At 42.4% G+C, this 144,179-nt stretch overlaps 1 protein-coding gene across 6 annotated transcripts; it reads right to left on the minus strand.

Annotated features, from left to right (window-relative positions):
* Positions 1–19,592: 19,592 nt before the first annotated feature.
* DNAJB6 (DnaJ heat shock protein family (Hsp40) member B6) lies at positions 19,593–107,222 on the minus strand. Of its 6 annotated transcripts, none has more exons than XM_049863478.1 (10): positions 106,888–107,220; positions 104,674–106,670; positions 101,752–101,861; positions 90,060–90,119; positions 89,096–89,206; positions 77,654–77,788; positions 75,240–75,381; positions 74,507–74,577; positions 50,616–50,822; positions 19,593–19,858 (listed from the first exon to the last, which is right to left on the minus strand). In XM_049863478.1, exons 2-10 carry the CDS (start codon positions 104,736–104,738, stop codon positions 19,851–19,853), a joined length of 909 nt encoding a protein of 302 aa, XP_049719435.1. In that variant the 5' UTR covers positions 104,739–106,670; positions 106,888–107,220; the 3' UTR covers positions 19,593–19,850. The 6 variants fall into 6 exon arrangements, with proteins under 6 accessions (XP_049719435.1, XP_049719434.1, XP_049719430.1 ...); XM_049863477.1 differs by lacking the exon at positions 19,593–19,858 and adding an exon at positions 38,021–40,828; XM_049863473.1 differs by lacking the exon at positions 19,593–19,858 and having other exon boundaries at positions 40,837–50,822; positions 104,674–106,384; positions 106,451–106,670; positions 106,888–107,222.
* Positions 107,223–144,179: the final 36,957 nt, after the last annotated feature.

Genomic DNA, 144,179 nt, shown 5'->3' on the forward strand with positions numbered 1-144,179 from the left:
GGGCCCCGGGGAAGAGGAAGAGAAAGACCTGGGGTCCCCTGGCTCCTCACTGTGGCTGCAGCTGTACCACTGGCAACCTGCACACGCAGACACCAGGCTGTGGATTACTCAGGAAGCCATGTAACCGGGGATGTTTTTGCACACCAATCTTTGTGCTGAGCAGGAGAGAGGCACCAGGACTTATAAGAGCATCCTTGAGTTCAGGTGATGGCGGGCTGCGTGCGACAGGGAACCTCCCGTTGCTCATCCCAGGCCCCTTCATGGCAGGGTGGCTTCTGAGAGGACTTGGCACTCCTGTTCTCCGCACACTCTCCGTCCAGCCCCTCACATCAACCACCCTCAATGCTAGTCAGGGTTCACGGGTGCTAACCATAGAAACCAACTCTGCCTCTCAGCCGTGAAAGAGGGGCTTGCTGGGGGATGCTGGCAGCACATCAGCTGAAGGAAGGTTGAGCAGTCAGCCTCAGGAGGGAAGAAACCAGGACATATCCAAGCACCTGAGTACTGGAAGCTAGGACCAGCTCTCCAGAGCCCTGAGAGTGATGATTCAGCTCCAGGTCTTTACAAGGTTCAAGATCATACTCCTCGAACAAAATCTGATTGACCTTTATCGGGTCAACCCCTGCCTTGTCCAGGAAGTTCAGGGAATAGGGGAGGGGTCATTATCCCCATATCTGTTCTTCCCTTCTTCCATAGGAATAGCACTTAAAAAAATTTTTTTTGTTTTATGTTGTTGTTGAGAATAACACAGCAAAACATACACCAAGTTTCTACACGTACAATTCAGTGGCATTGATTACTGAATATCTTTCCAGTGTGTAACCACTCTCACCCTCCTTTTCTGAGTTGTCCCTCTCCAATTAACGTGAACTCACTGTCCCCTAAGGTTCCTGTCTAACATTTTGACTTGCTCTTGTCAATTTAATCCCATGTAAAAACACAAACCAAATCAGTTGCTGTTAGGTCGATTCCTACTCATAGAGACCCTATAAGGCAGAGTAGAAGTGTCCCATAGGGTTTCCAAGGAGCAGCTGGTGGTTTCGAACCCCCAACCTCTTGGTTACCAGCCGAGCTCTTTACCACTGTACCACCAAAAAAAGACCAGGGCTCTTTAATCCCATATAGCTACATCGTAAAAAAGCATAATGCTCAAGGCAGACATTCTTTATTAGTTAAGCTAAACTATTGCTTGGTTTTGAGAAGACTTCAGGAGATATTTTGGTTTAAGTTTTAAAGATTATCTCAGGGCAATAGTTTTGGGACTTCATCTAGCCTCCAGAAAATCTGGAGTCCATAAGAATTTGAGATGCTGTTCTACGTTTTCCCAATTCTGATCAAGATTCTTCCATAGAACCTTTGATCAAAATGTTCAGTAATGGTACCACTGCACCATCCAGTTCTTCTGGGCTCGTGGCAAAGAAGGAAGTTGTTTTTGGAGGCAATTAATCACACATGTCATTTCCTCCTCCTATCCTTGACGCTCCTTCCTCTGTTGCTCCAGGCAAATAGGGACTAATTGTTGTGCCTTCAATGGCCACTTGCAAGCTTTTAAGACCCCAAGCACTACACAACAAACTAGGAGGTAGAACAGAAGCACTAAACACAATATTAGGCCAATGAACTGGGATGTCCCATGAAACTATGACCATAAACCCCCAAACCAAGGAACCAAATCCCATGTGGCATTTCACTGTACGTAAGAAGCCTCAGCAGTCACTTTCTGTTGTTGTTGTTTGTTGTTATAAATATATCTATCATACAACTTTTGCCAGTTCAACTTTTTGCAGGTTTACAACTTAATGACAGCAATTACGGTAATCGGCTGTGTAGCCCTACCCTTAATCAATTAGATTTTTCATCACTGTAAACAGAAAGTCAATACTCCATAAGCAATAATATTCCCTTTCCCCCTCCCTCCTGCCCCTGGTAACCACTAAGAAACTTTGGTCTCTATACATTTGTCTGTTCTTGTCTTTTTACTTAAGTGAAGCCATACAATATTTGCCCTATTGTGATTGACTTACTTCACTCAGCATAATGTCTTTAGGCTTCATCCACATTGTAGCATGTGTCAAGACTCCACTCCTACTGGCTGTGTAGTATTCCATTGTATGCAGGTACCACATTTTGTTTCTCCATTCATCTGTTCTTTGGCATTTAGTTTGTTTCCACCTCTCGGCTATTGTGAATAGTGCTGCAATTAACAGTGGTGTACAAGTCTCTGAGTCTCTGCTTTCAAGTCTTTTTGGTACAAACATAGGCGTGGAATTGCTGGATCATCTGGTAGTTTTTTGAGGAACCGCCACGCTGTTCACAATGACTGTACCATTTTGCATTCCCACCTGCAATGGATAAGTGTTACAATTTCCCCACATCCTCACCAACATTTGCTATTTTCTGTTTTTTTTAATGAAAAGATTATTAAGATAATTAGACATCCTAAAAAGAACAAACAACAACAACAACAAAAAACACTGCTTTCGAGTTGATTCCGACTCTTGACAACCCTGTAGGACAGAGCAGAACTGCCTGTATTTAATCTTTATGGAAGCAGGCTGCCATAGCTTTCTCCCCAGAGATGAGTCTGAACCACTGGCCTTTCAGTTAGCAACTGAGCGCTTAACCAATACATCACCGGGGCTCCTTCTAGTGAGAATGAAATGGTATCTCATTGTGGCTTTCACTTGCATCTCTCTGATGATTATTGACGCTGAGCATCTTTTCATGTGTTTGGTGGCCATTTGAATGTTGTCTTTGGTGATACATCTATTCAAGTCCTTTGCCCACTTTATGATTGGGTTATTTGTCTTTTTGTTGTGAAGTTGTCAAAGTTTTATACTTATTCTGGTTATTAGATTCTTATTGAATATGTGGCTTCCTAAGATATTCTCCCAGTAGGTAACTTCTTTTTTCACATTTTTGGTAAAGTCTTTTGATATACAACAGTTTTCTTATTTTTTATGAGGTCCCATTTTTTTATTTTGTCTTTTGCCATTTGTGCTTTTGTTATTAAATAATCCACTGTTAAAATCTAGGCCCCACAGCATTGCCCCTGCATTTTCTTCTAAGAATTTCATGGTTCGAGTTTCACATTAGGTCTTTAATCCATTTTGAATTTGTTTTTGTGTAGTGCATGAGGCTTGGATCCTGTTTCATTTTTCTCATGTGGAAATCCAATTTTCCCAACACCGTTTGTAGATGAGACTCCTTTCCCCATCAAATGGACTTAGCACCTTTGTCAAAAACTAGTTGACCGTAGATGTGTGGATTTATTTCTGGACTCTCAATTCCATTCCATTGGTTTATGTGTCTATTATTATACCAATACCAGGCTGTTTTGATTACTGTAGATATCTATATGTTTTAAAATCAGGAAGTGTGAGTATTCATACTTCATTGTTCTCGTTCAACATTGCTTTAGCTCTGCCATTCAGTATAAAGTTGAGGGTTGGTTTTTCTATTTCTGTAAAGAATGCTCTTGGAATTTTGACTGGGATTGCATTGAATATATGGATCACTTTGTGTAGTATTGACATCTTAGCAATATGAAGTCTTCCAATCCATAAACATAGAATTTCTTTCCATTTATTTAAGTCTTCTGTAATCTCTTTCAGCAGGGTTTTATAATGTTCATTGTATAACTACTTCACAACCCTGCTTGGATTTATTCCTAGGTATTCTATTCTCTTAGATGTTATTGCAAATGGAATCATTTCCCTAATTTTCTTTTCAGATTTCTCATTGCTGGTGTATAGAAACCCAACTGATTTTTGTTTGTTAACCTTGTACCCTGCATGTTTGCTAAATTCCTTTATTAGCTCTAGGAGTTTTCTTGCCAACTCTTTAGGATTTTCTATATATAGGATCATGTTATCTGTGAATAGAGATAATCTTACTTCTTCCTTTCCAATATGGATGCCTTTTATTTCTTTTTCTTATCTTATTGCTCTGGCTAGGACTCCTAATACAATATTTAATAGAAGTGGTGAGAGCAGGCACACTTGTCTTGTTCCCAATAGTAATAACACTTTTAATTGGGCATATGGTGACTCAAAATGAAGGCTGTCTTTCCTATGGCCCTGTCGGCAGTCAGGTGAGCCCATTCTGGTCAGTGGATTACAGGAGGATAGGTCCTGTGGTGGCTCCCAGGAACCTTCCCTAAGAAATAAGTCACTCATCCCATTTGCCTTCTTCCTCCCAGGATCCTACTCCATCCCCCTGTATTGTTAACTACCTTGGTGAAGGGACAAAGGTAAGTTCCCTAAGGTCAAAGGACCTATAATGTCAAGGCCACACTTGGCAAAACAGCATGAATGATAGAAGGAGCCTGGGCCCCGGACACACAGAGTGCTACAAGGTGTTGGCCCTGGACTGTCGATCTAATTATGTTTATACCATGAGGCACTGTCTACACTGATTTGTCTTCTGTTATTTATTTGTGAGACATTGTATTGCCTGGCCGACGCATCTCATGTGCAGCCGTCACCCATCTGTCAGTGGTGGCCTGAGTGTTGCTATGATGCTGAACAGCTTTCAGTGGCACCTCCAGACTAAGATGGACTAGGAGGAAAGGCCTGGCAATCTACTTCTGAAAATAAGCCAATGAAAACCCTATAGCATCACAATGATCCTATCCACAACAAATCTTGGTGGTGGTGCATGACCAAATGCGATTCCTTCCATTGTGCATTGGGTTGTATGAGTCAAGGGCCAATTCAGCAATGTCTAACTATAACAACAAAAACATGTCACTGTCAGCTGAGCCTAATCTTAACTAATACATTCCCCAAATAAAAAATAAAGTGCTTTTACCAAAAAGGAGAAAAGCCAGCTGGGCAGGCAAAACCATCAGGCATCTTCTGCACTCACTGACCCCTAACTGCCCTTATCACTAGGCTCCTACCACGATGCCTCCACCCACCCTGCCCCTCTGCCTGCACACAGAGGTGGGCATATTCTGAAAGCTGATGAGCCTTGGCCCTTCAGTGTCCACAGCAGCTCACCCTGTTGTGGGGTAGGCCCTGGCACAGCAGACTGGTTTTAGGCCAGGGCCACATCTGACCAGGCCAGGCCAGCTAGAGGCTCTTCCCTGGGAGGCTGGAACTGGACCGGATCCTGGAGAATCTGTTACAATCCTGAACTAGATCTTTGTGAGCACAGGGTGGCGGTCCTGGTCCACGTGCTGAAGAAGCCAAGGGCGCAGGCTTTTGCAGAGAGGAGCGGCCGGTGAACACAGAAGGGGAGAAGAGCCAGACCACAATTCCCGATGGGTTTCCAGTTGCTGGGCTTGGTCCCCCTGAGCCCTGACAGTACCTCCTCCCATGAGTTTGGCAAATAAATTTCACCCCCAAACAGTCACACGTGAATGAGCCTTTTCACTGGGACTTTGGAGACAGCGTAAAGGCGACACTGACTTTAAAACCAGGCCTGCTGGTGCTCCCCACCTCCAGCGGCCACACAGCAGACCTGCCGGTGCTCCCCGCCTCCCGCGGGCCATATGGCACAGCACACAGACCTCGGGCTTTGGAGTCAGGCTTACCCTGAACTCCCAGCTGGGGAACCTGTAAGCAGATGGCTCAAGAAGGTAAGCAGGTTTTACTTCAAGAGACTGTTGTTACATATGATGGCCACATTTGATGTCACTAAACTGTAAGTGTGAAGAGTGTGAAATGGTAAATTTTTTGTTACCTATATATTTACCACAATTACAAAAAATGGATCATGACTTTTAAAAAAAGACTTGTTGCATTTAAATGAAATAACACGTGTCAGTGCCCCAGGGATAGTTCCCGGCACGGGGTGTGTGGATGACAAGTGTTGGGTCCCACATATTTCTTCCTTTTCCTTTCCAGGTGAACCTGTGCCTCCATGGAAGTCACAGTCTGTTCCCTGGGCAGGGGAGCAGGGCTGCAGCACCCCACATGTACTGATAACCCCTCCTTTGGAAGCATTCTGGAGGATGGCGGTCGGGTCTGTGGTGTAATCGCCAGCACGCCATGGGTCAAATCATCTTTTCCAGGCCAGTTCATGGCTCCAACTATGATACATTGCTTTGTTCCTGTGGGAAAGTGCTTAGTCCCAAACAACTTAAAAATGAACTTCTGAAGTGCCTGAGCACGCTTGTCTCCACGCTCCCCCCGCCCCCCGGGTTTGGGAAGCTCTTAGCTGAATAACCGTACACATTCTCACAGCTCTGCTTGGCCCTTCCCTCTCCCTGTCTATTCTCAGCCGTGACTGGTGAATGTGCTGTTTGTGCCAGGCTGCATCATGGTGGCCTTTTGAGCATGTGCACCTCCCCTTGGCCCAGCTCAGGCCACCGGTCCGGATTCCCAGGCCCCGCTCTCTGTCTCAGCCACCTTCTCATCTGCCACGCCATGCGGACACCTTATGTGTCAATACTTTGCATCTCAGATGTCCTTGGCTACCTGCTTCTTAAAGAAACAGGCTTTTTGAGGAGCGATTAAGAGAAAGAGTGCTCTGGGCTTCTGTCAGCATTTGTTCAGCCTCACACCAGTTAAGAGTTTATAAAATTTGCATTGTACAAGCAGCAAAAGAAGAAATAGATAAATTGGACTTTATCAAAATTTTAAATTTTTTGAGCTGCAAATAATGTCATCAAAAAGTGAAATGCTAATCCAGAAAATTAGAGAAAATATTTGCAAATCATATATCTGGTAAGAGACTTGTATCCAGAATATATAAAGAACTCCTAAACTCAATTATAAAAAGATAAATAACCCAATTTAAAAATGGGCAAAAGATCTGAATAGACATTTCTCCAAAGAAGACATACAAATGAATAACAAGCCTTGATGCTTAGCATCATTAGCCAGGGAAATGCAAATCAAAACCACAATGAGATATCACTGCACACCCACCAGGACAGCTATAATAATAAAGATGAATAAGAACTGCTGGCAGGATGTGGAGAAGTTGGGACGCTCCTACACTGCTGGTAAGAATGTAAAGTGATGCAACTACTTTGGAAAACAGTTTGGCAGATCCTCGAATTGTTAAACATAGAGTTTTTATATGACCCTGCACTTCTATTCCTAGATATCTACCTAAGAGAAATAAAAATATATGTCCATACAAGAACTTGTACACAAATGTTCAGAACATTATTCATAATAGCCTAAAAGCTGAAACAGCCTTAATGTCCATCTATTGGGTATGGCTATTTCATCTCACACCCCATTAATTCGGATGAATGGATAAACAAAATGTGTTATACTGGAATATTATTTGGCAATAAAAAGGAACGAAGTAATGATACATGCTACAACATGAATGAACCTTGAAAACATCATGTTAAGTGAAAGAAGCCAGTCACAAAAGACCTCATGTTATATGATTTTATTATATTATATGAAATGTCCAGCATAGGGAAATCTATAGAAACAGAAAGTAGATTAGTGGTTTCCTAGGGTTGGGGGGGAAGAAGAGGGTTGAGGAAAATGAGAGGTGACTGCTAATGGGGTGATGAAAATGTTCTGATATTGATTGTGGTGATGGTTGCACAACTCTGTGAATATACGGAAAACCATTGAATTGTGCACTTCAAATGGGTGAGTTGCTTGGTGTGTGAACTATATCTCAAGGGAGCTGCATCGTGGTTTCTTCACAACACACTTCGTATGCAATCCTCTGATCCCGTGGCTTTATCAGTTGAAGGGCATTTTGTATTTGTTCCTGTTCAAACTCTTCAGTTCCTGGAAACCCTCCAACAGGGTCAGTACTCCTCGATTTCCTTACAAGTTCTACGCACGGTCCTCCCAGCCAGCTATGGGCTTTCTCTGGGCATGTGAAATACGGTTAGAAGGAAGGGGTCTGTCTTAGTTTCCTAGGCTGTCATAACAAAACACCACAAAGTGGGTGGCTTTAAAGAACAGAAATGTCATTGTTTCACAGTTTGGGAACTAGAAGTCCAAATCCGGTATCAGCCCTACTGATTCCTCCTGAGGGAGACTCTGTTTCATGTCCCTGTCCTAGTTTTTAGTTTCTGCTGGTGATCCTTTGTGTTTCTCAGCTGCTTGGAGATATATCTTCTACCTGTGTTTGTCTCCATGTCTGTTTTCCCCTTTCATAAGACACCTTCAGAGGGATTAGGACCCACCCAACACCCTATGGCCTCATTAACTTAACTAATAATATTTTCAAAGAAAAACTCTATTTCCAAACGAGGCCACATTCACAGGTACAGGGATTAGGACTTTAGCATGTTGTTGTTGTTAGTTGCCATGGGGCCAGCTCTAACTCATGGCAACGCCATGTACAACAAAACAAAATGTCACCATGTCCTGTGCCACCTTCACGCTCTTTGGCGTGCTGGAGTCCACTGTTGCACCCACTGTGTATTTTGAGTGTCTTCCAACACCTTCACGCTCTTTGGCGTGCTGGAGTCCACTGTTGCAGCCACTGTGTACTTTGAGTGCCTGCCAACCTAGGGGGCTTGTCTTCCAGCACTGTATCAGACAATGTTCTGTTGGGATCCATAAGGTTTTCACTGGCTAATTTTTGGAAATAGATTAAGGCCTTTCTTTCCAATCTGCCTTAGTCTGAGCTCTGCTAAAACTTGTCCACCACAAGTAGCCCTGCTGGTAGTTGAAATGTTGGTGGCATAGCTTCCGGCATCACAGCAACACGCAAGCTGCTATCGTACCACAAACTAACAGATGGGTGCTGGAGGACTTTGACATATCTCACATCTTTTTGGAGAACACAGTTAATCTAGAACAGAACTTAACCCCCTCCCCTACCAGCTGAGATGCTGCGTGTTTTTAGTGAGGGCGAGGGGCTTGGTGGGGGCTGGGTGGGGACTGCTCACCATCTCTCTTTCCTGGCAGACCTACCTGCTCCGTCACTCAGCCCAGTCACCTGGGTTTTGTGGCTATTTCAGCTCACCCCCCATTAACCTGGAGACTATTTCTGCCTTTGCTGGGGAATTTGGGGGAGGAGCTACCAAATACTCCCTCCCCATAAGCAACCCTGTCCCCTGCGTTGGGAATGTTGTTCTCCCTCTGATCTCTCACAGAGCCCTGAGCAGCCCTCAGCACACTGAAGGGACCACAAGGACGTGATGAGAACCCAGGGGACTCTCCTGCTGATGTACTGATCCAGAACAAAGTCATCATGGAGGACATTTGGCTAATGAGGCTTTAGGGTCTTGTCAGTTCTCAGGAGTATCGAGGGGTTCACCAGCCTCGAAAGTATGAGCACCCAGGCACAGGGCCCAGCACAGAGGCACATAGTGCCTGGCACTGAAAATCAGCCCTGGTCCACACTGCCACTCCAGTAAGGGACTGTGCAGAGCAGGGGTTAGGAGCTGAGGCTGTGATCACATACCTGGCTGTGCCACTGCCTGCGGGACCTCAGCAAGTGGTTTCACTTTCCATACCAGGGTCTTCTCACCTATTGCTGTTCTTAACTACCATTGAGTCTGCCCCTGACTCATACATACATACATACATACATAGAGAGATTTATCTCAAGGAAATATCTCATGTGGTTGTGGAGGCTGGCAAGACCCAAATCCATGGATTAGGCATCAGGTTGGAGGCTTCTCCTGAATCACATGGTGGTAGGGGCTGCCAAGCCCAATTTGGCAGATTGGATGACAGGCCTCTGGCCCATGGGACTAGGGAAGCTGGCGAATCAGGTCAGACAGAAAGCTGATGGCTCACAGGGCTGCAGAAGCTGGTGAATCCCAGAATCAGCAAGTCAGACAGCAGGCTGCTGGCTGGAGTCCCAGTAACCAAAAGTCAGATGATGTTGAGACGGATGCAGGATCCAGAACAAGTAAGCTTTGCAAGAACATCTATATATATTGGATGCAGGCCACAGCCCCAAGGAAACTCCTTTTTCAAATAATTGGCTACTCATATCATACCACAAAATGGAAGATGATTACATCAGATAACAAAATGGAGAATGATTTCATCACTATATAACTGCCAAACCACTGAGAATCATGGCCCAGCCAAGTTGACACATAACATTAACCATCACAGTCGACCCCTTGTCAACTTGGTATACATCTTAAATCATATATAACCTCTAAATAAAGACAATTATTAAGATCATACTTTCACCTAACATAATACAACAGCATGTGTATGATAGAAAATGCACTAGCCCATTTACATCTTATATTACAAGTGAAGAAAACAAAACAAAATTTGCTATTTACATATACACATATGCATACCCACAAGTATAATAAAACAAGGAAGAAATACTCATAACAATTACAGTCCTTGTTTCTGCAAGTGGTCACGTGGCCGCGACTGGTATTTAAAACTATCTTCTTCCACCACCCATTCCATATTCCCTTTACCCTCAGCAAGAACCTCAGCTGGTCATGGTTCTTTGCCTGGTGAGGTTATCCAAACCTTCATTCCTGAATGGTCTGGGCCATTAGTCAAAAAAAAAAACCAAACCCACTGCTCATGTCAAAATTGAGTTGCTGTAGTTTTCCACTGAGTTTAATCGCAGGGCATGGTAGTACTAAGAGACGTCATAAGGGGTCTCCTGTATTCCAGACCTACTCTCCTTTACCTCCATTGTGCAATACCAATCCAATTTCTCCTTAGTAATCATGATTGATCACACAAGCCAATATGGTAACTCCCTTCTTTGCCTATTGATCCAGAGGCATGAAGAACCCAAAGTGGCCAGGTGACATTCTTAACTTCCAGTTCAATGGAATCAATATTGCATGTCCAGGTGTGATTATTAGTCCCTTTGGAATTAAGATCTCTAGATCCACAGAGCATAGGGTCGTGGGGACAGGAAGCAAAAATTTTGCAAGTGAGACACTAGGGATGATAGTGAGTGGTGCCACTCGCGTTTCCACCCCTTGGTATCTGGACCCGTGAATCCTGGCTAGAGGAGAAACAGCACGTTATATTGGATGTTGGTTGAGAAAACATACGCCTCCTGGAAAACATTGCCCCAATCCTGAAAAGTATGGCCACCTAGCTGGTGACGTAATTGTGTCTTTTTATGCCGTGGCAAAGAACTTGCCTGAATTATGTTGAAATGTTTGGTAGAAGGTAGAACTCATAAGTGATGAACTTGGATATCTGGCTGAGATTTCTAAGCAAAATCTTCAAGGGGCCACGTGGGTTCTCCTTTCTGCTTATAGTAAAGTGTGACAGGAAAGAGATGGACTTAAAAAGGAACTGTGCAAAATGAAAACAGAACTTAAAGATTTGGAAAATTCTGTTGTACAAACTAAGGACACGAGTTCACCAGGGATGTGGCTACATAATCTTTTGTTAACGAGATTCGGCCTGTGACTGATGGATCTAACCAACTACCACAGCAGAAAACCCACCAGCTTAGACCAAAGAGGACAGAGAAAGGGCTAAAGGAAAGAATACTGTCTGCTTCTTGGGATTCTATAGTCAGGAAACAGGTTGAAGAAGCTACAAGTGTTGTCCTCCAAGAAAAAAAAGGACCATCCCTGGAGCAAGCTGGAGATCAGTTGAACAGCAGAACCCGGAGCAGGGCCTTTTCAGCTTCAAAGGGTGGGGCCATAGCCTCCTAGGTTTCAAAGAGTGAGATTTTCACCAACTTGGTTCCAGAGCGTGGGGCTGTTAAGGTTTGCCAGGGGGATGGAGTCACCCAAAGCCAAGGGAGCACAGTTGCCATTCCTGTGGGTCTGGAAGGTGGAGCTGAAGCCCAGGGCCAAGGGGCCTCCACTCTGAATCTGGAAAGTGTGGCCAGTACCTAGACTCTGGAGGGCAGGGCCCTTGTATGAATGGTCTCAGAGAACAGAGATTATTTTCAAGACTTTAGAGTTAATGAAATGTGTTCTGCTAACTTGCTTGGTGCCTGTTATGCCTTCTTTCCCTCCAATTTCTCCCATTTGTAATGAAAACGTCTAGCTTGTACCTGCCTGTTGCACCATTGTGCCTTTGGAAGCAGATAACCTGTATTCTAGATTGGCCATGTGATCAATGTGGCTGCACAGGGTGCTGTGTTTAGAAGGACCCACGCTTGGTTCTATGTGCAGCATTTTCATTTTGCCCTGTGCCCTGAGAATCGTGTCCCTGGCCCAGACCTGGGGGCAGGATGATGGAAGCTCCATCCCTACGTGTGGAGGCCAAGCTTGCCTCGCCTCATCAGCTTTGCCCCGGTCATCGATGCCCCCAGGCCTCGGATGCCACCTCCAACCTCCAGCCAACTCTTTGCACCCCTTCGCCTGGGCTCCTTGTTCCCATGGGTTAGACACACAGGCATCTCCTGCATTGGTCTCCTGTTGTTGTTAGTTGCCATGGAGTCAATGCCAATCATGGGAACTCTGTGTGTGCAGAGTAGACCTGCTCCATAAGGTTTTCAAGGCTGTGACCTTTCAGAAGCAGTTTGCCAGGCCTTTCTTCCAAGGAACCTCTGGGTGGGGTTTGAGCTGCCAATCTTTTGGTTAGTAGTTGAGCACTTAACCATTCGTGCCACCAAGGTACTCCATATTGGCCTCCTAGGGCTGCCATAACAAAGTACCACAAGCTGGGTGGCCTAAAACAACAGAAACTCATGGTCTCTCAGTTCCGGAGTCCAGAATCAAGGTGTCAGCAGGGTTGGTTCTCCCTGGAGGTTCTGAGGGAGACTCTGTCCCATGCCTCTCTAGCTTCTGGTGGCTGCCAGCAATCCTGGGCATTCCAGGGCTTGGGAATTCATCACTCCAGTCTCTGCCTCTGTCTTCACATGGCTGCCTTCTCTCTGCGTCTCAAACTTCCTTCTCCTTTCTAAGGACACCAGTCACTGGAGTTGAGTCCATAGGTGGTGCAAATGGTTTGACTGCTGTATTACTCATCTAGCGCTGCTGTAACAGAAATACCACAAGCGGCTGGCTTTAATGAAGAGAAATTTACTCTCTCACAGTCTAATAGGCTACGAATCCAAATTCAGGGCGCCAGCTCCAGGGGGAGGCTTTCTCTCTCTGTTGGCTCTGAAGGAAGATCCTTGTCATCAATCTTCCCCCAGGTCCAAAGGACTCACTACTCTCTTGGCTCTTGCTTCTTGGTGGTATGAGGTCCCCCTTTCTCTCTACTCTCTTCTCTTTTATATCTCAAAAGAGATTGACTTAAAACACAATCTAATCTTGTAGATTGAGTCCTGCCTCATTAACATAATCGCCCCTAATCCCAATTTATTAACATCATAGGATTCACAACACAAAGGAAAATCACACAGATGGCAAAATGGTGGACAATCACACAATACTGGAAATCATATCATAGACTAGCCAAGCTGACACACATTTTTGACACATTTCAATGCATGACAACTGCTAACCAAAAGGCTGGATGTTCAAGTCCACCCAGAGGCACCTCAGAAGAAAGGCCTATTTATCTACTTCCAGAAAATCAGCCACTGAAAATCAACACAGCTCTACTTTGACACACACGGGGTCACCATTAGTGGATATTGACTAGATGGCAACTGGTTGGTTTTTGTCATTGGAGTTAGGGCGTACCCTGAATCCAGATGATCTCATCTCAAGATCCTTACCTTAATTACATCTACAAAGATGCTATTTCCAAGTAAGGTCACATGAACAGATGCAGGAGTTAGGACTTAGACATATCTTTTGGGGGGACACTGTTTGTATTCGTTTTCTAGTGCCACCATAACAAAGTACCACAAAGTGGGTGGCTTTAAACAACAGAAATTTATTATCTCACAATTCTGGAGACTAAACGTCCAAAATAAGGTGTCATCAGGGCCTTGGTCTCTCTAAAGGCTCTAGGGAAGATCCTTCTTTATCTCTCCTGGCTTCTGGTAGGGTCAGGCGTTCATTGGCTTGCAGCTACACCATAACGCCAATCTCTGCTTCCATTGTCACAGGGCCTTTTCCCTCCATGCGTCTCTGTGTCTGTTCACTCTTATAAAAACACTGGTCATATTGGATTAGGACCCTGCTCCAGTATGACCTCATGTTAATTTAACTGATAACATCTTCAAAGACCCTTTTTCTAAACAAGGTCTCATTCATAGGTAAGGGGTTAGATGTTCAATACACCTTTTGAGGGGACACAGTTCCATACATAACACCCCCTTTTCTTTCTCCCCCACATCTGTATCAACTCAAAGGCACTTGGTTCTGGAGAATGGAATTAGAGAGTTGGAGAAATGACCCCTAGGTGAGCTTCTGCTTTCCCTGATACTACACCAGGCACTCTCACACATTATCTCAGAATCCTTGAAACCAGTGGCCCATTACACAGATGAGCCAGCTAAGGCACAGAAAGGCCAAGGAACCTCCAAATTACTGAGAGTGGAGCCGAGGCCAGGGTGAGTGGCAAGGGAGTGATGAGATAGAACAATAATCTGCCCTGTGCCTACCTGCTGTGTATGCATGTGAATGTTTGGGGGCAGTGGTGGGCCAGAAGAGAGGGGAAATGTCACTGAGACAGGAAATGCTCTGCTGCAGTAATGGCCAGGACTCCTCACCTCAGAGCTCTAGGCAAGAAGCCAGGGCTGCAAGTTTGAGCTCCAGAAGAGAAATGCCTCACCTGGCTCTCTACCATCCCTGCAGACAACACTACAGGGCTTTGTGGAGTGCTCGGGAGTCTGGGTGACTCAGTGCCACCCATCCTTGCTGGAAAACAGGCAAACACACACCTTTCTGTGGGCAAGGACAGCATTAAAAGGATCTGGGAAGCCAGGGATTTGCCTAAACAATCACCTCAGGTGCCTGGAGGAAAGGAGTTCCCCCGGGAGTGGCTGGACTGGGAGAGGAGGTGGAGACGGGAAAGGAGGCAGTTCTCACAGGGAGAGAAAAAGAAGCCAAGAAACCTGGCAAAGAAAGGGCTGGATTTTGGTTTGGTTTGATTTTTTCTCTACCCATTTGTCATGGAATGAATTGTGTCCCCCCAAAAATGTCACCTTGGTTGGGCCATGTGTGGTTGTCCTCCATTTTGTGATTTTCCTATGTGTTACAAACCATAATCTCTACCTGTGGTTAAAAGGATTAGGGTGGGATGTGACACTCTTGCTCAGGTCACATCCCTGATCCAACGTAAAGGGAGTTTCCCTGAGGTGTGGCCTGTACCACATTTTATCTTGCAAGAGATACATAACAGTGGGAAAATCATACCACCAAGAAAGCAATGCCTGGAGCAGAGCCTGTCCTTTGGACCTGAGATTCTGGCACTGAGATGCTCCCAGACCAAGGGAAGGCTGATGACAAGGACCTTCTCCAGAGCCAAAAGAGAGAGAAAGCCTTCCCCTGGAGCTGGCACCGTGAAGTCCTACTGGACTGTGAGAGAATAGACTTCTCTTTGTTAAAGCCATCCACTTGTGGTATTTCTGTTATAGCAGCACTAGATGACTAAGACACCATTCTTACATATGTAGATACCAGAGCACAGGTACAGGGAAATAAGCCACCTTGAAAAAAGAGGTAGGGACAGTGGGAATGGGAACAGGTAATGGAGGTCTTACAAGGGGAGACATGTGTGAAGTCAACACTCCAGGTAGAAGGCCAGCATTCTGAAGTGTGGGCTTTTTTTTCCTTCAAAGTTTTGGAAATTCCTTCGTCTCCTTGCATCGCCTCACCTTGACGTCTACCTTCTTCCAGGTGGATTCCGGCTCAGGTGGATATAGGAGTGTGTCCTTGATAAATAAGTCAAAGGTACCAATCTTTGCCCTTACTTCCTTGCCAGCCTCCTCCTCCTGCTGCACCATCTACCAGCTAACACCCCTCCTGTTTCCCAAGCGGGCCCTTGTCTGCTTTCTGGAGGGCAGCTCTGTGGGGTGGTTAAATGCACGGGATCTGGAATCAGACCTGGCTCTAACCCCAGCTCTTGTGGTCACTAGAGGTGCCCTCTGGCCCCTTTGTTGGCTTCTACTAAATGCTTAAGTTCCTTTGTCAGAGAAAGGCAGAGAATGTGTCTATCTCATAAGGTTATCGTAAGGCTCAAAGGAAACACACAGAGTGCTTGGCCCAGGGCCCTGGCACATAGCAAATGCCCCCCAGGGTGCTGGCCTGGTACCTGAAGTCTTGACTGCACCTGTGCCTCCGCTGGTCAGACCACCCTCACTCTACGGCCAGTGTGGTTATTGTAGTTGCCATGGAGTCAGACGGACACGTGGTGACCCCATGCCCAACAGGATGGGACTGTTGTGATCCATGGGGCTTTCACTGGCTGACCTTTGGGAATAGGTTGCCAGGCCATTCTTCTGTCTTAGGTGGAAGCTCCAATGAAACCTGTTTAGCATCATAGCAACATGCATGAGGCTCACCTGCGGGGAATAAACCTGAGTCTCCCGCACGAAAGGTGAGAGTTCTACCACTGAACCACCACTGCCCACTCGCGACCAGTAACCAGTAAAGAAAACCCACTGCCACCGGGGTGATTCCAACTCACAGCAACCCTACAGGACAAAGTAGAACTGCCCCCACAGGGTTTCCAAGGAGCAGCTGGTAGGATTCCAACTGCCACCAGGGCTTGGTTAGCAACCAAATGCTTAACCACTGTGCCACCAGGGCTCCAGTGACCAGTAAACCAAAAAACAAATCCATTGCTTTTGAGTCAATTCCCACTCATGGCAACCCTTTGCACAGAGTAGAACTGGCCGCATAAGGTTTCCAAGGAGCGGCTACTGAATTCAAACTGCCGACCTTTCGCTTAGCAGCCAAACTCAGCCACTGCACCACCAGGGCTCCCAAAGACCAATAAAACCTGTTGCCGTCAAGTCGATTCCGACTCACAGCAACCCTTTAGGACAGAGTAGAACTGCCCCATAGAGTTTCCAAGGAGTGCCTGGTACACTTGAACTGCCAACCTTTTGGTTAGCAGCCGTAGCTCTTAACCACTACACTACCAGGGTTTCCCAATGACCAGTACCCAAAAAACCAAATCCACCGCCATCGAGTCAATTCAGACTCATAGTGACCCTATGACAGAGTAGAACTACCCCATAGGGTTTTCAAGGAGCACCTGGTAGATTCAAACTGCTGACTTTTTGGTTAGCGTCCAAGCTCTTAACCACTGCGCCATCAGGGCTCCCACTAGTAGGAAGGTTTAAATGTGTGTGGATGTTGCAGTCCGACTTGTCACCAAATTGAGATCTGGTAAGAATCACTCTTCCAGTCCTAAGAAGAAGAGTGGTGGTCAGGGTAGGGAGAGATCAGGAGGAGGAAATCTGGGCAAAATCCAAGGTATTGCTCTAGTGCAGAGAGGGCTGAGGGAACCCTGGGGCCATTCTGGCCCCACAGGAATGTTAAGGTTAGAAGCAGCGGATGCCCAGTGGGAGGTGGTGTGGGAGGGGACATGCAGGAGCCCCGCTGAACCCTGTGGCAGAGCAGAAGCTACCACCTGGCTTGGGGAGCCCTGGAGTCCCTGCTATAGAGAAATAGACACCAAGGGGCTGCCTCAGGAAGCCGCCAAGTGCTCAGTTGACCTGACTCAGCCCCCCAGTTGGTAAGGCCTGGGACATTTGGGTTTATGTAGTGGCTCTGCGTTCCTACGTCTACTTCACACCTGACAGGCATGGCCCAGTCCATCTCTTCCCTCTGCAAAGCCAGGCTGAAATTCACTGGCCTTGTCATTCCTGTAGAAGGCACACCAGCCATGACCACTGGGCATCTCAGGTGTTGTCTGGTGCAAGAGGACCTGGGCACAGGTGAAAGAGCTGGGAGCCAGGTGTCTGGCTCTGGGCATATGCTCTCCACCCCCAACCTTTCCTGCTCAGGGAGATTGTCCTCCACTCACAGCCCTCCAGTGGCAGCCCTGCCTGGCGCTCAGGCAGAAAGCCGTCCAGCAGGCTATATGTGCCAGGTGAGGTCATGCTGGCATGCCCCCGGGGCCACCCACATCTCTGGGAAGGTCTGCTCTTGGTCGTGCACACCCTTGTCCTCAGCGTCTCTCCATTCCCCTCCCCAGCTCCTTCTGTCACACTCCAGGAAGAAAGGCCCTCGGATTGCCGGAGGTCAGTCATTAGAGCTTTGGGGTGACAGGAGAGCCCTCAATTCCCCTCAGACCTCCTCTCCCAGGTTACCTCACCCTACTCACCTTACTCATCCATATGTAAGGTAAGGAAATGACAGGTACTCAGTGTGGAACTTCCAGCATAATGTAAAGCCTTGATTCCATTTAGGTTTGGGTTTGTCAGCCAGACAGTACTTTCCCAATTTCTAATTGAATCCCCATAGTAATCTGGGGGTTGACACTGACTCCTACTCCAACTTCCTGGTCTCTGGGTGATTGACAGGGTTGAGGCGCACCCAACCCTGACTTGTGGGGACTGCCCGTATGGTTCTAGACCCACACAAATGCAGTCATGAAATTTAAAAGCCAATACCCCCCAAAAGCAAAAACATTGACCATGTTGTGCAGTGACCTATGTCTTATAAAATGGTATTTCCTGTTCCTGTTCTCTGTAGTGAGAAAAGATGAACAAGTCAGAGTAGGGGAAACCCATGAAGAGCCTAGTGATGGAGAAAGTGCCACTCCGCATAGGATTGATCTTCCTTTCCACAGGTAACCCTTGCCTGGGGTTGTCACCAGCCTGGGGTACAAAATAACATCTCATTTATTTGAATATTCAACCCATAATGATTTGGGCCTCCAAGCTGCCTAAAGTGGCAGGAATTGCAGTCTTCCTTTAGGGGCTTCCATCCCATATAATTTCTTGGAACCCTATGGAATACTTAAAAAAAAAAAAAGTTGATACCTGTGTGTCAGACTAGAACTATGCTCCAAGGGTTTTCAGTAGCTGATTTTTCTGACGTAGTTCACCAGGCCTTTATTTCAAGGCATCTCTGGGTAGACTTGAACTTCCAACCTTTCGGCTAGTAGTCAAACATGTTTACTGTTTGCACCACCCATGGACTCTCTGAGATACTTACCCATACCTGAATCTATCCTGATTTCTGCTTGTCACTTCCACCCTCCATCCATCCATCCACACTGGACTGCTGCTGCACCCGAACTCCCAGACCCCTTGCCTGCTCACTGTCGACTTCTCCAGGCCACTTGTACCTCTGTGAGGTTCCCGTGAGTAAGGTCATAGTCCTCTGCCCTGTTCCAAAGTAAGGGTAGAAAGAGTCAGGGCGTGTGATGTTAAAGAACACAATAATGGAGACACCAACGGCCCAGGCTAACTCCAGATTCGAGAAAAACATGCCTCAACTTCTTCAATGGCACATGTTAGCTGCTTATGCCCCCATTTGACATCACTGAGAATACAGAACACTGAAAATCTCAGTCTGCACTATCAGGTGATATCATCATTTTTTCCCATGAATAATAGATGGTGTTCACTTTTCTTCTGTCGAACTGAAGGACTTGTCCTGGAGTCTGTTTCAGATGTAATTGAATGCTTCTTCCCAAATAACAAAAACTGCCAGTAATCTCTATCTAAAATAAAAATATGTCAAGATTATCTTTCTTGGGGACCCTGAATATGCACATCTAATGTGGACTGCTATCACAAGCCAGCCACTTATCAATCCTTTACAGAGTGAGGAAATCAGCAGGACAGAGGTTAGGATCCAATCAATATATGCACAAAGAAATAAGAAGTTGTTTGGGGATGAACACCAGCTTTGGAAAAACGATATGTGCGGGAGACTTTGCCTTCTGCACATGCAGTTCCTCCCCTTGACTTGAGGTGACCAGTATGTTTCTGAGTTAGTCAGGATAAGTTTGGTTATGCTGTAGTAACAAACAACCCAAAAATGTCAGTGACTTTAACACAAGTTTATTCCGTGCTCGATCTACGTCACTCAAGGATCAAGCTGTAGAAGACCACATCTTTCTGCAGCTGTCCATCTGGAACGCACATTCTTCTCAGTCACTTCCACTCAGATTCCATCAGCCAGGGCTTGTCTTGTGGCATCAGCTGACTGCAAAGGGAGCCAAGAAAGGTAGGGGAGCACACAGTACGTTTAGTGGTGGTCGCTGTTTCTGTCCCACCTTTCCACATGAGAAGCTGCTTTCAGAAATGGATCTGGTATTGCTCATTCACATCTTTCTCTGAATTGAACCTAACAGTTATTCCTAACAAGGAGCATTAGCCTATTTAACCTTCTCTCCCTTATGTGGAATGAAAGACATTATCCCCTGATAAAAGGGTTCCAAGCCTCAATACTGAATGAGGAAGGAACTGACGAGAGCAGGCAGCACAACTACCTATCGGTCTATCTATTTATTCATTTATATGTCATCTTATCCCTCCCAAAGCAATCTAAAGAGGCTCACAAAGCTGTATACAACGCAAGATAAAAATTAACATGAGATTTAAAATAAGACTGAGGGAATACGAACAAATGGAAATAACAATTTTGAAAATCATAAATTTGGAAATACACAAACAGCATGGTTGATATAGAAGAAGCCAATGGGAAGAAGAAAGCATCATCCGCCAGGTCTGACACATGGTTCAGAAGACAGAAAAGAACCAGAGGCTCAGGAGAGGCATAGTTATTCCTAATCTGAGGCCAAGAGAAATTCTCCAATCAGCCTTCAGAAAACCCTCAATGATCAGGGAAACCAAACGTCTTCTGAGAAATACAACAGGGCTGCTACAGAGCTGCAGTTGTCAAGTCCCCTGGTGTGAGGATGCATAAAACTCTACAATAAAACGCCACACAAAAATTGCAATAATGGAAATTCATATAGAATGTGAATTTGGATATCAACAATTGGCGGCCAGTGCCCCCCAGCTCCTGCCTGTTTTCAATCAGAGGCAGCCTGAAGTTCTTATTTCTGGGTGAGGCTGAGAGGACGGAGAGTTGGTGGGTCAGGTAAGGCCAGGCACAGAGATGGCAGGCAAAACCAACTCTGGAAGTGGGTAGACAAGGAACAAGTTCCCAGTTTTGCCAGATCTAGCTAATATTCCTCAACCTGCCCTAGACGACCAGCCCCAGGACCCAGAATCAGCACCATTAATATGTAAACCTGGGCAGACAATGGCCATCTGGTGGCTCCAAACTGCATCAGGAAGATGTAGATCCCACTGCCCATGGCTCAGGAGCACCCAGCCTGCCTTCAGCCAGGCTCACCCTGGTTGCTTTACCCATCTGGAAACAGGATTGAAGACTTGGGACTCCATTTATCTCATTTTGGCAGGCTTTTACTCTGATTCTTGAAATGGCTACTGGACCCACAGGGAAGCCCCAGAAGCTTCTGAAGGGACTGGTGAGAGAAGGCCCCTCGCTTGCTTTGTGATGTGTGGGCTCCATGGGTTACACGTGCTCACCCTGGTGCCATTACACATAGGAACCATGAAGCAAGTAATAATAAAAGAGGGGAAAGAAAAAAATTAGATGAGATAATAAAGAGGGATGGAAATTTATGAAGAGATTAAAATTTAAGGATAAACATGTTTTAAAAAACTGAAACCAAAAACTCGTTGCCGTCGAATCTATTCTGACTCATGGTGACCCTATCGGACAAAGTAGAACTGCCCCATAGAGTTTTCAAGGAGCACCTAATGGATTCAAACTGCCAACCTTTTGGTTAGCAGCCATAGCACTTAACCACTACGCCACCAGGGTTTCCAAATTTTAAAAAAAGAAATTTAAAACAACAATGAATAAAAACTTTCTAAATCAGATTTTTAACCCCTCCGAAGAGAAAATTTAGAAATTATGATATAAAAAATATGATTTAGGATAATACTAATAAAAAGAATAAGACAAGAAATTAAGTACATGACATGAAAGTGAGAAGCATACGTTTAAAAAATATAAAAACAGAAAATTAAATGTTAAAACTAAAAGAACACTAAACATTAAAAATAATTTTTAAATAATGGCAACTAGAGAAAATTGTAGGGGTGCATGTAGGGGGAACCTTTCCATGTAAATGAGCATAAATGCTTCTGGAGGGTGATTAGGAAATAGGTTCCAAAGTCTATGACCTTTGACATATGATCTTTGAAATATGAAGTCTGACATATGACTTTTGACCTAGCAATCCCATCCCTGGGAATTTATACTAACACAGTAGATAAGTATACAAAGAAATAGTACATGTACAAAAATGTCCCTGAAGCACAGCAAAAAAAATACAGTTACTGTATGTGAACAAAAATGGGACCTGGTTATAATGAATTGCTATCAATACAAAGGAATATACTTTCTCACCATTAAAATAGTTATTCGAATCTATATTTACTGACATGAAGTCTTTTACAATATATTATTGAGTAAAAATACATACAGACTCTTATGTATTTGGCAAGATGGGGTCTCTAGTTGGTAGGAATAATTTCTTCTTTTCTCATACCTACATTTCCAAATTTTCTAAACTGATCATGTATTGTATAACGATTTTACTTTTAAAATTTAAAAACAAGACATTAAAAAATTTATTTAAATGAGTGATTGTTCTTCAAGCTGAACATTGACTGTTCCTTTAACTTCTTCCCATTGACATGGTTTCCTCTCTTAGACACTTAGCTCCTGATACATTCCAGTTAATTAGTGTGGCTTTTTTTTTTAGGCACCAAAAATTGATTTAATACTTTTGATGTGCACACAGTCCATGAAACTACATTTCAGTATAACTGAATACCCAGTCGATGAGAGAAAACCCTTGTCTCCAGAGAAACCAAGCAAAAAAATGCAAGATGAATAACAGAATTAGGTAATAGGCATTTTGCAGGCACTCATAAACATGCTGAGCAAATAATCCAAGAAGCTAGACTATACTGAAGAACGGGGCATCAGGATTGGAAGGGGACTCATTAACAACCTGCGTTATGCAGATGACACATCCTTGCTTGCTGAAAACATAGAGGACTTGAAGCAATTACTGATAAAGATCAAGACTACAATACAGCCTTCAGTATGGATTACACCTCAACAAAAGAAAATAAAAACCTTCACAACTGGACCAATAAGCAACATCATAATAAATGGAGAAAAGATTGAAATTGTCAAGGATTTCATTTTACTTGGATCCACAATCAACACCCATGGAAAGATGGTGCTCAGCTACAACCGATGACTGCCCTGACAGGGAACACAACAGAGAACCCCTGAGGGAGCAGGAGAGCAGTGGGATGGAGACCCCAAATTCTCATAAAAAGACCAGACTGGTCTGACTGAGACTAGAGGAATCCCGGTAGTCATGGCCCCCAGACCTTCTGTTGGCCCAGGACAGGAACCATTCCCAAAGCCAATTCTTCAGACAGGGATTGGACTGGACAATGGGTTGCAGAAGGACACTGGTGAGGAGTGAGCTTCTTGGATCAGGTGGACACTTGAGACTATGTTGGCATCTCCTGCCTGGAGTGGAGATGAGAGGGTAGAGGGGGTTAGAAGCTGGCAAAATGGGCACATAAAAAGAGGGTGGAGGGAGGGAGCAGGCTGTCTCATTAGGGGGAGAGCAACTGGGAGTATGTTGCAAGGTGTATATGAGTTTTTGTGTGAGAGACTGACTTGATTTGTAAACTTTCACTTAAAGCACAATAAAAATTAAAAAAAAAAAAAACACCCATGGAAGCAGCAGTCAAGAAATCAAGATGCATTGCATTGGGCAAATCTGCTGCAAAAGACCTCTTTAAAGTGTTAAAAACCAAAGATGTCACTTTAAGGACTAAGGTGTGCCTGACTCAAGCAATGATACTTTCAATTGTCTCATATGCATGCAAAAGCTGAACAATGAATAAGACTGAATATGAATTGATGGCTTTCAGTTATGGCACTCACAAAGAATACTGAATATACCATGGACTGCCAAAAGAATGAACAAATCTGTCTTGGAAGAAGTACAGCCAGACCCATAAAACAAAATGAGACTAAAGGGGCACACCAGCCCAGGGACAAGGACTAGAAGGCAGGAGTGGACAGGAAAGCTGGTAATAGGGAACCCAAGGTTGAGAAGGGAGAGTGCCATGGGGTTGTAAACTACAATTAAAAAAGAATATATATATACATATATACGGCACTGGGTACTGGGTTATATATACATATATATATAAATTTGAGAGTCAAAGAGGTACAGCCAGAACACTCATTAGAAGCAAGGATGGTGAGACTTCGGTTTACATACCTTGGACAGGTTATCTGGAGGAACTGGTCCCTAGGAAAGGACATTATGCTTAGAAGAGGGTCATGGAAAAAGAGGAAGACCCTCAGCAAGATGGACTGACACAGAGGCTGCAACAATGGGCTCAAGCATGACAACGACTGTGAGGATGCCCAGCACCGGGCAGTGTTTCGTTCTGTACATATAGGGTTGCTATGAATTGGAACCAACTCAGCACCACCTAAAAACATAGAGGGTCAGTGAAAAAGAAGAAGACCCTCAGTGGGATGATTGACACTGTGGCTGCAATAATGAGCTCAAACATAACAGTGATAGTAAGGATGGTGTGGGACTGGGCAGTGTTTCATTCTGTTGTACGCTGGGTCACTATGAGTCGGAACTGACTCGATGGCACCTAACAGCAACAATGTAAATAATACACTAAAGGTATCATTGGATAATAAATTGGTAAGAGATAAGTGAGCTACTGGATAGTCACAGTGGCAGTTCGAATCCACCAGGTGCTCCTTGGAAACCCTAGGGGGCAGTTCTACTCTGTCCTATAGAGTTGCTATGAGTTGGAATCAACTCGATGGCAATGGGTTTGGGTTTGGAGAGTCACAGACAGCCAGAGTACCACCTCACAGATTACTTGCTAACTATAAAGAGAAAAACTTAACTTTCCAGTGGAGAGAGCTGGCTGCCAACAGCATAACCTAGTGACCACACTTAGCATCTCTAATGGAACAGCACACATCGCTGTTATAATGCAACAGAGGCGCATGCGTCTCCTAGTGAGATGCAATGTGAGGCAAACTTGCCAAAAATGTCCCATCTGAATATAACCAAGCCATTAGGTCTAGTTCCATTTGATGAGAAATGCAGAAAATAGGTCAAGTTAAATAACACTACAAGGAAACAACAGACCAGTGCAGAATGTGGGGCATATTCTACAAGGCAACTGCCTTGGTCTTTTCAAGTCAATGTACAACAAAAGCAAGAATGGGGGTTGTGGGGTGTGTGTGTGTGCACATATATACGTAATCACACACGTACATATATAAACACACAATATTATAATATATATTATATAATTTATATATAAAATATTACATTATGACAATATAATTATATTTTATATATTTAATATACATATTAAAATGAAAAGACAAACCAAAAACTAATAAAAATGAATTCCTATGGGGTACAGAGAAGACAGGAATGAAAGTTATACTTCTCTGAATACACTGTTTTTTTGTAGATTTTACTTTGGAATTGCGTACATACGTAAATCAAAATTTCTTTCAAAAGCAATCCCTGAATTTTGAAAAATTTGAAAGCAAAAGGAACTAAATGAACCTCACTGTATATCAAGTTTTTGGCCTAACCACACCAAGAGGAATTATTTAAAACGACTTTAAACAATTAGATACTACATTCCCAGAGTGATAGCCTAAGAAAAAAAGGATGAATTTAAAAAATTTTAAAGTAATCATATTATTTTTTATATAGCAAACAAAGGAGTCCCTGCTGGTGCAAACATTTAAATGAAAAGTTGGCAGTTCAATATGTTATTGTATTAAAAACTAAAATTTTCAGAGAGAAAAAAATCATATATAAAATTCAAAATACTGGCTGTAATCCTAAATTTGAATTGGAAATGTTAGCTTGAATTCTTGATGTGTTTTCTTTTTAAAAAATATTTTCTACCTTTGTCCACTGAAAAGGTCTCTTAAGACCAACCAGTAACAATAAATACCCTACCCTAGCACCCAGACTTGTGATCTCTAAAGACAGATTCCATTAACCAGGGCTCCTTAGAAAGTGATTAATTCCATGTCCAGAGCAGGAAAGATACAAGAAGGATCTGCAGCGTCAAAGTCTGTGTGGTCATCAAAAGAACTCAAGAGTTGGCATGGAGAGACGGGACAATTTGAGCATCAAAAAATAGTGATTTCAGTGAATTGAATATAACGAATATATTAAAATCTATGAGTTCATCATGAGACTGAAAACGAGAGAAATTAATTGGTCACTTTGGATATCTTTGGAGGATGCCAGGGAATCAACTAATTATCCAGGAAACAGATAAATAAGGAAAAGAAGCAAGCATTTATCATGCCCTTCTGTACAAACTTAATTTAAGGGAACAAAATAGTTAATGAGGGAAAATTCTTCTTTATAGAGAAGGAATAACATACTGAATATTTACAGATGATATGTCTGGGATGTGCTTGAAAACGTCGGGGGAAGCGGAGGTATAGATTTTTAAAGTCTGACATCTCATGGGAATAGACTTCTTGGCTCACACGTTTAGTTAGAAGCATGGTTTCGTGGGGCTCTCCAGTCAATTCGCCTAAAGTGGTTCTTAGAGTTTCTGCTCTACCTCCTACTTCAGTGAGCAACGCCAGCAATGTCTGAGGTCTTAAAAGCTTGAGAACAGCCACCCAAGATACAACAATTGGTCTCTACTCACCTGGAGCAACAGAGGGAGGAGGAGGCCCGGGTATCAGAGGATGAGACTGCAAGTGTAATTGCCCCCATGAACTACTACCTCCTTTGCTACATCAGAAGAAATGGATGGTGCCCAGCTACCATTACTGAATGTTTTGATCAAGGACCCAATAGTTGGATCTTGATCAAAAGGAAGAAAAAATGTGGAACAGAATTTCAAATTCTTATTGAAAACCACACTTTCTAGAAAACCCCCAATCTATTGTCTGGAAACTTGTAAGCCTTGAACCAAAACTATCCCATACAGTCATCTTTAAACTAAAAAACAATTTAGTTCATTTAATAATGTTCTCCTTGAGCACTGTGTTCGTTGAAGGAATTGTCTATATGAGATGAAATGAACAACAGGAACTCTAAAGCACAGAGAAGAACTTGAAGGGACAGGGGGTCCAAGTTAAGGGCGGTGAAACAACATGGGTGCAGATAGGGGAACGGTGACACAATGTGAAGCATGTAACCATTGTCAATGAACCATACGTGTAAAAATGGTTCAATAGGTGGATGTCTGGTTGTATTTTTACCAAAAATTTGTTTTTAAAAGTTTGAACGTATGTTGATAATTGTTAAAACTGGTGAATGGGTAAGGGGGTTTGTTATCCTATTCTCTTATGCCATTATACATTTCAAATATACTAATTTTATTCGGTGCCATAATGGTATTGAGATTATGTGGAAGAATGTTCTGATATTTTTAGAGATGGAGATACTGGTGTTTTCAGGGACAAAGCATTTAATTTACTTTAGAATGGTTCTAAAGATTATGTGTATATGTATACACACATGCATCTATACATGAACACACACACAAAATTGTGAACAATTGTTGAATCTAGGTGGTAGATACTTTCTACATTTCTTATGTTTGAAAATTTCTTTAATACAAAGTTTTTAAAAAAGTCTAACAGCTCAGAATTTTTCAGTCCACTGATAATCCAGTGTGTATTCACCTGAAATAGGGTGACTTTTCATCCTTCTAGCTACCTGTTGTCCTTTAGCCCAGAAATTGCTGTGTGTCTTGCTGTCTTCCAGGACTGCATCAGGTTGAAAGGTAAACATAAGAGATGATGGATGATTCTTCCAACATGTGCAGACTCGGAAACCCTAAACATCTTAAGAACCACCCTCCAAGCTGCCCAGCCAGAGTCCAGCTCTGAACGCTGCCAATTTATTTATGAACTCTCCCCACCAGGCCCACGGAGTAGTCGTTAAACTTAATGGAGCAGCTCAGCCTCTCTCTCGGGGCCCATAAACTTAAGAGGGTATTTAGTTCTCACAGTCTGGAGAGAGTCAGCTAATCAGAGCAATAAAGTCTACTTCCCGAGTAATCTGGTGGGCTTGTCTTACTAACTACAGTGCTGTTCAGGGTAACTAAGCAGGCATTCCATCCAGGTGGGCCACGAAGGGGTGGTACTTTATTCTTTTCACATCCTCAGCACCTAGCAGTACACCTAACATTTAAAAACCAGGTGCCATTGGGTTGGCTCTGACTCAATGGCAACCCCATGTGTGTCAGAGTAGAACTATGCCCCACAGGGTTTTCGATGGCAGATTTTTTGGAAGTAGATCACTAGGACTCTCTTTAGAGGAGCCTCTGGGTTGACTCAAACTGTCAAGTTTAGCAGCCAAGCATGTCAGTCATTCGCATCACCCAGGGACTTCAGTAGGTGCTTAATGAATGTGACTAGAAGGGCTGCAGACACAGCTGGGACACTGGAGCAGAGGGTAGTGAGGGGCCTACAGGAAGCCTGTCAAAGCCACCAGCATGAATTGAGTCAGTTCCATCTCCCATCTTACCCCACTCACATTTCAAGCAAGGTAACTTCACCCAGTTTTTGGCAAAATGACCAGTATTCCATAGCTGAGGGTGGCAGTATCACAGGTGGTGGCCTGAACGCAATCCTCATTTCAGCCCTTCAGCCGTTCGATTCCACCAGGCATTCTTGGAAACTCTATGGGGCAGTTCTACTCTGTCCTATAGGGACGCTATGAGTTGGAACCTGCAACAGGTTTGGTTTTTGGTTTGGGTCTGTGCACTTTGGGAAGCGTCTTGCTGTCCTGGAGTGTAAAGGACAAAAGATAAAGCTGTCTCACAGGGCTGTTGTTGAGAGGGTGTGTGAACGCCCGACAGCACCTCCCACAGTGTCCCACACTGTGAGCCTCCCCAGAAACGGGGGGTGGGGGGGGTGGGGGGGCGTGGGCATGGCCATCCGCAGCAGGACCCTCAGGGGAGCCCAGCTGTGGGTGTCCCTGGCTCCCATGGGCTCCCCCTCCAGGGGGCAGGTCCCGGCACCACCGTTGTTCCTCGGCCTCTTCCTGCCCTCTCCATGTGTCTACTGCAGTCTCCGCTTTGATGTGGTCCCGTCTCACGGGCCTGGGCCTGGGCTGGTGTGGCTGGGCTGGATAGCACTGCATTTTATCAGAGGGAAGAGTAAGGAGAGGCAGCTGTGCTTCAGTGGCAGAATTCTCACTTCACATGTGGGCAACCTGGGTGATTCCCAGCCAGTGCCCCTCACACACAGCCATCACCCATCTGCCAGTGGAGGCTACTGTGTTGCTACGATGCTGAACAGCTTTCAGCAGAGCTTCCAGACTAAGACAGAATAGGAAGGAAGGCCTGGTGATCTCTTTCTGAAAATCAGCCAGTGCAAACCCTGTGGGTCACAACCTCCATAAGGTTGTGCATGGGGTTGCCACGAGTCGGGGGCCACTCAAGGGCAGCGAACAGCAACAAAAGAACAAGGGAACAGCTGGTGTAGCATTGTGGACAGGCCCCAGCAGATGCTGGCCTCCCTAGGGGGAAAGCTTAGAATCTTGGGGGGCTGCCCAGTGGAACGTGGGTCTTCTACCCCTTCTCTAGGGTCACTGCTCTCTCCATTCTGAGCTTCTACCATGCAGGGTTTCTGCAAGCTCAGTCTCATCCATCCAGCCTCAGGCCATCCCATAAATCAAATGACTTTCTCAGTAATGGGAAGATTCATTGTCCCCCTGCCATCCGGTGTCACTGGGTAACGGCTAGTCAGTCAGAGGAACAGTAATTTTTATACCATAAAAACTGAATTCTGTTTGTTCAGTATGAATGAATGCTGTTGATCAAGCGAAAACCTATAAAACCCTAGAGACAAAAGGCGAGGAATTAAGCTTGATAGATCAGCTGCTGACAGACATTTTATGAGCCATGTCTTTTAGCAGTGGGAGGATTTACAGCCTGCTCAGTCCTGCACTGGGCGCACCCCCCACTGGCCTGACATCAAGGCAAGGCAGAAGTCACCTGCCAGGCTTCCGATCGGCACTGCCACTTCCTGAGATCAGGCAGGGAAGGCGCCTAAAACAGCTCCTGAGGAACACCATGCAATGAACACGGATTGCTATTACCTGCCAGTGGGGCAGGAAGAAGTCTCCCTTGGCGGGAGGTGGGGGCGCACACAGCTCTCTAGAAAAGCCCTCCCACTGCAGCCCAGGCGAGTGTAGCTGTATCTGCCTCATCCTCAAGACTGAGTCCCCAGCAGGTAGGAACTGAGCTTGAGTCTCATCTTCCTTGTGTCACCTGCGCTTGGAGTAGCGAGGAAGTCATCTGACTTTTTATGCCTTGGTCTGCTCAACTGTGAAAAGAAATAAGGTTATCTACCCCCCAAACAGCTGTTGAGACTAGACTGATGACATGAAGTGTTTGAAATGCCAAAGGTGTACTGTGTACATCCACGCACACACAGAAAACACTGGGTATTTGTACTCTTAGCTTTGCCCATCTGTTCCCAGGTCCCTTCTTAGCACTTTTAGAATTAGACCTTTGCAGGTCTAAAAGACTATGCTCGCTCAAAAGGGCCCATCTAGCTGTATCCTGTCCTCCTCACCCCTGGCCACCTTTCCATATTTCACATTTCATTAGGGATTTCAAGACTCTAAAAAAAAAGCTAAGCCTTCTCTCTGTGGTGCGACTTTTCCATTTCTGAGAGTACTGTTGTTGTTAGGTGCCCAATGTACAACAGAATGAAACACTGCCCAGTCCTGCACCATGTCACAATCATCGTTATGTTTGAGCCCATTGTTGCAGCCGCTGTGACAATCCATTTTCTTGAGGGTCTTCCTCTTTTCCACTGACCCTGCACTTTACCAAGCATGACGTCCTTCTCCAGGGACTGATCTCTCCTGACAACATGTCCAAAGTATGTAAGACACAGTCTCACCATCCTTGCTTCTAAGGAGGAGTCTGGTTGTACTTCTTCCAAGACAGATTTGTTAGTTCTTTTGGTAGTCCATGTATATTCAACACTCTTCGCCAACACAATTCAAAGGCGTCAATTCTTCTTCGGAGTATTGGACACTCAGAAATGACGCAGAATAGGACATTCTCTTTCTGTATGACCAGATCTTTCTGCTCTAGCCCCACCTCCTGAGAGTTACTCTGGCGTTCCGAGGTAACGGGAACCTGGGTCAGTGCCCTCTGTGTATTCAGTGGACAAGGCTCCAACCGCAAGCCCAAACCAGAAGACCTAAAACTAAAAGAACCCAGTGCGGAGGTATTTGGTAAAACAATCATCACCTGTGTGTCCACTTTTCACGTTACCTTAGACAAGTAACATAACTTTACCAATAAACCCTACTGCTGCCCATGTGCTCCTGTAAAATACAGATTGCTCCAAATCTGGTCTGGGCAGAACATTTTTGCATGGCTGATTCATAACTTCCCTCTGGAAGGAAATTATCAGTTGTGATAAAATATTTAAGCAATTTTCTGACAAACATTAACAGGATTAAGATTTATCTGAGAAACTGGTTACTCATCTACCCCCCACCTGTCAGGTAAGAGAACAGAGTTACCTTAACCAGACCCTTCTCTCTCCACTGAGTCCAATCATGATTGTCTATGCCATCCTCTTGGCCTGCAGACGCCTCTACAAGAGAGACACTTTGACCTCATCGGCAGGGCCTTGGCCCCCTGGAGTCCCACCATCACTCCCAGGGTCATCCCAGAGCCAGAACATCTTCCCCACAGTCTCAGAGCCTGAGACCTTTGTAATGTGCAACCACCACTCCCCGGAATGAGGCTCGAGGTCACACACTTCAATCAGCTTTCCACCACTCCCCCTATTGACACTCATCTGAGAGCAGCCGTATTGACTGGAAGGCTCTAATGGGCCAAGTGGGGATGGCAGAAAGACACACAGAACCCCCCAGGGGTGGGCTTTTCCGGGCAACCAGCAGACAGTAGGGCCTATGAGAGGTGGAGGGGGCAGAGAGTCCTGGCAAGGGGCCCAGTGTGCCCCCCCCCCATGTTGCACATCAACACAAAGCCACTCTTGCCAAGGGGCACAATGGAACATTCCCCTTAGCCCTACTCAGATCTTGCCAGCCCTGGGTGCTCTGAGGATACTCCGGAGATGGGAAAGGGAAGAAGAGTCAGCAATGGGTGGAGACAAGGCATCAGAGCTCAGCTCTGGCTTTGCCCTTCCATCCAGAGCCGAGCCTGAAGGCAAGTCACTCACTCCGCAGACTTGTTCCTGGCCCTGCCACCGGGGCAAGAAGGGCTTACCTCTGCAGCCAGCTGGCCAGCAGGGCTGGGCTCGGGGGTGGGGCAGCCCCAGGCAGGAGTGAGAAGGCTCTCAGAACATCTGCAGTGCTTGGTAGGTGGAGCAAGTCCCAGCCAGCCTGCATCAGCACCATGAGCATAACTCAGCACTCACTTGGCACCTGAGACACTCCTGGGGCCTGCAATGACACACCCAACCATTCACTGCCAGCCTGCACTCACTGGAGGCCCTGACAGCCAACAGAGGGGGCACAGGAACGAAGGAGGCAACACATCTTCTACAGAAGAGAAATAAGGTGCTTCCAGAAAAAGAACAGGTGCTGCTGCTGCTTATCCATTGTGACCCTGGTCAAAGCAGCCCAGGGTGTGCCGTGAAATAGATGGCAATCGGCCACATCCATCTCCCATGAGTTCTCTCCACCAAAGGCTTGTTGGAGTCTTGAGATGCCCAGGAACGTCGCACCTCAGCCTCCCAGGCAAGACTCTCACTCATTCCTTGTCATTCATGTCTTCAATACACCTGTATTACAAGGAAAAAATGAGCCCAAGAGACAAAGGGCCACATAAACCAGAGACTCCATCACCCTTAGATCAGAAGAGCTAGATGGTGCCTGGCTACCTCCAATGACTGCCCTGACAAGGGACACAACAGAAAATCCCTGATGGAGCAGGAGAAAAGTGGGACGCAGACCTCAAATTCTAGTAGAGACCAGACTTAATGATCTGAGACCGGAGGGATCCCAGAGGTCATCACCCCAGGACTCTCTGTTAGCCCAAAACTAACACTATTCCCAAAGCCAACTTTTCAAACATTAGACTGGACAATAAGACATAAAATAATACTGGTGAGGAGTGTGCTTCTTAGCTCAAGTTAGACTCATGAGACTATGTGGGCATCTCCTGTCTGAAGGTGAGATGAGAAGGCAGAGGGGGGACAGGAGCTGGGTGAATGGACACAGGAAATACAGGTGGAGAGAAGGAGTGTGATGCCACATTGTAGAGAGAACAACATGGGTCACATATACTATGTGTGTGCAAGTTTTTGTATGAGAAACTGACTTGAATTGTAAATGTTCACTTAAATCACAAAAGAAAAAATCTCCGTGGGTGGTATGGAAGCCCTGGTGGTGGTAGTGGTTAAGAGCTACAGCTGCTAACCAAAATGTTGGCAGTTTGAATCCACCAGCACTCTTTGGAAACCCTATGGGGCAGTTCTACTCTGTCCTATAGGGTCCCTATGAATCAGAATTGACTCCACTGCAGTGAGTTTTTTTTTTTTTTTTTTTTTTTCCCATGGGTGGTGCAAACGGTTCACATGCTCGGCTGCTAACCAAAAGGTTAGAGGTTCAAGTCTACCCAGAGGAGCCTCGGAAGAAAGGCCCAGGGAACTACTTCCAAAAAATCTGCCACTGAAAACCCTACAGAGCACAGTTCTCCTCTTACGGGGGGGTCATGAGTCAGAATCAACTCGATGGCAACTGCTAGTGGTATACAAAGCATTGAGCTAGATATTTGTCATTCTATCAAAACTCACCAGAGCCCTTTCCCCTGCTATAAAGGCAGAGCCAACTGTAGCATGAAGTCCCTGTGGGAGAGAGGTGGGACCATGCGGGCTCTGGTCCTGTGGCCACATACCTGCACCTCTCCAACCTAACTGTGAGGGGAGGTGGGATGTTAGTAGATGTTAGCAGTTGAGAAGGATTTCCCACCACCTGAATCATGCGCATTTCAACAGTTCAATGCTTTAATCCAATGGGGAGTGAGACTGCTGGGAGGACTGAAATCAGAGCTTTGTCTTTCCTGTCCTTCTAAAGGCGGTATTTGCTTCTGTCCACTTCCTGAGCAAGTCCACTGGGCTCTGCCTGGTACAGGGAACTCGGCTAACAGGCGTAACCAGGTCTATAGCATCGTGAGCAGCATCAGCATCCTCCAGAGTGCTAGGGCACTGAAATGTAAAGTGTGGGGTGGTTTTAGGGTTAGATGCTCTCACCTCCTACCTCAGCTCACTGGGGTGACTGACTTAGTGACATTTCAGCCTAATCACGAGACTAGTTCCCTAACCTGGTCGTGACTTTCCTTCCTTAACTGTTTCCTGTCCCGCAGCTTCCTGAGAGCAGCAGTCGGTATCAGCAAGATGGCTCAAGCCAGACGGACCCACCAGAAATCCCAAAGTCCTTGCCCCTGCAGAGAAGCAGGCTGCTCCTCCCTCCGCAGTTAAGTCCCCGCCACCAACTTGCCTGCACTGGCACCAGCCCTCCGGAAAGGGGCTGGGCCATGCAGAACACGCTGCCCTGAAGGAAGCCTGCTCTTTACCACAGGTGTGCCCCAATTCCTGAAAGGTCCTCTCCACAAACCCTGTGGGGAGGGGCTGCCCCAGGAGCTGGAGTAGTGCAGACATCCACTGTGGGACACCTACACCATTTGTTCTTAGCTTTGGCCTCAGAAGCTTTCCATATTTCATTTTTCTCCAAGCCTCAGCAACCTAACCTGGGTAAACTTGGGTGAGAACAGGGACACCTGCACAGAGCTGAGAAAATGCCACGCCACCTGGGGAGGGCCAAGTCCCTGGGCAGGCAGAGGCCAGCCGCCCCACCCTGCAATTGGAATGCCGCCTGCCGGGTACCTTGACCAGACAGGCACCTGAACTCATTCGGTAGAGGCCCTGTCAGCAGGGCTCTGGAAAATAAGGCCAGGCCCAAACCGTCCTTTTTTTGAGGGGTGGAAGTTCAGTAGGTAGGGCCCAGAAAGTTGAGGCGGACGGCATTTCGTTCTGCGGGAAACCGAGCACGGAAACTGAAGAGCCTCTTAACGTGAGCAGGGGGGGACCCTCTCTTCTCAAGAAAGGCAACCACAGTACCAGTCCTGCCTTCACCCCAGCCCCCGGCCTCTCCTCAATCAGGTCCCAGAGATGCCTGAAGGACTTGGCCAGGGACTGTACGGAGGGGCAGAAAGCCGGGAGTGCACCCAGGTGGGTGGCTTGAGGCAGTATTTTAGGGTGGAGCAGAAGATAGGACCTCAATCACTTGATAACCTGTCCCAGAAAACTAAGGGGTGGGCAGGCCCCCTCCAGAAGGGAGTCAGATTCACCACTATAGGCCGTCCAACTGTCAGGGGTTTTCTCAGCTTTAAAAAAAAAAATGAGTTTTTGCTTGGGGACAGTGAGTTTATTTTAACGCTGGTGGAATAATTCAGAAAAGGGTAACAGGAATGGCTGCACAACTTGAAGAATGTGTCACTCAATTATACACGCAGAAGATGTTGGGGTGAAAAAAAAGACAAACAGTAGTGGAAAGAAAACACCAGACATCCCAATCTTGTCTCAACTCACGCTAAGTTTGAAACTAAGGAAGATGGGGACGTGGGAGGTGACCCACTGCGGCCCAGCCCAGGTAACCCTTCCTTTTACAGCTGAGACACGGCAGAGCCTACGGTGACCAGTTTCCAGTCTTGCCACCAGAGACCCTTTTAGCTTTTCTCTGGCCCCAACAGGCCTCTGCCTCCTCTCCCTTGAGGTTCTTACCCTCACCCAGCCCCATGCATCAAAGTGCAGGTCTTTAATTTCTAGTCGGACTTTATTTTTTGGGCCCTGACGTTCTTTACACACCTGATGTCAGTTTTCTTTCCACCAACTTCTCACGGCCAGTTACCCTTCCATTCCAACCATCTGCTTAGACACAATTCTGGCACAGTGCTGCCTCCTTCTCCTCAGATCGCCGGCTGCCCTGTATCCTGAGCACACCCACACTCCGCTTAGAAGCTGCCATACTTGTTGTCTCGGAGCTGGGCCTGGGCCTCCGTACTGCTCCCCCCAAGAAAAAGAACATTGCCGTCCAGTCAATTCCCTACCCGTAGCAACTCAACAGGACAGAGTAGAACTGTCCCATAGGGCTTCCTAAGCTGCATCTATGGAAGCAGACTGCAACATTTTTCTCCTGAGGAACAGCCGGTGAGTTCCAAACGCTGACCTGTTAGCAGCCAAGCACTTGACCACTGCACCACCAGGCCTCTTTGAGCTCAGCTTTCTTCTCTACTCTTCCATCCATGAAGAAAAATGGGACAGGTGGAAAGGGAAACACTGCTTTTATTTCCTTTTTAATGGTCAACAGGGGAATGGGGACAAGAGGGGGTTCTGCTCTGTCCAGGGAGCCAGCTGTACCAAACCAGCCCTGGTCAGTACAGCTGGCTTGGCTGTGCCACTCAACTCTGCTTATTAACTCACTGTGGAGAGCTCAACAGCTGGGATGCTGGTCACTGCTGTGCGTTTGGAATGTCAAGGCAAGGAGCTCCTGAGTGATCAGCACGTTGGTGGTCCAGAACAGTGACTGTCCTTAATTGGCGGGGTGGAGGATGCCCTGGGGCTGCAGACGCCACTGCCACCTCGGGTCTGCCCAGGACCACCTTAACTGGTCAAGGAGCATTGTGTTTGACTCACAGGCCACAGGGACCTTGTCTGTGTCCACCGACCTCCGGAGGAAAGGGGGCTTCCAAGCTTTGTGCATACTGAGCAAAGAGCTTCCAGTGACAAGCCCCTCAAATGGTCCTATCTCTATTGTGGGTTCTCATGATGCACCACTTGACACACCGTGACCCTCACTCAGGCACACAGCTGACACACTGAGATCAAAGACCCCAAATGTGGAAGGCTAGCGTGCACCAGCTTCCCACTGAATGACAGGACAGGATGGCACTCAGTGGCATTGTATATGACAGATTAAATCATGAGGAAGAAAACGAACACCACTTTCCGGTAATTTATGGAACTGCTGTCAACATTAAAACCACAGAACCCCCCTCTCAAGACTAAAGTCCAGAGGAGAAGCTGCCAATCTGACCGAAGGGACTTTCAGAAGAGGCCCAATGGTGAGCACTCATGATGCAGAGCGGGGAGCTTCCGGCCGGGCTGGATCCCTGATGGCACTCGCACATGTAGAGTCTGCCTGCAGGGGGGCAGACAAATACTGGCAATCTCTCCTCTTCCTCTGCTTGAGTGCTAGCTCCCTCACCTACCAAAAACCACCATACATTACTTTGTTGAAAAAAAAAAAAAAAACCCAACTCACTGTTTTCTGGAAATAAAGATCTACACTACAAAAAGAAAAAGCAAAAAAGAGCTCACGGGAAAAGATCTCTGTGCAAAGATACAGAAATTAGCAAAGAAAGCAACCTTTTAGTGACCACAATCACTGGCAAGGGGTAAAGAGAACATGAATTTGGAATCCACACCTGATTAATCTCAAATCTCCTGACCTACAAATGATTTTCAAAATGAAACTTTATCTTGGCAAAGGCAAAACAGAAAGTCAGGGGCACTGACGAAGACCATCCCGTGGCTACACTTTAAGGCTCTGAGCACTAGTCTACAGTGAGCTGTCCTTTGGGCCGTGCAGTTGTTGCTTGGTTTGGACTCTTCTACAGTTCTATGAGGTCAGTACTGGGCAGGATGCCAGGGGGGCGCACTAGACTCTACTGTTTTTTGCAATTTCCTGTAAATGTGTAGCATTTCAAAATAAAAGTTAATTTTTTTTTAAAGTGAGTTTTAGTTCTTTATTCTTACAACAAAGGTGGAAGAGGGCATGACGGGCTAGCCCGGGGTGGTAAGCAGAGCTCAGGCCCAGGAGGGATTCCTTTGAGTTCTGCAGTGCACTTAGGATCCCCTCTGCAGCCAGCCCCCCATCCCACCATTCTGCAAGCCCAAACTAGCTCCTGGGGATGAAGGAGGTGCGACTGGAAGCTGGCAGCCTAACTCCCTCCCTTCCGCTCCCCTCCCTTCTCCTTGCCCCTCCTTCCATTTTATCTTCCATGACCCTTGGATTTCTTGTCCAGCCTTCAAGACACATCACCTGTAAGTTCACAAAGTAATGCACCAATGCAAGCCCCTGGCAATCATTTCAATAGCTTTTATCATTTGGCCAAAAGAATTCTGAAAATCTACTATATGCTTTCGTTACCAGTCTTCCCCACACCCCCCACCCCCCCCACCACTGCTGCCCTTTCCAGACCAGTCTCTTCTGAGTGGGACAGGGGGATATTGCTTACCATATGGACAAGCATCGTCTTTCAAGCCATCTCAACTTATAACCAGTGGTATGAACAGAGGCACGTGTAATCTGCACACACAGCCAACTCCCCGATCAAATGCTCAAATTAGGAATGCCTCAATCCCCTAAACCCGGTGGCATTGTGGTACAGGAGTTCTGGTGGCAAGCTGCTCTGGGTTTCAATTCTGCTCCTCTGTTTGGTAGGGATAAGCCTGCATTTCCTCACCTGTAAAGTTCAGACACCTACCTTGTTGACCGGTACATGGTAGTCACTCCTCCTCCTCCTGAAGGGTCTGTCAGTGGAGCCTCTGCCACTTCACTGAACTCACTTGGACACTGAGGAAGGCCCTTTAGCAGAAGATGCCTCGGGAGGTAACGGGACCCCTCACAGGAGGGTCTGAGTTTAGTGCGTGAAGACGTATGGGGCACCCATTTGTGCTGATCAACGTTTGTTAAGTGCATGGCTTGGCATGGCCTGAAGCTACTCAAGGGCTCCGATGATACTCCGTGAACAACATGCACCTACTACGTGGGCAGATCAGTGCACCCTTTTGTGTGACAGACCTTGAGGTAAGTGTAACGAGGGTAAAGTGCTACAGTTTCAATGAGCTAGGAAATGTTTTCAACCTCAAACTACCTACCTCCCTGAGTTGCTATTTGAACAGCACTCAAATTCTGATATTTGAGCAGCTGAGATTAAACAATCTCTTTTTAAAAATGCAAAACTCCAACAGGCATGTGAGTATCACCTGTAGTGAATCCATTACTAAGGAGATGATTTTAACTCCCAGGAACGGTTTTATCACAACTGTTCCTCTTCATTACCACGAAAGCCATGTCTTTATATCATGAACATGAGACATGGGTCTAGTCTTATCATGATCATGCTCTAAGGCCAGAAGAGAGCCCAGAAAGAACGTTCCAGTTGTTTCTAATGCTTGCCATTAACGGCAGCACAGGCTGCTGATTTTACACAACACATTCAGGAGGGATGTTGTCATTAAAAGAACATCTTCATCTTATTACGTTTAACTCGGAGTCTAGCCTTGTGTCCCCCAAAATATCACTTTATCTTCCATAACTGAAACGATTCTAAAGTATGCATAATTGAAAATGATGGAGAAGAACTGCTTTTATTTCTAATTATTAACAACAATGCAACTTACTGATACTTACAAACGATGTCAAGTGAGCTGAACTAAGTAAAGCTTACATTTTATTTTGGAAGCACTTAAAATACTTTATGCTTTTATGGTTACATTTTCCACAATAAGCATTAAATACCAACTACATGTCTCCCCGATAGTCAGCTCCACCTCCCCACCAAAATCAAAAAAAAAAAAAAAAAAAAACACACTTTTTGGTAACAGTCACTTTAAAATTATGAAGACTGCACTCGCTTCTGGCTTTCAAGCCCACAGCACTGCTGCACAGTGCCAAAAATGCCTGGGATTCAACACTGCTAGGTTAAAATTGTAGGCTTTTTAAAATCAAATCCAAGCTTTTTACGATGTCCTCATTTCTAAGAGAACAAAACAAAAAGCAGTATGAACAGATTCTTACGCTAAAAAGGAGGGAAATTTCACTGAACAGGAACATGCAGGAGTGTTAAGGCAATACAGAATTCTATTCAGTGTTCAATAAAAATGAAAGGTTAAGAAGCAACATATCATGCAAACAAAATAATTACAGGGAGCCAGGGATAATCTTGCTAGAATAAAATGATTTTTCTTTTTTAAAAGGAGCCAATGTTTGCCAACTGAAATATTTAGTCCAACCTAACTGCTCAGTATCTGAATCGGTGCATGTGTGTTTATATGTATACATGTTTATAAACAACTCATCTACTTTTCCCCAACATGACCCTAAATTCTAAGAGCCTGAGATGGTACTGCAGAGCAAAACTTTGCAGAATCCTGTGTACGTGCTAAAAAGAACAATTACAGATCTAAGAAAAAAAGACGGAATTTAGCAAAAATTAAACAGTATGTGAGATAGAATTGGACTACTTGGAGAGAATAAAAACTAAAACAATATAAGGAATGGTTCTACATCAGAAGTGACTCACTGCTAGCATACCATGTACACAGCCAGATGGCTCTGAAGGATCCATGCTCAGGTGTGACTACCTCAAACTTAGGAAAAAGTACCCGATATTCATGATTCAATGTGTGATTTACATTACCTTTGATTTATGCTACACTTTATTATATTCTAACTTTAAACACTCTACTGCCATGGTGGGAGGGGGGTCATTTCCTGGATATATACTTTATATCTGGCTGTACCATCTTACACACAAAAAGCTATCAGTATTTCAGTAGTTTGTATAGTGGTTGACTAGCTGAAAGAATGAGATAGACCCTTGGGAAAAGTGAATGAGATCCTTAATAACTCTAGAAAAAAGCCCTAAGAGATTTAGTGCTGGGGAAAAGCAAAGTAAGAACGTCTACGGTGTGTTCCAAATGTCATTCACTGCTAACCATTACCATCACCTCACCTCTGACCTCCCTAATCTGACTAAGCAGTGATCAAATGTCCACAGTCCTGTTACAAATAGGTGTGGTCTTCTACCTAACAAGTGTGTAAAACCAAGACACACACAGAACACAGGATTGTGCTCAAAGTTGCCCGAGCATGTGGTGCAAAAGTGTGCATGTGTCTGGGAAGTCCAGGCTAGTGATTCCCTTTGGTCGACTTCTTCTTCTTCTGCTCCTCTCTCTGCTTCTGCTTCTTCCTCTTGGCACCTTCTTTGAATCCTAAGAAAACATGGCTTGTAAAACACTGTTCACAATAATAGCTGTTTCCCCATTAAGAGGCAAACGTGTTTTCTAAATATTCCCCAATGTTAAAAAAGCAAAAAAACAAAGTCTCATATCTTCATCTTTATCCTTTTACATCTAAACCTAAATTAAAACATGAATTGACTTTTCAAATTACACATCAAAAACCTTTATATTATTCAAAGAACTTCAAAACCAGTCTTACTTTCTGTAATGTGCCAAACACAGCTAAGCATTTTAAGAACAGCTTCCTTTATCACCTAAGCAGCAAGGTTTAAGAAGCCAACTCTGCTGAATTAACTACTAACAAGAAGTCCTCAGACTCTGCATCCTTGGTCCTACCTTCAAAATGCAAAGAAAACCTCCTTAGCAGCCTAGTTGATGGCAGAGCTGTCTCTCTATCTGCTGGCGGGGTTTGAGAGCACCGGCTAGGCCACAGATCCCTCTCTGCAGGTGTGAGCCTCGCTGTGGTTCAGGCTCACATTCATGGGTTCTGTGCGGTGCCACAGGAGAAAGTTTTGCATGTCTTATTTGGGGACTACAACCTTTCATTCTCCCTGTCTTATGTGCCTGAAGTCAACAAGTGCATGGCTGACTTACCTAGCCGAAGTCACAAAGTGCACATTCACTCTCTGAAAATTTTGTCCAAAAAGCCAGAAATAAAGAACTCTGACTTTTAATCTGCAGCAAATGACTTAGAATGTTTTTCCCCTCAATCAGTACAGACTGATTTGGGCGGTGAAGCTGCACAAGCAAGGACAGGAAATCGGACTGATGTTTCATGTGGATAACATAAGAACAGGAGCCCAATTTAAATGTCTTGATTGAAATACACATTACGAACCCAAGAGAGGGTTACTGCAGGCCTATGGTTTAACACATGGTCCCCAAGCCTGCTGAAAAGATCATGTTCAAGCATTCTCAAATTTCAAAATTACAGTTACTGTCTTGTAAGGAGCTACCTGGAGCATAATCACCTGTGTCTACTGTCCGGGCAGAACTCAGATGTGTTACTGAGCTCTCTGTAACCGGGCATGACTACTCAGTCATCCCACCTAGGAACTCACCTCATCGTAGAATCTCAGTCCCTACGTAGACCAGGTTTCTTGTTTTAATGCGATGGGTTGTTTTGTAGGCCCCAATGCATACAGCCAACTTGTAACTTCATCAGGACACATGCCTGTGCTTGGCTAATGACCATCACGTTACTAAACAAGGGCGCCTGCCTTTGTTACAATAGAAAAGTCTACTGAGTACGGTTTACTCACGTTAAGGGACTGAAATGAAATACACACTCAGGCCCTTTCAAGCAGGGAGCCCTATTCAGAGCCCTTTGCTCAGAAACAACTGCAACCCTGTCCAACTGTGATGGTTACTCCATGTACCTCAAACAAACACAAGGCTTCTGATGGCCTCCCTCAAGGTCTCATCTAATTAGATGCAGATCTATTCCACACTCACTAGTCCCCATCAACCACTCACCGCACTTATTTACAAGGTGTGCACGTAGGAGCTTGTACTTTTCTCAGGTTTCCATGCAATCTTTGTGTCTTAACCGCCCTATTAGAATAGCATAATAGGATATATATCCTGTAAAATACTGTTCTAAGCCATACATTTAGGAAAGTTGGCTCAGAGTTCTAAAAAGACAAATGGCTAAGGTAAGCCGATACCAATGCACCACGAATTGGGTTAGCTTGTGGGCAAAAGCCCACTGAGGGCCGCTGTTCCAAAGCCCCAGCCCCAGGAGGCAACTTGACCTCATACAGTTAAGTAAGGATTAGACAGTAACACAGTGCTGGCTTAGGACGGCAGAGACAGCAACAAGGGCCCCTACTTTTATAGCCAAGATAAAAGTTGAAAATCAATATTCTAAGCTACTTTCTGATCTTAATGTCCCTGGGAAAGGAGAATATCTGGGCTTGAAGCAAGTGTCCGTGAGAGACTGGGGGAAAGTAGCTCTTTTTTTCTTATCCTGTCTTCCTAGTAACTCTTCCAAACCCTGGAATACAAAAGCTGACCCATAAAAACTTTGGATATTCAAAGGACCCAACTTCTGGTTGTTCATCCCACTCTCTGGAAGCTTCCTGCAACTGATTCTAGTATAGAATCTGGGGTCAAAAAGGCTGTGCACTTCAGAAAAGGTGGTGATGCTAAGAACAACAGAAGGGAAGAAGAAAGGTCAAGAAATAACACCCTTCAAGGCAGCAAACGCAGAACTATTTTAACCTTGAAACTGTGACAGGACAGAGCCTGGTTTGTGTACTTGTCCATGTTTTTTGGACCCTCCATATCCTAGGCCTGGATGGGACCCTAAGAAACTATCTTGCTGAGTTTTACATGCTTGTCTCATATGTGACTAAACCACAAAAAAACTAACAATGAAGGCTTCAGGTGCTCAAGCCAAAACTGCTTCCGCGGATTAAAATCTAGTCATTGAAAGACCCACCCACTCATAGCGGCCCCGTAGGGTTTCCAAGGCTGTAAATCTCTATGCGAGCAGACTGCCACATCTTTCACCTGACAAGCCGCTGGTGGCTTTGAACCGCTGACCTTTTGGTTAGCATTTGAGCACCATAACCACTACTCCACCAGAGCTCCTTCATTAAAAGACAATAGATACAAATGGAGGGTGACATCAAGGAAAATCTATATTTGGTCCCAGATGTGTCTTTAGTGGAGAAAACCTCCAAAATGAATTGTTTCTGTAATTAGTTCCCAAGTTCAGCTTTGAGTCACCAAGTGAAGGTTAAGTGATTTTCAAAGAAGGAAGAAATTTACAAATAATGGCAAGCTAAGGACGTCGATGACTCCATTAACATTAATAGTGAATTACATTAAAAAGCCCTCATGTATAATTATCTGGAAACCCAATTGATTATGGGGCTGAAGTCAAGAACTAGGAGGTAAGACAGAGATATCAAACCACAGTGGCTTCCTGGCTGGCTCATCTTAGTGGAATTTTTGTTAAGATTTCCCACACAGAGACATGAGGGGGGCCACTCTTACTCCCAGCAGACTCAATTACACTTACCAAAAAAAAAAAGAGGAAAAAACCGACTAACCTACCACTAGCTGATTGATCTTTCACTCCATTTACTTTCCCGAGGCTCCGAAAGTCAATCCAGGAGGAAGTAAGAAAATTAAAGTGCTTTCTACCTACACTCCCTGCATGGTCCTGTGACCAAGATGTGTGACGGGCCAGTCATTTAACTCAGCTGTCATGCTCAAACTCAGTGATGACCACCAAAGGGTGGAAAAGCTTGAGGACAGTGGCAGCAAAAGGACCAGGAAATGCTTCCCAAAAACCTCTCCTGGAACTGAGGAAAGAGAGGGGGTAGACCGGCAGGTGGAAGGCCTCCTGGTGGAGGGGGGCCTTGGCAGGAGCAGGGAGGCTCCTCCCCTACCTCTCTCCATGACTGAACCACAGAGCAAGTCTGTAGGGTCTCTGACCTCCACTTGAGCACCTACACCCCTGTCTCCTGTCATAAAGTCCTAACATTTGATCGAAGGGACCTCAAAGCCCCTTCATTGAATAAACCTGGAATATGAGGGCCAGAGACCAAAGTAATTTACCAGACAGCGCCTATCAAGAAAATTGGATTTTCGCACAATTCACCCAGGAGACCGTCTGACGGCCACAGCATAGAGAAGCTGAGGAGTTAATTCCTCAGTACAATTTATTATTACGCTACTTATCCTAGGAGGCATTTTGAATTGTAAGACCACCGAATAATACCTTCAGACAAACTAAAGGATTTTCAGCACAAATGACAGAATTCCAGGGCATGTGAGTTGGTGCACACTTGCCCGTCCCCCAGGTGCCTCGCCTGTGGGGATGGCAGCTGTGCACAGGCACACAGGCCAGAAGGCCGGAAGGACGATATGAAATGTTTTGGGTGTCCTCCTGAGCATGCTGGATGTTCACTGTTTGGCTAAGTGGATCCTTAAACTTACCAGGAACAACTCAAAATAGACTCAGGTAAGAAAGATACAGACTTTAAATTATCCCTTTCCATCAAGTTTTTTTTTCTTTCAAATAATTAACCATTTTACACAGTTTTAGTACAAGTAGTAACACCTTGATCAAGTACCTCTTAAAAAAAAAAAAAAAAAAAAAAAAACGAAAAACCAAACCCATTGCCACTGAGTCAATTCCAACTCAGAGCAAACCTACAGGACAGAGCAGAACTGCTCCATAGGGTTTCCAAGGAGCGGCTGGTGGATTCAAACTGCCGACCTCTGGAACAGCAGCCAAGCTCTTAACCACTGTGCCACCACGGCACCCAAGTACCTCTAGGTGATCAGAACTCTCTCCTCACTATGGAAATAAGTACCTGGAGTTGAACTGAGAAAAAGAAGTTTTAATTTATCCCTAGGGCCCACTCTCTACTTAGCAAAGGTCCTTCGAAATCTTATTAAAAATAAAAGCAAACAAGAAAAAAAAAAAAAAGAAGTTTAACAGAAATACTTCTGTCGTTGAACTCAAAAAGGCCCAAGATATAAATTGTATTTTTAGTAACAGTCTCAAATTGAAAGAAATGAAATAAAAATAAACTTAATTATCTGGGTAAATGGAAGGGACCAAGAATACAAGTACTTTAAAAGAGAAAAACTTGAGCTGTCTTTTGGTTTTAAAACTATGTGATTTTCCAGTTCCAATACCTGACCTCTGTATCCACTGAATGTATACCAATTCATGTATTAAGAACTTGGCTCATTCTAAATTCTTCACACTCCAAAGGAAGGGGCTGCGGTACAAAAGGATTTGCCTAACCAGGCAGGTCTGGAGCATCCTGGGTGACAGGAAGGAAGCTAGGTTGTGAAATGCAAAGTACGTGAGGGACAGTGTAGGAATTAACTGGAAGGAGGGGTGGCCCACAGGCGAGACTGCCAGAAACAGCCAGCACACCACGCAAGCTTTCCTTTCTTCAAACCAGGTCTTTCTGGAAGCTCTTTGCCTTAAGACGTGGCTCATGCCACAGTACGCCCTCATAAACCTTGAGGTAAATTAAGTTCAAAACCAAAGCATATTTGATTTCCTACCCAAAGATGTGGTTGTTTCAGATGCCTAACATTCAGCAAAACAAGTCTTAGCCATGGTCCCTAGCCTGAAACAAAGGAATATGTGCGTATTAAAAAAACTAATAATAATCATCCTTTCTGGTGTTATTTTTAATTTTAAAATAGTTACGATATATTGGTGAAGGTTGCACAACATGACGAACATAACCAGCCTCACTGAACTGTATGTGTAAAAAATGCTAAATTGGCAGTTTTGTTTTAACACAATTTAAAAGATAATAGTAGTGTTACAGTTATGATCCAAAATGCATCCTCATCTTTAGAAGCAAATACCCCGGTATTATAGATAAAATGCTGTGTTGTCTGGAATTTCCTTCAAAATAATATGAAGTTGGGGGCTGTGAGTTAAGAGTGCAAATGAAACAAGACTGGCCAGGAGCTGGTAAGTGCTGCGGTGGTGGTGGGCACACAGGTCCATTACTCTGGTGTATTATTATGCAGTAGAATTACTGTGGTATATTATTAAAATTTTTTTAAATTTAAGTTTAAAAAAGGAAAAAAAAAAAACCATCCTTTCACCTGAACTTGTTGTTAGTTGCCATCGAGTAGATTCCGACTCACGGCAACCCCGTATGTGTAGAGTAGAACTATGCACCATAGGGTTTTCAAGGTTGTGAGGTTTTAGAAGCAGATCGCTGGCCTGTCTTCTAAGGCACCTCTGGGTGGATTTAACTGCCAGCCTTTTGGCTAGTAGTCAAGCGCTTAAATGTTTGCACCACGCAGGGAAGTAACACACAGAGCCGCCTCTGTCCACTGCCTCCTTCTCGCTTGTCCAGGATTTATTAAACAGTGATAGACCTTCGCTAGAACTGTTAACCTTCAGGCTTATTTTAACAAAGTTCTCACACCAATGACTTTCTTTTTAAAGGCCTTCATTGAAAAATACTTTTAAAAAACTGTTGGAAACTCTCAACAAAGAAACACGTGTAAAGACATAAATCAGTTTCATTAAAAAGACAAACTTCAAGCAGCCAAAAGCCAACCACAGGGTTAAGCACCAATCATTATTTCCCTAAGTTCCATGCTTTGTTTAGAAAAAGAGAAACATTCTACAGCATACCTGGGTAAGTTGTGCTTTCTTCAAATAAAAAAAGAGTTAAAGGATCAATTTTATTCTGTCATTCATGAATTTTTTTTCATGTTGAATAATTTTATTCTCCTTTTTAATGGTTACATGTTTTTGATGGACCTACAATATGTGTGGAATTCATACATGAAAAATACTGTAATCCTTTTTTGAAATTTTACTTTATGATTTTCTGGTTCCAAGTGACACCCAATATGCCATACAATTGCCTCCACCCTCTAAAATAAAACAAAGCAAGTTTTAAAGAAGGTTAGCAATTTCACGTAATAGCACATCCAATAAAACGTCAAATACCAGCAAGTCAAATCTGCATTACATTTTCATTCCACCACCAAGTTACCTGAACAATAAACTCGCTCTAGCTGAAAATAAAATTACCACTCACTGTTATCTTGAACAGCAGATCCAGGACATTCTCCCGTAAGCAATATAGCTGATATTGTGAGTAGTGCACCTCAAGTGAGAGCTAACTTTTAGCCTAGAAGAATCACTTCTGGAAGCTACCAGGACAGTGTGTGTCCATATCTCATGGTAACTCAACAAGCAGAAAGGAGCTTCACGGGTGCTGATGTCAGGCAGAGCCCTTTTACAGCCTGGTGATTGGTCTGATAGGTGAAGCACGGCTACCCGACACTTCCAGGGTAACTAAGTTCCCTACTATGTGTTTCTGTTTAAGAAAAATTATGCAAAACTTGGAAATAAGGCAAAAAGATTACTGTATGACTTTTCAAGGCCACATTAGAGCAGAGAGAAGGCTGCCTAGGGGTTATCTGAGTCTAGGGTGACCAAACCATCCGTTTTCCGTGACTGGGGAATTTCAAGAAAGTCTCAATATGAGTCTCCAGGTGGGAAGAGAACTTTGTTCAACTCATCTTTAGTATCAGGTAGTACCCAGACATGAAGTTGGGTTAATAAGGTATGAAGAATGACTTCTGTGTGGTAGAGCTGGTAGAAAAAGATAACCTCCCGGTTCCGTATGGTATTATTGCTCTGTCAGGATTAATCAGTTTAAAGCACATAACTTTGCAATTTTATCCCAACATTCTTTTTTCTACTCTATATCAGTTTGCTGAATCTTCCTTTGAAGCAGCTTTGTCATTCTCAGTGAGTTAAACAGAAATCTTCAACTCGTACTCACTGTGCATCTGTACGAAAATTATGTTTCTAACCTGATGCTTTTACCTTATCACTCTCTTAAAGGCCTCACAACACGATTGAGAAAAGGAAACAAACAACAAAAAAAGAGAGACTGCCTCCAGACACACGTAGAAGGACTAAAGATCCAGGAATACAAGGTGAACGTCAGCCTTATCTACAGCCAAGTGAAGAGTCTGAGAAATTAGTGCCTTGCTCAGCTTAAGTGTATACGGATTTGAGTTTGGATTCCCAAGTTAACCAGTTTTCCCCACTTGAAAAAAATATGTAGTAGTAAGCCAGATGAAAAAGACTGACACAAAAACTCGATTTGAGGGGGAAGAATTACTTTTTCTGTTTTCATTCCTAACACCTACTTTCCCCAAATCCCCCAGCTGGGGCAGCAAGTCCCTCGTTCAACAGGCACAGGGTCTGGGACTCTATACAAAGATTGTCCACAGCTGAGAAGCCCACATCTGCTTCTGACATAATCACGTGCCCTTGGCAGTGTTTACTCTTCCTATTCCAGTAGGTTTCCTAGACGTTTAAAACAAGGCTCCTCCAGGCAGGCCAGTACCCACATACCCTCTTCTCGGGGGCTGGAGAAATTATGACGTAGCATGCCAGGTTACGGTGTCCTTCCAAACTAAACAGACTTGGCCCTTTAATGACGACTCATACAGCATTTGTTTGAGGACATTAAATCCACTACCCTGCACTATCCTGTCCCTTGCTAAGACCCCTTAATATAACACTGCCTTTTTCTTCTCAAAACCCACCCTCAAATCCTCAGTACCAGGAGCCGACAGTAACTCCTGGGAAAACTTTCTCAAGCCCATTCTGTGCAGAATTAAATTCACTCTGCATTTCACACATGCCTCTACTGTCCATTTGTCACACACGAAAAGGCTACTATCTCCAAATCGTCCGTCTATTTTCATTGCCATGTCTCCACACAGAGCCTAGTGGTGTCTGCGGCACACAGCAGTTGGCTACCTGTCTACCGTCACAAAGCCCCACACCTACAGGTGGGGAAGACGTGCACCAGAGCAGACCACTGCTGTTACTGCCCACCTCAAAACCTAACATACGACCAGGGCAAGGGATGAATACAGAAACTCTGCCTTGTCTAAGAAGGACCGACATTAAGGGACTTTCAGGCACTGATTTTCCCATAAAAAGTTCTGGGAGAAGAAACAAATAAACCCTCATTCTTTTAATTTTCTGTTTAGACAATATCGTTTTGCCCTAAATCCACAGAATTAACTGCATTACCTATACCTAAAAGCAAGCACGAGTATCAATACATTTCTCCAAAACACAATCCGATACGGCCAACTCCGCTACTTCGAGTGATGGGAACGGGTACTTCAAACCAATGAATTAATTCAAGCAAAATTTACATTTGGCTTTAGAGCTCAGTCATGTTCAAACGTATATGCGTAACGACACCCTCAAAGATAATCCAGCGATGACTATGGTGAACTCAGTGCGTGTGCTCTCTAAGAAATCTACAGTCCGGCACCTGGACAGGGCACAGCTCAGGCTGTAGATAAACGGGGTCATTAGCACCTGCAGCACCTGCCAGAGCTGGAAGGAGGCTCAAGGTTTCAAACTTCATTTATGTTTTGACTGTATAGTCCATCAGCACAAACCAAACTTTTTCAATAGGATCTGACTCTGATGGGGGGGGTTTCTGTTTTGTTTTGAACCAAACACAAATGAAGGCTGAAGAAGGTAAAATTGAACACCTAAGGGTGGGAAGGGTAGAAAACAAATACAAATCGTTTTGGCACTGAGATTCCACAAATTGTCCACTAGTCATATATAAGCTTTCTACTGAGAGCCTGGTCCCAGGCTACATCTTATGAAGAATCCTTGTCCACTTGCATGCCCTTTCCTGGATAGGCTAGCAAGAGGTGGTGATTGGCAGGGACGGATAACTCAATAAGCAAGGTACACACCAGCTTACCTGTGCTTACTTACTATCTGTAGTGCACAATTTCACCTGTTTTTCACCTTCTGCCCCTGGTGATTGCCCTCTGGGGCATGTGTCAGGGGTAAGTTAGAGAGATTGTAAGCACTAAATTAAAAGTTATAAAAGGCAGAATCTGGGAGCATTTAAGGTAAAATTAGCACCTTTGCCCAAGACAACAATACACTTCATACACATAGAAGACTGTGACCCCATTTTAATTGTGGGGGAAGCTTTGAGCCACTGCAGTTAAAAGATTACTTGAAGGACGTCCTGGGAGGTGAATGAGCAAGGGAGCATACGAACCTCCTACCCATTCTCCTCACCAGCCTTTGATCTGCTCTTTCCCCACAACTTCCCCCGATCTCACCCTGTTCAGGTCAGGACACAGCAGCACAGGGATGCTCTCTGTCCTCTTTTTCCTTGTGAATTAAGGGAAGCGTCGCCTTTGGTATGCTCCACATTAGTTTCCCTTTGCACACCTGCAGAAAACACGGAGGGATCCCAGCTGCTGGTGACCCGAGGTCTCTCTTGCTCATCATCGTCCTCACAAATATAGTGAGATCCATGTTTGGGTAAGGCAGCGGGTCTGTGAGACTTCTGTGAGCGGACACTGGCCGACTGGGAGGGCAGGGCATTTTGTCCTCTTCGCCTGCATTCTTCTGCAAAGGCGTCTTCGTCAGCCACACCTGAAAGCATATAATTCAAGAGGGGAACATGAGCTTGGCAAAACGGCGAACAGCTGTCACTCCACTCAAAGGCAATGGAAATTATACTTCTCTGGTTTTGAAGCTAAAGGGTAATCACATATTCCCAGACGATCACCATCAACTACCACAGCAACCACATTTCTGCAGCAGGAGAAGAAAAAAATGATCTCATTGCATCAATTGCACTATCGGGACCTGTGCTTTGCCTTCCAGAAGGAAAAGAGAAAAAAGTCCTCTGAAAGTCAAATGTATCTCTGCTACAGCAATAAACAGCTCACCAACCACACCCCTTATGGCACAGAAATGACTTACAAAGGCACAACTGACTTGGATCTTTTCCTAGAGTGATTATATACTATCAAAATCATTGTCAAGGATGGCAATTCTTGACAAATTTGTTGTGAAAAGTCAATCTAATGGTCTCTTCCTGGAAAAGAACGCACTGAACCCAGAGATTTCACTTCCATACAGCTTTAATTCTAGGATCTGTGCGCACTGACTGGCAGAGACGATATTACATCCCCATCAGACATAAAAACATGCATGTTTTAGTAGAGGTGATGGCCTCTGAGAAACAAAACTTCTGCAAGATTTGTATATATCAAGCTATCCTATCAAATTACATGCTTGTTTCCCAGTCCATTCCTAGCAGATGTACTAGAAGTTCTCAGCTAAGCAGGCTTATGTGCTTGTCATCTATATAGCATCACATACGCAGTCAAAACATATTTGGTATTAAATTTTATTTCTATTAATCCTTTGAAAATAGAAAAAAATTTTGGACATTGGGTGGATACTAGGAATAAAATAAGGAAACGAATCATAATATTTACTGATTTCACCTTTGATTCTCTGGAAGTCTCTGGCTGGCAGTCACATCATGGATATAGAAGAAAAAAGCAGTTAGAACTCCAATACTAGAATTGTGAACTATCCACCTGACGTGAACAGTAAAACAAAAAGGGGCAGAATTCTTCGTACCTCTTAAAAATTCCATTCCTTAGGAGCAGAGAAGGAAATTCCTGTCTATCTTCTAATGAGCAGCTGTTGTCAAACGCCTTTTAAATACCAGATCATTACGCCTAGTGCTTAATATTCTGGGCCCTAAGAAAGTGATCTGTCTTAGAAGAAGTGCAGCCAGGACGCTCCTTAGAAGCGAGGATGGTGAGACTTGGTCTCACTTACTTTGGACACGTTATCAGGAGGACCAGTCCCTGGAGGAGAACATCACGCTCGGTATAGTAAAGGGTCAGCAAAAAAGGGGAAGACCCTCAATAAGATGGACTGACACAGTGGCTACAACAACGGGCTCAAACAGAGCAACGATGGTGGGGATGGTGCAGGACTGCGGCAGTTAATTCTGAGGTCCATGAGGTTGTTATGAGTCAGAACCGATTCGACAGCACTTAACAAGAAAGTGATCTGGAAAGTCACTGAGGCAGAGCACCAGCCCACAGCAGTCTTATTCTTCACAATACAAAGTTTCTCCCCATTTACTGGCTCTCCCCCAGCCATTATACAAAGGAGTATTTGCTGATTTAAATACTCCTGAAATGAAATGTAAAAAGAAATAAATGTAATTTTTTATATTATAATTATTTGTATACCACTGATTAGGACCTGAGTGTCAGGTACCATGCTGGGGAAAAAAGGGCCTGCCCTCAGGAGGCCTAGCTTAAACTAAGCCTTCAGCATTATTAAGCTACACCTCATCAATACAATAATTTCTGAACTGAAACGACTGGCCCTCAAATGAAATCTGGCTCTCAGCTCCTCCAAGAAGCACTGGCCATTGGAGAGCATGATAGTGACCACAGGTGAAAAGGACAGCTTTCCTACAGAGTATCTCCTACAACCACACAAAGTACAGAAATCAATTTCTGAGAAATACTAAGACTCCATGTAACACATATTCCGGGGCTCAGAGGTCTTCTAAATTAGAGGTTTCAATGGTTAGAGGTTTTCCAAATTAAGTGTCAAGTTGGTCAGAGGAGGGTGTTAAGTTTATTAAAACCTTTGAATCCCCTACAGCACTGAGCACAGCAGGTGCTCAACAGATGTGTCCCACTGTTGTCTAGAATTCAGACACTGCACCACTGAAGACAAAGACTCGACTTATTAACAGGTCTCAATTTTTCATCTTTTATACCAATCATACCTCCCCACCATTTGAACATAAAAAGCAACAGTTGTTATTTTGGGAGCCATTTAACAAAATAACTACAAATTATTTTCAGCAGTGCCAGCAGGTCATACAAGCTGAGAGGAAGTGATTGGTGACCCTATACACGACATTCACAGATGTCACTATTGTCCAAACCACATTTTTAATATCCCATGCCACAAGTCCTCCCGCACCCTGCTTGAGAAGCCCTGACAAGGTGTACTGCACCAAGAGAATAGGAACTCACTGCATTTGTCTCAAAATCAAATCTCATTACTGAGCTGAGAGGAAACAGAAGCACTAGACCTGACTGACTGTCTTTTTGATCTTGGGTAAGTACTTCACTCACAGACCGTTTCCTCACCTGTAAAAAAATAAGCAATTTGGTCTGGGTGATTTCAAAGACCCTCACAAATCTACAATTCTCTGGCTTTGCTGAGTAAAGGAAAACTAACAAGCAAAATGAAGGGTATCACAGGTTTGAACTTAGGCATCAAAAAACCATATACAGAGCACTACTGAATATCCTTGTCAGCGGGAGGGAAATGCTTAAGGGAAGATCAAAAAGGTTTCCTGGGGAAGGTTGAATTCCATGTCAAAAGCTGCCATAGCAATTAGGGGGCAGTTTCACCCCCCGCCCCCCCGGGGCTTCTGTGAAATGCAATACCCAGCATTAAGCATCACAGTCAATAAAACACAGGTATGTTCCCAACTACCTGGAGCCCTGTGAGGGAGTGGGATCCACGGTGTAATGAAAATTACTGTTACATGGCTCTTAAAACTGACCGTTCGGGATTTTACTTCAAAAGTATACCAGGAAACTGAAGGGGGGAGAGGAGCGGGAGAGAGGTTTTGGCTGTGAGGTTTCCGTGCGCTCACCTGGCTGCATCCTGTGATTCATGTGTCCCCCTGGTGATGAGTCACAGCCCCGTCACTAGGCACCCTATGGTTGGCAAACAGTCACCCCAGAAACCAAGGAGAAATGCTTTTAGCATTAAACATTACCCAAGGCATATGATCAGCTTCTTTCCACCTTGGAAGGAAAAAGAAATTGGATCCCATGTAAATAAAAGCAGGAAGCGTAGAACACGGACTAAAAATGTTCAGATTCCTTGGGTTCAAAGCTTTGAAGGTCTCCTAGCCCATCCCCTGCCTTCTCGGCAGAAGAAAAAGCACCTAAAAATTCTGATGCAATTTTTAAAAATTATACTTTGCCAAGTAAAGTGTAGTACTTAAGAAAAAGATTTTTTAAGCTTTAGGTATATGACAGACTGAATACTAAATTCAGTATTTTTAAAATCCACTTTGGTTTTGTCAATAATGATGCCCTTCGATTTAAGTGGAGTGTGAGCATTACAACCTTCCAACTGTGATTTACTGCAGAGCTGGGGGCAGCCCTCTTTACCTCATCGCACTTACCTCACTAGCAGCCATGAAGTCTCAGATATTTCAAGTCAACTCAGGACCAAGCCTTCCCTACCATTCATTCAGTCGTATTCCACGAGAAAGAGGTGGAATGCTCCCGGCTCAGTCTCCAACAACTATTTGTCATTCATAATTCTGCACACACAGCTGCAACTACAAGTTGAGACTTACCTCCCCTGCTTTAAGAATCAAACCTGAATCTGCATAGGTAACTGCTGGTTTTTGTTTTCCTCATTTCCAGTGTATGGCAAGCCTGTCATCTGGTTCTTCTCTATTACTTGGTCTTTGGTGGAGCTAGTTTACAAGTTAAAACAATACTGATGGACAAACGTTTTCAGTTTCTTGCATCTCGAGAGTTTGGCTGGGTCCATCTGGGGCTAGGCAAGCCATAATCTACTTAAGAAAAATCAGCCTTTGGATGTGGCTTCTACCATCACAGGTTGTACTAAGTAAGCTATCTATCTTTCCCATGCCTACGATGCACGGAAACAGGCTGGCTTTCGGAATTGTTTTGTAAGTGTTGTGTTTACTTACTGTATAGAAAATAAAATGCTATGACGTTAAGCTTGATATTTTGAAACCAAATAGACAAATGGATCAAATATACACATTGAACGTTTATGGGTTAACTTTTTGTTATTTCCCCAAACTAGACAGATACCTGTTTTGGGTGAAGACTTTGTATTTCTTATGATACACTTGGCATTAAGAAGGTATTCAAATGGCTGGAGAGATTACTTAATTTTAGAATTCAGGGTAACCATGGAGCAATATATAAAGTTTGTCTCTAAAGGGGAAAAAGCCAAAGGCCTTAGATCATCCCAGTAATTTAAGGATACACCATCATTAAGTAGCACTGCAATTTTTACCTGTAAGTCCCATCATTACGGCCCCAACTCACCTATTCCTTACTTATTACTGCCCAATGGAAAGCTTTAAGACTAACTTAATAGGTCTCTGAATGCTTACCTGAGCTGCTTCTCTTACTAGGGAAATTCTCCGTCCCCAATCCTCTCATCCTATGCAAATCCTCTTCAACATTCAGGCTGCTGGTCTCACCTCTGGGAAGCCAGAACTCCTTTGTCTCAACTCCTACTGGACTACAGTGGGAATTCTCAAGGATTACAGCATGCAGCTGGGGTTGAAAGCTACTGTTCTCTAGTCTCCATAGTAACCCTTTTTGAAACAAGTGGTAGGAACACACATAATTTAGCACCTAACTCTTCCATACGACAGTATCTTACTTACCCAAGTAGACTGCTCCTTAGGGAGGGCAAATATAATCTCTACGTATCACCCCAACTGTAACCCACCATCACCACCACGTCATTTTATAAATTCCTTTGGACTTGCCATTCCTTGCCCCAAGTCAGTAATTCTCATGTTTTGAAGATGGGCATGTATTATTCAAGGACAATCAAGTCAGTTTAAGTGATTTCCTTATCCAAAATCCTCACTGGACATTTTCTGGAAAGAATCACTCAGCAGCCATCCATTCATTCAAGCACTCTTTTTGGACATACTAAATGCATAGCACAGTACTACTGACAGGTGTTTTTAGAAAACAGGAGGCCACAATTCCCAAAACTGATAATCGAGCTGCTGGTGACATAAACGTACTACTTAACTTTTTTTTTTTTTTCTTAAGCATGTCTAAAGAAAGGAATACCATTGTTTTAAGAAGGATAACAGCAAGATCAACTGCAATCATTTTAACCATTCGGGACCAAAAACACTCTGGCAGGCTCTGGTTCTCCAAAATTTCAAGACTGCTCAAGACCCGCTGCTCCTAAGTTTTCACTTGCTAAATGCCTGAATTTATCAGACAGCCTCCTACAACTCTGAGCAAGAGAAATGAGAAGAAAAGGGTAAGTGGGTAAGGAGAGTAGTGATATTGCACTTAGAGGCACATGGACAAAATCAGAAGAGTTGTGAAAACGTCTTGGAACAAGTATTATCTAATAACCTTTCTTGTTCTAACAATGCTTCCCTGCCACCAGATTTCTGCCCCCAGATCCAAGTGGCATCTTAAAATAACAACAAGCTGCTGTCAGTTCTCAATCTTGTCTACACACCATAATCACCTAGGTAGGAAGCTTTAGAAATACTGATGGCCTAGGTTCTGCTGCAAGTTCTGATTTAATTGGTTTAAGATGCAAACTGGCATGGAGAGTCTACAAAGGTGACTAGTTAACTGTAACTGTAATGTGCACCCCAATAATGAACCACTGCACCAAGCACACCTGTTAGGGCTTCACTAAGGCAGTTCTAAATGTCTCAAACCTAAAAGTTCAGCCAGGAAAGTGATGCAAAGTCAAAGTAGGGCTGGCTCTATGCCTTTGAGGCAGACAGCACCACAGAGACGGCACACATACAGGCCAAGGAATGACATGAAATTAATTCTGAAGCCCCCACAGAGAGTAACCTGGGATACTACTAGACTACCTTTATCCTGGTCTACTGTCCTCTAACTCACCATGGTGAAGGAGGGAGCTGAGGCTGCTTATACGAGAAAATAAATCTCAAAGAGTTTGTGAGAATTCACTAGACAGGATCTTCCTGTCTGCTGGCCTAGGATTTGAAAAAAAGCAGCCCTTACACAAACCCTGGAATAGGACTTGCATGCAAAAGTGGCTTTAAGGAACTCACTGAGTTTATCAAGTTATCCCACAGAAATAAAACAACTGCAAAATGGTCTGAGGGCTCCAAGGAGCTCACAAAAACAAAGCTGCTCTCAAAAAGCTTGCTTTAATTTATGCAAATTTCACACACTACTCCACAATACATCCCTCTCTGCTTCCCAGTTCTCCCCAACATGCTACACTCCGTATTTCTACCCTCATTGCTTCCAGTGTGCCTGAAGTCTGAGACACTCGGCATTTTGTAGGATCTACGGGCCATGCCACCCAAATAAATCTACTTCACGAGCTAGACAAATTTATGCTTAAGTTTCTAGGATTTAGTTTGTCCTCTTGTGTTGAGGAAGGTTTCAAACCATATAAAGGTATAGGTAAACTACCGTTTGATATTTAAACAAATAACCATTAAACTACACCTTTTAAAAATAATATGTAATAGAGCAAAAATCACTAATTCCTAACCCTACGAATGCAAATGGTCTCATAAGCTTAGAAAATGTAGCCGCTGGGTTACATTTCTTTGCTATATTCTTCTGCTCCCTTATCCCCTTCCTACCCCAGCATCCAGCGATGCACCCTGAAGTTTAGAACGGAAAACCGAAAACAAAAACCAAACCCAGTGCCGTCGAGTCAATTCCGACTCATAGCGACCCTACAGGACAGAGTAGAACTGCCCTATAGTTTCCAGGGAGCGCCTGGCGGATTCGAACTGCCGACCCTTTGGTTACCAGCTGTAGCACTTAACCACTATGCCACCAGGGTTTCCTCAGAAAGGAAAACCTACTATTAAATTGCAGATGCTGAAGCAGCAGAATCCAATTAATTGCTGTCACCACGTAGACCTCTTAGCTTGGCCAGGACCCCCACAAAACAACACAAGCCTTTCCCTGGATTCTCTGGCAGCGAGAACCGGCTAGTAAGAATTCAGACAGCATCAAATACCATCTTTCCATAAGGAGTCCCATTACCAAAGAAAAAAAAAAATTCTGGTTCCTAATTTGGTTAGCACAGTAACACAAAGTAGACCAAAAGCCTGATGACAAAAGGGGGATGGGAAGTTCTTTTAAGTTTCTAAACTGTTGATCTCCAGCAGAGGAGAACAGTGCATATGATGTAAACCAAAAATGGTTTTCCTTGGCAAGAAAATCTTGCAGTAAGGAAAATGAGCTGCTCTGAACTAAGACAATATACCTGTTTATTCTAACCAAGCAAAAATTATTGGGCCAAAAAGAAGCTTACTTCAAATAAGCAACAACATACTGAGCGTTACATATTTTTAAAATCAGAATCAACAATGTCCACTTTAGGTCACCTGTTACTGAAGAAATGGACTGAAAATTCTACTTCCTTCAAGATAAAAACAATTGTTTTAAAGTGAGATCTTGTCCCTAACGACACAAATCCTACAAGCTGGTTCACTGAAGACGAGCTTCTTGCCTCATTGCATTTAGCACTCACAGAATTCCATGGATGCTTTCCATGCCTGTTTTCGTCACACTTCTTGAATGATGGTGCCATCCAACTACCATGGCAAAGGTGGAGCTTCTGAAGTTCCTGGTATTCTCTAAGTTAAAATGGATGGTATGTATTACCTATCAATAACACCTGGCTTCACTGCCAAGTATCTTTGGTTTCTTCAGAAATTAAAAGTACACATAACACTTTCACCAAATGGAAACTGGCCTACATTACAAGCAATTTTAAACAAGCTAACAGTAAGGGAGGAGGTATATAAGTCATACAGAACTGAACAAGAAATATCAAAAGTAGGCAGTACCAAGAGTGTAGACAAACGCAACCACACGGCACCACTAGTGGCAACGCTGACGCTGGAGCCGTGACTTCAGCAGGTCCCCAGCACTGCTTGCCACGGGCTGGTAGTAAGGATCAGGGGCAGCTGCATTGCGCAGCCACACTGCCCAGCCACACAGGCAGCGGTGAGAATCAGAGGAAGTCTCGTATTTCTTTGAGGTTTCACTTTCCTTACCTTTAAAATAAGAACAATACGCAGCTAACAGGGTTGAACGTGACAATGTATGTTGAAGCAGTTTAGAAGAACGGAAAAGACCCATTAAAGAGAAATGTCGCTGTGGGTTATCACAGAAACCTGAGAACGCCGCAAGGAAATCAGCATTTCTCCCTTTAGAGGCTAAGGAACCCGTGATTACATGGCCCACAGTAACTGTGGGAATAATTTAGAGTATATCACACCCGCAATTGCTTCTAAGTAATGCTGATGCAACGGTGAGCTTCTAAGAAAGGAACTGTTCTCATACAATCAGAATTGGTTTACCTTGCCTCAATTTTAAAACAAGGAAGAGGTTATCAAACTTTTTTAACTTCCTAAAAATTAAATATCTTGGCAGTCACAGCACCACACAATAAAGAAACAAGTGCCGGGACCAGGAGCTGGAGGGCCTGGGCTCTAGCTGTGGACGTACCACCTGTGTGGCCTGAAGTAAGTGGCTCAGCCACTCTGTAGGGGGCTCAAAATGATCATATGATCGTTTAAGTATTATTTACTAAATTGAAATAATTTTATTATGCCCCAACTGACATTTCACCTAATCAAAGTTATATGTCTATTTGAAGAGTCAGATCTTAGGCCTTCAAAAACGATGGTTTAAAGTAATGAAAATACACCATTTTCAATAGGGCTTTCACCCAAAAAAATGCTCACGAGGACTGCATGTGGTAAGTTCAACGCCTCTGGAGCAGAGATCATCCTACTTTTCACTTTGAAAATGATGATGTACACCACTAGATCAGCTACAAAAATTATTACAGTTCTTTAAAACAAAAGGGGCAAAGGATGGCAAGAGGAAAAGCTTTTAAATTGTTCCAGAAAAAATTACCACATCTTGACTACCCAACTCAGTATCACAACCACATCTTTTTTCATAAGGGGCTCACTTACTGCCAACTTTAGGACCCATCCATCTTTAAATTTCAATTTAACCTTCCAAATGAAGCTGTTAACAACTGTAACCTATATTATGCAGAAAAGCCATTCAGTGGGTCTACCTGCAAAGCAGTGGTGCTGAGGGATTCAAAACGGTTACTGAAGTCATGGCTGATCCTGGGCCTCTGAGAACTAAAAAGCCATTTGGAAAAATTAACTGCCTGCTACACGGAAACCGTCGTGGTGTAAGGGTTAAGTGCTATGGCTACCAACCAAAAGGTCGGCAGTTTGAATCCACCCGGCGCTCCTTGCAAACTCTTTGGGCCAGTTCTATTCTGTCCTATAGAGTCGCTACAAGTCAGAATCAACTTGACAGCAATGGGTGATGGGTTTGGGCCTGCAAGAAAATGATAAAGATTAACAGCGTGTCCCTCAACAACTCAATGGTTATTATTACCAGGTCCATTTCAGAGTTCACAACCATATTAAGCCACAAACAACTATTAAATATGGTCTATTAAAATATGGTCCAGGGCATGTTAATCCCACAGTGAGTAATGTTCGGGCCTTTCCCAGCACTTCTTCCACTTTAATTCACCTCACAGTAAAACCGAAAAAAGAACAAGCTATCTTATTAAAATCTTATCAACAATGAACATATGTAACATTTCAGAGCCCTGATGGCACAGTGATTAAGAGCTTGGCTGCTAACCAAAAGGTCAGCAGTTCGAATCCATCTGTTGCTCTTCGGAAACCCTGTTTTAACTTTTACGAAGACTTTTCTGGGAGGTACAAAAGTACTACACAGTTTCCGAACAACAACTTTGAAAATCCATATTAAAAATTAAATCCATGCCCACATTCCCTTGGCAAAACTACCTTAAAACCATCTTAGAGTCAAAACCTAGGTAGTACCATTCGTCTAATACCTAGTAATTACAAGGGGGGAGCCTCCCTTAAAATGATATGGCTGCTTCAGAGAAGGAGAAGCTGCCTCGTAGCTGCAATACCTACACTGTTTCACAGACTGCGGACAGTTCAGCCAAGGCTTTCCATCACTCCCTGATAACAGAAGGCAGGTCATGTCGGTGAAGAAACAGGCATCCCTAGGCATACATTGCTGCAAATTCAGGAAATGTTCTAGTCATAACGTTTTATTTTTCTTGTGCAAGATTTCTCTTGAAGAATTCTACTGCCTAACTTGTCAACGGAATACCAGCAAATGTCCATTTAAAAAAATCAAGTAAATGTCTCACAAAGCCACAAGATTCCTCTTGGCGTAATCTAAAATTTCCCTAATAAAAAAACAAAAATTGCCCGTTGTCACTGGTGCCTCACCCTTCCACACCCAACATCACTCACAATCCACTTTCTGAGAGCCAGCCACCCAGTCTGCTTCCTTCTGTAGACTTTTTCTAACTGGCCACAGTATTCCATGAACTTACTTAACCATTCTTCTTTTTTGGAAATTTACCACTCATTGTTTAAACAATTTTTGTACTACAAAAGCAATACACATTAATTATAGAAGAAACAGTGACTTCTAATTCTACAACCTACAGATTTATCTATGGTATAATTTACACTAGCTTCTTCCTACACAAAATGAACTTATAAAACTTGTAAATTACTCAAGTTTAGGCTGGTCACAACAGTTCAAGCATCTTTTTCATTTGGGAAACTAAATATACTAGGAAACCTCCTGCCTGTAACAGTAAATCTTAAAAATAAAAACAAGATCTGCCAGTATCGCCCTGAGCCAAAACATACTGAAATCATCTAGAAGCTATTAAAGGCACGCACCAGCAGCTGTTGCATGTGCTCAACCCTCCTATCAAATGCTTCAGTTCTTTCCCCAAATGGAGTCCTAATATAGCAGAGGAGTCTGGCTGATAATATGCAAATGAAAACAAACTTCCATAGATAAAAACAGAATCACTTTATCCAAATATGCACAATTCAAGAGGAGCTGGCCACTGCCGCTGCTTTCTTTTTTTGGTGGGGGCGTTAATTCCATACTTATTCAAATCACGAATACCTCTAACACAATTTGAGATTACTCAAATCCCAAAATATATCACTGGCCCATGAGAAGATTCATTGGAGTGAATGGTGGATGAATGCAAGCAAAAAATGGTAATATACTGGGATAAGTGCAACTTACCTCAAGCTATGCAGACACATAGGGCTGAAGACCAACTTCTAGTGATATAAAGACCAAAATATGAGCTGAGGTATAGAAATGCAAGTATGTATTTGCCAGCACGGGGAAGAAAAACAATACATAAAAGAATGTGGGAAAACCATGTGAAAATGTACAGACTAGGACCAGTTAGGGAAATGCAAGTAATCTGACTAAATGCAAGTAATATAGAGTAGGTATGCAGAAGGAATGGGACAGAAGGTACAAAAGGTGGGCAGAAACTAGATTATAGTGTCTCATAAGCCAAGATGACACAAGACCAGGCAACATTTCATTCTGTTATACATAAGGCAGCCATGAGTTGGAGCTGACTCAATGGCGCCTGTCAACAAGGAGAGTCCCCTAATTGGTTTTAAATATTTAATTCTACCTGCCATTTTATAGACAAAATCTGAACATTTTCACTGGAATTCACTGGAAGATGAATCAAGAAAGCAAGGCAGGTGGAGTAGGAGAATAGTTACATGGTACAGATGTTACAATTAATTTTTCATAGTTAATTTATTGGTTAATATACTTGGAAGTATTACATGAAGGACAAAAAAGAACTAAAAATGGCTCTGACTTTGTAGATAACGGATGTTAGTGTTGGGAGAAGAAACATGAACAGAGTAGAAAAAAATGGACTGAGAAAGAAGTGAAGGGGGACTGGGAAGAAGCACATCTCTCCAAGCCCCTCTCAACTTCAAAAAGAAAAGTCTTCAGAGGTATAGTATACAGAATCCACATTAAGATTTTGTGTATATAATACCTTGTCAATATCCAGAGAATGCAACTCCCTAATCTTGCTACTCTAGCATTTTATATGTATTCTTCAATGTAGTTATTTATACATATCACCTCTCCCTTACCTGTGACTGCACAGAAGAACAGGGCTGGGTCTCTGTCTTTTTAGCAGCTTGCAAGGGGCTTGCACACAACCAGCATTGATTGAAACACCAAAGGTTCATTTGTGATTTAGGCCAAGTGTTCTATTACCACAAGACAGTGCAGTTCAGCAACTTTCTGATAAACACTCAGCTACAGTTACTCCATACAGGGTTTTTCATGAAGCACGTGGCCGGTTTTAGGCACCAGCATCCTTAGGGAAAACATACGCAGTACAGAATCCTGAGATTAAGAGCATGGACCCTGGAGCCTGACTGACTGGATTCCATGTAACCACTCTGTGCCGATATCATCTGTAAAATGAGTGTAACACCACTATCTACCCAAAAGAACTGTTGTAATGATAAATGTCATGGTGCCTGGAACCCAGCACTGTTAGCTGTTATCATCTTATCTTGGGGAGTTTGATTTGGTTTGAGGAAAATTTAAGATGAAAATCAAAGCAAGCAGAAGCAATATGGGCCTTCATTTTCTCATCTGTAAAAGGTAGACGGTATAGTTCATGTTTACATCTGAAAACCCACTTATAACTGACTTGTCTGAGGTTCCTAAGTCTCAGAGGAAACCTCTCAGCATCTCTTTCCAGAGCTGGTCTCTTTGCTTTTATTTACTAGGAACTAATAATATATCCTGAAGAAAAGGTTCCAGCCCTTTTAGAAAGTATGAAGCCACAGCCTGGGATTATATTTACAACCCTCTTCTGGTACTGTGACACAGTAAGATACCGTACGATAGCTGCCAACTGACTCCCTTCGTAAAATCCAGAAAGCGGTAGGAGACGTGGAATACGGTATGTTGGGCAAAAAGGAACAGATTCTAGGTAGAACTGGTTAACTACCCCCTGGAAGCACCCAGGCTTTAGTTCAGTCTCCACAGTCTCTCAACTCACAACCACATGAAACCCATGTCAGTTCACGCTGTACCTCTTCTTACTCCAAGTTAATTTTGTCTAATGACTCAGGTGCCACACAATCCTTTAGCTGAGACACAGGCCTGAGAAGGACAGGATCAATTTAGAAGATGGTAAAAGTGTGCGGGCATGTGTGTTGCTGGTGACAAAGAGAGGGAAGATTTTAAGTTCCACAACAGAGTCCCTGATGGAGCAGGAGAAAAGTGTGGAGCAGAACTCAAATTCACGTAAAAAGACCAGACTTAATGTTCTGACTGAGACTGGAGAAGCCCCTGAAAACATGGCTCCCAGACTCTCTGTTAACCCAGAACTAAAACTATTCCTGAAGCCAACTCTTCAGACAAAGATTAGACTGGACTATAAACATAAAACAATACTTGTGAAGAGTGTGGTAGTTCAAGCAGATACATGAAACTAAACAGGCAGCTCCTGTCCGGACGCAGAATGAGAAGGCAGAAAGGGATAGGAGCTGGCTGAATGGACATAGGAAACCTGGGGTGGAAAGGGGGAGTGTGCTGTCACATTACAGGGGTAGCAACTAGGGTCACATAACAATATGTGTACAAAATTCTGTATGAGAAACTAACTTGAGCTGTAAACTTTCACCTAAAAAGCACATTTAAAAAAAAAAAAAAGTATTTAGACAAAGCAAGATGTCTGCCAAGGAATTTGTGTCGTTATTTTAAACAAAATAATACAAAGCAAGCAGACCAAAGTCACCCTAGCATCAGTCAGTGCAGACAATTCTCTCCTAAGCTCCCGTGTCCACAGAGAACAGGGCAGTAGACCACTCACCTAATGAGGTTCCTATGGAATTATCCCTCTCAAAATAAGGGATGGGGTGGGGGTGGCAAAAATAGATAACGTTAATTCTACAAGTCAAATTCTAAATGTTCAAGATTTTTCACTTGATATTGCTATCTGCTACACTTGATACAGGAGACCCCGGGTGGCATAAATGGATAAGCACTTGACTATTGACCAAAGACTGGTAGCTCAAATGCATCCAAGGTGCCCTGGAAGAAAGGCCTGGGGATGCTTCCAAAAGGTGACAGCTCTGAAAAGCCTATGGTGCAGTCCTACTATGCACACACAGGGTCGCCGTGAGTCGGAAGTGACCTGAGGGCCAACGAGTTTTATACTTTTAACATCACTATACACTACAGTGGCGGGACCTCAGTCGCCAGGAATGCTTAGTGCTTTAATTTCCTACACTGGTACAACTAGTGGAAAGACATATAGCTAAATCCTCGCCTTCCATACGTTTTTAAGTTTACATCTTAAAGTAAAGACAAAATTGTTCTTTTTGTGATCATTTAAGGGCCAAGGTATGTTGTTTCTCCCTCCTTTAAAATAATTAAATAGCATCATTCCTTAACAAATTTATTCACTATAAGAACCAGTCACTGCCTAGTCGACTGCAACTCGTGGGGACCCCTGTCTGTCAGAGGAGACTGTGCTCCCTAAGGCTTTCGGTGGCTGATCTTGGGGAAGCAGACAGCCAGGTCTTTCTCCCAAGGAGCATCTGGGTGGACTCAGACGTCCAACCTATGGTCAGCAGCCAAGGGCTTTAGCCACTCGCACCACCCAGGGACTCTCAGTCACCATAAGTAATCTCGATAAACTCCTCCCCGCCCCCAAAAAACCTGCAAAAGAGAAGAAAATTATTAAAATTATTAAGTCATAGTTGGAAAAGGATGAAAATAGTCATTCATAAAAGTTAGACATGAAAATTCTAGATGGATTAATATTTTAAACATTAAAAATATTCTAGACAAGAGTACATAGGAAAAAAACCAACAAAGGTAGACTTGACAAGATAAAAACTGCCCCAAACTCTCGACCCCACCCCCGAAATAGATATTTTATAAACCATGTTTTGAATTAAAAAAAAGGGAAATAAAAGAGAAAATAATTTAGAAATCAGAAAAATAAATATTTTATATCAAAATCAAAATATGGCCAAAGTCAATCTCAAAACCCATTAAAACCTGTTGCTATCAAGTTGATTCCGACTCATAATGACCCTACCGGACAGAGAAAAACTGCCCCATAGGGTTTCCCAGGAGCCCCTGGTGGATTCGAACTGCTGACCTTTGGGTCAGCAGCCGTAGCTCTGAACCACTATGCAAATCCTATCAAAACATAGCCAAAGTCAAACTCAAAAGCAATTTTAATTGTAAAAATTATTATGTTTATAAATAAAAAGCTACAAATATTGTGCAGAAGCACAATTAACCAAAAAACAACAGTAATAAGAATTTAAAATAAAACTTAGACATTCATTCAAGTTCTTCAGGAGGGACTAATAAAACAGGTTAAGACTTGAAAAGCCTCAGGATAAAAAAAAACAAATATAAGGAATCCGAAAGAATATAACCACACATTGCCCTAACCCTCACAGATCAATTGAAAACTTCAATTAAAATATAAACCACAAAACTGATAAAAACAAGAAAGCCTGAACAAACCAGTAATAGAAGAATTTTAAAAAAAAAAAAATTTTTTTTTTTTTTTTTTTTTTTTTAATTTAAAGGTCAGAAGTATAAAATAAGTCCTGTCCAGGTGACTACACAGACCAGTCGACTCTCGTCTTGGGAACGGAAACACATGGAATACTTCCCAACTGACTCTGAGAAACCAGAACATTCTAAATACCAACACATGATCATGAGCCGTACCTCATCAGGCCAATCTAAATTTCTAAGTAAAATTTAAGGCAAATAGAACCACACAGTGCCATGTAGTTTTTTAAAACAGAAAGACAAGGAATTACAGTATTACTTGAAAAAGGCCCAGGAAGTTAATGAGTAAATTATAGCAGCTATTTCTGGTAAAAACTGTAAAATGTGAGATTTCTAGTCCTAAACACAATAACTAATTCTTCAAAGAAAGCAAGAGTCACAAAGTACAATACTAAAATCAGCAAGACAAAGTGCCTGACAGCAATAGTAAGAAAAAATGAGAGGTAAAGTGAAAAAAAAAAATAGGATTTTCTAGTTTAAAAAGTGTATGATATTCCCTTCCTCCTCAAAAATTCAGAGAAACCCAATAGTAGAGTGGAAGGATAAAAGCAACATAAAGGCTTATTGATTTTCTTGCCATTATCAATAACAACAACTGAGAAAACACACACAAAGATGCCAGCTTCAACTAGCAACACCGGCCAAAGATGTGTACACCTGTATGAAGACAGCATTGATTTTATATGTACATGTAAAAGTTTTTTCAAAAAGGAAAAATATAACCATCACCATACTTTTCCTGGAGTATCAAGATTTCCCCCAAATTAAACTATTAATTTGAAATGGTGGGGAGGTACTTAAACTAACTGAACATTTAATTTGAAATTATAAATGTAAACAGCCAAGATTTTTTTTAAATAACTGCCCTTTTAGATAACTACTATAATTGATACAGTGTGATCGTGGCAGAGAAATAAACAACAAAAAGAACTGAAGACTCCAAAAATAGACGTATCCCTAACAGAAATTCAATAGCTAATAACGATGGCAAGAAATCTGGACATAAGTCAGATATTTAACACGTATGAACATTTCAGAAAATTTAAGAAGCAAACAAACATAGGTAAAAGTAAAAAGCAAATATGAGGAAATATTCATGTGTGGGAAAGACATCATTAAAACCAGGGCCCTACCCCCCACCCCCCACACGACATCTGTCTATAATGAAAAATAAAGACTATCGTATTAGTAAGCTATGAGAATAAATGACGGCTTCACAGAACTTTCACACAACAACACAGGTTTAACAAAGTATTACAGAATGGGTCCCTACAGGCATATAGGTTAACACACATATAAACAAGGTGCTCAGCCTAATTACCCGAAGAAACGCACAGTTTAAAAACTGTTAACAGGTAACATGAGAAAGTGTGTAAGGAAAGTCCCACTCTAATCCACTGCTGCTGGGAGCTTACTCTTCATGGTGAGTAATACACGACTGTGCATCAATTCTAAATGTGTGCATACATCAACCCAATAAACAAAGTTCTGTGTCCCCAGCCACTGACTAGGTAGATTGATCTTGGCCACCATCACAGACGATGGACTGGGAATTCAGTCCGCCACGCTAATGGAAGGCCAGGATTCCGTTCTCTGGACCTTCAGGAGCCTTTTCCTTCAATCCCATTTCATACAGCACACTTCATGTTTTCCAATGCCCTTGACTAGATTATCTCAGCTCATTTGTGTGTAACTGTGGGCATCCACTGAATAGGCCATGGACCCACTAAGAGATCGTGCAAGGGGTTGCTGAAATGACTCGTGGAGAACAGCACTCACTTCCTTTGAATCCTGGATACTACTAGTTTTATTAGACTGCTGGCATTACGTAAAGCAACCCCTAAAGTTTCAGGAAAGATGTCTTCTGCTTTGGCTTCGGGCTCATTAGCATCGATGTTCTACATTTTGGGGAAATATATCAGAAACAAGTCTCATACAGGCTACAAAATCCATAAAACATATTTTCACTTTTTGCTCATTTGGGGATGGAGAGATGACCACATCTTTACTATTCAAACTGTATCTGCCACCTCTCCCACTAACTAGCTGTCATCTTTTTACTTATTAAGCTATTGTTCCTACCAGTGCCGTCACTTTTAACTACTCAACTCTCACCCACTTTTAAGGACTTAGCTTAAATGCCTCTCATTCTCACGTAAGCCATCTTTCCTCTACTCAACTTCTGTAGTATTTACTTGTATGATTCAACCATGCCTCATTATCAGGCATGCTGCTGCTTTCCAACTCAGCTGAGCTCCTGGGAGGCAGAAGAAACTTTCTTTCTCAAAGGTCTGAGCACAATGCTGATCTCACAGGAAGCTAACAAGTGTCTTATTCATAGAAGTGGCAGGAAGAAGGATCCGATACAGCTTCTGCAATATTTAGAGCTCCAAACAAAACCCGCTGCCGTCAAGTCGATTCCGACTCAGCGACCCTACAGGACAGAGCAGAACTGCCCCATAGTTTCCAAGGAGCGCCTGCCAGATTCGAACTGCCGACCTGTTGGTTAGCAGCTGCAGCACTTAACCACTACGCCACCAGGGTTTCCTGAGAGCTCCAAGGCTTCTCTGAAATCTCCCCATAAGTTGCTAATAATAAAAGCCTGTTCTCTCTTTTTTTCTAGGTTATTTTCTAGTGATGCCCCGAGTGCCCGTCAATAACGGTGTATGGTCACAGGCCGGCAGAAAGAAGAAAGAACAAGTGAATGGGTGAGAATGGGATGACAGAGTTTTTCTCTTTTTACGAGAAACGGATCAATCCTACCAGGATAATCAGCTATAAAATGTGATCATCTATATAAATACTCTCCAAGGAATAGCGAAATGCCATAAATCAAGACACATCTCCTTGCAATATCGACCATGACATGAGCCCTCCAAAATCTGACTTAGTCATTAACTGGCATATTTAAAGAATGAGAGGTAATGTGCTCCTCGATAAACTGTAACAAGTCAATGTTCCAGGGAACACTACAGAGACAAGTAGGTGTGACATGATCACTGTTCTGGACTTATTCTGCAATATGACCGAAAGCTTAAAGGACACATATTGCGGGGATACAGCAGCAACAAATCAGACAAAAATTTCCTGTCTTTCCTGGCCATATTCTTATGAGGGGTTGGTCTCCAGAAACAGGGTTCTTCTGTTTTCTGAATTCAAGAGCAGGAGGTTTAAAAGGGGAAAAGGCCTAGTCAGGGTTCTCCACTAAGTACATAACCAACCCAGATTATATAGTTAACTTTTAATAAATAGTTTTGACTAGATCAACTGACACACTGCACAAGGAAGCAAAGATTTACAAAAGCAGATTAACAGTGACAGACCACCCTCAGTGCCAAGCTACACTTCCCTCTTTCTAATTCGACTCCAAAATCAGGGCGAGTTTTCAAGTCTCTGGAAGTTACTAGTCACAGTGATTTCTACATTTCCCATTAAGATAAGCCACAGATACGTTAAAAATTCTGTAACTTTCCCTCCTTTGATTCTTTTCAAATAGTAAGATGAAGTACCTAATTCAATCACAAAAGAGAAACTTTGGCATGTGGTATTTCAGCTGTTTGTCACAACTCAGCACTAAGATCTATATTTCATTCTCCAAGTTACTACGTTTGCTAGGATGAGCATTCTCTGTGGTGTTGAAACAAGCATTGAAAATTGCCCACATGACCACATTCAACATACGCGCAGAAGTCTTGCTTTATAAAGTAGATTAGTTCTTGAAGCTTCTAAAACAAAATAAGACTCAGGAAATGGTGATAGAGGAAGAATTTAATAATTTTAGCAAACGTACAATATTATTTGTTAGAGGACTTCACCATTAAACCAACCAATGTAGATGTACATCTGGGTTATAGTCCAACCCCCCCTTTAAAGAACACAGTATACCAAATGCTAAAACTCATCGAACATAATTTTGCATTTGAAAACCTCCAGAATGATAATTTCTACTTCCGTTCTGTTATTAAACTTGCTAATAATTAAGTTAGGTCATCACTGAGAAGCAACAGCAGGTAAGAAGAAGTAATCCTAAGTAACTGTTGGATCTTCTGAAAATGGAAATATCTCTAATGACACACTGCTTAAAAAAAAAAAAAAAAAGATTAGCATTCCCCTCAAAGAGAGTGATGACAGGTCAGAAGCTAGCAGATGATCAAGACAAAATCAGCTTCAGCAGATAATACAACAAAAATGAACTGAAAAGACCCTTTATTCCATCTATGTTTGAAGAATCAATCTTCCCACAAAAAGTATTCCTCAAATTTTACCGTACTGTAATGAGTATCTACTTCAGCAAACTATGTACACAGGTTCTGAAAATCCAGTATATGAGAATAACTTTAGTAAATTCTAAAGACAACGCTACAAACTTCTAAAAATCTACACCTTAAAAGAGGTTCAAAGGAAAAAAAATGAATCACCATTAACGCCACTACTGACATCTTTTGTGACATGAATAAACAGTTGTTAAGTTTCTAAAATCAAACCTGGACTCCTTGGGATTTTAGGCTTTTATTTTGTAAAAGGATGGGAATATGGGGAAAACCCAGAACTGAACCCTGAATCCAGCCAACCGGGAGAGGTTACAGGACAGAGGGGAATAGCATAGAGATGGAACACGCACCAACTGACGTCCCCTCAAAACTTCGCTTTGGGAAATTAAAACAGAATTCGTCTCAGTTTTAATGAACAATAGGAGTCCACCCTACTCTCCCAAAAAGGAGCGAACACAAAGCAAATATAACAGACAGCACCTCACAGTGAGGTGGGGTCCCGCCCTTGGACTGTGCACACCTGGATACAGGCACGTGTGGGCTGAGGATTCAGAGTGAGCTATTTTCATAGGCATTCACGATGGCAACATGATTTTTAAAAACACCAAGTAAAGGGACGAATTTACCAGAACTTTTCGTTTCAATTAAATTCTGTTCCTCCCAATCATTTATTTCAATGATGCTACCAATGCTCAAAACAATTTCCTAACTCTTTTTAGAGTCCTCTGGACTCAATCCCTTTGATTTCTTTCCCCCAAAATCAGAGAAACAAGATTCAACAGCGGTAAAAATATCATATTCCCAAAGAAGAATTCCATCTATGTTTCGAACACAGCATCACTGATAAATTGTTTCTCATGATAAATACTATAAGTATTCCTATTGTAAGTCAAAAGTCACATTCATTCAAATATTTTTTAGGCAAACATTAATTTTTTTCTTTAAGTTGCATGGTGATAAGAAATGCAGGGAAGAACAAGAGACATTAACCAGGGAAGCAGGAACTTTTTAAATCTCCGCAATGGTGCATGCAACACTGCCTTTCCTCCCCCGTCCCATCACAACCCACCCCACCCCTGACCAAATATAGAATTCAGCCATCTTCTAACATCATCAAACCCAAAACCCATCGTCCTTGAGTCAATTCCAACCCACAGCAACCCTACAAATGGAGCATAACTGCCCCACAGGGTTTCTAAGGATGTAATCTCTACAGAAGCAGACTGCCACATCCTCCTACTGGAGCAGCTGGTGGGTTCAAACCGCTGACCTTTCAGTTAGCAGCCGAACACTTTAACCACTGTACACACAGCCAGGGTTCCTTAACAACATGTTGCTGCTGTTGTTGTTAGGTGCCATTGAGTCGTTTCCGACTCATAGCAACCCTATATACAACAGAAAAAAACATCACAGGAGCTGGAAATTGAGTTTCCTTTTGTTTTTTTCAGTTAATAGAATATTAATAAGTTTAATAATACTACTAAGCCTCATAAATACTTTTTCTACCTTATTAATAATGTAGTAAAATTAAATTCTTTATCAATAAAAGAGCAGAATAAAGAAAATGTTGTCAAACGTAAAGGATGAATATTTGACTGTGATGCTCCCCTCAAAAAAATGAAAAAATCTTCACAAAAAGATTCCTTAGAGGCAAACATCTTTTACCAGCAACATCGAGTTAAGTAAACTGTTTACAGCTAAAGTTATATTAAACATTTCCACGTCTGGAACACAGCAGGATGTTAAAAAAATGTTGAAAAACATCAAAATTATAGCAAAATGCTTCTTGGTGTACTTTAACAATCATGGGACAGATCAGCCCTCTTTTCCTTTGAAACACTTTTCATTTACCCGGTCTCCTCCTTGGTGATATCTCAAGATTGCTCTATAACACTGGCTCATCACACCCATTAATGAAAAACATAAAACTCCAAATCCAAACAGCTTCAGTACTATTTGGTATATTAGGTATCTACTTGAATTAATTGCTAATTAGGGTATCTACCTGAATTTCTCATTTAGTAACAAAGAAGGAAGCTACCCTGGCATCACCAGCAAAAGTAGGCACTAAAAGTCTAGTTGGGGAACTAGATTTCACAACACTACACACAGAGAAAATTTTTACTGGTTTCCCCATGTGTGGCATGGCTAAACACCTACCTTACTTAAAGGCGTGGGGCGCTGAGACGAGCTACTCTTAAGTCCAGCGTATTTAAGATACCATTCACTGTTGTTCCCTTTAGTTCAACTGTCCCCAAATACCAACTTCTGCTGCTTTTTTTAAGCTCCTAAGAGATTGTGAATCACTCGACGGCACTGGGTTTTTGTTTTTTTTTTTATGAGGTTGCTTAAAATACCTTCTGCTTATTTTCAGTTTCTAAAACATCTTATTAAATACATCATGTTCTTTAAAGACATGACACTGCGACCAGCAATTTCCATATCCTTTCTTATCAATCTTAGTTGACAGAAAACTGTTGAGTATAACCAAAGAAACTTCCCATCCTTCCAGCAGCTTTTCACACTGCTTATTTCCAAGACAATAAAACAGACTGGTATCGTTTAAACGTAACTGAAATCTAGTTTAATACTCTTTACAGCTGGAATTCTAATTATCAGTGGTGACCATGACAGATTTTACAGACTGAAAAACAAAAGACATACCTTTATTGTGGCCCATATCTAAATCATTCCATGACTTCACCATGTACACTCTCCTTAAGTAACTTACACCAAGTCACAGATCCCGAAGAACCAGGACATACTTTTAAGAAGCTGTTTCTTCCCCACCCCCACAGGTATGTTACTCTAATAAATTGCCAAGTCACTCCTTAACATCAATAGGAAAATTTTCAAACACTCTCAAAATACACTGAATTCAATGTCTACACGTAAATTGCGTTCTGCGTTCACTTACGATGAGGAGATGAAATGCCAGTCAAGTGACACTGGAACCTCAGGCACAAAAATCATACACAGACACAAGAAGGCTACGGATCCCGTTCATGAAAGAGTGCACCAAACACATGAGCATTTATTTTCTTTTTTTTTTTTTTTAAGCAAATGACAAAGACCCAGTTTACCAGCTTTACTTTTAAACCTAAGCTTAACATTACATATTTAAACAATTTTCAAAACTTGCCAAGTTGCCAGCATTCATGCACAACTAGAAAACATCCTTAATTTATATTAAACCAGAAATGTCATTACTATTAATGTATTAATATCTTTCACTACTCAATACGGGGCGGGGGGGTTTAAAAAAAAAAAACTGCAATTTTTTTTGTAGAAGATTCATCCTGGCAATGTTAACTTCACAGCAGACTGAAACTACTTGGCTCACATTTCAAACAAAATGGAAAAAGCAAGATCCATGCTGGTGTTAGTGTACAATTTTCTCCTAGCTCTACTCAAGAATCACGGTTCACCTTCAATTAAGTTTAATAAAAAAGCAAAGTGCATACATAAATTTACAACAATTTTAAAGACAAAAAAAAAATGGTCCTATTAACGTGGTCCCAACAATAAACTCAAAAGTCTATGACAAATAGGTGCTCCGACGAGCTGTTTATAAATACTTTAGATTAGGTACAATTATACTGAAAGTAGAGTTCGTTTGAAATCTTCAAAAAAATGTTCCTGTTAATCCTCAAATGGTGCTTGTAAGAGTTTAACATTTCTGTTAAATGCGTGCGTTGAATTTACTTGTTATCCAAGCGTAGCAGCTGCTCCTTACCATTTATTGTTAAGGACTTTAACTGGCCGTCTTCTTCAACTTCTACTCTCTCTTGACCGTTCTCAACAATTCTGCAGGATAAAATTCATTTAAAAACCTTTCTTTAAGTAAATATATGTGAATATATCCAAAATTTTAAAGGACACACACATACATGAAATAACTAATCTTCAGGCTGAAAAACACAACAAGCCAACCTATGGACAATGAACCTTTCCTAAAATAAATTTATACCACCAGTAAAAAGTTTTGCCTGAAATACTACATAGCTGAGGACTAAGGACACACACATACATGAAATAACTAATCTTCAGGCTGAAAAACACAACAAGCCAACCTATGGACAATGAACCTTTCCTAAAATAAATTTATACCACCAGTAAAAAGTTTTGCCTGAAATACTACATAGCTGAGGACTAAATACATGCAGAGATACTGCTAAATCAATAATTTAAAAGTTTTAAAAAGTTGTATTTACCGTTCTAACAATGCCAGGAAAACTTATTACACACTATACATGAACCTAAATAAAGACTACTTTTAATGAATAATATTAAGCAAACATTAAAAAGGAAAAGTTCTGGCCGCCTAACTCAGACATTAAAGACAGGGCTCTCATAACGCCAGGTTTACTGTACAGCCTAGTCTGCAAGCTCGCGGCGACACGCAAAGCAAACGTGGCCATCAATGAATACTTATTTTAAAATATTAAAAATAGATAATACCACTGTACCTCTTCGTAGTGATTTTTCTGCCATTAACCATTTTAGTAGAAGTTGATATAGATTTGAAGTTGCCCAGCCCACTGCCACCAAATGACGTGGAGGAGAATGAAGTAATGCCCCCGTGACCCAGTGAACCAAATGAAGTAAATCCTGTAGGAAAACAGGAAAGAAAGACAATTAGAGACTAATATAGAAAATATTAATTTAACACAATCAGTGAGTTTCAAATTTTGTAGATGATCTGATTTAAGAAAGACGTGCATGGAACCAATGAGTAACAAACACGTACAGAAATGGATCAAAAGTGCACAAGAGTCCATGTTGAAGCTGAACTGCAACAGTACCCAAAGGAAAGAAGACTGCTGTATTCTGCTTTGAACCATTAAATGTGTACTCTGGGGAATCAGCCAGAGAACCAGCTATTTCTTAAGTCATATTCTCTTGTGCTCTTTCTCCTGTACATACCAGTGCTTTGCTGAAACTTGCTGGCATTTCCAAATTCTAAAGATTTGTCCTATTTATGGATAATCTACTTGGCACCATGCGTTACAGCTGGAGAGAGATGACAATATGCAGCAGCTCTATTCTACACAGTGACTTCACCTCCACACGTGGCAAACCTAACTTCTGCTTACCTTCTCCTTGCATTGTGACTCCAAGGGATAAAAATCTACATTAGTCATCACTTATCACTGTTTCTCACTAAATCTGGCCTATCTCTGATATTCTAAGGCTAGTTGGCTTGTTTAAAGAGATTAATACTTGTCCCACTTCCAAAATACCTACATATAAAACAAATATCCCAAATACTCTAAACATGATTCAGTAACCTCAACCACTACCTACAACCACTGATGTCCAAAAGAAATATAATATGAGCCACAGCAGTAATTTTAAATTTTCTACTGGCCTCATTGAAAAATACAAAGAGAAAACAGTTGCTTTTATTTTAACCCAATATTATCTAAAATACTGTTTCAACATGTAATACAAAAAATTGAGATGTTACTGTTTTTCCTACTGAATCTTCAAAACCCAGCACATATTCTGCAATTGTAACACTAACAACAAAAAGAACCAAACCCCTCCAGTCAATTCTGACACACAGTGACCCCGTGTTACAGAGTAAAACCGCTCCACAGTTTTCTTGGCTGTGATCTTTACAGAAGCAGGTTGTCAGATCTTTCTTCTGCAGCACAGCAGGGCAGGTCTGAACCACCAACCCTTAGGTCAGAGTCAAGCACAAGCCAGCTGATCCAGCATATATTTTACATCTGTAACACATCGCAGTTGTAACTGGCCGCATTTCAAGCGCTCAATGGCCACACGCAGCTGGTGGCTACTCCCCATAGCACAGGTCTGGAGTGAGCCTGGGCTCTCACACTGGTTTACAAGGCTCCTTGAAGGCAGGGACCACTTGACCCTCACATACTCTACTCCGCTTATTAGCCAGTCATTTCTTAAATAAAACACTATTTTCCAGATATGTTTACCAACTAAATTCAGTTATTCTCCCTTACCCTGTGATTAGTGTATGACATGGTATCTAATAAAAGATTTGTTGGGTGAAACGTATGTCAAAAACTGCTCTGTGTATTGAAGTCCAACCAAATGAGCCGACTACCTAAATATTAAATATCTGCACAATATTAGAAAGGGAGTAAAACCTCAGCTGTATTACGAAGAGAACATCATCTATAATATGCACTGCCAATTCTTACCACAAAGACTTAAAAACAAGATAATCAAGGGAGGAAAAAAAAAACAAAAAAACTCTTCCAGTAAAAGAGAACTGGATCAGCTTCCTCAAAAACAGAGGTAGCAGATCAAGTTTCTAATTCTTTAGGTGAAGCAAATGATTCTATCGTGATACACGCATGTTACTCCAGTCATAAGCTGCCTTTATACACACTAACCACGAACAACCGTGTGTATAGTCGGCGATCGTTAACTGCTGCACTTTACTAGTGTGGAAAATGAGTGCTCAGCGGCCAGCCTGCTCACACACTGAGACCGTGCAGTCAGTATTAAAGCCCAACCTGGCTCCTTCATGTCCTGTTCTCCTACTACGCTACTGGCCCAAAACACTGCTTAGGGCAGGTTTACTGAGATCAGCTAGGTGGGTTTTTCAGCACTCATCAAAAAAAACACATTACTACTTTTAACAACAACAAAAAAAATCGTTACATTTTGCCCTTTAATAGTAAGATTAGAATTGAGTTTTCAAATGCAACATTCTTTGGAAGAGTAAGAAGAAATGTAGTTTATTAAGCACATATTTGTAATACACAAAAAATACCGACAAATGTACAAGTCTACTAAAAGGAATAGACATACTTCAAATCTTCTCTAACTAAATGGATAGTTTTAAAGACCCAATTTTTGTTCAGATACAGGAGATATTAAACTAGGAATTTAGTACCTGTATCAAAAGAAGAAAATCCACCTCCAAAAGACGGAAACCCACTGAAGGCCGAGAAAAAGGATCCTGTGCCACCTCTGCTCCGGCTTCCACGGGGGCCTCTGCGATTTCCAAAAAAGTCCTCAAATGGGTCTTCTGCAAACAAGCATAAATGCATACTGTGAAGTCTTTTTAATTTTCTTTTTTCATGGGAGATCTGAGAAAAGGAAAAATGGGTTATTGCCTTAGAACATGCTACTCCATTAGGAACAGAAAGCTTTCCAACGAGAAGTTAATGTTACGTAGCTATATATGAAGGCCACTTCCCCAAACACCTTTACTTACTAGTTTAATTACAGTGAGGCTAGAAGACATTATAGGATACACAAGCAGGCTGTTAAGATAGTGCATACTCATGGAAAGAGCGATGTTTTAATATAGCCTTTCATGTGGCGTCACGTTAGTGACTGTGCCTGCTGCTACTGGGAAAGGTTAAGGTGGCGTGCACTCAGGTCATCTCATCTTGCTGAGGCCGCAAGGCTTTTCCATGGTAACTCAGAAAGAAGACACAAGAACGGGTTAATCTAACATGCAATACACACAACATGGAGAGGGTGGCATAACAAACATAAACTGGTGAATCTGGGTCCAGGATTTTAGGGGTTTCTTTTACTTTTCTGTAAGTCTGATGTCTCAAAAAGAACTTTTTAAAGTTTTAGTAGAAGTCAAATCTGAACACATATTAATTGGTAGACACAATGTGTGCTTGTGTTATTTTAATAGAAAGTTACTGACAGAAGTAAGCATCATATCGCTACCGGAGATGCCAAAATGCCCCTGAAAATACACAGAGGATTAGTGCTGGCAGTTCAGTTTGTCTTTGTTGCTGTTATCAATCAACAAGTACTTGCTGATAACATATTAATTATAGAAACCACTACTTCTTTTTATTTTCCTACGTGAGGAGATTTGTGTGAAAACAGAAGCGGGGAATCCTGATGGATGGGTAAAATATAAATATACTCAGAGGAAAGGGAAAAGCAACCTATGACACAAATAACTGGCCAGGAGCAGAGTCTAGAGCCTGGGAGTTGATACATCTAAATAATCAAGGGAACGATGGAGTAAACACAAGAGGTTAGCATACAGTAAGCACTGAAACCCAAGCAGAAATGGGGATTCATGAGACAAGTGACGTTTATAAGTTAACAGCGACATGCAAGAGGTAGCACCTTAAGTGCCTGAGCACTTCTGGCAGCGACTGGAAAGGTTATCAAAAAAGCAAAGTAGAAGATTCAAATCTGGGGCCAGCAAAGACATAGTAATCTAGAAACGAGCTACAAAAATAAAAGCTAAAACCATTAAGTACACTTGTTCTTCACAGGAACCTTGAATAACGATGAGCTGAGAGCAAAGGAAGATGGAAATTTAAGGAACGCTAGGAGTCAAACAGAAATGGCAAGAACGTGGCCTTTTAAAGAGAGCTGTTTTGAATTGAGGAGCCCAGGTGGTGCAGTGGTTAAGAGCTACAGCTAACCAAGGCTGCTAACCAAAAGGTCAGCAGTTCAAACCTACCAACTGCTCCTTGGAAACCCCATGGGGCAGTTCTACAGGGTTGCTATGAGTTGGAATTTACTTGACGGCATCGGGTTTGGTTTTTATTTTGAATAGAAATTGGGTATTTAGCTATATCTAAAGCTCCATCAGGAAACCCTGGTGGCGTAGTGGTTAAGTGCTACGGCTGCTAACTGAAGGGTCAGCAGTTCAAATCCACCAGACACTTCTTGGAAACTCCTATAGGATCACTATGAGTCAGAATTGACTCGATGGCGATGGGTTTGGTTTTCTTTGGTTTTTAATGCTACACCAAGGAAAATGAGCTCTAAGGAAGGGAATGTTTAGAAAACGTGGTTAGTGAAGGCTTGTTAAAAGAGCTGAAAGAGGAAGGATAGGGCAGAAGCAGACGGTGTGTTCATCAGTATCGCACGAAAACCTAATGTGGAGGCCTAAACCTGCTACACCAAACTCAGAGCACGGAGGTTTTTTTAAGAGTCACAGGTAACTTACTTCAAGAGGAGAACTTACTATCAGCAAGATGTTAACACCAAAATTTTACAGCTTTTGCAATTTAGTCTCCACGTTCCATAGTAAGCACTACCCTTTATAAGCAACTTTGTAAACAGGTCTCACCACCAGCCCATTGTAACAATATTTAAAAGTAAGAACAGGAAGAAGTTAAATCATATAACCAATTTGTGAATTTCTCCGGCAGCTACAAAGACTTCAGCCAGTTCAACTGAAATCCAAACACTCTATTAAGTAACTTTTAAATTTACTACCTACCATGCCCCGGAAACACTGCTACATATCAATTCTGACAGTGGTTTAACTTTTCTGTATGTATCAGATCTATAAAATGGTAGAGGACAATGAACACCCTTACCCACTGCCCAGATTATAAATGTAAACCTGACAAACACAATGAAAACCAACAGGGCAGCACTCCTCCTCTTCTACCCTAAAGTCACCGCTACAAGGAACTTGACATTTTAACATTTCTATGTCCAGCCTTACCCACTTACTACCCACACAGGAACCCCTCGTCACTGCACATCCTAAAGTTTTATTGACACTGAACCTTAGTGCTTGTGTACCCTTCTGCACCCCTTTTACGGCTGCTTTTAAGACAGTGCCTCCAGTTACACTTTCTTCAGGTTCCTATGGCAACTACATCCTTGACAGTTGTTCACGAGCATCCTAAACCAGTGCCATGTGATGTCACTACTAAACATATTATTTTCATAGAAATTGTTACGCTGTAAGCTAAATTAAGACACACTTACAGAAACAACTTCTTTAAGAGAAACTACTACTGCAAAAGCTGGTTTAAAAGTATAAAGAGTAAAGCCAGTGGCTTCTGAGTTAACACTTCCTTGAACTAAAATAACCCTCTTTTACCTTGCTTATTTCTCAATTGATATTTTGTAGCCTAAATATGACTTTCAAAAATTCAGGTACTTACTGAATTTTAACTCACATAATTTCGAATATTAAAATAACAAGTTACCCTGAAAATCAAGATTTTTAAAAGGCGTGGCAACGCTAAGAAACAAATTCTTAAAAAAGAAAATAACGGCCATACTTATGATGATGTAGTTCAAAGTTGCCACTGTTAGACAAGTTATACAGAAAACTTCGTATCACGTGCTGGTAACTGATTTTTGGCCTTTTAAAAAGCAATTTGGCATTATGTATCATGACCTTTAAAAACCTTCAACTATAAGAAAACAATCAAAAAATAAGTATAAACCACTCCTTTGACTCAGCAATTCTACTTCAGGGAACTCAATTCATCCCAAACATGGAAGTAACTTACTGCACTAAGAGCTCAAAGTATTTATAATGAAAATCGAAAAATAAACGTAATTGTCCAGCATAAGACTAGTTAGTAAATGCAGAACACGTAAGATGCATTTTTTTTTTAATTTTCTTAAAGTTTTTTTTTTTTTTTTAATTTTCATAGAGTTTAAGCTTTTAAAAAAAGCATAACATGTCACAGCTATAATCTAAAAAAATGTTAACAGTGGGTTTTCAATGGCTGATAAGACTAAAGGGTGACTTTTCCTCCTTTCACTCTATCTGCATTTTCCAAATTTTTAGAGTATGCATTATTCTTGAGTTTTAAAAGGGCAGCTAATACTTTTATACTTTAGAAATATACTTTAACATAACCAAATATGCTGCCACCTATATAAGAAAAATTATTGATGATTTTCAATTGTATTTAGGCAGTTTTTAATACCTTAACACAACATCCTGAGATTCAAAAATTGCTTGAAACAGGTACATTCCTGTAATATGACTTACCTTTCAAGTATTATACCCCCACCAAAAAAAAAAAAAATCAAACCTACTGCCATCAAGTCGATTCCGACTCATAACAACCCTATGAGACAGAGTAGAACTGCCCCACAGGGTTTTTCCAAAACTATCGTCTTTAGGGGAGCAGGCTGACACATCTTCCTCCTGCAGAGTGGCTGGGGGTTCCAATCATTTTGGTAGCAGCCGAGCCCTGATGGCTCGTCTGCAAGTATTACAGGCACCCTATAGCAAACGGTTCTGTACACTCTGTAAGATCCTGCTGTACTGTCAGAAATTCTGGACCCAATCCCTTAAGGGGTCCATAAATGTCAAACTTAGGACAATAAAATGCATTGAACTAAATGGTGTTTAAAAAAAAAAAAAAAAGCACCAAACACGTAACAATGCTTACATAAAAAATCTTAAGGAAAAAAAGATGTTTATAATCATACATTTTCTTACATTTTACAAAGAGAATCTGATAGAATAACCACTGAAAAGTAACTCAAATCAAACGTTTTAACCTCACAACAAACAAAAGCACAGAAGCAAAATGGAGTTATCGTTTTTAAATACCATTCATACCCCACCACCCTAAAGTAGGCATCTCAGTAAGAAAACCCGAACAGTAGAGGCCCACTCTAATTTGCAGTTTACAAACTATACTAGAGTTTCAAAGCTAAACTATGCAGCAACCCTTAGAAAAGGGAAAATACTCAAAAGTCAAGGTCAAATGCAGCCTGCAGCAGACAAGACTTTCTATAATCTCCCAACTAACCCAAACACCATGAACTAAAATTAAAGCAATCATCTATTACAACTTAAATTTTAAAAAATGGTATTTCTTACATAGTCACATAGGGTTGCTGTAAGTCAGAACCGACTCAATGGTAACAGGTTTACATAGTCATAAGTAGAACATAACATATTTGGAAGCACTCTAGAATAAACAAAAGTGTGAGAAAAAAACACAACCATATCACCAAACTAAGGGACAAGTTCCAAGAGAGCGGGAATTTTTTTTGTGTGTGTGTGTGTATTTCCCCACGCTAAATCAGCACCTGTGACAGGGCCTGGCCCTGAACAGGAGGTGTGTAATAAATATTTGTTGAGCACTAAATCATCATCATTTTCTACTCTTTTACAATATTTTTGGTTACAAAACATAATAATTTCTCGCTGCACCCTTCAACTGGTTGGAGCACTGTATTTCCTAAGAGTCACAAAAATCTATCCAAAGTCAAGGATCCAAAATATACTGGATCCAAATTAAACTTCCTCAAATATCCAAAGAAATCTGATTTTAGAAGAGAAGCCCTGGAGTCAGGAAGAATTTGAATCTTCATTCCCAAAGAAGTAACTTTTCTCCATGGAAGGAACCTACTAAGTGTGTTTTTTCTATCTCCCCACTCCAAGAACAGGAGTCCCTGGGCGGTACAACTGGTTAAGCGCTACACTACTGGCCGAACGCTGGCTGTTAGAAACTGCCTGGGGTGCATTAGAAGACGGCCCTGGCCGCCTGCTTCCGAAGGGCACAGCCCTGAAAACCCTATGACGCAGTTCTACTCTGCATGCATGGGTCACCATGAGTCTTAACAGACTTGAGGCTATGAACACCAACTCTAAGAACATAAGAGAATGCTCCTTAGAAGTGAGGATGCTACAGAGGCGGCTGTGATATTCAGTGAAGAGGAGGGCCAGCAAGTGTGAGGGAGACCCCTGGTGAGACGGGTTAGCCCAGCAGCCCCAGGGAGGCCCCTGGTGAGATGCGTTAGCCCAGCAGCCCCAGGGAGGCCCCTGGTGAGATGCGTTAGCCCAACAGCCCCAGGGAGGCCCCTGGTGAGATGGGTTAGCCCAGCAGCCCCAGGGAGGCCCCTGGTGAGACGGGTTAGCCCAACAGCCCCAGATGGACGGGAACATACAGGTGATTGTGAGGACGCTGCATCACTGGGCAAGGTTTCGTTGTTACACGTAAGGTTGCAATGAGTCAGTGCCGCCTCGTCAGCCACTAACGACACTCTAAAAATGACACTATTTCCTTCTTCTTACCACTGTATCTTCTGCCTAGTCATTCCCTTCACACTGTGTACTTCTTGTTCAACTTTCCTGGGGTCATAACTAGATATATAAGAATGAGAGTTGCATAAATACTGGTATTTGCTAAACTTGCCCAAAAAGCCTAACACCAGGAACTAAATTTCCACAACAGAAAATTAAGCAAAACTACACAATACTCTCTAAAATTCTTGCCTAAGTGACTACCAGGCAAATTATATTAAATGCAGATTAACCAACTGCTAGATAACGCCTTCAGTTTGGGGAGGATACAGATGCTGATACTAGACACAGACAATCAAGAAATGCCACAGAAATTTTGTAATGTAGGGACTGGTTGAAAGTCTGATTTTAGAAACTACATGAAAAATTTTATTACAAGTTTCAAGCTTGCTGTGGGGATGGCCAACAATACAGTTTCCGTGGCTAAGAAAACAATCCTCCTGATGATCTTTTCACTAAGCCACTTCCTCTCCCTATTCTGGGGAGGTCAGAAGAAACAAATACCTTGAAATCAGTAAACAGACACTGAAAAAAGGGCTGGGAATCACCATACAGATTCTCAGTTACTTGTCAGGACAGTTTTAAGTAAAAAAAAAAAAAAGTATTTTCAAATGCCAGTTTCATATTCCAATAGCAAGAGTTCTCAAACTATGCATAGAACAATACTTTAACTGGGTATACCAAAACCACACCCATTGCCACAGAGTAGAACCGCCCCTTGTGGCTTCCAAGGAGCAGCTGGTGGTTTCGAGCTGCCAACCTTTTGGTCAGCAGCCAAGTTCTTAACCACTGTGCCACCAGGGCTCCTTAATTTGCTATAGTCTCCAAGAAAATCTCACTGGAGAAGTCAGGCAACTAAACTACTTCCTACATAAGAACAAGCAGAGAACCCAAGTGAAAGCAGAATTTACCAGTCACCCTCATTCACTCAGCACCATATGCTCTGTGGAAAAGTTTTGTGTTATTTTTATATGCAAAAGTTTTTATTTTAAATACTTTAATTGGAAACTAGTCTAGAACATTATGGTTTTATGTTGCCTTTAAAAGTCTATCCCTTGCCATCTTTTAAATTATATGTGAGAGAGAGAGAGAGAGAGAGAAACTTTGTCCTCAAATGATCAAGAAACATTTGTTACAAACATAAGTCGTGGTATCATGGTAGCACCGTGTAGTAACTGTGCCAGCTTCAGGGTGCCAAGTCCCTGTGTGGAATTAACCTCAACTCCTTAGGCCCTTCCCACTTCTATATTTTATCATTTTCTAACACCTAACTTTCTGGCAACTTTCAAGGTTTCCCTTTCAAAATCTACTGCTTTTAAACTAGCAACTCCTACGGGGGGGGGGGGGGGGGGGGGCAGAAACTAACTCTGTTAGAAGGACCAAAAGACTAACCTGTTTTCAGGATATGTAAGTACTCACTTCCAAGTGAAAGGCAACATATAGGACATTTGTTTCAATGCTTCCTGGGATCCCCCACCCCTTTCTGCTTTCTTCGGTTATTTCCAAGACAGGCAGGACTATCCAACCAAGCACAGCATCAATGAAAGCACTAGTATAAAACATTTTTTTTTTTATTCTAGATACACTTCATAAAAGTAAAAATTTCTTATAAACCAGAGACTCAGGGCAGTTTCTTTTAAAATTTATGAAGCGAGTAGCGCCTCAAGTTCCGCCGTGCTGTATTCCTCCTCACTAAGCAGTTCTTCGTACACTTCACTGAGTTCTTCCACGTCGCCGTAACTAGCTTCTTCCTCACTGGACACAAGCTCCAATTCCTCACTCAGAACTTCACCCTGGCCCTGGCTATTGACTTCACTTGGTTCATCTTCACTACAGATATCAAGTTCCTCACTGGAAATCACATCCAAAACCTCACTGTTATCTTCACTTGAAATGTCTTCTACTGTCTCCTCAAAACCGGGCTGATCTAATTCTTCACTAGGCTCCAACTCCTCACTTGTCAGTTCCTCGAACCCTGGGAGAGTATGTCAAAATTAAAATTATGGCTCAGAAATTCAAACTATAATCACCCTCAATTAAATTATATTTCCCTCTAAAAACATGCTTCCCTTTGATCTATGTATCATAATATTTATCCATTTCAACATTAACTTTTTCATTCAACAAGGCTTGTAAGATCATAGCCTTTACAAAAGAAAATGTGTTAAAAAGGCTCTGTGGAAATCATTATGAAGTTTAGTTTTGGCTTCCCAAAAGGAGAAAACAAATATATAAACATGTAAAGCTATCAGGAAAAAATGTTATGTCCAAACAATTTTCCCAAACTAAAATTACTGCTTATGACTCTAATGGGATCAAAAGGTACTAATATTAGGTTATTTTTCTATCTTTGAGTATCAGTTTTTCTGAGAAATGCTGCCCTATACACAATGGAAAAGATGATCCTGATTTTAATTAGTGCAATCTCTACTGATTTTTCCAATTAACATTCGGACAAGCATTCATTTTTACGTGCCGTATTTTGGAAAGAATTTAAACAAAGCTGGCCTCAAAAGGTTAGATCATACCCATACATTTTGGCGCCTGTATTCAGTGCTCATTTTAGAATCAACTTCTACTCTATCTCCTGGGAGTTTCTAATATCAAGGATGGGTTCAACATCAGAAGAAACTCCAGAGCCAAGACCTCTTTGCCACAATATAACAACTCTGTTTTTTTACAGCTTGGCGCTCAGAGACAGAACTGCTTACAGTCTGTGCAACACCTTTCACATCTGAATTTCTTTCCCTGTTAGTTTTCTTGGAGATTTCCTCCCATTTCATTTGGGGATCTTAAATAAGGCCCAGGATTCTATATTCTGATAAATGCAAAGCAGAGCTCTGAAATACTTTACAAGTTTTGAACTTTAAAAGTCAGAACATGAGGGGCAACAGTTGGTACTGACAAAAATCAAGACCAAAAAATAATCTGCTACAATAAATGAACATTATAAATGGGTTGAACAAACATGATATGGGCGCTGAATCACTGAAAAGGCACACAACCCCCAGTTCTGGATTCACTGAAATCTCCACTAAACATACCACCAGCAGGTTGTACAGTTACTTCATACATGGAGCAGCCATGGAGCAGATTCTTTTCCTGTGTGTAAATCCTTAGTGCCTGAAAATGGTAGTCACCTAGAACACCTACAAAAATGGATTAAAGAAGAATCACTGCCAAACTAATGAAAGTCAAAATATGGGAAAGGTGTAGTTTTTTGTTTTTTTTTTTTTAATTTGAAATTTGAGCATCTCAATACGTAAAACTGAGTGCCTAACAGTGAAGAATCATAATACTATTGTCTCCTATATGGGACTCTGCGTAGCCAAAAAAGAGCTCTCCACCAAAATGTCTGCGATTTGTAACCCTTCTAAGAGAAATACACGGGCACATCAAGATTCCCTTTACGTACACAAATTTCACAACTTAAAGAAATGTCAGAGTATGGTACAACAGGGTAAAACAATTTATAGTGGGAAAAACCTTATTATTCAGATCTAATTATGATCTCTATAGGGTGGTGCAAACAGGCAATGCACTCAGCTGCTCACTGAGAGACTGGTGGTTCAAGTCCACCCAGAGGCACCTGGGAAGAAAGGTCTGGGGGCCTATTTCTGAAAAATCAGCCACTGACAACCCTGTGGAGCTCAGTTCTGATCCGACACACAGGAGGCACCATGAGTGGAAACCAACTCGAAGTAACTCGTTGATACTGTTTATAGAAAGACGTGTTCGAGGAAAATCGTTTTTGATCGGGAACCTTGGCCTGTTGGATATTTTTCCCAAGGAAAATAAATGTTATGATTATATTAGTTACTGAGTGACTCTTCCCTTTTATTCTATTTTTAAAAATCATATGAAGCATGTTCAAAATGCCAGGCCTCAGCCTCAAAGGCAAAAACTTGAGAAGTCAGCCTGTTTCATTTCTCTTTGCTGCCCCCGCAACTCGTCCCAAGGTGTGTAGCCCTGGAATTGAAGCAACAAGGTGCAACGAGAAGGTAAGGCCTTCTTCCTCCCCTGGCTACCACGAGCCTCACGTTCATATCTACACACAAGAGATCAATACAAGCACTGCTCTCCCTCCCCAACCCAACACCAACAAAACTGGAATTTGCAAAGGGCTTTAATAAGACACAATAGCAATTTTTAAGACAGGAAAGATCTATCAGTAAATTCCTCACATTTTACATAGAGTAAGATTTCTTGGATACGAGGCCAACTGATAGAAGATACAAATATGGCAATGTGTCACATCATATTAATATTTACAGGGAACCTTCTCAAAACATACTTCTATGTTGATGGCAGCTGGAATTAAAGCAAGGGAGTCTTCGGATAAGACTGCATACAGTCCCATTCCCCACACCACAACTTCAACGTTCCCTGCTTAGCTTTAGCCACTACATTTGTTGATGAAAAAGCTAATATATACTAGCGGCCCTTCCCTAATTCAATAAGGTACTGTTTTAAAACACCAGGCCATGCCTTAAAATAAAGGATGTGGAAATTTTCTTTTAACCTCCTTCTAAGATAAAGGACTGAGCTGTTTAAACAGCCTCATACCTACCAGATCTAGTGGTGACTTAACTCCTCTTCATGCCTAGGACAGGCAGGGCAGGTTCCACTCTGCTTTCCCTGTACTCTCTGTAGACAGAATTGCTCTTCTTTTTTCCCTCCTGAGGGGCTGCAGCTGTGTTGAGTCTCTTCCTCCAGGCTCCAGGGAATGAGGGAGGGAGACACAGGATGTGTTTTGCCTCTCAGTGAGCCAAGACAAAAATGGCTGCGGCAACACAGATTGTAACCCTGACCTTCCAAATGTCATTCAGTGCATTAAACACACTGACAGTTCCAGTAGCCAAGAACAAAACAAGAGGAAGCTCTAACAACAGCTAAGAGTTCCTGGCAGTCTATGTCTGAGACATATATTAAAACATTGTATCAGGAATTAAAAATAAGAGATTTAGTTGATGATAAAATACATTTTCCCAACCAGTGTGAAACAGTAGGCACAACACCATCTCATTTAATTAAACTATTTGCATATCAAAGAATACTTCCATTGCTTTGCTCTACAGTTGTCCTTTCTTTTCAGGAATTGTAAACTCAATAGTCATAGCACACCACAACTACAAAAAGAAAAGCAGGTTTATAGATCAAATGTCTTCTGAGCAATAGCTGTTACGATGCTTAATATTTTAGGAAGAAAATGACATGGCAAATTCATGCAGAAATCAGTTTTCAACAGGCAACAACATTCAACAGCAACCAGCATAAAATTCCTCACCACTTTCTAATTTGAAACTGCAAAAGGAAGCTGAATTAGGGTCATACATGACGACAAGAAAGAATGCATTAAAACCTTCATTATTTTTATGTGCAAGTTGTAAATTCAGAAAAATCTTCAGGAGAAGGTGAGAAAGGAATTTCCAACTCCTATACAGAAAGTTTAATGACAAGATACAATGATAACTAAACAGAGGCATCATCAGTCCTTACGTAGGCTACACACCAAGTAAGCCACTACACAGGCGACGGACTTACCAAAAAAGTCAAATGAAAATGGGTCCCTTCCACCAAAAAAATCCCTGAAGACCTCCTCTGGATTACGGAATGTGAAGCCAAACTCAAATGGACTATCAAAATGACTTCCACCTATACAAACACAACATAATTTTTAGTTTGTGAATTCCAGTGTTTTATAAACAACTGTTTATTTAGACAACACTAAATAAAACATGACCTAAAGAAAGGAAAATATTTCATAATTCTGAGGCTCTCTAGAACTCAAAATATGAGCTCTGCCTTGAGTAATAACATGATCTGTGCTTGGGGTTAATAAGAGCATACTTAGACTTCAAAGTTCCCGAATTTCCTAGTAGAAATCCCTTTCACAGTTAACACTTTTCCACCATATTGAAATCTGTAATCAGCACATGGTGTTACACACAAATAAAACAAACTTGTTAGGAAGATTTCTAAGAAATACGCAGATGAATATTCACTCATAAAACTTTCCTACTGTCATGGCAAAGGTCGCAGTCTGGGCCTGCTGGGCACCAGATCAAGAAAGCTTTTCATCAAAACTACACATGTCTAGGCCCTAACCCAGAGGTAATTATTTTCGTTTTTTCAGTACAGGTGGGGCCCGAGAATGTTTTTTAAATTGTAAGGAATATTCTGACTAACATCAGGTACTGATCTAGGGGTATAAACCCAAAATACAATACATTAGAGACTTGAAATTAGTTCCTATCTATGGAAGTACATCATTCCGTAGTTCCTAGTCTAACAATAGGTTTTAAAACGCTATCAACTCTTCCCTCCTCCCTCCCATTCAGACCACCTTCTCTAGGCTGCTTCTGTATTTATTTCCACAACATACAACTCATTAATTTATAATTCAGAACAAGTTCAACTGATTTGTCAAGGCTTTTTATCTCCAGATCGCCTCAGCACTAATATGCAAATAAAGGAAACACAGTGTCCTTCAGTAAGGTCTACGTACCTCCACCTCCACCGTTTAACCCTTCTTTGCCGTATTTATCATAGATGTCCCGTTTTTTAGCTATAATTAAAAGAAAAAGTCAAGATGTAAATTAAGTTTTTCTCCCTTAAAATTCAACAGAAAAGGTATTTCCCAAGTTGTAAATCAAAGAACCAATACAGCTTTTTTTGAAATTCCTTCACAACTAATAAATTTTAAGGTGTCAGGCCAGCACTTACTTTAAAAGAAAAAGGGGGGAGGGGAACCTATGTTCCTCTCTCCTTAGAATCTATTAGGAAAGTTTTATGTGTTTTAAATTTCTGAAAATTATTACAAATATTAAAATATTTTATCAGATCAGTTATTTCACTCTACCTTTCACAGAGCCCATTAAAATCACGTCACAAAGTTACAAAATTATGACAACCCTGGAAGCGTACCTTCTCACTACAAAGTCCGGTTTAAAAGATCTGTGGCACAAAACTGAGGTCTACTGCTTCATGACGAGTTGAAGGTAGAAACTGGATGCACAAAAAGCAGGAGAAGGAAGGAGCCAACCCTAAGTCCTACAGGCTGAATCACCCTAAGGAAGTCAGCAGCCAAATGGAAGGCTTAACTGTCCACTGACGCTTTCTGCTTTTAGATATGGCTGGTATCTCTCTCCCAACCGCACAACACCTCCCTACAGAATCAAAGCCTCTTTTCAAATCTACAGTCCCTGACAGGGACAGATGACCCACTAAGCAAGGTAAAAAAAAAAAAAGCAAGGTAGGCATGGGTTTATTTGTGCTTACTTAGTATTCTATAGTGAACAATTTCACATGTTCACTACAGATGATCTAGTAAGGAAGGTTAAGCACATGAAGCAGTTTTAGAACCAGGGAAGTGCTTAACAAGACAGCACACAAAATGCAGCAAGTTCTTTTTTTTTACATCCTTGAATACCTAAATGTGGCCCTGCTTAGACACAGTAGTATTTCTAATACACCATGTGTGTCCCCCCTCCCCAAAAACCCTATATTCTGCAAAACCTGCACTAAAATAAATGGGTTCGTGGGGTAAAGTTTTAGAGGCACACCACTTAAACTAATTTTTTGTGACCAGGGAACTAATAAACAAAAACTGCCTTTGAAAATAACTTGGAATAGCCCAGGTGGGGCAAAAGGCGACTACAGGTACATGAAAAATATGCCCTCTTTCAAAAAAAAGGACAAGCCTTTTTATGGTAGTTTAAAGATTCTGTTTCTGCCAAATTAACAAGTTTCTGTTTCATTCTCAATTTTTCTAGTGTTATTGGTACATGGTTTCTAGAAATACTGTATAAGCATGCAAAAAATAAAGACCAGTCAGATGGAACAGTCTTCAGTACATGATCTGGCGGAAGCCAGAACAACTTGTTCCAAGGCAAGATCATGGAAGCTCCACAGACACATCCAAGCTCCCTGAGGGACCCAATTACTGGGCTGAGAGGTGCGGGGACCATGGTCTCAGGGAACATCTAGCTTAACTGGCATAACATAGTTTATAAAGAAAATGTTCTACATTCTACTTTGGTATGTAGCAATTGGGGTCTTACAAGTGATATGAATGGCCATCTAAGATACTCCACTGGTCTCACCCCTTCGGGAGCAAGGGAGAATGAAGAAAAACAAAGACACAAGGGAAAGATTAGCCCAAAGGACTAATAGAGCACATCTACCATGGCCTCCACCAGACTGAGTCCAGCACAACTAGATGGTGCCCAGCTCTGACAATGATCACTATAGAGGGTCCTGGACAGAGCTGGAGAAGAATGAAGAACAAAATTCTAACTTGCAAAAAAAACAAAAAAAAGACCAGACTTACTGGCCTGACAGAGACTGCAGAAATCCTAAGAGTATGTCCCCCAGATACCCTTTTAGTTCAGTAATGAAGTCACTCCTGAGGTTCAACCTTCAAAGATTAGACAGGCCCAGGAGCAAGGGTTAGAAGGCAAAGGGGACAGGAAAGCTGGTAATAGGGAACCCAAGGTTGAGAAAGCAGTGTTGACATGTTGTGGGGTTGTTAACCAATGTCACAAAACAATGTGTGTACTGTTTAATGAGCAGTTAGTTTGTTCTGTAAACCATCTAAGGTACAACAAAAAATAAAAATACCATCAAACGGGAAAATTAAGAAAACTGCTCAAACTAAAATTCGTTTTCAGGATATGAACAGGCACTTCACTAAAGACAACATTCGGGTAGCTAACAGATATATGAGGAAATGCGCATGATCATTAGCCATCAGAGAAATGCAAATCGACTACAATGAGATCCCATCTCACTCCAACAAGGCTGGCATAACCCCCAAAATACAAAATAACAAATGTTGGAGAGGCTGTGGAGGGACTGGAATACTTATACACAGCTGGTGGGAATGTAAAATGGTACAACCACTTTGGAAATCGATTTGGCACTTCCTTAAAAAGCTAGACATAGAACTATCATACGATCTAGCAATGCCACCCCTTGGAATATATCCTAGAGAAATAAGAGCCTTTACGAGAACAGGTATATGCACGCCCATGTTCACTGCAGCACTGTTTACAATAGCAAAAAGATGGACTCAACCAAGGTGCCCATCAACGGATGAATGGATAAATAAATTATGGTATATTCACACAATGGAATATTACACACCAATAAAGAACAATGATAAATCTGTGAAAAACTTCATAACATGGAGGAATCTGGAAGGCATTATGCTGAGTGAAATCAGTCAGTTGCAAAAAGACAAATATTGTAGGAGACCACTATTATAAAAACTCAAAAAAAACAGTTTAAACAGAAAAGAAAATATTCTTTGACGCTTATGAGCGGGGGGAGGGAGAACGGGAGAGGGGTCTTCACTAATTAGATAGTAGACAAGAACTATTTTAGGTGAACGGAAAGACAACACACAATACAGGTGAGGTCACCACAACTGGACTAAACCAACAAAAAGAAGTTTCTGGAATAAACTGAACACTTCGAAGGCCAGCGTAGCAGAGGCAGGGCACTGGGGACCATGGTTTCAGGGTACATCTAGGTCAACTGGCATAATAAAATCTATTAAGAAAACATTCTGCATCCCACTTTGGAGAGTGGTGTCTGGGGTCTTAAACACGAGCAAGCGGCCATCTAAGATGCATCAATTGGTCTCAAACCACCTGGATCAAAGGAGAATGAAGAACACCAAAGACAAAAGGTAATTATGAGCCCAAGAGACAGAAAGGGCCACATAAACCAGAGACTACATATCCTGAGGTGAGAAGAACTAGACGGTGCCTGGCTACAACCGATGACTGCCCTGACAGGAAACACAACAGAGAGCCCCTGACAGAACAGGAGAGCAGTGGGATGCAGACCTCAGATTTTCATAAAAAGACCCGGCTTAATGGTCTGAATGAGACTAGAAGGGCCCCAGGGGTCATGGTCCCCAAACCTTCTGTTAGCCCAAGACAGGAACCATTCCCAAAGCCAACTCTTCAGACAGGGATTGGACTCGACTAAAACCAAAAACTAAACCCACTGCCATCTAGTCGATTACGACTCATAGCCACCCTACAGGACAGAGTAGAACTGCCTCACAGAGTTTCCAAGGAGCAGCTGGCAGATCAGAACTGCCGACCTCTTGGTCAGCAGCTGTAGCACTTAACCATTACGCCACCAGGGTTTCCTGGACTGGACTATGGAATAGAAAATGATACTGGTGAGGAGTGAGCTTCTTGGATCAAGTAGACACACGAGATTATGCGGGCAGCTCCTGTCTGGAGAGGAGATGAGAGGGCAGAGGGGGTCAGAAGCTGGCAGAATGGACATGAAAATAGAGAGTGGAAAGAAGCAGGGTGCTGTCTCATTAGGGGGAGAGCAATTAGGAGTATACAGCAAAGTGTACATAAATTTTTCTATGAGAGACTGACTTGATTTGTAAACTTTCACTTATAGTGCAATAAAAACTAAAAAAAAAAAAAAATTATTTTTCACCACTGAAATAAACACAAAGAATTTCTTCCTTAAAAAAAAAAAAAAAAACGGCATGGTTTTCAATGTCAGCCCAACTCGAAAATCTCAACCAAAGGATACTCTTAAAATTTTGAACTTTACCTGATTTTAGAACCTATTATACCGCCACAGTAGTCAAAACAACCTGGTACTGGTACGACAACAAATACATAGACCAATGGAACAGAATTGAAAATCCAGACATAAATCCATCTGCATATGAGCAGTAGATATTTGACAAAGGCCGCAAAACAATTAAATGGGGAAAAGACAGTCTTTTTAACAAATGGTGCTGGCATAACTGGATAACCATCTGCAAAAAAAGGAAACAAGACCCATACCTCACTCCATGCACAAGAATTAACTCAAAATGTATCAAATATCTAAATATAAAATCTAAGACGATAAAGATCATGGAAGAAAAAATAGGGACAATGTTAAGAGCCCCAATACATGGCATAAACAGTATACAAAACATTATAAAGAATGCAGAAGAAAAACTAGATAACTGGGAGTTCCTAAAACTCAAACACCTATGCTCATCCAAAAACTTCACCAAAAGAGTAAAAAGATTACCTACAGACTGGGAAAAAAGTTTTTAGCTATGACATTGCTGATCAGCGCCTGATCTCTAAAATCTACATGATACTGCAAAAACTCAACTACAAAAAGACAAATAACCCAATCAAAAAATGGGCAAAAGATATGAATAGACACTTCACTAAAGAAGACATTCAGGTAGCTAACAGATATATGAGGAAATGTTCACAATCATTAGCCATTAGAGAAATGCAGATCAAAACTACGATGAGATTTCATATCACTCCAACAAGGCTGGCATTAATCCAAAAAGCACAAAATAATAAATGTTGGAGAGGCTGTGGCGAGACTGGAACACTTATACACTGCTGGTGGGAATGTCAAATTGTACAAGCACTTTGGAAATCGATGTGGCCCTTCCTGAAAAAGCTAGAAATAGAACTACCATACGATCCAGCAATCCCACTCCTTGGAATATATCCTAGAGAAATAAGAGCCTTTACACAAACAAATATATGCACACCCATGTTTATTGCAGCACTGTTTACAATAGCAAAAAGATGGAAGTAACAAAGATGCCCATCAACAGATGAATGGATAAATAAATTATGGTATATTCACACAATGGAATACTACGCATCGATAAAGAACAGTGAGGAATCTGTGAAACATTTCATAACATGGAGGAGCCTGGAAGGCATTATGCTGAGTGAAGGTAGTCAGCTGCAAAAGGACAAATATCGTATAAGACCGCTATTATAAGAACTCGAGAAACAGTTTAAACTGAGACGAAAACATTCTTTTGTGGTTACGAGCAGGGGAGGAGGGAGGGTGGGAAAGTGGCATTCACTAATTAGATAGTAGATAAGAACTACTTTAAGTGAAGGGAAAGACAGCACACAATACAGGGGAGGTCAGCACAACTGGACTAAACCAAAAGCAAAGAAGTTTCCTGAAAAAACTGAATGCTTCGAAGGCCAGCATAGTAGGGGCAGGGGTCTGGAGACCATGGTTTCAGGGGACATCTAAGTCAATTGGCATAATAAAATCTATTAACCAAACATTCTGCATCCCACTTTGAAGAGTGGTGTCTGGGGTCTTAAAGGCTAGCAAGCAGCCATCTAAGATGCATCAATTGGTCTCAACCCACCTGGAGCAAAGGAGAATGAACAACACCAAGGACATGAGGCGATTACGAGCCCAAGAGACAGAAAGGGCCACATGAACCAGAAACTACATCATCCTGAGACCAGAAGAACTAGACGGTGTCTGGCTACAACCAATAACTGCCCAGACAGGGAGCACAACAGAGATCCCCTGAGGGAGCAGGAGAGCAGTGGGATGCAGACCCCAAATTCTCATAAAAAGACCAGACTTAATGGTCTGACTGAGACTAGAAGGACCCCGGTGGTCATGGCCCCCAGACCTTCTTTTGGCCCAGGACAGGAACCATTCCCTAAGCCAACTCTTCAGACATGGATAGGACTGGACAATGGGTTGGAGAGGGATGCTGGTGAGGAGTGAGCTTCTTGGATCAGGTGGGCACTTGAGATTATGTTGGCATCTCCTGCCTGGAGGGGAGATGAGAGGGTAGAGGGGGGTAGAGGCTGGCAGAATGGACACAAAAAGAGAGGGTGGAGGGAGAGAGTGGGGTGACTCATTAGGGGGACAGTAACTGGGAGTATATAGCAAGGTGTATATGGGTTTTTGTGTGAGAGACTGACTTGATTTGTAAACTTTCACTTAAAACACAATAAAAATTCTAAAAAAAAAAAATTGAGCTATTGGGAAATCCCACATTTTCAAGAGATTTCAAAAGTTAGTGTTTCTGTGTTTAGATTCAACAATGTTTGTGTAGCAAATTTTTATTAAATTAGATGTCTGCGGTTTCCTTTAAAATAATGGGAAAGGTGTTAATATATAAAGCAAGGTTGGTTATGTGTTAATGATTGTTGAAGCTGGATGATGGTTATGGGGTTCGTCCTAAAAGCAAAACCTTTTGTAAATAGTGACCTATTATTTCACTACACGTAGATACACCTGGAGCTTGCGTCCACTCCCTGTACTCAGTGCAGGTCTCTCATCTTCTAAACGCCTCTGCCTTCACTCACATGACGTCATCCAGCATCACCTCATGCCGACACCTTTTCAGTGGTTTTCCATTTTTTTACACAGTGTTACACTGTTCTCCCACAACCCATACACGATTTTCTTCATCATGAAATAGCCGATTCTATCCAGCTAACCTTTCACCTGACTCATTAAATTAGGCCAACAGCTCTGACAACCCAGTGACATTCAAGCTCTAGACCTACTAGTGGAAAAAACTCATCTGAAAGTTTGAAGTCTTAATCTGCACTGGATGTTCATTTCCTTACTTCCTGACTTTCAAAACAAAATACACATTGGTTCTAATGTGATTTACTGTTTCATGCACAGGTACGTGTCGCTCAGTGTCCACAATACATTCTGTGAAATAGGATGTTATCTGATTCAGACTCACATACAGGAGGGAATCGTGTAGGATGGTCGCTGGATGAGTCCAGGACCCACGCCACCACCGCCTGTGCTGCGGGTCTGCATGAAAACTTCGGTTCCACCACAGGTGGTCCCTATGTGGTGACTGTACAGTCTGCACTCACTTTCCAGCCACCTGCCTCCATGCACACCTGGTTCCTCTCCCTTATTTCCTTCCTGCCTGCTCACCTTCCCCAGCCCCTAAAAAGGGGGGGGGCGGGGCAAACTCGTTGCTGTCCAACTCATAGTAACCTTATAGGACACAGCAGAACTGCCCCATGAGGTTTCCAAGGAGTGGCTGGTGGATTCAAACTGCTTTTTGCTTAACAGCCATGCTCTTAACTTCAGCACCACCAGGGCTCCTGCCTGCACCCTAATGAGCTTTAATTTAAACTCTTCTAGCCCCACCCACTCAACTGCTAGGTGGCTACCACCCAGCAGTAGGGCAGCAGCCCCTGCCTGAGGTGAGGGTGGTGGGAGAGACAGCCATGGATGGGTGCCAGCACTCCCACCCCCGGGGCCTGGGCTGGTCAGGAACCCAGAGAGCTAGTGAGAGACAGACAGGATCTATGGTAACTAGCAAAGTACTATCCACTACCTCCCATTCTCTGATCGGGTTTTCTGAACTCTATCATAGCCTTACGGGACCACGGACGTATATGTGGTCAGATGTTGCCTGAACAGGTGTTATGCTGCCCAAACAGGTGTACTATAGGACATTTACCTGTACTGTGAGCACATTAATAGATGGCATATATTATGGAGAAAGGTAGCATAACCATTAGCAGCCTCTGCTAACAATGATCAGGAAGGATTTCCAACTGCAGTGTGGCTTACATGAAGAATAAAGACAGTTTAAGAGACCTGTTGGCTTAATTCACACAGGCCTATTGTCCACTAGGGAGGACGTGAACAAGTTACTGTCAGCCAGCTTCCTTAACTATAAAATGAAGAAAATAAGATGATTTTAAATGGAATAGTGCGGACAAAGCACTTAACGTAACACATGGCACACTGTGAGCACTGACGTAATAAGGAAACTTGTCAAGACGCAAGTTAGTTTTGTCAAGTGAATGACTGTACATCACGTTTATCAGCATCTCTACAACAAAAAATTCAAAAAGCTTTTATACGACTTATTAAGAAAGGACTTCTAAGGAATCCTCTACTTTGTAGACAGAGAATCTCGCCCATCTTTTAAACATGACCTAATCTGTAACTACCTCAAAACTTTTCTGGAAGGAGGCAGATGTATGCACACCCAGTAGTTACCAAATTATGACAAGTTTCAGCTTAGGACTACTAGTCCTGGCAATTCTATTTTACAGCTGTGAAGACTTAATCAAACTACAGCACTAGAGGGCCTAGACAAGAGAGCAGTGCTCCACCTTAATTTTCTAATGTAGCGTGTTCTCAGGAGGAAAGTAGGTCAAAAAGAACTTCACGGGGTCTACACGCAGTCATTCTGACCCTCTTCATCCCCGTTGCCCTACTTAAATAACATGCTTTTATTGTCATTTTTACTGCTACTACTTTAAAACACTGTCTTTATGTAGAAGTGCTTTATGGCTTAATACTAGGATAAAAGAGAATTATTTTTTATTAAATCCTGGGAAAGGCTTTTCTAAGATTATTAAAATGAAGTTCTTGCAGCATTGAGTCCCTGTGAGATGCCAGACACTTTTCCAGACATTCTGTGCACGGCAGCATTTCACTCTTACTACCTTGATGTCAAGGATAAGCCCATCTTGTCCAATATGTGATATAATTTCCATTTTATAGTTTAAAAAATGGGGGTCGCAGAGGTTTTATCAATTCTCAAGGTTACCAAGTTGGTACCTTCAAGATGCTGTCTGGTTTTATCAGAGGCTTTAAATAGTTCTGCTGCCTGCTGGCTTTGTGAAAACTTTTTTCTATGCGCAACAGTGACAGGGCCTTCTTGCAAAGATATTCAAGATAAGCTCGTCAGGAAGAAGATCAGCATGGACTTCTGTAGACCTACCTAGTTGTAGTGTTTTTGTTGAAATCTTTTATTTGCCACTGTGTATCACTGATGATTGTGTTATATAGGATTAAATTGGGGGCGGGGGGGGTGGCTAAAGCAGAATCTTCTTGTATTGATAAACTCAAACAGGACTACATCTATTCCTGCATGCATTTAAACCCCTATGCAGTGCAATGAATTACCTGATATGGCCCTTACAACTAGTCTCTGTAACTCCCACTAAATGACTGGGTGAGACTATGCAAATGAGACATATGGAACCCTAAAGAAGAGACTGGTCAGTTTTGCCATCCCACTAGGCTTAAAGGGATACACTGAGAGAGAGTAGGAGCTGTAACACCGGAGATGGCGAGAAGCAGTGGAAGAGAAACGGCGGCAGCAGTACCAGGAGACTGGCAGGAGACACTGCAACGGGCTTCCTGGCCCACAGAGCAAGAAAGCTGAACGCCTTCGGGCAGGAGGTTTGCTGGCAGACTGAGATGCCTCCAAGCACTTATTGGCTCTGTAGCACTTGTGTGAGGAGGGCAGAGGTTGGAGGGGCGGGGCGGGGGGGGGGTGCTGCAGCAAGGGGCCCAGGGCCAGAAAGAGACCTGGCCTGCAGACATAGCTGAGAAAGAGGAGGCTGTCCTGATGCAAGAAGTATACGGAGTGTTCCTGAGCCTGAGCTGCAACCTGTTATGTGCCTAATAAACCCATAATTGTGAGTACTGTCTGTGAGTTGTGTGGCCATTGCATCAAATTACCAAACTGTCAGAACTGGTAAAAAGGGAAGGCGAGAGGAGGTATGTCTGAACTCCACCTTATAGGAATCAGCCCCTGGGCTGCTGATCTCGATTCTCCTTCCTCCTTGCGAAGTTAGAGGAGGTCAGACACCTCCCCTGAGCCATTTTTACATCCTACTATAATCTAATTAAAAGGTCTCTTGCAAATATATCACAGGTTTAATTGCCTCCATAAACTATTACCTCCATTAGCATGAGACCAGAAGAAATGCATGGTGCCCACCTACCATTACCGAACATTCTGATCAAGAACCCAATAGATGGATCCTGCACAAAAGGAAGAAAAGCGTAGAACAGAACTTTAAAAATCATATGGAAACCAGATTTACTGGATCCACTGAGGCTGAGGGAACCCTGAATCTAATATGCCCAGAGATAACCCTTAAATCATGAACTGAAACTATCCCATAAAGCCATCGTTAAACAACAGTTTAGCCCAATTAATGATGTTTGCCTGAAGCACAGCGCTCTTATATTATCCATGAGTGCTAACTGACAAAGTTAATCCAACGTACAGAAGAGAACTTTAAGGGGCAGAGAGCCTAAGTTAATGGTTAGGAAACAATACAGGTGGAATCAGAATGTGAAGTAGGTAACCAACAATAAACAACTGCTCACGTGGCAACTGTGAATGCATGTACTTTTGGCTATATGTACTGCCACCAAGGAATAAATTAAAAAATTTTTAAAATAAAATAAAATGTCTTTGCCCAGGGAATATTTTTTTTTTAAGCCTATTCACTCCCCCCAAAATTTGAGTTAAGACCATGAGTATCAAAAGAAGTCTCGGTTCAAGTTTAAGAAGTGCCTCGTGGTTTCGTTTAATTTTGTGTTGTTAAGTCCATGTGACCCTGAGGCTCAGACGGAGGGACCTGGTCAAGGTGATGAGGCGGTGCTCGGGCGAATGCTCCCAAAAACCCTCTGCCATGTCGCCACTGGAGCTTTTGGTTTGGTTTTTTTTTTTTTTTTGCTTTTTCTCATCTTCCTACTCTCTTTTACTTTATGAATTCTCTTCACTACTTCTGGCCTTACTTCTACCAGTGGTCTTGGAATAAATCTTAACACCACACTAGTAGTCTTCTCCTATCTTTTGACATTATACAAAATTAAAAGTTTTGGGTTGACAGTTTGTTACAAATTGGTAATGTACATTTTATGAAGCTGTTATGCTATCAGTTTGGTTGTATCATCACATCCACATACACTCTTAAATTTTATTAGGGAAAACCAAAAACTAGAGAATGCCTGTGAAGGTAAGTTACATATTTAAGGTCCCTGACGCTCAGCAGCTGTAATGTGCTTTGAGTGAACACTTACAGATGAGCATTTGACCCTCACTTAAATACAATGAAGCACTTCGACATAGAAACTGAACATTTAGTATGTGCTACTCCAATGGAGGTTAAGAGAATCCTTCCAAGTAGTAAAAAAAAAAAAAAACACTACTTTAGGAAGGCATGAAGTATGGCAATGGTGATCAAAGGGGTCAGAAGGGTCAAATATTACCAAGGGGGGATGGGAGAGAACTACCACCAACATGAACAGTGACAGAAAGATTCATGTAACCTTCTCTCTTCCTTATTCCTCACACCCCAGCATAGCTTACACTGTTTTAAAATATCTGTCCTAAGGGAAATTGTTGGAAACCCAACACTGATGGTTAACTGTTACCGAACGGCTCACAGGAACATGAGATTCAAATCTTCAAAAGAAAAATAAAAACCTTTCTTCTCAGTGGTCCCAAAATTCAGTTGGTGGGGGGAAATCGTTTTTGGACATGCTCTGCTCGTCCTAAGGATGAGTCTAAGCCTTTCCCTATTCTCACCAATCGAGTCAGAGCCCTTAACAAGTGCAGTATTACTCACCATCTGATAACACCTCATATGCCTCAGCTACTTGTTTGAATTTTCTCTCTGCTTCTTCCTTATTCTCAGGATTTTTATCAGGATGCCACTTCAGTGCCAATTTACGGTACCTAGTAAAGAGTAAACGGTGCTGGTCATATTTCAACTCCAAAATCAACTGGGCTTCTGAAACTAACAGAATTAAGCAACAAAATGGCTTCAAAGCTGCAAACTGGTGAGATTAATAGCAACTTTAACTGTAAAATCTCCCTCTCCCCCCAAATAAACTCCAGATTGTAAACATAACACAAGCAAACAAAACTCTAGAGAGAGAGAAATGTTAAAGATGCTTGAGGACTCAAAAGTCCACAATATGGACTCAATGGTGATTAGGCTAAATAAGTATACAGGAAAGACGGGGTGTGGATACCTTCAGCAATAAGAATACAATCATGATTGACGTTATCCTTATTTCCTGATTCCCAAGAATGTACTTCATAATTCAGACCATTATTTAATATACTATTGTGTCAGATGTGAACTGACAACCACGGCATTGTCAAAAAGTCATCTCTGTTTTAGATCAATAAGACTCACTTTCGCGTCTACAAGTTAAAACACGGACTTCTGCAAATAACCTGTGACTTTTTTTAAGGTCATAGGCTGTTCTAAGGTTTCAACATAAAATAATGATTGCACACTTTGCAAATACAAAAGGAAAAAGCTTCTACCACTAATCAGCACAACTTAAGACACAGACATTTAAAGGGGGAGAGGATGCCAGGCCCGACCGTCTGTTCTAACACTGGGCAGTTATCAGTGTAAGGCTGTTGGGGCTCAATCTGATTTTCAACACTTAAACAGAAACTCTGGCTTCTGGACGCAGCTGCACTGCGATCCGATTACAGGTGTTACCTTCAACGCTAAAACAGTATTCTATTCCCATACTACAGTCCATCTACACGTGGAGTAACAGACCAAACCTCTACTAGTGCCATGAATCCTCAAAAAAATGACAGGTAATACAAGGACTAAGACAAAGAACAATTTATGTGCACTAGTACCAATCATCTAGCATACTGGTATGAAAACTAAGAAATACACGAGATTCCAAGGGTCATGTGCCTCCTGTGGTCGGCTATTAAATTTTTTTTAAAAAACCAAGAATACAAAATATAGTAAGTACAAAACTATCACATCTTTTAAAGACTTAAGTTTTGACTGCACGTGCCAGTACTTCAGCATCAAAGAGAAAAGACTACTCCTCCAATGGGAAGAAACCACACCATCTGTCATTCAAATTCACACAAGATTCTCAGTGTCTCTGGAGAGACAGACTTGTACATCCTCAGTTCTCAAAGTTTTGCTTGGCAGCGCAGTAACAAAACCAGTAGTTCACAACCATTCTATATTACACACCACCCCATGGCTATAATTTTGTTCATTTTTAAACAGTAAGACTAAATCTGGTCTAAGTCAATATTTATGTAACTGTCCACTAATAGCTTTTTCTAAATCCATACTTCACAGTCATTCTGAAGACTATGAACAACCTATATGCTCTCACAGGTAACCAAAGCTACTTTCCAATTACCTCTGGCAAGTTATTACAGCATTAATAATAAAAATATTGCACGTTTACTCGTTAGTTTAGTCAAGAATAGTAAAATTTTGCAACTGTCTCTCTGTCATACAATCTACCAAGCTGTTATCTGCTATTAACTGTTATACATTAGTGAGATCAGTGTGGACCTAAAGTATGTATCAGCTTCCCTGGCTGGTTTCAATGGTTTAAAGAGGCTGCTAAACGAAAGTTTAGCGGTTCAAGTCCACCCACAGGCAACTCGGAAGAAAGGCCTGGCAACCGACATCTGGAAAATTAGTTGCTGAAAACCCTTCAGAGCACAGTTCTAGTGACACACATGCGGTGGCCATGAGTCAGAATAGACTCTACAGCAACGGGTTTTAAAGTATATGTGGCAGGCAATTCTGTGCGAAAACCCCAAGCTCTCCTAGTGACACAGCACTAATCCATTTATGGTGCCGAGCTGGCATCCGGTCAATGGGCTATTCTCCACTGGTTCCCTGGCTGAGTTTACCCCACACAGAAATCATCCTAATTTAGCATTTTAAAGTGAACTACTTGGTTCCCCCCCAAAAAACTTTTATTTTCATGTGAAGATCCACTAAGTCTAGTAACATAAACTCCATTCCGGATTAACGACTGTTACAAAAACAAAAAAGTTGGTTCCTCTAACATACACTAAAACCTAATTTCCACTTCTTTCAGGATTATTAATTGGTCTCTCTAGCTATGCTTAAAATCTACAAAATATAAATAATGACCTTTTTGCTGTACGCTCAATATTTATCATTAACATCTAAGTGAACAGATCTGAGTTACCTTCAGAGCCAACCTACAAATTGTTCTGTCACCCGGGACTTGCCCTCCTCAAATCAGACAAGCCCTGGTCAGAAACATTAAGGTACCACAGGCAATGAGTAGTTCTCCAGCTTTAATGTCAATCAGAATTGATTCAAATGGTCTAGGATGCAGTCTAGCAGCCTAGATCTTTAAGCAATTACACCTAGTAAGTTACGGTGCTACGCTCTGGGTCCGCACTACGAGAAAAGGTGCCTAAGAGGACCGAGTCAATCACAGTTCAAAACCCAGTCTCCAGGTTCTTCTGCATTACTTCATATGATCAGTAATTTTTTTGAACTTTATAAAGCAGAAACAGAATTCCACTAGGTTATGCCTAGGTTTGAGAATACCAATGTCAATTTATGAATGTTCTGTTAAAGTGAAAATTAAACTGTGTGGCATTAAAAGGCTATTACAATACATCAAAAACCATTTAATAGGCAATATACAAAATTACACTACCCAATTACCAATGTAAAATTACAAAAATTTATTATTTCAAGAATAAAATTACTTACGCCTTTTTAATATCCTCGGGTGAGGCATGTCTCTGCACGCCTAAAACTTCATAGTAATCCACCATGTTTTACCAGATCGTTGGAACGAATCCTGTAATTAAAAATCTCTGGTCAATGACAAGACTGCCAAGTTTCAGTACATAATGGGGGATGGGTGCAGGGTAGGAAATGGAGGAAGGGTGAGGTGGACCACATCTCAGCAACTACTGGCCCTACGTGACAGAAATAATTTTTGTTAGCTAACCATTATCCCTGTCAGGCTGTCAACAGGTTCCAGGTCTCATGCTCTAAACCCCTTCTTGATACAGGAGAAAAAAGTTCTGAAATAGCCTAATAATAGCCTAAACTAAATAAAACTAACAGGTGACTCTGAGGCAGAGAGACGCACTGCCCACTTGATCACTTAACCGGCAGGCTCATTTTGGGAATCTTGTTTTCCTAGACACAGGCAGACCTTCAGTTACCTCATCTGCCCAACGCGTTCCATGTGCCAGGTATTGTGCAAGACTTTGGGTCTACAAGGATGAACACACTGTCCCTGTCCTCAGGAAACTTAAAATGGGAATGACATAAAGACACTCTTCCGGGTTTCTGTAGCTCTCACTACCCAAATAGAAAAAGTCTTCTCACACACACCCCTGCTTTGTCTTCCTGGGAGATAACATGGAAATCTGACTACCGTGCTATTAGTGTAATTTTACCCCTGGCTCAAATTCTCCATCCATTTATCAAACAAAAACAATATTTTCCTGTTGTCAATACTAATTACAAGTTATTAGTACAGATAATGCCTTCAGCAGAAAACAGGAGCACAAATTCTGCTTCACCTCCGGTGGGTTCAGTTGGTTCTTACGTCACAGGGTAACACAGTAAAAAGCAGTTCTGTTTCCCTACTTGAGAGGCTGCAGCCTCTGGTCCCATAAACCAGACAGGAACTACACACACGCTGCCCCTTTCAGTGCTGGCAAGTGGTAGCAGCAGTATTAAAGTGTAAGTTCTCCTACTTCTTCAAATCTGACTAGCTAAATCACTTTATTAAACCTATGAACAAGAAACTCCATAGAACAGGTCTACTACATGCAAAAGTATAAAATAACTTCAACCAATTAAGCAAGTTCTGTTATAAATCCACTCAGCCAAACTGAAGCTAGGCTTTCAGTAGCCTTTCCAGAAACTATGGTTCCAGGAATTTTCAAAAGAAATATTCTGATTACAAAAGAATACATGAGATCATATATTCTTAAGGCAGATACACCACGTTGCTGAGGCTGCATGATGTCGAGGTCAAATAATGCCAAAATTATGAGTTATTCCATTTTGCACAGTTTTATTATATTTATGCTTTCCAGATTTGGGAAGCAACCTATGGTAACAAATAAATTTTACATCATGACTCCAAACACGTATACACTTCCACCTGTACAACACCAGAACATTTACAGAGTACCTACTACACAACAGATCAGTACCTACTACACGGCACATCAGTACCTACTACACGGCACATCAGTACCTACTACACGGCACATCAGTACCTACTACACAGCAGATCAGTACCTACTACACGGCAGATCAGTACCTACTACAGGACAGATTAGTACCTACTACACGGCACATCAGTACCTACTACACGACAGTTCAGTACCTACTACACGGCAGATCAGTACCTACTACACGGCAGATCAGTACCTACTACACGACAGATCAGTACCTACTACACGGCAGATCAGTACCTACTACACGGCAGATCAGTACCTACTACACGACAGATTAGTACCTACTACATGGCACATCAGTACCTACTACACGACAGTTCAGTACCTACTACACGGCAGATCAGTACCTACTACACGGCAGATCAGTACCTACTACACGGCACATCAGTACCTACTACACGACAGTTCAGTACCTACTACATGGCAGATCAGTACCTACTACACGGCAGATCAGTACCTACTACACGACAGTTCAGTACCTACTACACGGCAGATCAGTACCTACTACACGGCACATCAGTACCTACTACACGGCACATCAGTACCACTACATGACAGTTCAGTACCTACTACACGGCACATCAGTACCTACTACATGGCAGATCAGTACCTACTACACGGCACATCAGTACCACTACATGACAGTTCAGTACCTACTACACGGCACATCAGTACCTACTACACGGCACATCAGTACCACTACACCACAGTTCAGTACCTACTACACGGCAGATCAGTACCTACTACACGGCACATCAGTACCTACTACACGACAGTTCAGTACCTACTACATGGCAGATCAGTACCTACTACACGGCAGATCAGTACCTACTACACGACAGTTCAGTACCTACTACACGGCAGATCAGTACCTACTACACGGCAGATCAGTACCTACTACACGGCACATCAGTACCACTACATGACAGTTCAGTACCTACTACACGGCACATCAGTACCTACTACATGGCAGATCAGTACCTACTACACGGCACATCAGTACCACTACATGACAGTTCAGTACCTACTACACGGCACATCAGTACCTACTACACGGCACATCAGTACCACTACACAACAGTTCAGTACCTACTACACGGCAGATCAGTACCTACTACACGGCAGATCAGTACCTACTACACGGCAGATCAGTACCACTACACGGCAGATCAGTACCACTACACGGCAGATCAGTACCACTACACGACAGATTAGTACCTACCACATGACAGATTAGTACCTACCACACGACAGATTAGTACCTACTATACGACAGATTAGGAAGAAGCATACAGAGCTCAGACTCGCTTCTAACCAATCCAGAAGCTAGTAAACCAAAACAGTTAACTCCAAAAGTCACACAGCGAGCTAACAGGACTTCCTACTACAAGTACCTAGAAATGTAGACACATTACAAAAAGTAAACTTGCAGAGACGACTTAGCTCCCAATGAGAGAGAAAGAATAGGAAATATATGGGATAAGCAAATAAATGTAGAGACCAAAATTTATAAGCGGCTACCAATGATGGGAGGTGAGTAGAAAAGGGGGAGTCATTCATTGCTTAGGGTCACTGACCTTCTGTTAACAGTGGGTGATGGCTGTACAATGTAACGAACATAGTCAATGTCACTGAATCGTAAACTTAAAAAATGTTGAGTTGGCAAATGTTCTGTTATATATATATTTTTACAACAATAAAGCAATTTTTTAAAAGACAGAAAGAGCTCAAGGGCCAGAAGCAAACAGGAATTACAAGCAAGAGCAGTAATCCTGAGGTAGCCTGTACATCTGTGTGAGAGGGAAGCAGAGGAGTGGGAGGGCGTTGGGGTTTCAGGCTGAAGGCCTGCTCTGCAGGCACAAGAAACCAGTGGCTGTAACTAAGATTCCTACATAAACGTGGGCTCATCAAGACTTACGGGGTTGCAACTCCAAAAAAGAGGGGCAAGAAAAGCTCTTCCCACTGAACCACTAAGAGGAAAGGAGAAGGCAGCCCAGAGAGCCTGAGGCCCTAAAAGCTAAACTGACTTTTATTACCTGCATTACCCTGCAGTGCCCCAAGCTTTCCTAAAATTAACGAATATTAACCCCAGGATAGTGCCGCAACAAAGGTGTGGAGGAGAAACATCTCCACAATCCACGTCGCAAAGATTCCCACAGAAAACACAAATTCTGCCAAAGACAAGCTCATAACTAAATCCTAAATACGAAGAAAGAACTCAGGATGCCTAAGTTACAACACTCCCCCCCCCGCCCCCGAAACTGAAATAAGAACCTGAAAGAGAAAATGAAGCATGCATAAAGTAATTAAGATAAACCAAAGGAACAGCAGCTACGCTACAGGTAAACAGAAAACAATCAGGTCATAGGAAAACAATCCAAAATCATAATTATTACTAACCACTGGGATTTTAAAGCAAGTTAAATAGAACTAATGAGAGAATGTCCTACCGTGGTAGCTTGTGTATTGCTATGATGCTGGAAGCTATGCCACCAGTATTTCAAGTGTCAGCAGGGTCGCCCATGGTGGACAAGCTTCAGCAGAGACTCCAGACTAAGACAGACTTAGAAGAAAGGCCTGACGCTCTATTTCCAAAAACTGGTCAGTGAATCCCTTAAGGATCACAACAGGCTCTTATCCAAGATAGTGGTGGCAGATGAGCCTCCTAGGTTGGAAGGAACTACCCAATGAATGCAACAACAGACTCGAACATACCAATGATTATCAAGATGGCGCAGAACCAGGCAACGTTTGGTGAAGCTCAACAGCAACTAGCAACAAGACAGAGTTTGTGATCTCGGAATCAGACCTGAGGAAATTATCCAGGAGAGTACACAAATGTATTGAGGCATGGATACAGAATTAGAAGGTTCAACATAAATCTGAAGAAAATCAGAAGGAAAGATCAGAGAGAAAATGTTACTGTTAGCTCCTATCAAGTTGGCCTCGACTCATGGCGACCCCATGAACAACTAACCACCACCCAGGATAATAACCCAAACCCACTGCCGTCGAGTCGATTCCGACTCATAGCAACCCAACAGGACAGGGTAGAACTGCCCCATGTAGAGTTTCCAAGGAGCACCTGGCGGATTTGAACTGTCAACCTCTTAGTAGCACTTAACCACTTCACCACCAGGGTTTCCGAGACTTTATATAGTAGATATTAAAAAAAAATTTTTTTTTTTTTTATTAAAAGCAACCATAAAGACTATCTGCGAAAGAATGTCATTTAGAAAAAAAAAAAAAAAATCAAACCCGTTGCCATCGAGTCAATTCTGACTCATAGCGACCCTACAGGAAGAGCAGAACTGCTCCACAGGGTTTCCAAAGCTGGTAGATTTGAACTGCCAATCTTCTGGTTAGCAGATGTAGCTCTTAACCACTGTGTCATCAGGACTCCAATTATTTAGATAACAGACATCTTTTTTTTTTTTCTTTTTTAAGATATAGGGTGCCGTATGAGTCGGAATTGACTTGATTGCAACAGGTTTTGGGATAGATTTTTAACAACTGAGGCCAGAAGGCAAAGAAAGAAAGAGCCTTGAAAAATGCAGAGGAAAATAACTATCAACCTAGAACTCTATTTGTAACTAAATTACCAGTCAAAGGAAGGACCAGACTGATATTTTAAGACAAAGTTTACTGAAAGAACCCTTTCTAAAGAATGTAGTAACCGAACAATAATGGTTAGCAAAAACACTGTTAAAACAGATTGGTAGCCCTAAACACCAGTTTCTTTTTAAGTGATTTAAAAAAGTGATACATAATTATGACCAACTTGGGGAGGTTTTAAAACAAGATTCAACAAAGTTCTAGTAATCACAGGATAAGGAGAGCTCATTTAAAGGTTCCTTCGTTCTTTGGGAGGCAGAAGACAGAGCTATGGCACGCATGCTAAAATCCTAAGGACAAGCACTAACAACACAAAATGCAGAAAGGGGAGGGAGGAGGCAGGGAAGCTGTGTTTTTTAATTTGACAAACATATGGCAGTCAGGCACAATTCTAAGTGCTCTATAAATATTATTTATTAAACACAATAACTGCAAATATATTAAAGACATTTTCAAATTGAACTTTTAAAATTACCTTGTTTCCGAGAGTCGCATACAAAATTCGGGCTAATGGGATGGAAAAGACTCACCAGGCAAATACCAAAAACGTTCAGCAGTACTAAACCCCCAGGAAGGACATACGTGAATACAACATGCATTACCAGGAACAATTTTTTCCCAATGAAAAAACAGGGAATCCTGAACCCAACACAGCCTCATGGAACATCTAAAGCAAAAGCAGAGTTACAAGGCAAAAGGCACACACCCACAATCACTGCATCATTGTGACAGATCAGACACAAAGTAAGCCTAAAAAATCTGAGCACTGCTAATACGCTTGCTGTGATGGACATAAAACAGGGTCAAGCACATACACGTATAATTGAGCATGCACACCAATTCTGGAACACTCACAAAAGCAATAAAAACAGAAATAATATCAGAAACGCACAAAGGAACAACTGTGTAAACTTCAAACTCTTGTTTTTCAAAAAGCTCTTGGATCAAATAAACCATAAAGGAAATTAGGATATACGGTAAAACCTGCAAAAACTGGAACCCGTGTAAGGCAAAAAAAAAAAAAAAAAAAACCCTGTCAGAGACAGAAAGCACAAATATTTTTCACTAAAACAAACAAAAGAAAAAGAATAAGGCAGCACCCTGCCAAAGGTGCAAAACTTGCGAGACCTGGAAAAACAAGGCAGCCCCGTTGAGTTCCGGTTCTCACAAGTTTCAACGTACTTAAACCAAAAACCAAACCCAGTGCCGCTGAGTCCATTCCAACTCATAGCAACCCTACAGGACAGAGCAGAACTGCCCCCCATAGAGTTTCCAAGGAGCACCTGGCGGATTCGAACTGCCAAACCCTTGGTTAGCCGCCATAGCACTTAACCACTACGCCACCAGGGTTTCCTGAATGTACTTAGATGTAAAGACTTAACTATATGTATCAATTTGATAGATTCACCGAAGTGAAATTAAGAAACACATAACCTTAAATAACATATAAAAGGGACTTATAAAGTGGGTGGGTATAAGCTTTAAGAAACCATGAAAAGGACTACAAGATTTGACATTTATAAAATCAAAATGTTTTGTCTTAAATAGATTTATTCCCAGAACTCAAAAGAATTTAGGAAGATAAACTATACGGTTTTTTTTTTCTTGTAACTACTCCAACTTAACATTAATATCTAATTATCTTGATAGATACCTAAAAAAGAACAAAATACTAACTGTGGAATGTACCTGTGAGTATACGGTTATTCACACAGTTTTCTCAACTGTTTGAATGTGTTCAACATACATGTTGGAGAAACTTTTAAAAAGTCAATCAGTTACAAAACATTAAAGTTTCCTACGTGGTAGTTACAATGACAGTGCAACATAAAGGGTTGAGCTCTGGATGGTTAGTGCAGCAAGCAACTTTAATCTCAGAGTTACTAGCAACAGAAGAGGTAGCCAAGGTAAGATAGATACTTAGCTAAAAACAATAGCAATCTTATACCTTCCAAGAACTAAAAACCTCACCACCAACTACAAAAACCCAAAAGTTGCCAAGTAACAGCAGAAAAATCAGCGTCCCTTTAGCTCTAATTCAAAGGGCTAAATAAATACGCAAGGGTATTTTTCGCTCTTGAGCTGTTACTGTGGCTGCGAAGGCTCTGAAGTGGCACGTTAGTAATACCACCAACTGCAATACCTAGCAGTATCAGAAGTCACTATAAATACTGAACACAGAAAAAACACTATGCTAATCCACTCTTATTAACAGAACAAGTGTAGAAATCTCAGGACTAATCTCCAATTCCAAATATGTGACCCACCACTTCTGAGCCATATGTACCTAGGGATTACCCAGTATGAAAGATGACACTGTTGAGTAGCTTTTGCTCTCAATTCAAAACACGCGTTCTCTGGCAAATCTGAACGGTCTGTCTTATATTTTCAATAATGTACCTGTGCGTGGCTGTGACTATGGTAGCCTTGGCAGCAAGATACTGCAAGGCAGTTCAGCAGAGAGGTTAAGAGCAAGGGCTTAGAGTTAGGTCAAACTTGCCAGCTGGGTGAATGCTGTAATTACTTAATCATCCTTTTGGAGAAAAAAAGAAAGGAAAAAAAAAAAAAAACTCACTTGAAAAATGCATCCTCTATCAGATAGTCATTGACTGGGATTAACTAAAGTAGCATATGTGTACCATCACCAATTAATGGCGCCTGGCACACAGGTAACGCAACTGCTAAGCTACTTTTATTAAATGAAGGTAACATTCTAAGAAGAATTAAAATTTAATGAATAAATTCAATCATTTGAACCCACACAACTATGGGCAGCTGATTTACAAGGATCTAAGTCCATTCGGGAAACCCTGGTGGTGTAGTGGTCAAGAGCTATGGCTAACCAAAAGGCTGGCAATTCGAATCCACCAGGTGTTCCCTGGAAACTCTACAAGGGAGTTCTACTGTCCTATAGGGTCACTATGAGTTGAAATCGACTCGACAGCAACAGGTTTTTTAGTTTTTTCTCTAAGTTTGAGAGCCAACGTACAACCTTGAGTACATCCCGACTGAATTTACAGATCATCTCAAAAATAAATTTGATGTACTGAACACTAACGACTGAAGACCAGACAGGGTGTGGAATGACATCGCAGACATCATATATGAACCGAGAGGTCATTAAAAAGACAGGAAAGAAAGAAAAGACCAAACCAGATGTCAGAAGAGACTCTGAAAAGTTGCTCTTGAACACAGAGTAGCTAAAGTGAAAGGAAGAAATGATGCCAAGTAAAAGAGCTGAACAGAGTATTTCAAAGGGCAGCTCAAGCAGACACAGTAAAGTACTATAATGACATATGCAAAGACCTGGAGTTAGAAAAACAAAAGGGAAGAACATGCTCGGCATTTCTCAAGCTGAAAGAACTGAAGAGAAAAGTCAAGCTTCGAGTTGCAATATTGAAGGATTCTATGGTGAAAACAATGCAGGAAGCATCAAAAAAAGATGGAGGGAACACACCAAGTCGCTGTACCAAAAAGAACTGGTGAATGTTCAACCACTTCAGAAGGCAGCGTATGAGCAGGAACCGATGGTACTTAAGGAAGGGGTCCAAGCTGCACTGCAGGCATTGGCAAAAAACAAGGCTCCGGGAATTGACAGAATACTGAATGAGGTGTTTCAACGAACAGATGCAGCGCTGGAAGCACTCACTCATCTACGCCAAGAAATTTGGAAGACAGCTACCTGGTCAGCCGTCTGGAAGAGATCCATATTTGTACCCATTCCAAAGAAGGGTGATCCAACAGAATGTGGAAATTATTAAACAACATCATTAATATCACACACAAGTAAAATTTTGCTGAAGATCATTCAAAAGCGCTTGCAGCAGTATATTGACAGGGAACTACCAGAAATTCAAGCTGATTCAGAAGAGGACCTGGAACAAGAGATTATCATTGCTGATGTCGGGTCGATCATAGCTGAAAGCAGAGAACACCAGAAAGATGTTTACCTATGTTTTATAGACTATGCAAAGGCATTTGACCGTGTGGATCACAACGAATTACGGGCAACACTGTGAAGAATGGGAATTTCAGAACACTTAATCGTGCTCATGAGGAGTCTGTGCTTAGACAAAGAGGCAGTCACGCCAACAGAACAAGAGGATACTGCGTGGTCTAAAGTCAAGAAAGGTGTGCCATCAAAGTTATATCCTTTCACCATACTTACTCAATCTGTATGCTGAGCAAATAATCCAAGAAGCTGGACTGTATGAACAAGAACGTGGCATCAGGATTGGAGGAAGACTCATTAACCCGTGACACGTAGATACACAGACGACACAGCCTTGCTTGCTCGAAGTGAAGAGGGCTTGAAGCACTTACTGATAAAGATCAAAGACCACAGCCTTCAGTATGGATTACACCCTCGACATAAAACAAAAATTCTCACAACTGGACCAATAGGCAACATCATGATAAACAGAAAAATTAACGACTGTGAGGATGGCACAGAACCAGGCAGTGTTTTGTGCTGCTGTACATAGGGTCGCTCTGAGTTGGAACCGACTTGACAGCACCTAACAAGTCCTCTCGATGGCAAATAAATGGTGTTGGGAAAATCAGGAATTCCACATGCTGAAAAATGAAACAGAATCCATGCCTCACACCATACGCAAAAACAAATTCAAAATGGATTAAGGACCGAAATGCGAAAACTAAAACCATAAAATTCTTAGGAGAAAATGCAGCGACAATGCTGTCAGGCCTAGCTTTTCACAATGGATTACCGAAAAGAACAAAAGCACAAACAGCAAAAGACAAAATAAATGGGACCTCACAAAAATTTAAAATTTTTGTTTCTCAAAAGACTTTATGCTAAAAAAGTGAAGACAAGTTACAGACTGAGAGGATATCCTCAGAAACCATACATCTGATAAGAATCTAATGACCAAAATATATATAAAACTTCGACAACAACAAAAGACAAATTACCCAACCATAAAATCATCAAAGAGCTTGAACAGATACTCCACCAAAGAAGACATTCAAATGGCCACCAACCACATGAAAAGATCTTCAACATCATTAGCTATCAGAGAGATGCAAACCAAAGCCACCTTTCACTCCCACTAGAATGGGTAAAATTTAAAAAAGAAAAAAAATAATAAAATAAATGTTTGTGAGGATGTGAGGAAACTGGAACCCTTGTCCATTGCCAGTGGGAATGCAGAAGAGTACAGCCTTAGTGGGAAACAGTGTGGCAGCTCCTAAAAAAAACTAAAACTAGAACTACCATACAACCCAGCAATTCCAGCGTAGGAACGTACCCAAAAGACTTCAAAACAGGCTCAAACAGATACCTGTACACCAATGTTGACTGCGGCATTATTCACAACAGCCAAAAGGTAGAAACAACCTAAACACACATCAACAGATGAATGGATAAACAAAACATGCAATGTAGTACATACATGCGATGGAACACTACTCAGCCACTAAGATAAATTAAGTCTTGATACATGCCACAACATGGATGGAGCTTGAAGACATTATGCCACATGAAATAAGTCAATCACGAAAAGACAAAAATTAACGACCTCACTTATAAAAAGACAAGAACAGGTAAATGTATAGAGGCCAAAGTTTCTTAGTGGTTACCAGGGGCAGGAAGGAGAGGGAAAGGGGACATTATTGCTTATGGAGTACTGACTTTCGGTCTACGGTGATGGAAAAATCACACTGATTAAGGGTAAGGTCACAGAGCCGATTAATGTAATTGCTGTCAATAAGTTGTCCACCTGCAAAAAGTTGAACTGGCAAAAGTTATGTGATAGACGTATTTACAACAACGGGAAAATCGAAAAAAGAGTGGTTTGGAGGTTCAGGGTCATGGTTTTATTGGACATCCCAGTTAATCAGCCTAATAACATCTCTAGTGCTTCTACTTTACCTCCTAGTTCATTGTGCAGTGGCTGGGGTCTTAAAAGTTTACAAATGGCCATTCAAGATACAACAATTGTTCTGTATTCACCTGGAGCAACAAAGGAAGGAGAGTCAGGGCAGGTGGAGGGAATGGAATGTATGGCTAATTGCTTCCATGAACAACTGTCTCCTTGCCCATGACACCAGAAGAACTGGACAGTGCCTGGCTACGATTACTGAACATTTTGATCAAAGATTCTACAGAAAAATCGTGGTCAAAAGGGTAAATGCTGAACAGAATTTCAAATCCTCACAGAATCCTGCCTTTCTAGAGCCATGGAGGCTAGATGAAGCCCCGAAACTAGTGCACTGAGATAGCTTTAAACCTCAAACCAAGAATATTCCCTGAAGTGTTCTTAAAACCAAACAGTTTAGCTAGTAAGTAAGGTTTGCCTAGAACATTGTGCTCTTTTACGATTTATCTACATGGAATCAGAGGAGCCCTGGTGGCACACTGGTTAAGCATTCAGCTGCTAACCAAAAGCCACCAGCCACTCCTCAGGCGAAAGACTGTGGGAGTCTGCTTCCATGATTCAAAACCTCGTAAACCCTACAGGGCAGCTCTACTCTGTACTATAGGGTTGCTATGAATCGGAATCGACTCTACAGCAACAGGTTTGGTTTGTACGGGATCAAACTGACAACAGCTTGAAAGATCAGAAAGAAAACGTAGGGAACAGTGAGTTTATATTAATGAGAGAAGAACAACTCAGAAAAGGAGTGTGAGAATGGCTACACACCTCAAAAGGATGTAATCACCATGTCACTGAATTGTACATGTAGAAACAGCTAATTGGTATGTTCTGCTACCTACACACTCAACAAAAAAAACTATAAAAAAGAAAATGAAATCAATCATCTGAAGAGCCAAAAACTTCAACTTCTGCCCCTTCTTTTGTAAATAAACTCCTTATATTTACAGTCTCTACTTCCTCACCTTGATTTAACCCCCTCCAGTCTATGAGTCGAAATCAACTCAATGGCAACGGGTTTGGGTTCTGGGTTTTTTTTTTTTTTTTGTAGTCTCACCTCATATCTTAAAACTTACTCCTGTTTAACATCAATAATAAAGACCTCTGCATTACCATCCAACAGGTATTTTTCAGTCTTCACCAGAAACCCTAAACACACTTGGGCTTGCATATCACATCTCAGTTTCCTGGTTTTCCTTCTGTCTGTGTCAGCTTCCTCTCAATTAGATCTGTGAAGAAATGATAGGGAATCTCAGGACTCAAGGCCCAGCCCTGTCTCATTCTACACTCATGGGTTTTCAGCAGTTCTCATTATTGAAATACCATCTATTTAGCAATGACTCCCAAATTTAAGCTTCTACCCTAGGTCTTAAAGCTCTTTGGAGCTTCAGACACAAAGACAGAGATGATTACTTGACATAGCTACTTGGATGTCTAACAGACACCCAAATATAACATGATCAAAATTTAACATTTTCCTCCCCATTTCCACCCAACACCTGGTCTTTCTCTAGTGACCTGGAGTTCCAAGCTCCTTGATTCTGAAAACTTTCACCCTCGTTAACATCACCACACCTACCACATACAAAGAACAAATTAATCTACAGGATTCTCCCAGTTTAATCACATCCCCTTTCCTTGACAGCCTACCTAAGCCTACAAATATGCAGATGGTGTCACAACAGGTACAATATACAGCCGGCACTAGACAAAACCAGGAGTAAAGGGTACTGTCAGGTCAATTAGGGACTAGATGGAAAGCAGATTTACTGTACTGGCTAATCCTAGGTCTGCGGTAGGAAATGTACAAGATCAGCCTAGGACATCTCGTGGTAAGTTAAGAAAAAAAAGTATAGCTCTGTCAAAAGGACATAGGAAACTTGATGGCACTGCCACTAACCTAAAAGAAGAATATCTGAGCATCAAAAAGAATTGATTGCAATGAATTGGAAGACATAAATTTTAAAAATTCTGAGTTCATGATATTATTCTAAAAAAAAAAGCAATTAAGAATCAAGAATTTACTACATTGTCTTACCTGTACAAACTATATACTTTATAAGCCAACACTCTTTTCTATAGAATTCCAGCTAAGAAATACAGAAGAAATAATAGGATTGGAAAATTACTACTTTGCAACTCCAACGCAGTGATGCTCAAAGCACAATCGGCATCCCTCCGACATCCTGAATCAGCAACGCTGGGGTAGGCCCAGCACACCACGCATTAAGAAGCCCTCCAGGTGACTGCAATGCAGCTTAAAGTTTGAGAAAGGATCATTAATGGATGCTGAAACCATTAGATGAAAGGCTGTCAGACTAATAAGCCTGGAGCAACGGATCAGTCTTACGATGAAGACATACCGGATGTGATGTGTCTAGTGATGTGATGCAACTTGAAGTAAACAGAACTACATACAAAGCATTCTTGTCAAAATTTTTAACCTGGACAATGTTACAGAAAATACAACGTACAGAATGTACAGAAAATACAACACTCAGAGAACTGCGTCAAATGACACCACAAAAACGCAACCAGTCAAATCCAAAATTCCAGAATGTGAAAATTACTAGGAAAAAAATGATCTATGTCTTCGATAAACAGTATTAAATGTTAAACAGGGAAGAGGGCTGTAACAGACTTTCAGAGCCCTAAGAGACATAACAGAAACCCTGGTGGCGTAGCTGTTGAGAGTTACAGCTGCTAACCAACAGGTCGGCAGTCTGAATCCACAAGGCACTCCTTGGAAACTGTACGGGGCAGTTCTACTCTGTCCTATAGGGTTCCTATGACTCGGAACAAACGGCAACGGTTTTTGGTTTTTTAAGAGACTTAACAATGAAATGGAATGTGTGAAACCTGGATACTGATACCAACGGTCCAATTACAAGACGCTTTTGTTAAACAGCTTTATTGAAGCATAATGTCATAAATTCGCCTGGTTCAAGTGCACAACTCAATAATCTTTAGTATATTTAGGGAACTATGCAACAATTTTAGAACATTTCTATCATCCCATTTGCAGTCACATCCCATTCCCACCCCTAGCTGTAGGCAACCACTGATCTCCTTCCTGTCTCTACATACTTGCCTTTCTTCACATAAATGGAACTATATTATAGCCTTCTGTGTCTGGCTTCTTTCATTTAGCATAACAGTCTTGAGGTCATTGGTGTGTTAGTAAGACATTTAGCACAGATATAAGGAAATTCTGAATATAGACCTGGTGTTGGATCATTTTAAAGAAATTATTGTTAATTTCGTTAGGTACGATAATGGTATTGTGGGTGTTAAAAGTCTACCTGTTAGAGTCACATACTGTTAGATATTCACAGATGAAATGTCTGGGATAATAACTTAAAATACTGCAGCAAATTTTGAAAAAGGAAAAAATTAAACAAGAACCCTAAAGTGCTGATAATTTTGTTTAGCTAGGCAATGGGCAGGTACAGAGGGCTCATTACAATAAACTCTCAACTTGTGCTGTCTTTGAAAATTTCCGTAATACATTTTAACTTAAAACTACTGAAATGGAAAACGAGGGATCAATGACTAAAAAAACAAAGCAAATAGAGTATACACAGTGCATGTATGTGTGAATTATCTGTCAGACAACTGACATCTCACCAAGGAAACACAAGGGAATGAGGAAAATAAGGATATGGATATAGATAACACTTAACAATGAGGAGGCATGAAACTGAGGCAGTTACCAACATTTTTCTTAGTTAATTTGGTCACTAAATTAATTTAGTAATTTTCATAGTGTGAAAAACTTTGGAATTACAACTGAATGTGAATCGTGCCTCAACCTAACTGATCAATGTGGGGAGCTGCAGTGGTTTATAGTAAGTCACAATAATATACACTTTTTAAAGTAATACTCTTCTATAATACCAAATTGCCTGATTTGGAGTAAATCTTTTCTAAATGACAATGGTCCCTTCCTTAATTATTTGATAATAGCTACCCGATCTTTAATATTCTATCAAAGACTCTGACCAGAAACAAGCAGATAATCTTCAGACAGGAGTAAAGTTAAGAAGCAGACTACTGTCTGGAATGAGCAAACTACCATAGAATCTCAGGGTTAAAAGTTTTTGTCTACAAGTACCTACTATGGAAAAAGCGCCATGTTGCGTGCCTTCCATAAGTTCTTGTAAATAAAAGGACCTTTCGAGGAGGCGGGGCCAAGATGGCAAAATAGACAGATGCTTCCAGGGGCCCTCATACAACAAAGACCAGAAAAAAACGAGTGAAATGAGTATATTTACGACAAGCTAGGAGCCCTGAACATCAAAGGCAAAGTTAGAAAACGAATGAGCGGCAGGGGGAGGAAGTAATGGTTCAGAAGTGGAGAGGAGTTAGCGGACTTGAATCACCAGGAGCCCTCAGGCACCATTCCCAGCAGCAGCTGCCGTGGGCTGGTACTAGCCTTTCGAGCCTTTCCGTTTACTCAGGCACAAGCAGCCAGCCACATAGCCTGCTCACACCTCTGTATTTTTACTGTGCTCCCCACCCCCAGGCTGGCTTCAGCAGCTGTTGATTTACTTCCCTGGACCTGAGAAAAGCCCTGCTGAGCACCTAGAGCCATCCTTCCAGCATTGGAGAAGGAATAAATTCACAGTTGGGGGAAAAGATAGTTTGCCAGCTCCACTAACCAGGGGAGCTCAGGACAGAAGCGGCTCCTGTCCAGGCATAAACAGTCTGTGAACTTTGAGTACCTTTCCCCTCTGCGTGGACCTGTTTGGGCCTATTTCAGGGGAACAGGCCCTTGTTGGCAGACTACAACTGTTTCAAATGCGCAGTGGGGAGGAGGATGATTGATGTTTGACATCACTTTGCCTATTAAACAGGGTCCTTACTTTTTTACCTACCCACATCAGATGCCTAAGGACTGGTGGCTCCACTAAGGTCACCCAGCCACCTGAGACAGGGGTCCAAGGATAACTGGTACCTCCCAGACCTTACAACCAAAAACTTTAGGTGCCCATGGTCTGCCTGCAGAACCCACCCATCTGTACGCTCTAGGGAAGAGGGACACGCTTTCCTCAGAGACACCTGGGGGACAATTCTCAGCCCCTTGCCTTGTTCAGAGCGTGACCCCTTGCCACAACCAAATACTGGTACCTACACCAATCACCCCTCTCCCTCTAAGACTGTAGGACAGAGCCTGTACCACACACTTGATGAGCAGCTACCTGGATACCTGAGCTGAATCCATACGATAAAGGTGAACGGACTCCTAGACTGATATACCTGATAACAGCTCTAGCCATCTGATGACAGGATGTCAGAGCTTCAAAGGTGAAAATAATCAAGCTAGCTCACTCAAGCAACCCATTTGGGTATATCAAAATGAAACAAAGCAATAAGCTAGGATACAGTAAGCAAACAAAAAATAAGCTAATACAGTAACTTATAGATGGCTCGGAGACAACAGTCAATATGAAATCACATAAAGAAACAGACCATGATTGCTTCAACAAGTGCTCAAAACAGAGAATCCAGGAATCTTCTAGATGAAAGCACCTTCCTGGAGTTACCAGAGGCAGAATACAAAAGATTAATATACAGAACCCTTCAAGACATCAGGAAGGAGCAGTTAAAGAAATTAAAAAGGTTATTCAGGAACATAATGAAAAACTGAATAAGCTGGAAAAATCTACAGACAGACAGCAATCAGAATTTCAGAAGATTAACAACAAAATTACAGAAGTAGACAATTCAACAGAAAGTCAGAGGAGAAGAACTGAAGTGGAAGGCAGAATTTCTGAACTTGAAGACAAAACACTTGACACCAATATATTTCCAGAAAAATCAGATATCAGAATTAAAAAAAATGAAGAAACCTTAAGAATCACATAGGGCTCTATTGAGAGAAATAACCTACGAGTGGTTGGAGTCCCAGAACAGGGAGGTGTAACAGAAAATACAGAGAGAATTGTTGAAGATTTGTTACCAGAAAGCTTCCCTAATATTGTAAAAGATGAGAAGGTATCTATCCAAGATGCTCATCGAACTCCACATAAGGTAGATTTTAAAAGAAAATCACGACATATTATAATCAAACTTGCCAAAACCAAATATAAAGAGAGAATTTTAAGAGCAGCTAGGGATAAACAAAAAGTCACCTACAAAGGAGAGTCAATAAGAATAAACTCAGACTACTGGGCAGAAACCAGGCAGGCAAGAAGGCAATGGTATGACTTATATAAAGAACTGAAGGAAAAAAACTGCCAGCCAAGAATCATCTATCCAGCAAAACTGTCTCTCAAATATGAAGGTGAAATAAGGACATTTCCAGATAAAAAGAAGTTTAAAACCAAAAAAAATAAATTAGGGAATTCATAAAAACCAAAAGTACAAGAAATACTAAAGGGAGTTCTTTGGTTAGAAAATAAATAATATGAGGTATCAACCCAAGATGAGAAAAATGGACAGAGCCATCAGATGTCAACCCAGAAAGGGAAATCACAAAAATCAATCAAAATAAAAAAACACTCAAAACAAGGCAACAGCAACGTTATTAGGTAAAAGAAGACAACATTAAAACACTAAAGAGCGTCTACAAAATGTAGTCACAGATCTTTCATATGGAGAGGAAGACGAGGCAATATAAAGAAACAAAAGTTAGGTTTAAATTTAGAAAAAGAGGGATAAATATTAAGGTAACCACAAAGGAGACAAACTATCTTACACATCAAAATAAAATACAAGAAAAAAATAGAGACTCAGCACAAAACAATGAAAAAGAGAAAAAAACAATATATAAACTACTCGGCACAAAAAATTAAGTGGGAAAAAGAAACTGTCAACAACACACAAAAAAAGACATCAAAATGATGGCACTAAATTCATACCTATTCATAATTATGCTGAATGAATGAATGGCTACTGCAAAAAACCAAGAGAGACCTACATAAGTGGAAAAACATACCTTGCTCATGGATAGGAAGACTTAACATTGTAAAAATGTCTATTCTACCAAAAGTGAGCTATAGATTTAATGCAATTCCAATCCAAATTCCAACGACATTCTTTAATGAGATGGATAAACAAATCACCAACTTCACACGGAAGGGCAAGAGGCCCCAGATAAGCAAAGCATTACTGAAAAAGAAGAACAAAGTGGGAGGTCTCACTCTGCCTGACATTATACCACCATAGTAATCAAAACAGCCTGGTACTGGTACAACAACAGAGACATAGACCAATGGAACAGAATTGAGAATCCAGATATAAATCCATCCACATATGAGCAGTTGATATTTGACAAAGGCCCCAATGCAGTTAAATGCGGAAAACACAGTCCTTTTAACAAATGGTGCTGGCATAACTGGATATGCATCTGCAAAAAAATGAAACAAGACCCATACCTCACTCCATGAACAAAAACCAACTCAAAATGGATCAAAGACCTAAACATAAAATCTAAAACAATAAAGATCATGGAAGAAAAAATAGGGACAACATTAGGAGCCGTAATACATGGCATAAGCAGTATACAAAACATTACTAACAATGCAGAAGAAAAAGTAGGTAACTGGGATCTCCTAAAAATCAAACACCTATGGTCATCCAAAGACTTCACCAAGAGTAAAAAGATTACCTACCGATTGGGAAATAGCTATGACATTTCCAATCAGTGCCTGATCTCTAAAATCTACATGATACTGCAAAAACTCAACTACAAAAAGACACATAACCCAATTAAAAAATGGGCACAAGGTATGAACAGGTACTTCACTAAAGAAGACATTCAGGTAGCTAACAGATACATGAGGAAATGGTCATGATCATTAGTCATTAGAAAAATACAAATCAAAACTACAATGAGATTCCATCTCACTCCCACAAGGCTGGCACGAACCCAAAAAACCCAAAGAATGTTGGAGAGGTTGTGGAGAGGCTGGAGCACTTATACACTGCTGGTGGGAATGTAAAACACTGCAACCATTTTGGAAACCGATTTGGCTTTTCCTTAAAGAACTAGAAATAGCACTACCATACGATCCAGCAATCCCACTCCTTGGAATATATGCTAGAGAAATAAGAGCCTTTATTGAAACAGATATATGCACACCCATGTTCACTGCAACACTGTTTACAACAGCAAAAACATGGAAGCAACCAAGGTGCCCGTACACATATGAATGGATAAATAATGGTACATTCACACAGTGGAATACTATACATCAATGAAGAACAGTGAGGAATCTGTGAAACATTTCATAACATGGAGGAACCTGGAAGGCATTATGCTGAGTGAAATCAGGCAGCTGCAAAAGGACAAATATTGTTTAAGACCGCTATTATAAGAACTTGAAAAACAGTTTAAACTGAGAAGAAAATATTCTTTGATGGTCACGGGACGGAGGGAGGGAAGGAGAAGGGTATTCAATAATGAGATGTAGATAAGAGCTATTTTAGGTGAAGGGAAAGACAATACACAGTACAGGAGAGGTCAGTGCCCCTGGACTAAACCAAAAGCAAAGAAGTTTCCTGAATAAACTGAATGCTTCGAAGGCCAGCATGGAAGGGGTTTGGGGACCATGGTTTTGGGGGACATCTAAGTCAAATGCCATAACAAAATCTTTTAAGAAAACATTCTGCATCCCACTTTGGACAGGGGCGTCTGGGGTCTGAAACGCGAGCAAGCAGCCATCTAAGATGCATCAATTGGTCTCAACCCACCTGGAGCAAAGGAGAATGAAGAACACCAAAGACACAAGGTAATTATGAGCCCAAGAGGCGGAAAGGGCCACATAAATCAAGAGACCACATCAGCCTGAGACCAGAAGGACTACGTGGTGCCCAGCTACAACCGATGACTACCCTGACAGGGAACACAACAGAGAACCCCTGAGGGAGCAGGAGAGCAGTGAGGTGCAGACCCCAAATTCTCGTAAAAAGACCAGGCTTCATGGTCTGACTGAGACTAGAACAGCCTGGTGGCCATGATCCCTAGACCTTCTGGTAGCCCAAGACAGGAACCATTCCCAAAGCTAACTCTTCAGACAAGGATTGGACTGGACAATGAGAAAATGATATGGGTAAAGAATGAGCTTCATCGATCAAGTAGACACGAGACTATGTTGGCATCCCCTGTCTGAAGGGGAGATGAGAGGCCACAGGGAGTCAGAAGGTGGCCAAATGGACACTAAAAAGAGAGAGCAGAGGGAAGGAGTGTGCTGTCTCATTAGGGGGAGAGCAATTAGGAGTATATAGCAAAGCGTATATAAATTTTTGTATGAGAGACTGACTTGATTTGTAAACTTTTATTTAAAGCACAATAAAAAAAAATACATTAAATAAATAAAAGGACCCTTCAAAGTCACCAAGTTTTAACTTTTCCTCAAAAATTATCCCCACTGCAATTACCACTAATTATCCAACCTTTGCCTGCCTGAATAAACTCCAGGGGCAGGAACTAAATATCTTTAATGTCAAGCCCTTAATTCTGGACAGCTACTAGAATTCTTCCTTATGCTGGACTGCAGAGTCTCCACGGAGTTTTCACCCTTTGGTCCTTGTTCAGAGTCACACGATGCACGTTTCTCTTCCACATAGTTGTCTTCCAGTATTTGGGGATCTTATCTTGATGTATTTTTTCTTGTCTGGGTTAATATATCCTTACATTTCTTTGCAGTTCCTCCTTCTGCTGCTGCTTGTTGCTGGGTGTCAACTCAGCGCTGCATGTGACAGAGGATTTTCTACAGGGTGTTGTAGGCTGTAATCTTTATGGGAGCAGACAGCCAGGTCTTTCTCCCAGGGAGCTGCTGGTGGGGTGGGGGTGGGGGTTGAACCATCAACCTTTTGGTTAGTAACTGAATGCTTTACTGTTTGCACCACCAGGAACCTTATTTTAAGAACCCAACCTCTCTGAACAAGCTCCAATTTCATAATCTCTTAGTACCCAAAATCCAATACCAATACTCCTGCTACAGTCCGACTCTCACAGAGAGAAGAGAATTAAGGCTACCCTATTTCTCCAGTGCAGTGGTACGGTAACGTTAACTCTCCTGAGAGGAGTACCACAATATAATGATCAACAGTAAATCCTGCTAAACCTAGGTCTTTCTTAAACATGCTGTCACTGTCTTGCCTTCCCATTACGGTTTGTGCAACTGAGGCTCTTAAGATTAATGAAGCTTACAGCTTGCACCATTAAATTTCATCTTGGTTAAGCTGGCCCATTGTCCCATCCAATCCAAACCTTCTGACATCAATTCTGTCATCCAAGTATTCACTCCCCGTGAAAACAGTGATGTAATTCTGATGGAATTTAATCATACAAATTTACTATTTATAACAAGAACTATGCTAGCTTTGGAAAGAAGACAAGTCTTATTTAGTGGGAGAACAGACATGTAAGCAAATTAATGATATACAATTATGTAAGACAAATATGTACAGAGTGTTGGGGAGAGGGGATGGAGGAAACAGGGCAGGAAAACTTAAAAGCACACTTGCATCTTATTGAAGAACTGGAAAAAAAGAAAGAAAGAAATTTCCCCAAGCAGAGAAGAGATGTGTAAGTACTTCAGACAAAACAGCATATTCACAGACAAAATTATGAAAGCACACAGACCATGTGGGGAGCACGAAGCTAGTATGGCAGAACTTTAGTATGAAGCTTATGGGGGAAGGGGGCTGAAGACAGAACAAGGTCCAATTCAAGAAGGCTTTTAGAACATGCTAAGACAGACTCATTCTATGATTTATACAGGGGAAACGGACTCAAGGGATCGGATAAATTGCCCAAAGTTCCAGTAAATAATGCAGCAAAACCAGAATTCAAACCCCAAATCTGGTCCCAGAATGCACACCAGCCTACACCATCAAGCCACCCTGCAAATGCGAGGATTCAAATGCTCAGTGCTACAGGACGTCAATACTTCAAGTCCTTAACTATCTAACTCAACATTATCTTTAGTTTTCAACAAGTGCCAAAAAGATGACTAACAAAATTCAAATATAAACTCAAATAAAAATATGCTCTGAATAAGGACAACAAAATGAAAATACCTTAAGGTCCAAAAATACAGAACTAAATAAGGTACTAAACACCTCAGGCATTTTCTAGGAAATCTGTAAGGCTGGCACAAATATTTACAAACTCCACATAGTGTTAGCCAGAGGTTAATCGCTCTTTATTTCTTCAGAGTAATCACGGATAAATGAAAAAATTCAAAATTTAACAAAACCCATAAAATTATTTATGATTAACCCAAGTTTTATACAAAACTGCAGTACAATGTATTTATTTTATATGGTCCTTTCTAGCCATGGCCTGGTAACTTCCACAAAATAACTAGGTGGGACTATGCAAATAAGGTGCTTGTGGCCCACAAAGGGGATTGGACAGCATTCTAATAATGTGAATAAAGTGCATGGAACCCTTGTGGCGGGACAATGCAAATAAGGTGTATGAAACCCTTGCAGGGGATTGGTCAGTTTTGCCATCCCACTAGGTTTAAAAAGAGCCAATCCCAGAGGTGGAGGAGAACCTCACCACCATCAGTAGCCAAGAAGAGAGCATGCCTTTGGATCCAGGGTCCCTGTACTGAGAACCTCCTAGACCCAGGAGACAGAATGCTGTTAACACCGGAGATGACCAGGGATGGCAAAAAGCAGTGGCAGGGAAACAGCAACAGAACCAGGAGACAGGCACTAGATGGTGCAGTGGGCTTCTGAGCCCACACGGTGAGGCAGCTGAGTGGGGTGCCTCCTGGCGCTTATCAGCAGAGCTAAAGAGCCTTGTAACATTTGCCCCAGTGGGGGTAGAGGCCAGGCCAAGTGGGGGTAGAGGATGAGAGTGCAGAGCCCAGGCCTAGCGGGGGCCCAGCAATAGCAGCTGAGAAGCTGTCCTGATCGAAGAACTGTATCCTGAGTTGTTCCCGTTACCTCCAAGTTGATCCTGATCTTGAGTTGAACCTGTTACTTCTCTAATAAATTCCATAATCGTGAGTATGGTCTCTATATTCTGTGTAGCCATTACAACAAATAAACGATCCCAGCAGAGAAGTAGAGACTACCATGGGAGGGCTGGCTGGTATCAATATTGGTAAAAAGGGTTATGAGGGTGGAGGTACGTCCAACTCTAGCTCACAGGAATCAACCTTGGGCTGTATGTATTGATTCTCTCTCCTCCCCCCTTGTAAAGTTAGATGAGGTCAGATACCAGTCATTTTTAACAAAAATAAGTCATTTATAGATTTGTACCAGTAATTTCCCCATATAACTCAACATTTCTAAATGTTAACAGTATTTTTTAAAAAATGATATAAATTATACATTCAGTGTCCGACTGACTGCACACGAGATGATAAAAGCAGCCTGAAATTTTAGAAATACTACTGCATTCCCAAGCAACATTAAACAAACCCCTGCTTAACCAAGAGATCTACAAGCAGGTATAAATTAGCATTATTTTATATCACTTGGAACGTCTCCCCAACCACAGAAACTAAGTTTAATCTTTAAGACATATTTTTGTGAAGCATCATATATACCCTTTTATTTCCAAGCAGATTCCATCTGCAGCAATAAAAAATTTAAAATGGCCTTTACCTACCTCCCCAAGACAGGCCAACCATCCTTGATCCCCACCTAAAAGTGCAGGTCAGTCAGTGAGGACAAATAAGAACTAGTTCTTCAGCTCTCTCTCTACTAGAGGACAGTCTCAAACTTAAAGACTACCAATATCCATGACTACTGCAGCAATAAGGAAACAGTCCTGGAAGGAGTATCTTTTTACCTACATTCCTCTCATCTTAACTTGCTGGATATACACTAAAGGTAGGTAATACTGGAAAAAGATAAGCCCTCAGAAGGACTGAGAGGCAAAGCAAATTTGCCTTCTCTCCTCAAGGATAAATCCTAAAATCAAGAGAGCTTTAAGGTGCTATACTCACTGCCTTCCGTTACTTAGCAGTGCTGTCAGTAAAAAGTGGCTCCTATCTTCCACCCAGAAACCAACGCATCTTCCCCCTTAAAAAGCCACCCACTGCTGTCGAGTCGATTCCTTAGCAATTTGAAATACAGAGCCAAAGAAAGTAATTTCTATGAAAGAATATTCACAAGAAAGATCAGACATAAAAATCTAGAAGCACAGGCACCCACAGGAACTCCAAGCAGCCGCAAACTGTACTCAACGAAAGCACTTCCTAAAACTGTGCCGTCCAGTAACAGCACCCACTAGCCAACTGTAACTATTTAAATTTAAATTAAAAATTCAGTCACATTAGTCACATTTCAAGTGCTCAATAGGCACATGTGCTAGCGATTGCCATATTGGACAACAGACAAAAATCATTTCCACTATCACAGAGAGTTTTAAAGCAGAGACAGCACCGCTCTAAGTTCTAAATTACTATTTGAAACCAAAAAAATCAATACAGGCTTGAAGGGAGTTTGGGTGAGAAGGGAGAAGATATTCTTTTTTAAACTACCTTATTGGCATTTCTAACTACAACTTTAGAGCTTTCTCCAACTTTCCAGTAAACAGGTCCTACTGTATGTTAAGGAAGCTATAGAAAACCAATTCTTTATATCCCTTCAATATGAAAAAATTGAAAAAGAAAACTGAGAAAAACTAGTCAGTCAATATATGCAATTTCCAATAAAAGTAACAGGCCTAATCAAGTTAAAAAAACAAAAAGAACTCAATGTTAGTACCTAAAAGACAGAATTACATAACCTAACCCTCATTAACAAAAAATATCTCCTCTAAGAAATTTAATGACCTTCATTCTTAGGACCTTTAGGAAGCATATCACATATAGCTCAGTGCTATCTAAACTCAAATGAGTGCTATACCAACAAAATAAAATTAAGCATATGTTCCCATATACATATATATCCTTACTGTGTATTTATAAATTATATACCTGTAATACTATTACATACATTAAAACAAAAATAAAACTGTAAATATGAAACCAACAATATTTGTATATGCCTGCCAATCATGCTTTCATACTAGCATTAGCTAATATCTCACAGTACTGTACAACCGGAAGAGTTAACTATTAACAGTAGTATTTTAAAGTCTTTTCTGCAACTGACAAAGAGGTATCAATGTCAGCACTAACAGCCTGAATAATCTTCTCACCCCCTTGTCTGTTTTACATTAGAAGCCCTGGTGGCACCGTGGTTAAAGCACTTGGCTGCTAACTGAAAGATGGGCAGTTCAAACTCACTAGCTACTCCACGCTTCTATAAAGATTTACAGCCTTGGAAAACCTACCGGGTAGTTCTACTCTGTTCTATAGAGGATCGCTTTGAGTCAGAATCAACTCGATGGCAGTGGGTTTGAGTTTTGTTTGTTTGGGCCTGTTTTACAAATATCGATAGTTAAAATCTGATCATCTGGAAATATTCTCAACCTACCACACACACTACAACCATACAGCAATACACTAAAAGATGAGATCAAAGCTGTGAACCTCCACAAGCTGGATAACACAATCTTCCCTTAGTCTACCTCATCCCAGCAGTGAAGAGAGGGCATCAGGATCATGCATGCATCAAGTTTCAGCTTTAAGATACACAGATTTCATATTTAAATATGAAACTCAATAGAGGCATTTAGTTGCCCTCTTCCTGAAAAGCAGTCATCAACATCTTGTTAGCTCACCGAACTAGGAGCTGAAATACACCCAGAACCAGAACTGACTGAACTTCCTCAGACCACTAAGGCCCCTTGCTCTGGTTCTACTTTAGTAAAAGTAGTTGGCTGGTCAGCCAGGCCCCTCTCTCAACACCTTCCCTGAGCAAATCTTGTTTCTTATTATTCTATTATTAGGTATACTCCCAGAGCCCTGGTCACCCAGTCATTAAGATATAGGCTGCTAACCAAAAGGTCGGCAGTCCAAATTCACCAGGCCACTCCTTGGAAACCCTATCGGGCAGTTCTACTCTGTCCTATAGGGTCGCTATGAGTCAGAATCAACTTGACAACAATGGGTTTATGATCCCACAGCCTAACATTTATGCTGAATTAGATTCCACACACTCGTGGGTTTGTATTTTCTCTTCAAGAGACTATAAATAATAATGGGGGGGAGGGAAACAGACGAAAATTCCTGATGGACATAACCTGATGCCTGGGCTTCTTTCTAGCCCTCTCAGAATGACATCTTTCCAAGGTACTCCTGCCCTGTTTCCTGCACCCCACCCCCATCTTATCAACACATAAAGAGCTGCCTCATTCTCTCTAAAGTCTGCACAGTATCAATGAAATGTAATCTAACAAGCCTTTTTTTTTAGAAATAACAAATGTTCATCAACCTGTTGCTATCTCCAGCCACACTGTAATGAATGCCCTTATACATTTACAAAACTTAATGGCTTTACAATAGCTAATATCTGAACCTTTACTCTGTGTCAAACACTAGTCTAAGAACTTATTTCTCACACGACAGCCTTACAAAGTAGATACTACTATCGTCCTTAGTTCTTGGACGGGGGAACCGAGTTACAGCGAGGTTAAATAACTGACACGGAGGAGCAAGGAGTCACGACTCAAACCTAGGCACTCCAGCTGCACAGCCTACACTCTTTCTTCAACACTATCCTGTCTCCAGGAAGTATATCTCTAGGTCAGTTGTACAAATTTCCACATCAAAGAATTAAGAATTTCCTTAAAAAGGTACTACTTTCCATAAAGGCTGCACAAATTAACACTCCTACCAGTTAGGAGAGCCACAGGTTTTCCTGGACCCTCAGAAACCAGCACTAAATTGTTTGATTTCAGTCAACGTGTCAAACGAAACCCGATCTCTCACTGTTTTGCACTTGCAAAGTTAAGCATCTTTTCATGTTTAAGAACCATCTCATTTCATTTCCTGTGAACTACCTGTCTACTTCCTTTGCCCATTTCATCCTGGTAAATGGACAAGCAACTCGGGGTTCACATTGTAAACCAATATTTGTATCAACCACCTGGGGTACTTGTTGGCCTTCCCGAATTTTTTTTTTTTTTTACCAAATCTTACACATGCTTTATCGGGATCGCTGCTGGCCAACCCTTAACTCCGTCTGCTAATGTTTACTTTTTCAACATTGTAATGCCCATTAGGTGCCATATGTTGCTAGGGCTGGAAAAAGAGATAAGGTGATAGCGTTTCTACTGAGATACGACTGACATAACAAAAACTCAGAACTAAGTCAGGGAAAGTACAGGGAAGGCAACATTAAATTGTAAGGATAGCCTGTTTGTTGGCAGCCCAAGTGTCTCAACACCTAGACAGATGACAGTCTACAAAGCAGAGACTGCTGCTTTAGTGCATATGAACTAAAAAACTTGTTAAATGCCAATTTCTAGGCCCCATTCCAAAAGATGCTATTTCACAGAACAGTATACTAGTCCTATGAACCTGCGTTTTAAACATGCACCCCAGGTGGTTGGTGGAAATACTGGCTTACAGTGTGAACCCATTTACCGGGATGAATCCTGACTAAGGCCAAATTAGCATAATATTAAAATGTTATTGCATATCCAATAGAAGTCAGAAAAGGAACAAAGTTTATCATAGTCTAACCTACTCTTACTCTCAAGGAGTTACCTTCACTTGCACTGTACCCAAATGACTATGGAATAATTTCTCGGGAGAGATGAATGATGACGCCTAAGTCCATCAATTCTAACTTCATTATAGTTACATTCAAACAGTCTGCCACTCCAGAAAATATTCCTGTGGTCTAACGCTCTGGTTAATCCAAGAAGGTATGCTGCTGGAGTGAAGAGAAACTCTGTCCTCACAATGTAATTGGCCACCAGAGTATGAAATTCCTTCTCTTCCCAGTTTGTAAATAATTAACAATCTCTAATGCTTTTTCTTTCTTTCTTTCTTTCTTTTTTTAATGCTTAGCTCCTAAGGATCCAAGCCCCGCTCACCTGACTTTCTTGCTTTGTCCAGACAAATCTTACAAATACAAAAAACTAACTTGCATATATTGGGTCTGTGGTATATACACACATAATACACAGGGTACTCCTTCAAGGTAAAGGCATTATTACCCCAAATCCCTCAAAAATAAGTTCTGATTCCCAAAGTTTCATTAGCTTGCACACCTACTATGCCACTAAAACCTGCTGCTGTGGAGCAAACAGTATCCCCTCAGGAATTTAAATACTTGGATTATTTTCTCAGAGATGAATTTTCCCTACCTTATAAGGGTATTTTTAAAATGTACTTCATTCTCAGGCAGAATATTATCATAAAAGGGCTCTGCTGTGATTCTGTATCTCTCCCCGTAAATATAAAGTTTGACAAAACACCATAATCAGTATACAATAAAAACTTCAATTTTTACTAACCTATTTTATCATAACTTTCTCCAATTACACTTTATTTTTGTCTTTCCATTCCTACATTATTACTTTTATCACTTCTTACTTGTACCCACTTCACTTCTTCTCTCATTAACCTTTTTTTTTCTTTCTGAGTTTGAAATTCTCTTGACTTCTACTCAAGGTAGAACTGCAGCATTTGTTAAAATCTTGCCACTTTTCTCTAATCCCATCCTAATTCACCAATAAAGCCTGCAGTTACCAGCCTTTCACCACTAGATGGGCATCCTAAAGGAATTTAAACTACACCAGTTTAACACAGAAAACCAACCTAAATTCTAGAATCGTCATTTCTGATGGAGGGGAGTGGAAAAGCTTTTACCATTAAAATAAGAAATCTCTTAAAACATCAACCTACAAATATAATACCTAATTATATTCATTTACTCTTTACCAAAAGACATCAAAGAATTTTAAATTTGTCATCATCCTTAAGCATTAACCAACATCGATGTTTAACTTGAAAACAAACCACCTGTAGATAAGTTGTACATCACATGTATGTATGTAATCATAACGATTATAAACAAACGGAATTCCTTATGTTGTAACATAGATGCAATCCTGAAAAGTTGAATTTAAAAATAATTTACAAAGTTTCGAAGTGTCCTCTTTAAAAGAATGTGGTAATGTTAAGAAACGCCGATAGATTATCCCACCCCTAAACTTGGTTTTACAGTTTTCTAGATTGAAAACTATCCATGGTGATGATGGCTACAGTTGTTTGTTTGAAAATCTCCAAAATGAAGTTAATATAGGAGAGACTGGTCCTACATCTGCTTCTAACTCTTTAAAAAAAAAGGAGGGGGGAGATGCTTAAATAGAAAAGCTACCGTATGCCACTCAGTTGCAAGTATCACACCATATCCATAAGTGGTATGGACTGACAGGGACCATTCCACATCCGTCATTTAGTCTTCACAATATTCCTCAAACAGTACTTCCCACCCAGCCCTTCGGGTTGGTCTCTGTCCTACAGCCAGAAATACCTCCCCAATCTAACACTTTGAAATCTCAAAAAAAAAGAAATTTTAAAAATTGATGTTTGGAAGAAGCTCTCAGGGCTCTTAAATTCCCAATTTTCTCATCTGCTACAGTACCACATTTTCCCTAGCCAGACATTCTTAAAAAACCAACTTCTCAACACCTTTTGTTCTCCTCCCACTTCTTGTCAAATCATCCACACCTACATAAGCTACTACACCAAATTTCATACTCTGTGGAAACCAAAAATTTCCAGTTCATTAAATAAAATGCACGTATAAAGAGGGCTCACCTTATTACAGACCGTAGAAAGAAACATAAAAGACAGTTCCTAAACCCAGAGAAACAGAAATCTCCCCACCGTGGAAACAAGAATACAGAAAGAACGACACGGAGGTGAAGTGGGATAGTGGGAGACATACACGGTCAATTAATTAACTCCTTTCAGAAAGCATTAAATCATTTCTGACATGTATAAGTATTTAAAAAATGGTTTGAGCAAGCCTGAAAAACAAGCAGCAAATAAGTTCAAATGGTGAGGATTTTGTTCAACGTTCCTTTTTGTGGTCAATTAGTCTAACTTTCCTACTAAACCAGTAAGTTGCCGTAAGAGATCCTAACCATAAAAGCATACTAAAAATCCCAAATTCAAATAAAAATGTTGAAAATACAAACAGCATCGCTCAGCCTGTTCTTCCCAAATCTGCTGCAACCTTCAGCCGGGCTCTTGGGTGGTGACACGAGCCTTTCCTTTCCTATCGTTCGTGAGAAACTTGGTAACGAAATGTATATTCGGAAGTAACGACTACCAAAGCATCCTTTAAAAAAAAAACTACCGCCGTAAGGCTTTTTCGAGACAACTAAGGTTTGCAACTTGGACTTTTTGTGGCAACAGGATTTCCTTCCTTACTTGGGCAAAAGTTGGCATCCTTATACGAACTACGGAACAGGTTTTCTGAAATCAAAGAAAAAAAAAACAACCTACAAAGTCAGTTGAAGGACAGTTTGCTCATCAAGAAACTTTAGAAAAACCCGTCAGAAGTTCCCGAGAGGGGGTTTCGGCGTTCCCACCACCTGCTTCCTGTTCTCGGTCCTCGGCACCATTCCCCACCCGGAATTGCTACTCCTCCCGCAAAGCGTAGTTTCTGGGTTTCGGGTCAATTACGCAGGGGCTTAAAAACAACAGGCCTGCGCTCTCCAAGTCCCCAGCCTCGGCTGAGAGAGGACGGAGGCGGGGAAACAGGGCGAGAGGGAGCAGGGCACCGCGGAGGGTCCGGGCCCGGCCGCCGTCGCCCGGGTTCGCCGCCCGGGCCCCACCCCCAACCGCCGGGCCGCGGAGGAGCAAGGACACCGGAGAGGCCCGCGGGGACGGCGACGGGGACGGCGGCGGGGACGGCGGGGACGGCGGCGGGGACGGCGGGGACGGCGACGGGGACGGCGACGGGGACGGCGGCGGGGACGGCGACGGGGACGGCGGCGGGGACGGCGGCGGGGACGGCGACGGGGACGGCGGCGGGGACGGCGGGGACGGCGACGGCGGCGGGGACGGCGACGGGGACGGCGGGGACGGCGGCGGGCCTCCGCGCAGACCGACCGCAGCCAGCGCCTCCAGCCCGCGTCTTTAGCGCCTTCCCTCGGCCACTCCCCGCAGCCCAAGTCCGCCGGCGCGCCGACGCCCGGGCCATCCGCCCCACACTGTTGCTAAGGCGCCGGGTCAAATCCACCACGAGCCCGGGCTCGGAAGCAGGGCCCGTGTCCGCAGACCGCCCCGTAGCCTGGAGAGCCGTCCCCTTACCCGAGGAGGGTGGCCGCCAGCGACAGGGAGCAGCAGAGGCTGGGCAGTGCGGCCCGCGGGCTCCTCTCAGGTCCGGCACGGTTGGTGCGGGCGGAGGCGGTGGCGGCGATCCCTCGCGCTGGCCTTTCTCTCCTTTCTCCACCAACAAACAGGAAGTGCGTCATGCGTCGGGGGCGGGGCCACGCTCGACGCCCGCCCGGCCATTAAGCCTCGGAGCCGTGCAGCGCAGACGCGCTCTCGGGCTGAGATCTCGCCCCGGCTCCGCCCCTATCTCGCCCGTCTTCGGGAGGCTCCTCCGCGCTCTCTCTGGCGGGCGCCATCTGTCGGCCTGGAGGACTGCACGTGGTGCAGCACGCGGCCTCGGGGCCAAAGCCGCCAGATTGGGAGTGTGTGGTGGGTTCTGAAAGGCGGCTCTGAGAAGCTGAAGAGGACCCACCGCCCCGAACCCTCGCCTCTCCGCAGAGGCCGCGGCGACCAGGAAAGGGAGGGGAGGCTAGCAGGAAAATCGGCAGGCGGCCCGCCCCCGCTCGGGCCGGGAGGACGCGGGGCATCAGCCGTCTCCGCCCCACCCGGGTCGGGCTCTGTGCTGACCCCTGCAGGTCGCCCATGGAACGTGTGGTGACAGCCTCCGGGCTAAAAGCGCGTGTGCGGGGTCTGGCCGCTGTGCTGACCCCTGCAGGTCGCCCATGGAACATGTGGTGACAGCCTCCGGGCTAACAGCGCGTGTGCGGGGTCTGGCCACTGTGCTGACCCCTGCAGGTCGCCCATGGAACGTGTGGTGACAGCCTCCGGGCTAACAGCGCGTGTGCGGGGTCTGGCCGCTGTGCTGACCCCTGCAGGTCGCCCATGGAACATGTGGTGACAGCCTCCGGGCTAACAGCGCGTGTGCGGGGTCTGGCCACTGTGCTGACCCCTGCAGGTCGCCCATGGAACGTGTGGTGACAGCCTCCGGGCTAACAGCGCGGGTGCGGGGTCTGGCCGCTGTGCTGACCCCTGCAGGTCGCCCATGGAACGTGTGGTGACAGCCTCCGGGCTAACAGCGCGGGTGCGGGGTCTGGCCGCTGTGCTGACCCCTGCAGGTCGCCCATGGAACGTGTGCCGACAGCCGCCGGGCTAACAGCGCGGGTGCGGGGTCTGGCCGCTGTGCAGGTCCCCGGCCCACCCGGCTCGGGCGCTGTGCTGACCCCTGCAGGTCGCCCATGGAACGTGTGCCGACGGCCGCCGGGCTAACAGCGCGGGTGCGGGGTCTGGCCGCTGTGCAGGTACCCGGCCCACCCGGCTCGGGCGCTGTGCTGACGCCTGCAGGTCGGCCATGGAACGTGTGGTGACAGCCGCCGGGCTAACAGCGCGGGTGCCGGCTCGGGCGCTGTGCTGACCCCTGCAGGTCGCCCATGGAACGTGTGCCGACGGCCGCCGGGCTAACAGCGCGGGTGCGGGGTCTGGCCGCTGTGCAGGTACCCGGCCCACCCGGCTCGGGCGCTGTGCTGACGCCTGCAGGTCGGCCATGGAACGTGTGGTGACAGCCGCCGGGCTAACAGCGCGGGTGCCGGCTCGGGCGCTGTGCTGACCCCTGCAGGTCGCCCATGGAACGTGTGCCGACGGCCGCCGGGCTAACAGCGCGGGTGCGGGGTCTGGCCGCTGTGCAGGTACCCGGCCCACCCGGCTCGGGCGCTGTGCTGACGCCTGCAGGTCGGCCATGGAACGTGTGCCGACGGCCGCCGGGCTAACAGCGCGTGTGCGGGGTCTGGCCGCTGTGCTGACCCCTGCAGGTCGCCCATGGAACGTGTGCCGACGGCCGCCGGGCTAACAGCGCGGGTGCGGGGTCTGGCCGCTGTGCAGGTCCCCGGCCCACCCGGCTCGGGCGCTGTGCTGACCCCTGCAGGTCGCCCATGGAACGTGTGCCGACGGCCGCCGGGCTAACAGCGTGGGTGCCGCCAGGCATCAGAGGGACCTTACCTGCAGGGGGTTTATAACTTAATCAGCGAGATGGACACGAAATCAGAAAGAAGGGAGGAGAAAGAAAAACAATTTGAGATAGACAGCGCTGAGCGCCTGTAGAGTCGTAACTGAAGAGCTCTTTTCTCCCCAGATCTGGGGAGGGCGGAGGAAGCACCGGGAGAGCACCCCGCCCCAATGTTGAGCAGAAGAAACCGGGGCTCCTCCACGCCGGTTTTCCCCGGGGAAGAGTGTATCAGCTCTTCGGGTTCTCAACTTCCTGGGTGCTTTTTTTAAAAATTAAGATTCCTGGAGTCCTCACCCCAGAACTACTGAATCAGATCCCAGGAAGTGAAGCCTGAGAATCTGTAGTTTAAATAGGCCATGAGGCACCAATGTAAGCATGGAACGTTCTGGTAGTGAATACGGAGCCTGTCCCTGCAACGGTGAAGGCGTTGTCTCCTTGCCTTCCTCCTTCACCGGTGGTCTTCACTGTAGCCTCTGCAGACGCTCGTAGCCTGCCTTCTTTTCTGTTATCCCCACCTAGAGTGGAAATCCTAAAGCAAGACAAAAACCCCTGGTGTTGTCTTGTGTAAGAAATCCCAGAAGGCGGGGGAAACCAAAAAAATCAGGCCATAGACACGCGAAGAAGATGAATAGTTAGGCACGGGCCTTCTTGCTGCCAAGCCGGGTCAACTTGCCAAGAATTCCCTTAATTACTTATTAAATTCCTTATGATCACTGTCTAGCTCAGTGATTTGCAAAGAGAAAACACCTAGAGCTTTCTCAAATCAATAAACGATGGAAGGAAATGAAAGCAATCTGTGACCCAAAATGTAGAGGAGCAGTTTTTAAATTATTTTGAATTTCCTGAAAACTCGGTATATTTTCGTAGCTAGACATACATCTCAGGCTTTACTGTATCATCAAAAATTCTGATTCTAAGGCGTGAAAAGAAACATGAAAAGTTGAAGTTTTCTACTTCAAAAGATTGCTTTATTTGTTCAGTTCTTGTTTTTCTTAAACACTCACTGTATTATATATCTTATTGTATATCATTTTTAGCAAATGAGAGCAAAAAAAAAAACTAAAAAATATTTCTTTAATCTAAGTCAATTTTTTTTTTCATGGTTTGTGTAAATGCCTGGTCTATGGAAAGGAATAAAACGATACTTGGTTTTAGTATAGACATCTCATAATAAAACCTAAAATAATCTCAGCAGACCCTGGAATTTCATTTAGATATGTGCATACTTTGGCATTGTCACATGTAACCATATCTGCCACAACAGGTTGATAGAGTTTTATTTCCCTTGGAGTGTTAACAGTGCTATCATCTGGCATTTCACATTTAAATAAGTCCCTACAGCAAGTGTGAGCTAATCTTGAAATGTAGACAGCACAGAGACATGCATTTTAAATAGTAAGTGGTGGGCTAGCTGCAAATAACTTTTTCTCCCACCTCCAAAATAAAATATTTATTAAAACATCTGTTTATGTGGTGAGCTGTATTATGAAAAAAGTCAACTAGCACAAAACAAGTTCCCAGTCCTGATGAAATCTACATGGTAGTTAGGGAAAACAGGCATAAACACCTTGAAAATTAAAGAACATGGCTATATTTAAGAAGCTCTTCAAGAAACTAGAACAGACTGGACCCATCACTGACAGGTTGATTACCACTTATAGCAACCCTATAGGACAGAATAGAACTGCCCATAGGGTTTCAAAGGAGCTGCTGGTGGATTCCAACTGCCAGCCTTTTAGTTAGCAGCCAAACTCTTAACCACTGCGCCACCAGGGCTTCATGAAACACATCTTTCAAAAAAAAGATAAAATATTTATTCCCACATTAATGTTAGCCCAGATGGTGGTGGTAAAATAAAGGAGAAGAAGAGCGCTTCACAGTGGGGCAGGCCTAGAACAGGAACAATTTAAATTGGGGTGAAAAACTTTGGAGAAGATGAATGAGGCAAGGTGCAAAAGTACGAAATAGGCCTGTAGAGAGTGAGTGTGCCAGTTTGATCGCAGCAAAGGGTCCTGGGTCCCACAAAGGGTTAAGCACTGGGCTACTTAACTGAAAGGTTGATTGTTCAGACTCACCCAGAAGTGCCTCACTTCCCAAAAATCAGCCCTTGAAAATCCTTGAAAAGGAGTACAGTTTTACTCTGACATACGTGGGGCCACCATAAGTCAGAATCAACTCAATGGAAACTGGTAAACCAGGTTTAATGGGAGGCAGAAAGGTATCTTGGCCTGTGTTGAGGCTAAGGACTTTAAACTTTACCTTGTAGACACTGGAAGCCACCGATGGTTTTTGGGCAAGGGTATGAAATGACCAAAGCCAAACAATGACAAATCTGTTGTTTTCAGGGTGTATAGAAGAGTAGGGAGACTAGTAATTGTCTTACGACTTTGTTTCCTTACCTGTAAAATGGGGATAATAGGCTTGCTGTGAAGGTTAATTGTATGTGCTTAGCTCAGTGCCTGGCACATAGAAATGCTCAGTATATAATAGCTATTCTGTGTCACAGGCCCCTTTGAAAAACTGGTGGAAGGTATGGACCTCTCCCCAGAAAATATGCAAATACTATAAGGGAAGTTGTAGACAGCCTCTTCGCCCAAGCACATCCTTGAGTCCAGGGTCCTCCAGTGAAGATCCTGAATGACAGCTTGGCAATTTTTACCCAACTGTGAAATTTACCTTTAATCCAACGATACACTAGTAGAAATTTACCTAAGGAAATAAATGCAGGAGTGGGGGGAGGGAGGGAATACACACAAGGGTGTTGATCACATCTTTGTGAATAATCAATACCTCCTTACCATGAAATAATACACAGTGCTCAGTGCTTAAACATAACAATGTAGTCACTGACATCAGACATACTCAAGATACACTATGAGGGAAATAACATGTTAAAAATAATCAAAACTCAACAAAATTTGAACATAAGATTTATTCTGAGCAGTTATTCTATATGCATATAGGTAGATAATTTTGATTCCAGAAAAAGCAAATGGATCCAAGGAGCTAGGTACAATGAGGCTTAGAAAAGGAGGGAGAAATACAGAAGATCAATCATTGGCTAATCTTAATGTGATTGACTGAATCCTGCCTTCCCCTCTTTACTGAGAACACTTGATATCAGGTTACCTCTGGCCTGGCTGATAGTAATTTGGCCCTCCATTTACCTGTGGAAACCCTGGTGACATAGTGGTTAAAAGCTAAGGCCGCTAACCAAAAGGTCAGCAGTTTGAGTCCACCAGGTGCTTCTTGGAAGCTCTATGGGGCAGTTCTACTGTCCTATACGGTCACTATTGACTGCAATGGGTTTGGGTTTTTTTTTTTTTTTTTTTAGTTACCTACCTGCAGCCTAAGACTTTTTGAGATTTAAATTAAGAGGTAATGGTTTGACAGCTATCCTTTCTAGCAGGATAAGACAGATTTACACTGCTGTAGAACAGTTTCTGGCAGGCTTTTGCAGTTTGGATGAGGCTTTTTATGGTTAATATTTGGTTTCATGGATAAGAAAAACCTTAAAATTCAAGTATGATATCTTGTTACTAATTTTCCTTTTTAACAAAATAAAGTTGCAGAATCCCATAAACGTATTGCCGTTGGGTCGATCCCAGCTCATAGAGGCCGACCCTATAGCACAGGGTAGTAGAAGTGTCCCACAGGGTTTCCAAGGCTGTAAAATCCTTATAGAAGCCGACTGCCACATCTTTCTCCTGCAGGGCAGCTGGTGGGTTCAAATCGCTGCCCTTCAGGTTAGCAGCCTAGCGCTTAACAACTGTGCAACCCAGGGAAACACCTTTCATTTACCCATTTACTGAACATTTATTAAACACCTGCTGTACACCAGCACAGAGTCCCTGTGGGGTGCAAACAGTTAATGCGCTCAGCTGCTAACCGAAGGGTTGGAGGTTTGAGTTTACACAGAGGCACCTTGGAAGAAAGGCCCGGTAATTTATTTCTGAAAAATCAGCCATTGAAATCCCTCTGGAGCAGAGTTCTGTTCTGACACACATGTGTTAGCCATGAGTTGGAGTGGACACCAGGGCAATTGGTAGTGGTATACCATCACAATACTGGGCTCTAGCGATAAGTCGAAGAAGACATGACTCCTTCCCTTGAGGCACTTAGAGTCTTGTGAGGAAGGCAGACTTGTAAATCAGTACCACGGTGCTGCATGGTAAATGCTGTGAGGATTGTATGCTCCAGGCACAAAACCAAACCATAGCCACCCTACAGGACAGAGTAGAACTGCCCCATAGGGTTTCTAAGGAGCAGCTGGTGGGTTGGAGCTGCTGACTATTTTGGTTATCAGCTAAGTTCTTAACTCTTGCACCACCTGGGCTCCTTCCAGGCACCAAAACCCACCAAACCCCCTGCCATGAGTCGATTCCGACTCATAGCGACCCTATAGGACTTCAGGCACAGAGGAGTGGCAAATCAGGATCACAGTGGGGATGGGAGGAAAGACGGAGGGCAGGGATCAAGGAAAACTTTCCAGAAGAGGTCAATATTGGTGAGTTTTGAAAAATAAGTAGGAGTTAACAGTAGAAAGAGTGGGTGGATAGGGATAATTCCAGACAGAAGAATCATTTCCAAGATACGAAAAAAAAAAAAAAAAAGATAAAGGATGCTATTTTTAAAACTTAAGCTGTTTCCATGTGCTAGGGATGATGACAGGATTCTTATTTCAGAAGGATATTCTTTTTTTTTTTTTTTTGGTTGTGCAAAGGTAGGGCCATCAACAGAGTCTGAAGGAGAGAGATTGAGACTAAAAGACTATATAATATGGTAAAAGACTGTCTTCTCTGTGGGTGGAGGAGTATCTTTGTAAAAGTTACCAGAATTTTAACTGATTTTGGCCTTACCTCCTTCTTGGAAAGCAGAAACCAGGGACTGGTGGACTATGAGCCAAAGTCTGGGGCTTGGAGAAGAGGGCCAGAGCCTTCAGAAGCAGGGATAGCTGATGTCCAATCATAAGGTGTTTTTTTCTTTTACCTTTTAATTCCTTTTGTGATGTCCTCAAGTCTTCAGGAAAGCTTATTAACCACTACAATTTGTCAAAAGCATAAACGCACAGAGAAACAGCACAAATTAGTGTAATTGAATATATTTATTGTAAGTAGATACAATTTGAATCCAGCGGAGTCTAAACCTAAAGGACTCAGAAAGGAGCTCCAAAGAGGGGACAGTGAAAGCAGGTGATGTAGGCCATTGTTATATTAATTTCCAGGAGGCAGCATCAAAGCACAGTGCAGGGTTTCAGAGTTACACAGTCACTAAAGACAGGCCATACATCCTAAAACACAGCCTTTGACAGACCCTGGAGTTCCTGCTCCTTGAAGCCACCTGCACAAAGATAATTCTGTGAAAGAGCTCAGGCAAAGGGATCTTCCCTGAACTGCTTACAATGCTGTTGTTTGACCCAAAGGTCACTTAAGGAAAACAGTTCCTTAAAGGTTCAAAGTTCAAAAAGACACCTAAGAGCATATGGCCTGGGTGGGCCACCCCCATTGCATGAACCCGGAAATCTAGATTCTAGGAGAATTAAAATGACTTTGTCAAACCTAACGAGGAGTCCTAGCGGAGGAATGGTTAAAGTGCTTGGCTGCTAAACAAAAGGTTGGTGGTTTGAACCCACGAGCCACTCCAAGGGAGAAAGATATGGCAGTCTGCTTCTGTAAAGATTACAGCCTTGGAAACCGTATGGGGCAGTTCTGTTCTGTCCTGTAGGGTCCATATGAGTCAGAATCAACTCCACAGCACACAACAATCTAAAGTTACCTTTGTGTGTGAACGGTTGTCATTGAAGAATAAAGGGGCAGGGTGCATGTGTGGGAGCCACAGTTATGAGACTGACAGAGACTATTGGAAGGCCAGCACTGAGCAACAGGGCCAAGTGACCACCTGAACCCTTAAAAGCATAGCATGATGAGGGGAAGGTGTCTGCTTTTTGCAGTCACTTTAAAAAGGGACACATTTCATTTGACACCTAAAGGAAACAGTGACTGTGAAGACTTGGCAACAGTCAGGGTTATAAAAGAAAAATCTGCAGGATCTATGCTTGACTAGATATGGTGGGGGTGAAGGAGAGGGAAAAATAAAACCGGACTCCGAAATGTTAAGGTTTTTAACCCACCCACCCACCACTGCCGTTGAATCAATTCCAACTCATAGCGACCCTATAGGACAGAGTAGAACTGCCCCAAAGAGTTTCTGAGGAGCGCCTGGTGGGTTTGTAATCAGGAGGGCTTAAATTCATAGAAGGTAGGTAATTAAGAGGAAGAGCCAGTTTTGTTAGGAAAAGAGGTAAGATATTAGAGATGGGAAGAGGGAGGAAAAGAGGATAAATGGGTGTCTTAGTTATCTAGTGCTGCTATAACAGAAATACCACAAGTGGATGGCT

Source organism: Elephas maximus, chromosome 20 (genome assembly GCF_024166365.1).
Source record: "Elephas maximus indicus isolate mEleMax1 chromosome 20, mEleMax1 primary haplotype, whole genome shotgun sequence".
Taxonomy (NCBI): domain Eukaryota; kingdom Metazoa; phylum Chordata; class Mammalia; order Proboscidea; family Elephantidae; genus Elephas; species Elephas maximus.

What these genes read in the sequence shown, in the direction of transcription:
- DNAJB6 (XM_049863473.1), bottom strand. Translation starts at nt 104,738, where the DNA reads ATGGTGGATTACTATGAAGTTTTAGGCGTGCAGAGACATGCCTCACCC. An exon ending in ATTTTCTTCTTTTGATACAG is followed by an intron (nt 75,382 to 77,653) that starts GTACTAAATTCC and finishes GTTTTCCTACAG; the next exon opens with GATTTACTTCATTTGGTTCA. An exon ending in AAAGTCCTTAACAATAAATG is followed by an intron (nt 50,823 to 74,506) that starts GTAAGGAGCAGC and finishes ATATGCTTTCAG; the next exon opens with GTGTGGCTGACGAAGACGCC.